Source organism: Lactuca virosa, chromosome 8, assembly GCF_052849685.1.
Source record: "Lactuca virosa cultivar CGN04683 chromosome 8, Lactuca_virosa_CGN04683_v6, whole genome shotgun sequence".
In the NCBI taxonomy this organism is placed as follows: domain Eukaryota; kingdom Viridiplantae; phylum Streptophyta; class Magnoliopsida; order Asterales; family Asteraceae; genus Lactuca; species Lactuca virosa.
In genome coordinates this window covers 224,318,331-224,462,509 of record NC_136433.1, presented here as the reverse complement: position 1 = coordinate 224,462,509, position 144,179 = coordinate 224,318,331, and the positions used below count along the sequence as shown (strand labels likewise).

At 39.2% G+C, this 144,179-nt stretch overlaps 1 non-coding gene across 1 annotated transcript; it reads right to left on the bottom strand.

Annotated features, from left to right (window-relative positions):
• Positions 1-42,886: 42,886 nt before the first annotated feature.
• On the bottom strand, positions 42,887-42,993 carry LOC145135028 (small nucleolar RNA R71). The gene has a single exon (XR_013719509.1). It is a non-coding gene; the product is annotated as a small nucleolar RNA R71 (small nucleolar RNA).
• Between the last annotated feature and the right edge of the window lie 101,186 nt (positions 42,994-144,179).

Sequence of the window (144,179 nt, the reverse complement as noted above, 5' to 3'; positions counted from 1 at the left end):
AAAGGAAATCATAAACTGAAAGTGATTTAGTTAAATAATAACGAAAAAATTCTTCTCCTCTCAAGTTTCTTGGATAAAAACACTGATATGTGAAGAGAGATGGGGAAAAAATTCGTAAGAGTCTTTTCCCTCCCTGATCTTGCTATGGTTAACCATCAAAATATAAGTAAGAACAGTCTAAGTGGGTGTTTTTTTAAAAAAAAAAAAAACTTGAGAGATGATCAAAAGAACAAAAAACGTTCAGATCTGGAGATCTAAGCTAAAAACGTTGATAGATCTAAAATGTCTTTGCAAGCTTCATAAATGTTCAGATGAGTTAAGAACTCAACAGATCTTGAGATCTGAGCTTCAAGACGAAAATAGATCTACAGATCTGAACTGAAAATGGAGTAGATCTTGAGATCTAAACGATGGTTAAGCAGATCTGAAAAGATCTTGGCAAGATCCAAACGGATCTGAACAGATCTTGGCCAAAGCCAAACGGATCTGAACCAAGTGGTGCTAGAAATGAAGAGATCTGAGAAGAACCTGAGCTGAAGCACAACAAATCTGAACAGATCTAGGCAAGAACGAGCTTGAAACCAACTCAGGCTTTTGCTACTTGCTCGAATCCGGGATGGCGCCAAATGATGCGACATCGACCTCCGGCGGATCTTCTGGTCTTCTGCTGCGGCGGAGATCTGGACATCACAGTGCAAACCCGTTAGAGCCGCCCCAGGGACTGTGCCACGGGAGCGGGCTCCGACGGTTAAGTTAGATCAGCTAGAAGATCTGAGATGATTCTCCATAGCTGGAGGGAACCATCTTGGTGCTGGTGGTGGCTGACGGCGGCGGGTGGCGGCTGAGCCACCCTGCCGGAGTATAGTGGCGGCTGAGCCATGGGGAAGTCTAGTGGTGGCTGAACCACTTGGTAGAGAGTCCTCCTCCATGGAGGAGGTACTGTTCATTATATAGGGGACAATTAGGTCAGGCCTTGGGTCAGCCCAATTCAGGCCCAGCTAGCAAGGAGCTGGGCAGGGCCGCCCGGAGGTGTCGGGCGGGGCTGGCGGGCGCGCACCAGGAGAGGATCGCAAGGGAGTGCCAGGCGAGGGAGCGCCTGGCCGAGCCGGCAGGAGAGTCCCCAGCTGGGCTGGCAAGGGAGTCCCCAGCAAGGCTGGCAAGGGAGCGCCAGGCAAGGCTGGCAAGGGAACGCCATGCAGGGCTGGCAAGGGAACGCCAGACAGGGCTGGCAGGAGCGCGTCAGGCCAGGCTGGCGCGCTAGAGCAGTCTAGGCCATGCCAATGGACCAGATATCATCAATATATATATATATATATATATATATATATATATATATATATATATATATATATATATATATATATATATATATATATATATATATATATATATATATATATATGGATTATTTTGAAAGCCTCGAATCTCTCATTGAGAAATCAAATATCTTCATACATTTTTTTTCTATTTATCCTCCTACTCATTGAATCAAGACAAGTGTATGTAGAAATCTGATTAAGATAGACAACTAGATTATGACCTGCGTAAAATGAGGAGAACATATAAAAAAAACATTATAGGTATAATGAACTGGCAAAATAATAAAAAAAAAGTAATAAAATAACAGAAACAGAATTCACATTATTGGTAATATTGAAATGTCTAAAAAACAATAAAATGCTTTAATATCTATAATCGTTAAAGGACATCTTTGTAGACAATATTTTTGTTTTATTAGTTGGACGACCTCCCTATCACATATCAGTACCTTTAAGCCTTTTTTATTTGTGACGCGTGAAACAACGATATATAATTGATCATGAGTGAAGATGGGTCTACGTAAGTATAATCCAACATTGGATTAATTTTTCTTGACTTTTGTTAATAATCATAGCAAAACAAACAACTACATGGAAATGCCTTTGTTGAAAACGAAATGGGATTCATTTATCAGGCACGGGTAACTTCTTGCCTCCAAACGTCTTATGCATGTCTGATGAACGGATAATGTCTCTAAGTGTCCTATATAAAATTCTTAAAAACATTATATTAATCACAGAATATGTAATAACAGGATTTTATAATAAACAAATAAAAATATAAACTTGTTCATCTTCTTTGACACCAATGTATGTGTCTAGCCCAAACATATAAAATGGCCTAGAACAATTTTATATATACGTACACTATGTTTGACAAAAGAAACAAAATCTATTTGGAAGAAAAAGGAGCATTGGTCATAACACATTCCACATAGAAAATATTTTTTGTCTTAGTCGGTATAAATAAGAGACAATGTATATCGCCATTTAGAAAATAGAAAAAGTAAGTAATAAATTTATTGTTGTTTAACTTAAAACGCATAATAATAACAATCTATTGGTTTTTTCTTCACATAGAACACACCTGCACCGAAGTAGCGTGCAACATTGTTTGTAATTTGTCAAGAAAATCATGAAGTTTCATAAATAACTACTTTTTATCATTTTTTTGTTTTAGGAAATTTACAATTGTCTGTAAGATAAATGTTTTATTTTTCAAAAGGTCAAATGAAATATAACTAAGTTGCTATTATCGAAATAAAATAAAATGCACTCTGTATATCAGTAGCAAGAAATAGAAGTAAGATGCTATTATTGCGTTTATAAAAAAACAATTTGCTTTTACTTGAACCAAGGTCACATGTCATGGTATTATAAACGCAACAAAAAGCAATGTACTTTTCTTATAAAAAGAAAACAAAAAATATATGTTTGATGTCATGGTCATTAAATGTTAAATTACAAAATTGAAGTTCATGTTGATGCCATTGTCATTATATGATAAATCACAAACATTTAAATTATTCATATTGTTGTTATATGAGTCTATATTATATTTTATTATGTTTTAAAACTCATTCTCCATACAAAATCACTAAAAAATTGTAAATTCATTTTAGACACTATTTTACATGTTCTAGTTTAACACTACTTTACATAGATTCTTTAATATTTTACAAAACTACCCCTTCCAAGTTATAAGGAGCACTTGATATGTGCATATTTAATCATATATTTTTTACATTATTTTAATACTTTTAGCTACAGTTATGATTAATTTTGGACAAAAGGTGCTTATTATGTTTGACATCTGTTTTGTAGTAGCAAATACATGCTCAAGATGAAAAGGAAGAAAATGAGGAGCTGGAAGCAGGAATGGATAAGCTAAAGTAAAAAAGCAGAAAAAGAAGACAAAGAAGACTTAAGGACAGAAGACCATGACATGGTGATCATGCACCATGACATGGCGAGAGGAAGATTCTCGACCAATGAGTTGACTTGGAGAATACAGGATATCCATGAAGACCATGACGTGGTGACGGTTAACCACATCGTGGTGAGCAGATATATGGAAACTATTTATATCCAATCATCAGGTCGAATGTGTAGATTTTTGACCGATATTCTGAGGAGAATTGTGAATAAAAACCTATGGAAACTCAGAAGAAGATCGAAAATCAATTGAAGCTCAAGAGTTGAAGAAGATTTAGAAGAATTCCAAATAGATCTAATCAGTTTGCTAATCATACTAATGTGTAGTCTTTATTGCATGGATTTTGTCTGTTTTTCCAGTATCATGATATGCTAGAAACCTTTTACTTATGTTTGGTGAAGATGCATCTGATCTTATTTTATTGACTTCAATTATTGGATGATATATGTTGATGTTATATGTGTTCGATAATTATAACCCTAGCATATTCTAGTTCTAGTTTACATTGCTTATTAATCAGATTATGTGTGATAGTTGATCATTCTAATTGCATGAATTTATCACCTAATTGTTTATGATCATTAAATAATTAGAGTTAGGATTAATCACATCTTAGAAAAAGTAATTAAAGCTAGTAACATTAACGGTGTTAAAAAGGCATAATTAATCCTAATTTGTGCTTGGTTGCTTAAATTTATCATAGGAAAGTAACTACTATCATTCATAATCCAATTTGTGCTCATTATCAATTTGGTGTTTAACTTATCCTTGATCATTGCATGGTAATTCATAAATTGGTAATCAATATATTCATTATTAGAAATCAACCATAGGAGAATGTGAAAATCGGAACTGAACAGAAGTACTCTTTAATTCTTGAAGTAAAATCGTGTTTATTTGCTTGCTTAGTAGTTTAATTTAAGTTCTTCTGATCTTGCAAAATCAGTAAAAGCCCCAATTTAAGTTTGTTTTTAGTTTAATTAGAAGTTGTTATTTTATTTAGTTAATGATGACGTGCCCTTAGAGTGCAGGAAGAAGTCGCGCCCGGACGCGCCAGAGAATGCGCCAAAGCATGTCGCGCCAGGCAGGCTTAGCCCGACGGAACCTAGCTCCCGTCAGCACCTCTAAGAGCAGGGCGCTCGGGGAGAAAGGCTTGGCCCCGCTAGGGGCGCCTTCCACCCTGGGACAAAATCAACGGTCTCAGGCGACAAGCCAGATGCTCAGAGCATTAGCGCCTGCACCAATCAGTGGCTCTAACAGATTAAGGAGCACGATCGCCCAATCAGTGTCCCTGATCCTGTCGGGTCTGAAGCCCTTGTTCCGTACGGGTTAGCAGAAGGATTCAGTATAAAAGGCTACCCCAGGTGCCTTGGGAAGTAAGTCGTTCTCTCTCAGTTTACTAACAATACAATATCAAGTCTATCCACTGACTTGACCTTCAGAGCTTTTTCTCGGGAGCCTCCTCCTAGAGAGCGGCTGACGATCCTTTCTCATCGTGACCTCACAGGTTCATCGAAATCATAGAAGGCGTAGAGCACCGACGTAGTGGAACCAGGTCGCATCATTTGGCGCCATCCATGGGGTGACGAAAACCAAACCAAAAGCACACTCTTCATCGGTGAAAGAATGGCGTCCGACGACACCGGGGGAACTAGTGGAACACAACCAACCTCATCAGACCTACGATGTCGTTGGAACAAAGCACCACACTGATTCTCACAGTAATCAACGGTGAAACGCCACACAAAGGCGGCTTGACAGTAACCACCGCTCCAACAACTTCACCACAACTACTGGACGTCCGAGGGCAAACTTCCTCCGCCGCCGTATGAACACAAAGCACTCCGATGCATACACCCAAATTAACGGTGATATCAAGTAGTACCACATTGCCAACGGTGGAAAACGTCAGAACCACACCGACTTTCTCACAACCACCAACGCTAAACCAGATAGCATGCAGATAACCAGTGGTATTCCAGACACCATCGCTTAACCAAATGGCATGCGAACAACCAGTGGTTTTCTAGACACCACCACTAAACCAGTTGGTGAGAAACCAAAACAATGGCTTTTCAAACACCTCCGTTCGCAACAAGCATACCTTTCTCCACCACAATACCATAGTACAAATAACATGTGCCTAATAATCCCCTTTCACAAAACTCACCCCTACTGTCCACCCAGAAGTTAACCTTCCCATTCCCACAACAAGCATTCTATGGGCAAAACCCTGGCCAATCTCCATTATATAACAACATGCTCATGCAACCCTACATCACTACCCAGCAGTATAACCCATAGGGTGCCTTTATTACCCCAAATCAAGACTGCCCTTCGTGTAGCGTAACATCTCCATTCGTCAAGGAGCTCTTGGATTACGAAATCCAAAATACAGCAAAGCTAGCACATCTCAAGACCTACCATGGAACCACAGATCTTGATAGCCACATCAACACATACAAGTGGATGATGACCTCGCTAAAGTTGGACGAGTGATTCTAGTGTACGTACTTCCCAACAACCGTAGATGGCAACACAGGAATGTAGTTCAAGATATTGGGACCAGGGAGCATCTATAACTTCGGGCAGTTAAAATACCTATTCCTGACGAATTTCATGCAGCTGCATAAATACAAGGGAGATTCGCATTCAATCATTGGCTGCAAACAAAAGGAAAGAGAGACAGTAAGATAATACTTCACCAGGTTTACCAATGCCACGCTAAACATCCCGGGAAATGACGAAGGATTGATAGCAGGCGCCTTCACATGGGGCCTCCTTCCAAGACCGCTATCTCAAAAGATCATAGGAAAAAAGCTACAGATACGTGCAGAGCTAAAAGAGAAATTAGAACGCTACCTGAGACAGGAGGAATTGGCGGCAACGAAACATGCATACCTGAACACCATGACTGCCTCGGCCACGAAACGCCATAGTTCGCCACCGTCTCACCCAGAGACCCAAGGTGGGGGCAGGCACTTTGGGCAAAGTAAGTGCTCGTAGGGACGCTTTAGTCCATTCCAAAGAGTTGAAAGGAGAAGCAGGCGGCCAGACGTCTATGTAGTATCTGATAAGGAACCGGTGAAGGGAGGAAAGGGACGATATTGTGAATACCACAAGAGTAAAACAAACGAAACCATCAAGTGCTCAGTGTTAAAAAGGGAAATGGAAGAAAAACAACTGAAAGGGAACCTCATCGAGGTAGCGCGAAGCCTTCGTGCCAAGTTTGATGCTGAAAACGCCAAAGACACCACCAGAGAGCGCGATCAACCTAACAAAATCCTGCTGATACGCTCCAAACGGGAAAGGCAGGAGGAACATGGCGATATGGATAATCTCACCAGATCCATGCAAGGACTGACGTTTTATGCAATGGATCCTCCACTAATGGGCCGGCGAGGAGATGACCCGCTTATAATCCAAGGCTCCATCAAAGATGTGACGATGCACCGGGCATACATCGATACAGGAAACTCAGCGGACATCATCTACGAACATTGTTTTTGTCTCCTACACGATCGATGGAAGGCGAGCCTCAAGCCTACAACGGGGAGACTAACAGGTTTTACAGGACACAACTTATGTCCCCAGGGCACGATTCATTTGAATTTCACGTTGATTAGCCAAGAGAAAGTAAAGAAGAATACAACCCTAATAGACTTTGTTGTGATAAGGCACCCCACAGAGCATAACATCATCCTTGGACGGATGACCCTAATCAAATTCGAAGTGATCCTGTCAACAATGCAAGTGATGACGAGCCCTTAGAGTGCACGAACAAGCCGCGCCTGGACGCGCCAGAGAATGCGCCAAAGCATGTCGCACCTGGCGGGCTAAGCCCGACGGAACCTAGCACCATTCAGCGCTTCTGATAGCAGGGTGCTAGCGGAGAAAGGCCCGGCCCCGCCAGGGGCGCCTTCCACTCCGGGACAAAAACAACGGTGTCAGGCAACAAGGTAGATGCTCAGAGCATTACCGCCTGAACCAATCGGTGGCTCTGACTGATTAAGGAGCATGGGCACCCAATCAACATCTCCGATCCTGTCGGGTGTGACACCCTTGTCCCGTACAGACTAGTAGAAGGATTCAATATAAAAGGCTACCCCAGGTTCCTTGGGAAGTAAGTCGTTCTCTCTCAGTTCACTCACAATACAATCTCAAGTCTATCCACTGACTTGAATGTCGGAGCATTTTCCCGGGAGCCTCCTCCCGGAGAACGACTGACGATCCTTTCTCGCTGTGACCTTGCAGGTTCATAAGAATCATAGAAGGCGTAGAGCACCGATGTAGTGGAACCAGGTCACATCATTTGGCGTCATCCGTAGTGTGACGAAAAACAAACCAAAAGCACACTCTTCATTGGTGAAAGAATGGCGTCCGACAACACCGGGGGAACTAGTGGAACACCAACCAGCCCCATCAAACCTATGATGTCGTTGGAAAAAACCACCACCCTGATTCTCACTGTAATCACCAGTGAAATGCCACACAAAGGCGGCTTGACGGTAACTACCGCTCCAACAAGTGAACCACAACAACCGGCCATCGGAGGGAAAACTTCCTCCGCCGCCGTATCAGCACAAAGAACTCCGATGCAGATGCCCCAATTAACAGTGATATCAAGTAGCACCACACCGCCAATGGTGGAAGACGTCAGCGCCACATCGACTTTCTCACAACCACCACCGCTAAACCAGATAGCAGGCGGACAACCGGTGGTTTTCCAGACACCAACGCTTAACCAGATGGCAGGCGAACAACTGGTGGTTTTCCAGACACCACCACTGAATCAGAAGGTGAGAAACCAAATAATGGATTTCCAAACACCTTCGTTCGCAACAAGCATACCTTTCTCCACCACAATCCCACAGTACCAGCAACTTGTGCCCAATAATCCCGTTGCACAAAACTCACCCCTACTGTCAACCCAGACATTAAACTTCCCATTCCCAGAACAAGCATTCTATGGGTCAAACCCCGGCCACTTCCAGCATATAACAACATGCTCATGCAACCCTACATCACAGCCCAACATTAAAACCCACAGGGTGCCTTTCCTATCCCAAACAAGACTGTCTGTCGTGTAGCGTAACATCTCCATTCGCCAAGGAGCTCTTGGATTATGAAATCTCAAACACAGCAAAGCTACCACATTTCAAGACCTACAATGGAACCACATATCCCAATAGCCACATAGACACATATGAGTGGATGATGACCTCGCTCAAGTTGGACGAGCGATTCTAGTGTATGTTCTTCCTAACAACCCTAGATGGCAGCACATGAACGTGGTTCAAGACGCTACGACTAGATAGCATCTATAACTTTGGGCAGTTAAAATACCTATTCCTGATGAATTTCATGCAGCTACGTAAATACAAGGGACATTCGCATTCCCTCATTCGCAACAAACAGAAGGAAGGAGATACAATAAGAGAATACTTCACCAGGTTTACCAACGCCACGCTGGACGTCTCGGGTCACGACAAAGCTTTAATAGCAGGCGTTTTCACATGGGGCCTCCTGCCAGGACCGTTGTCTCAAAATCTCATGGGAAAAAGGCCGCAGACACGGGCAAAGCTAAAAGAGAAATTAGAACGCTACTTGAGACAGGAGGAAGGGGAGGCAGCAAAACATGCATACCTGAACGCCATGACCGCCTCGGCCACGAAACGCCACAATTCGCCACCGTCTCACCCAGAGACCCAAAGTGGGGGCAGGTAGTTTGGGCAAGGCAAGCGCTCATAGGGACGCTTTAGTCCATTCCAAAGAGATGAAAGGCAAAGCAGGCGGCCAGACGTCTATGTAGTATCTGACAAGCAACCGGTGAAGGGAGGAAAGGGACGATACTGTGAATACCACAAGAGTAAAACACACGACACCATCAACTGCGCAGTAGTAAAAAGGGAAATGAAAGAAAAACAACTGAAGGGGAACCTCATCGAGGTAGCGTGAAGCCTTCGCGCCAAGTTTGATGCTGAAAACGCCAAAGACGCAACCAGAGAGCACGGTCAACCTCACGAAATCATGATGATACGCTCCAAACAGGGAAGGCCGGAGGAACATGGCGATATGGATAATCTCACCAGATCCATGCAAGGACTGACGTTTTCAGTAAAGGATCCTAGAACATTGGGTTGGCGAGGCAACGACCCGCATATAATCCAAGGGTCGATCAAAGATGTGACGATCCACCGGGTATACATCGATACACGCAGCTCAACGGACATCATCTACGAGCAATGTTTCCTTCTCCTATCCAATCGATGGAAGGCGAGCCTCAAGCCTTTAACAGGAAGACTAACAGGTTTCACAGGACACAACCTATGTCCACTGGGCACGATTCATTTGCCTTTCACGTTGACTACCCACGACAAAGTAAAGAAGAAGACAGCCCTAATAGACTTTGTTGTGATAAGGCACCCTGCATAGCATAATATCATCCTTGGACGGACGACCATACTCAAGTTCGGAGTGGTCCCGTCAACAGTGCATGTGATGATGTGTCCATAGAGTGCACGAAGAAGCCGCGCCCGGACGCGCCAGAGAATGTGCCAAAGTATGTCGCGCCCGACACGTTAAGCCCGACGGAACCTAGCGCCCGTCAATGCCTCTAAGAGCAGGGCGCTCGTAGAGAAAGTCTCGGCCCCGCCAGGGGTGCCATCCACTCCGGGACAAAAGCAACAGTCTCAGGCGACAATGCAGATGCTCACAGCATTACTGCCCGAACCAATCGGTAGCTCTGACAGATTAAGGAGCATGATCGCCCAATCAGCATCCCCGATCCTGTCAGGTCTGACGCCCTTGTCCCGTATGGACTAGCAGAGATATTTCTGTTGTAATTCCTTTTTCTGTGAAAGACTCACCAGGACCCAAGAGACTTTGGGTTCCTAAATCTGCTTGAATTTGCAGGTAATCAGTGACGAGCAGTTCGATGATGAATGGTATATAGACAGTGGCTGCTCGCGTCACATAACAGGAAGGAAGGAAGAGCTGAGGGAGTTTAGGTCCCTGAAAGATGGTGGGTGTGTAAAGTATGGAAATAACTCCTATGGAACAATCAAGGGATACAGAATGATAACAAATGGAGATTTCTCGATTCAAAAAGTGGCATATGTGGAAGGATTGCAGCATAACCTCATCAGCGTGTCACAATTAGTTGTGGGCACAGGTATGAAGGTCTCATTTGATGATGAGGGCTCTGAGATAATTGAGAAACAATCTAAGAAGGTTCTGTTGAAATCTAAACACAAGGGTGAGATGTATCCTTTAAATCTCAACCCAATACGAGGAAAACCAGCTATATGTCTACTGTCAAAGGCGAATACAGATGAAAGCTGGTTGTGGCATCGACGATTATCGCACCTGAACTTCAAAGACATTAATAAGTTGGTGCGTGGTGATCACATTCGAGGACTCCCTCTTCTCAAGTTCGACAAGGAACATCTGTGTGCAGCGTGTGAGATGGGCAAACAAAGCAGAAAGAGCCACCCCACACGAATCAACACAAAGATTATTGAAGCTCTTGAACTCTTGCACATCGACTTATGTGGACCTTCGGCTATAGAAAGCTTCGGTGGAAGTAAGTACATTCTTGTAATTGTAGATGACTTTTCACGCTTCACCTGGGTTTTCTTTCTTAAGCAGAAATCAGATGCAACTCCCAAGTTGAAGACATTCACCAAGCAAGTGGAAGTGCAGCTGAGGAAGACTGTGAGGAACATCTGAAGTGACAATGGTATGGAATTCAAGAATAACGATTTTGAGAGCTTTCTGGCTGACAAGGGGATAACTCACAATTTTTCGGCCCCTTATACACCACAACAGAATGGGATTGTTGAAAGACGAAACCGTTCTTTATGTGAAGCATCCAGAACCATGCTCAATTTCGCTTCACTACCATTATACTTCTGGGCTGATGCTGTTGCAACTGCATGCTACACTCAGAATCGGTCCTTGCTCAACAAGAGATTCTCAATTACTCCATATGAGATATTGAATAATCGGAAGCCCAATGTCAAATCTTTCCACATATTCGGTTCAAGGTGCTTCATTTTTAATTCTAAAGAGAACCGAAATAAGTTTGACGTCAAAGCCGATGAGGGAATCTTTCTGGGTTATTCGCTGACATCCAAAGCCTACAGAGTGTTGAATAAAAGCTCCAAACGAATTGAAGAAACCTATTATGTCACCTTTGACGATAATTACATGAAGAAAGTTCAAATAAGTGAAAGTGACTTAGGTGAAATATTTCCAGAATCCGGACAGGTCTCGGTTCCAATATCCAACTTGTTTGAAGAGTACATGCGGCTGTTTGATGAACCAGAGAAAGCGACAAACTCATAGGCAAAAGCAGCAGATAACATAATAGATAATCTCAAAAAGGTCATCGATGAAGCTGCCAAAGAGATGGAAAGTGAACCTCCTGAAGCTAAAGGTGCTCAATCATCAACTGACTCTCCAAGCAACGGCTCAAAGTTCCAGGGGGAGAGTTCAAATGCACCAAAGACAAACAAAGTATCTTTCGAGGAGGAGAATCCATATCCGTCCCCAACTCATAAAGGTCCAGGCGAAGGGGAAAATACTATTCCAAAACCACCACATAGTAGTCCAATCGAGGGTGAGAATCCAACTCCCACAGAGGATGCAAACTCTGCTGCTGCCTCAGGTTACACTTCGCCAGTCGAGGGGGAGAAAGAAGATACAACTAACGAAGGTGATGATGATCAATCAGAATTTGAAGTAGAAGTGAATGCTGAATTGGATCCAACATATGATCCAAACTATCCTCCGTTAGCAAAATGGACCAAAGACCATCCCAAAGCACAGATTATTGGTGAATCTTCTGAGAAAGTTCTTACTCGTTCTCAATTGAAAGCAAAACAAACTGCATTATTCTCTAAAGTTGAATTTTGTATGTTTAATTCGTTTATTTCCAAGGTTGAACCGAAAACTGTAAATGCTGCACTTGATCATTCTGATTGGGTCCAAGCAATGCAAGATGAGCTCCATGAGTTCGAACGCAACCGAGTTTGGAGGCTGATTCCCACACCAAAGGATGCTTCTGTGGTTGGCTTGAAATGGGTCTTCAGAAATAAGTTAGATAAAGAGGGGAATGTCATTCGCAACAAGGCTCGGTTGGCGGTGAAAGGATATTGCCAAGAGGAAGGGATAGATTATGAAGAAACCTTCGCTCCAGTAGCTAGGTTGGAATCAGTTAGAATCTTCTTGGCTTATGCTGCTCATAAAAACTTCGAAGTTTTTCAAATGGATGTCAAGTGTGCCTTCTTGAATGGAGAATTAGAAGAAACAGTTTATGTTGAACAACCGCCCGGGTTTGTGAACGAGAAATTCCTTGATCATTGCTATGTGCTGGATAAAGCTGTCTATGGATTAAAGCAAGCACCGAGGGCCTGGTATGAAACTTTAACTCGCTTTTTGAAAATGTCAAAATTTAAGCAAGGTTCGGTTGACCCAACCTTCTTCCGTAAGAAAGAATGCGAACATCTAATGATAGTTCAGATTTATGTTGATGATATCATCTTCGGCTCTACGAATCCTAGCTTAACAGCTGAATTCAGGAAGTTGATGGAGACTAAATTTGAAATGAGCGCAATGGGTCCAATTAATTTTTTCCTTGGTTTAAATATTAGACAGGGTCGAGAAGGCATATTTATCAACCAGGAGGCCTACACAAAGAACTTACTGACCAAATTCGGTATGACGGGTGACTCAAAAGTGAAGGTTCCTATGGCATTTGGCACTAAGTTAACACCATCTCTGGAAAAACCTGCTGTTGACATAACACTATATCGTCAAATGATAGGGTCCCTTATGTATCTAACAGCTAGTAGACCGGATATTATGTTTTCTGTTTGTTATTGTGCTAGGTTTCAAGCTAATCCAAGAGAACCTCACATGGTGGCAGTGAAGAATATATTCCGTTACCTGAAGCGAACCTCATCTCTCGGTCTCTGGTATCCTGCAAGATCTGGATTCTTCATTCAAGCCTTTTCTGATGCTGATCTTGGAGGATGTGGTCTGGACCAAAAGAGCACTACAGGTGGATGCCAATTTCTTGATGGGAAACTAGTTAGTTGGCAGTCCAAGAAGCAAACATGCGTATCACTTTCAACAGCAGAAGCTGAGTATATTGCTGCTGCATCTTGCACTTCTCAAGTAATTTGGATTCAAAGCCAACTGAGAGACTATGGGCTGAGTATGAAGAAGATCCCTCTCTATTGTGACTCAGAAAGTGCAATAAGGATTTGTCACAATCCGGTGCAACACTCAAAAACTAAGCACATTGCACTTAGATATCACTTCATCAAGGATCATGTAGAAGATGGAAACGTGGAAGTACATTTTGTTCGATCCTCTGATCAACTGGCTGACATATTCACTAAGGCCTTACCTGAAGCAAGTTTCAATAGAATTTTACAAGGCCTGGGAATGATGGAAGCAGAGTCGATACCGAATCCTCAAATCTTGCACTAAAAATTAGACAAGTGAAATGGAGCGACCGCTCGGCCTATTTCGGCTCCAAAATTTTCGGGAACCGAAATGAACCGAACGCTCGGTCTATTTCGGCTCTATAATTTTCGGGAACCGAAATGAACCGAACGCTCGGTTTATTTCGGCTCTGGAATTTTTTGGAACCGAAATGAACCGATCGCTCGGTCTATCTTGCTTCACTCATTTAAGATAAGGTTTCGGTTGTATACTTTATACATTCTTTTCTCTCATCTTTAATATGGTTTATGTTTATTTTTTTTATTTTATCCTTCTGTTTTTTTTTCTTTCAGAAAATTTCTAAAATCCAAAAATATTTTCTATTTCTTTTTTGTGTGGTGTGTTTGTTTGTTTTTTTTATTAGGTCACAAGAGTACCAGGACAACAGAATTTGGAGCTAAGAAAGGTCTATTTATTTACATAAGAACTAGTTAAGGGTCCCTAGAAGCATGCTGCTGCATGTTGACCAAAGCCTCTATGACTTCGAGCTAAGCCTTAATAATTCGATCTCTACCTATCGTTTCTTCCCAATCAGGCTGTTTCACTAACATCAAGTCTAGAGCTACCTTACTCTTCTCATATGAGTTAAGAGTCTTTCTGCTCGGTCACTTCTTTCTAGCAGAAGGTACTTTCGGTTCTTTAGCCACCTTACTTATATTCTCCATTTACTTTCGGTTCACCAGTGTAACCCTCGAGACTCTCGGTCTTTACCACTGAGGTTTATGGTTGCACAAAATCTGTGTTTATGATCTTAGATACGTATCCCACGTACTGTGTGAAACCCACAATCCAATACCAACAATGAATTGACGGTGAATTGTTATATTCAAGAATTTACTGGTTACCTTAAGAAATCTCGTTTTTATTTTTGCATGATCGTTTATGAATTTGTCTAACACCAAGGCTTTTCTTCCCATAAAGATCCAGTTTATTTTTTATTTTTGAGATTTCTATACCTTCTTCAGTCACTATACAATTTATCCTACCTACTTGTTCAACAGACCACATCGGTCTCACAAGTACTTCTTCCAATGTTCGGTCTTATGTTAAGACTCGATATTCGGTTGAAGATAAGCTACCCTACGCCTGTTACTTAAAAAGAAGCATTTCAATGTTTCTCAATAAACATTTGATCGTTATTCCACGGGATACCACACAAGCACTTCAAGTCTCTCTTGACTTTGAAGGAAGCGATTCTTTCCCAGAATCACCTGCTTTCTGTCTTATAATGAGACATCACTCACATCCCATACACATTTGCTTTATTTCTATATCTTTGTCACACTATTGCACGAAAATTTTTAATTTTCCAACTTTCTAGTTGCTGTTGGTTCGATATTGTTTATCTTTGACGAGACAGGGCTAATTCTACATCTTTTGGAGCGAATCTGAATTTCAAACGCCGATTAAGAATAAGATTTGGGCGCGTGGATTTGAACGGTTTCTATACCCATGCGTGCTGATGTATACCTAGGAGTAACCACACTGTCACATCGCGCTTTTTCAGGCGACGTTTCAGTGATCGCGTCATTATCATCATGATTTTTCTCTCTCCTAGCAATGGTATATAAATGGTTTCTTGTTTTATTTGTCTTTTACCAGCAACAAATTCTCTCAAAATTACAAGGCAAGTATCAACTGTTCATCTTCCTTCTTCGATCATCAACTTCTTCCTCAGTTCACGATCAGACTGCTTCGTCTACATTGCTTACGATCAAGCCCAATCAAAATATGATCATCGAACTTAACCCGTTTCTGTATGATTCATATATACTGCACGTCGTTGAATGTTTGAAGTACTCACCGCTGGTTTTAGCCCTAACGCAAGTTGAAGCCGTCCCGATGTCGCTCTTATCGCAGGTCTACTCTACGGCCACATATGACAAGAACAAAGAACGCATTTACTTTCAAATACATAATAAAAAGGCTTCTATTTCCAAGGGGAGATTTTGTTCGTTACTGCATCTTGCCATAGATTCCTCTATCATCTCGCCGGATTTTATCACGACAACTCAATTGTTCTCGATGCTGTACGAGATGGGGTATACGGATGTGCTCACCACCATTACAAAAGTTAATAAGTCTTGTTTACCATCTCAGTGGAATGGTTTGCTTACTCTACTCATTAAGGGTTTGGCAGAGAGAAGTGGTGGATCAGATGGCACCAGCAAGGGTTTTCTGACCCTTCTTGATGGTCTTTACAACGACATTAATCTTGATTATGGGACGATTATCTGGTCTCAGGTGGTGCAGAGCCTCAATACTTCAACGAGGCATTCTGAAGTATCATGTGGAAGATTTTGGACTCTCATTACGAGAAAGGCGATCAATTCATTGGAAATTCCGGTTATGAAAGATGCTCTGCTTGCTTCTATTGCTACCTTTCACACAAAGAAGATCATTATTTCTGATCCAATCAAGTTCCCTCACAATGGATCTATTACTGAGACTATGTATCGAGGTGTCACAGCTAAGAGTCATGTCATGGCTGATTATCACAAACTTCCTCCTACGGGACCGCAAGTCCTCTCTGCAGAACAGCAGGCTGCTTTAGATGCCCTAGATAAGCCTAGTAACCGAGGGAAACGTACCACTGTTCGAAAAGAGCCAACAGGGGAAGATAAGTCCAAGGCTATCAAGTCAAAGAAGCTAAAGTCTGATGCTGGGGATTCTTCCAAGCCCAAGAAGATCAAAAAGATGGCAAAAAGATCAAAGAGTCCTACTCCTCCAAGCTCAGACAATGACGAGGAAAATGAAGAAGAGGAAATTCGTCATGACTCACCAAGAGGAAACACTCCTCCCCGTTCTCCTACTCCAACCGAATCTCCTCATAACAAGCTTCCAACCCCACCTCAATCACCGAAACAGACCGTACCAGTTTCGGTTCCTATTATACTCCACCTATCACTTCTCAAGAAACAACTTCTTTATCACCACCACCACCAACTTCTTCCATTCCTATTTCTACAACTCCATTACCACCTCCCATAATTTCCCAATCAACCACCACTACTATTCCTGACCCAACAGTGGGAGTCAACGTATCTGATACGGGGGCAACTACTGCAACTGAATCTCCAGTCATCACTAAACCTCTTTCACCTACCAAATCAACCGATTCTGGTGCCACTCTCGGTGGTGAGAATGATGAGTATGACTCTACCTACTTTAGTCTATATCGGCTTCCAACTGATGAAGATAATGATGTCCCTATCAACAGCCAACACTTGCAGGGAATTCATGAAAAGCTGGATCGATTGCTTGAAGACAGCAAGGCTTATAGTGGTGTGGTCCTTAAAGCTTTCCTGGAGATTGCCATAGAGCAATACACGGCGTCAATTGAAAAATCTACCAAGGCTATTGATGAGTCTACTTCTTCCTGTAAAAAGGCAACCACTGATGTTACTGAGGTTGTTCATACAACTCAGATTTTTCTTGAATCATTGAAAGGTCATGCTGATACAAGTGCAGCGAAAGTGCAAGCTTCTGTGGATTCCTTCTCCAATACACTTAAGGAAGAGCATATGAAATTTGAGGCTGTGCGTTCATCTATCCAAATCGAGAACACTTCCTTTTTAAGTTCATTTAATTCTCATTTTGCCTCTCTTCACGCTGACCTGGCAACCGAAAGTGCTTTGAAGGCAGATCTTGCCAAACAAGCATCTACTATTGAAGTCCAGAAGGTGCAGCTAGCCCACGCTGAAAAAGAAATTTCTTTATTAAGGACAAAACGGGCTGTATTTCGCAGTTGTGCAGGAGATGTAAAGGACATGTTGACCAATCTCCTTGGTGCTCATGATCCCATCCTAACTCTCACCATCAGAAATCATCTCACAACCAAACTGCTTCCTGCCCTTGCAATGCTCCATGAAATGAAGGGTGTTTCGGAGAGGTTCATACCTCCGAAACAAGGGGGAGAAGGTGCTCGTATTGTTCAACCGAAAGTGACTGTAAAGACAGAAGGTGCTCAAACGAAAGTCACAACCGAACTGAAGGATAATGTAGCTTCAGGTTCTGGTTCTCAAACTAAGCGAAAGGAGATCAATGATGACGGTGAAAGTGATGTGGAAGAAACCATTGCTGAGGCTCTCCAAAGAAAGAAGAGAGACCGAGAGCTGGATGTGAATTTAAGAATTGCAAAAGAAGCAGAGGAGAGGGAAAGGAGAAACAAGGAAGAAGAAGAAGCCTTGAACTGCAAAAAGGCCTTCTTTCCCTTATGGACGAAAGAAACACTTATCAATCAGGCTATAGAGTTTCCATCAGTTTATTGGTTGGAACCTGTTGCTTCATTTGACTGTGATAACTCTAAGGACTCGCAGTTCTACATGCCAATTACAAGAAAGGCGTTCACGTTCCATTGCTTTGATTCGACTGCTGAGGTTCCTTTTCCTCATCCTAAGGTTGACCGAGAGCTGATTGACTTCTATTTGAAGTATGGGCAACCACAGTACTTGACTTAGAGTGCACAGAAGATCATTACAGTCAAGGTACTCAAACCTTCACCTGCTGGGAGATTTATCAATGTCAATTTCAAGATCACTCGTGGTACAGCAAACACAGTGTCGACTATCTCTCTAGCAGACCTTCCTAATCTCAATCCCCATGATTGGATTTTGCTATACAACATTCTGCTCACTAATCCGAAGGAATATGAGCCCATTCTAGAACACTTGAAGAGAATGTTGGCCTCCTACATCCATGAGGTTGCGGCTATGGATCAAGAGATAGCAAAAGTGATGAACAAGAAGCCAACTGTGAAGCCTACACCGAAACCAAGGGATGTAAACAAGATGAAGATGGGCCAAATCGATTCAACACATCTCACTGTGATGTTTACCAAAGGCGAAGCTCACAGATTTTTGTTTTCTCTGGTTGATAAGCACTTATTTTCTACTGACTGCTTGGAGCACATCATCAACATAATACATCGGTGCAAGCAGAATTCAGAGGTTGACAAGAAGAATTTTACAGACATGCTTCGGTGGTACATTACATTTCGCTATCATCTTTTGGCCATTATTCTGAAGGTGTTTAAAACCAAAAAGAAGACTTCTGTTGCTCAACAGAATTGAGGTTTCGGCTCCAAAGACGTAAAGGGGGAGATTGTTGAGTCCATTTGTGTTGCGTCATGGGCCTTACGTTTTGCATCCGGATTAGGCCTGTCCATCCTTGATTATCTAGATTATCTAGTAGGGTTATACTATATATATGCATGTATGTTTGCATAATGCGTTGTTGATTATTACGTTCATTATTTTGTAACCCTAAACACCTCTACAGTCGAAGTTCTTAATCGAGCTCTTCTGAGGTGTTGAAGTATTAATCATACGACATATTCAAAGCCATACTCGTGTTCTTATTTACATTCATACTTATTTGCTTGCATATAATCTAACGATCCTAAAATAACTTTGTTCTAACACAGACCCTGAAGGATATGATTTCCAAGCGTTGCAGATGAGGGATCGATTTGGGAGCACCCTGGAAAGAGAGGTGTGTGCCAGGTGCGTATAGTAGAAGTTCCCAGGAAGAGACCCACAACTTCTGATCATCGGGTGAAAGGCCAGTAGGGCCTGATTCGGTGCAACGCGTACGAGAAAGTACACGAGGGAGTTTGTCACTCCAACGGTTTAGACTGCTACAGGTGTGGCAGGGTTGATCATGTCAGCTGGAGGTGACTAGGATTCCTCCAGTTGTTGCGGGTATGTCATCTTTTACTGTTACTAAATGGACGCTGGGAATACATATCGCGTTGGAATTGTGAGCAAGTTTGTATAAGTCGGATCTCGGGTCAGTTTTCTGCTAGTGTTTGGGTTATCAAGGATCATATATGCCATCATGCATGCCGAAAGGTCCTTGATGAACCCACAGAGGGATGCATCTAGCGGAGTGGGTTCCGCGTGTACCGTTATCATTTCGGATCTTTGTCGGGATCTACGCAGGAGTATTATTTAGAGGATACTCGGTCAGGGTTGGAGTGATAGTTCTCCAGTGAAGTCAGCATTCAGAGGTTCTATCATCGTTCATGTATGGTCGGTAATTGTCTATGGATGAACTTTGGAGTTCAAGGCACTACTGTTGGTAGGACAGAGCTGGTGACATGAAAAGGGTAGTGTCAGTCGCGGGTGTTAGATGCATAAGTGGTTGGTCATCGCATGTTCAAGAGAATTGTATTTTCGCATGGGTTGTGTTCGGTTAGAGTTCAAAGGTACTGCAAGATTGGAAGTGGGAATGAGGATTCGTCAGCCAGAGTAAAGATTGAGACCTTTAATTGACAGCATGGGATATGGATTTAGGTGCCAGATTGGACAAGATTTCAAGAGTACTCTTCAAGATTTCAGAGGATGCACAATCTTAAGGTTTAATCGGTGATTAAACGCTAGCATTGGTAAGCACAGGTTGTCATCAGTGGGATACTAGAAAGCGAGAAGGATTGGGAATCCCTCAATTCTCGCAGACCGTGCAGACTTAGTTGAATCTAAGTGGGGGAGAGACTTTTTATAAGGTTCTCATAATGTGAGTTCTGGTTGCGCGGGGTGCAATCTCTTGGCCACCTTGTCAACCACAAGGGTATTCTAGTTGACCCGACCAAGATAGAGGTCGTGATGCAGTGGGAGATTCCGAGGTCTCCATCCGAGATTCGGAGTTCCTTGGGTCTAGCGGGTTATTACCGGAGATTTATGTGGGTCTTCTCCGAGATTGTGGTTCCTTTGGCCCGACTGACCAAGAAGTCGATGGCCTTTCGTTGGGGGCCCGAGCAGTAGGCAGCCTTCGAGACTCTCAGACAACGGTTGTGCGAGGCACTGATTCTCACCCTGCCAGAGGGAGTAGATGATTTTGTGGTTTACGGTGACACTTTGATCACGGGCATGGGTGCGATACTAGTACAGTGGGGTCATGTGATAGCAGGTTTCGGGAACCATGTTAGAGTTCCGGTTAGGACTCAAGTTCAGTTGAGGGTTAGGTCGAGTGCGTGTTCGACCCGGTTTGGAAAGCGTTGTAAGGCTACGGGAGTAGCGGTAGCATTCACTAGCAGTCAGATAGTATGGAAAGTGTTGTAAGACTATGGGAGGTAGCCGTAGCATTCACTAGCGGTCAGAGAGTATGGAAAGTGTTGTAAGACTACGGGGGTAGCCGTAGCATTCACTAGCGGTCAGTTAGCACGGACAGTGGTGTAAGTCTGCAGGTGTAGCCGTAGCATTCACTAGCAACAGATAGTGTGGGGGGTGTTGTAAGTCTGCGGGTGTAGCCGTAGCATTCACCAGGTTGGCAGATAGTGTTAGGGTGTTGTAAGTCTGCGGGTGTAGCCGTAGCATTCACCAGGTTGGCAGATAGTGTTAGAGTGTTGTAAGTCTGCGGGTGTAGCCGTAGTATTCACCAGGTTGCCAGATAGTGTTAGGGTGTTGTAAGTCTGTGGGTGTAGCCGTAGCATTCACCAGGTTGCCAGATAGTGTTATAGTGTTGTAAGTGTGCGGGTGTAGCCGTAACATTCACTAGCAGCTAGATAGTGATAGAGTGTTGTAAGTCTGCGGGTGTAGACGTAGCATTCACTAGGTTGGTAGATGGCATGAGCGTGTTGTTAGAACGCGGGAGGAACAGTAGTACCCACCAATTCGGGTGCAGCAGTGAGGATATGGAAATCTACAGATCGGTTTATGGATTTCGATAGAGGGATTAGGTCTAGTTAATCCAGTAATAAGACTGTAGGGATGCCACTACAGTTATGAGATCAGGGAAGCAATGGACTGCTTAAGGTCGTTTGTGATGTAAGACTACCATTGGTTAGGTAGCAATCACTTTTAGTCTTGGATTGGACGACGTCAGTATTCGATGCATGGGCCCAATCGGTTGTATTAGGAGGTTGTTAGAGCCACAATGGCATGATAACTAGTGGCAACTAGTTCAGAGAAGGATTTCGTACATGAGTCGTGTGAGGCGACTAAGTGGGAGTTGGCTCCTCAGCCGGGTCAGAACCCGATATGTCAGATGATTGGCGAACAAATTGAGACCGGGTAGGTCTCGGTAGATGTTGGGAAGCAACCATGTGGCAACATACTGCTTCACGCAGTTCAATGTTCGGACAGTTTCAGCGATTGTCACTATTAGTATTTGTGTATAGGTTGCATGTTCGGACGGAAAAGCTGGTTGACTGGGTAGTGACAAGTCACTCCCAACAAGATTAGCCGAGCCTCGACCAAGAATTAGTGATCTGCAGGGATAATTAGGTCTGTGAACCTGTTTTATAGTAGGAGCTTCGAGCTATTAAAAGTTGAGTAGTCGGTTGAGGGATAAACAGACTAGATTCGTCGATGAGGAATCAATATGAGTGGTCTGTCAGGGAATCAGACCATCTCGAGATAGTAGATTCAGACGAAGTAGATGTGATCCTGTTACAAGGAATTCGTTCATATGAGGATATTAGGGCTTTGCGAAGATTGGTCACATCTACCCTGGGAAGGCTAGGGTGTGCCCAAGACGGTGATCATGTTACTAAAAGTGGTTTGGCATATAAGATATAGTAAGGAGTGATTTCGAGGACGAAATCTAATTGAAGTGGGGGAGAGTTGTAACACCCGTTTATTTATTAGTTAAATAAATAAATTAATGGACGAATGGTAGCATAAAATAAATAATTATATATGTAGGGTGTTGGGTTCGAGGAGTTAATTGCCACATTTTAGAAGTCGGGGGTTAAAAGTGTAAGTTACGGACTCAGTTTATAAATATTAATGATGTCAGGTGCTCCGTGGTAATTATTTGGGTTTAATTTAAAAGGAAAATGAGATGGAAAGGTTGAATATGTCATAATTGAAGGTTGGGGGTTTAAAAGGTAAATTTTGGATTAGTTTTGTAAAGATTTTAGAAGTTGGGGGCTTTTTAGTAAAATTCAGACTTATTTTGCAAAGGATTTCAAGGGGCAGGGTTTAAATGGTAAATTGTAGCCTAATCTTGAAAAGAAAGAGGGAAGGAGGGACCAAATGAGTTATTTGGACGCAAAATTTGTATGGGATACGGGTATTAAACCCATCACCTTATTCCACCATGCGAACCCTAACCCTAAAGTAGAACATCAGCCACCACTCCACCCTTATGTCTCCCCATCGACGGCGCCAACATGCCACCTCCGATCAGCCACCAACGACTACCACCACCGAAGCCAATAGTCGTGCCCCATCCTCCTGACCGAGAGACCTGTTGGAGACCAAGCCAGAGTAAGGGTCCCTAGCCGCCGCAACCTTTGTAACGACTTCAATCGCTGCTGCTTCGCCGGGGATTGCCTCCGTCACATCCCCGCTACCGGAATCGACGTGTTCGCCGAGATAGCCGCCAAGACCGACGATCGAGTGGGGTTTTGCTACTGCGAGGGTCGTGAGTGGCCGGAAGTTCGTTGGTAAGCCCATCTGCCGCCATAGAGCCGTTGTTCGCCGCTGCTGCTGATCCTTTCCATTGTCGACCAGCTGCCTACCGCCACTAACTTCGATGTTGTTGCCACCATCTCGTATTGTTGTCGACGCCACCCACCGCAGGTGGGTGTTGGGTGTATTTGTCCAAGAAAAAAGATTTATGTGCGTGTTTTGGTGCGTGTATGTGTGTGTATTGCTGCTGTGAGAAGGTGTTGTATGGGTTGTTTGGCCGAAAATCGCAAGAGCCGCCACTGCCGCCACCATGAGGTGGTGGCTGCCACATTCTGGCACCACCGGCCACCATAGGGTGGCTGTGTGTGTTATTATGTTGTTTAGTGTATGTGTTTATTTTGAGTTTCAGCATTGTAAAGTGTAAATTACAAATTAAATAATGGAAAGAAACTAAAAACCACCACCTTAGGGTGGTGGCTGCCGCCTCCTGCCGCCACCAGCCGCCATTTCGGGTGGCGGTGTGCTTTGATGGTGTTTTGACTCGTTGGGATGTTTGGTCAATGGGCTAAGAAACCCTAATGGTCCCAATGAGGCTTAATGGGCTTAATGAACCCTAATGGGCCTAATGAAGCTTAATGGACCCAAAAGCCCAAACATGTGACTAATGGGTGTTATAAACCCTAATTGGCCTAAGGAAAACCCTAATGGGCTTAAGGACTTGGTTTTGGGCCTGTTGGGCTAAGATGGGATTGGAAACCCTAATTAGGGTTTAGAAAACCCTAATATTTGATTTATGGGCTTGGACTTATTGGGACCCACTTTTGGGCCATTGGAATGGAATTGTGTGATTAAGCTTAATCACACCATATGACTTATTTAGAAGAATGATGGACTTAAAGGATTAAGTCCTTAATGGGTTAAGTGAGAAATACTTAACCCTAATCGTCATTTTATATGAAACCCTAATTTCACGTGGGTTTATTATTGGGCCTTCTATTGGGCCTTGATGATTGCGTTATTAATGGGCCATCCAAAGTCAAGCAAATGGACAAGAATAATTAATGGGCTTTGAGGTAAGGCCCATATGAGGAGTTGAGCCCAACTTGGAAAATTGGGCCATAGATTGGCCATAGTTTGGGCCTTAATGATTATATGATGTTGGGCCTTAGTATGAGACCATGTATAGGCCTAGGCCCAATTTGGAAAATTGGACCATGTGTTGGGCTTTGATTCCTAATTGACTTTGGGCCTATGGATTGGGCTTTGGTCTTGAATAAGCCAAGCTAGGGGTAATGTAGTAATTACCCAAAGAATGTACTTATGGTTATGTAGTGGGACCCAATTATTAATTGGGTGATGTTTGATATTGGCAGTTCGAGAATCTATCATCCAGCAGCTGGGGTTGAGTCTGCGGGACTTCAGCAGTGTGGGATTGTGTCTACGGGACTTCATCAGTGTGAGGTGAGTTACCTTCCAGTAGCGGTGGGTCTACGGCCACAATGCCGGCCCACCAGTAGGGGTTGTATGTTAGATGATTGTCTTTGTGATATTCATCTAGGTTTGCTACTACCTGATATGTTATATGCTGGCATGATATGTTATATGTGATAGTGGTAGTAAGGGGAGAGTAGTCCCCAAGTTCGGTTGTTAGGACCGAAGGGGTCTGACAGTATGTTATGATATGTTATTATGCTGACATGATATGTGATAGTGGTAGTAGGAGGGAATAGTCCCCAAGTTCGGTTGTTAGGACCGAAGGGTAGGTCGGACACCCCAAATATCTCTGATAATATGTTTATGTTATGATATATGTGATAGTAGTTGTAGGGGTAGGAATAGCCCCCGAAGTTCGGTTGTTAGGACCGATGCGTAGGTCAGCACCCCAGAACAGCTTGACATGGGTAGGTCAGCACCCCAGAATGGCTCGACATGGGTTTGTCAGCACCCCAGAATTGCTTGACATTGGTAGGTCGGCACCCCAGGATGGCCGGACCGGGTAGGTCAGGCACCCCAAAATTGCCTGACAGTATGTATGCTATGTGATTGTATGGTATGTGGTGTGATGGGGGAACTCACTAAGCTTCGTGCTTACGGTTTACAGTTTTGGTTTCAGGTACTCGTTTCAAAGGAAAGGAGCCGCCTTGATCGTAGCGCATCACACTATGTTTTCCGCACATGAGATCCTTGGGATTACACTCTGATATGGTTTTATGATAAAATGTCTTGATTATTGACACATTGGTTTTGACATGACATGATATTATGGATGTTTTCTTTTACTGTTGGTTTTATAATAACTTAATTAAAACGAAATTTTTGGTCTTGAATTTTGGGATGTTACAAGTTGGTATCAGAGACTTGGTTTGAGGGATTCAGACATACTCTCGGGTGTGTCTAAACTCAAACTAAGGGCTTGGTATGAAAATTTTCAAAAGTAAAACCATTTTATAAAAAGGAGTTGAAAAGAATCTGAAAAGAGAAAAGAACTTTGAGAAGAACAAAGTGTGTGATGCGTGCAATCAGCCGAGCTCAAGTAAGTTTTCCCCAAGATACCCATACATGTTATGTTATGGTATGATATGATATGATTATGATAATTGCATGCTTGATTAGGGCTAAGGATCTAGGAGGATGCCTTATATGCCTATTGTATGTGCTTGTAGACTTGCATGCTAGTACTGACCAGTCAGTAATAGGATAGCCTGTTTAGGTTATGCCTGATTGTATGAGCCTTTGAAGTGCATGTATAGATTCCTGATTAGAGGATAGAATGATTTGATTGGAATATGATGGTTAGATTTTCTATTGTCTGAATGCTGCTTGCTTTGCGCTTTGTGAGACTCTCAGTAATGTGAGCTAGCTATATTCATGAGGTAGCTAGTTGACATTACTGGGAACCTTTCAGCAGCTGAGGACTCGGTGAGTTCGGGAAACTAGGAAAGCCTAGGATACGTTTCAGTGGGTTAGTAATGAGGTTCAGTGAGACTTGGGTGTACCATTTTGAGGAAGTGACTTGGAGGATTCGGGAGGATTGCTGAGGAAAGTATGGATATGTGTGGAAGGTAGTATTGGGCCCGTACTACTGAAAGCACAGGATCCATACTCGAATCAGTGAGAGTCTTGGAGAATCTAAGAAGCTTCAGGGAAGAGTTTGTGACCCAGTTTAGGGACATAGGATGTTCCAGTTGTTGCAGCTTAGTCATCGGAAAGCGAGCTAGTGAGCGTGACAGGGTGTCAGACCCTGACGGATATGATTTCCAAGAGTTGCAGATGCGGGATCGATTTGGGAGCACCCTGGAAAGAGAGGTGTGTGCCAGGTGCGTATAGTAGAGGGTCCTAGGAAGAGACCCATGACTTCTGATCATCGGGTGGAAGGCAAGCAGGGCCTGATTCGGTGCAGCGCGTACGAGAAAGTACACGAGGGAGTTTGTCACTCCAACGGTTTAGGCTGCTACAGGTGTGGCAGGGTTGATCATGTCAGCTGGAGGTGTCTAGGATTCTTCCAGTTGTTGCGGGTATGTCATCTTTTACTGTTACTAGATGGACGTTGGGAATACGTATCGCGTTGGAATTGTGAGCAAGTTTGTATAAGTCGGATCTCGGGTCAGTTTTCTGCTAGTGTTTGGGTTATCAAGGATCATATATGCCATCATGCATGCCGATAGGTCCTTGATGAACCCATAGAGGGATGCATCTAGCGGAGTGGGTTCCGCGTGTACCGTTATCATTTCGGATCTTTGTCGGGATCTACGCAGGAGTATTATTTAGAGGATACTCGGTCAGGGTTGGAGTGATAGTTCTCCAGTGAAGTCAGCATTCAGAGGATCTATCATTGTTCAGGTATGGTCGGTAATTGTCTATGGATGAACTTTGGAGTTCAAGGCACTACTGTTGGTAGGACAGAGCTGGTGACATGAAAAGGGTAGTGTCAGTCGCGGTTGTTAGATGCATAAGTGGTTGGTCATCGCATGTTCAAGAGAATTGTATTTCCGCATGGGCTGTGTTCGGTTAGAGTTTAGTGGTACTGCAAGATTGGAAGTGGGAACGAGGATTCATCAGCCAGAGTAAAGATTGAGACCTTCAATTGACAGCATGGGATATGGATTTAGGTGTCAGATTGGACAAGATTTCAAGAGTACTCTTCAAGATTTCAGAGGATGGACGATCTTAAGGTTTAATAGGTGATTAAACGCTAGCATTGGTAAGCACAGGTTGACATCAGTGGGATACTAGAAAGCGAGAAGGATTGGGAATCCCTCAATTCTCGCAGGCCGTGAAGACTTAGTTGAATCTAAGTGGGGGAGAGACTTTTTATAAGGTTCTCCAAATGTGAGTTCTGGTTGCGCGGGGTGCAATCTCTTGGCCACCTTGTCAACCAGAAGGGTATTCTAGTTGACCCGGCCAAGATAGAGGCCGTGATGCAGTGGGAGATTCTGAGGTCTCCATCCGAGATTCGGAGTTCCCTGGGTCTAGCGGGTTATTACCGGAGATTTATACGGGTCTTCTCCGAGATTGTGGTTCCTTTGGCCCGACTGACCAAGAAGTCGATGGCCTTTCGTTGGGGGACCCGAGCAGCAGGCAGCCTTCGAGACTCTCAGACAACGGTTGTGCGAGGCACCGATTCTCACCTTGCCAGAGGGAGTAGATGATTTTGTGGTTTAAGGTGACACTTTGATTACGGGCATGGGTGCGGTACTAGTATAGTGGGGTCACATGATAGCAGGTTTCGGGAACCAGGTTAGAGTTACGGTTAGGACTCAAGTTCAGTTGAGGGTTAGGTGGAGTGCGTGTTCGAACCGGTTTGGAAAGTGTTGTAAGACTACGGGAGTATCTGTAGAATTCACTAGCAGTCAGATAGTATGGAAAGTGTTGTAAGACTACGGGAGGTAGCCGTAGCATTCACTAGCGGTCAGATAGTATGGAAAGTGTTGTAAGACTACGGGGGTAGCCGTAGCATTCACTAGCGGTCAGTTAGCACGGAAAGTGTTGTAAGTCTGCGGGTGTAGCCGTAGCATTCACCAGGTTGGCAGATAGTGTTAGGGTGTTTAAAGTCTGCGGGTGTAGCCGTAGCATTCACCAGGTTGCCAGATAGTGTTAGAGTGTTTTAAGTCTGCGGGTGTAGCCGTAGCATTCACATCTCTTTTAAATGTATCAGTGTAAAGTAGCTTCATATCGACACCTGTGATTGAAATAAGTTGGAGTGGGTCAGGTTGGGAAACCTGGTGAGTACATAGGGTTTTGAACCCACAATAATATAATTATTATGTTTAAACATCAAACAATCAACCCAATTACCATCCCCATTATCTTATTTATTCTTAAGGATCTACCCTAAGAATCAGCTATTTCTCGTTCATTCATTCCTAAGGATCATCCTAAGGAATCGGCACGAAGTCCATCATCACCGGGGTTTAGGCACTATGTCTGCATAGTCGCCAGGATTTATACAACATGCACTAAGTCCGCATAGTCGCCAGGGTTTTAGGCACTAAGTCTGCATAGTCGCCAGGGTTTATACAACAGGCACTAAGTCCACATAGTCGCCAGGGTTTTGGCACCAAGTCTGCATGATCGCCAAGGTTTAGGCACCAAGTCTGCATGATCGCCAGGGTTTAGAGTACACCGGGTGAACACATCGTTCACAACACCTACAGATTGCGAGCCTGCTAGTTTTCCACTGGACTATCTAGAATAGTCTGTGGTTGTCATCCGTACTCTGCTAGATGACGGGGCCAACATTTGGGAACAAGGCTTCTCACATCGTCCGCCTCTCACCCTTTCCTCATGGTCTATATCACCTCTCAACTCATCATCCAACTCATATTTCATCTACCCATATTTTACCCAACATATTATGTAGATATAAATACATATACAGTTTAAATTATATAAAACTTGTATAAAATCATTCATCCAGCATAGATAGCAAGTATACAGATAATATGCACACATATCACGTAGTTTATATAAAATACTTCATATCTATGTGTAAGATGAAAGTAACTATGCACTCACCTGATAAGGTGGTGACTTGGTACTCGGACATCGCTTCGTTTACTTTAAAATAATTTCCTTCGACGAAACCTAGTATTATTACCACTAGATTTTAGTCTAATATTTACCGTGATTAATTATTAGTCTTATTATTACTATTATTATTATTATTATATAAGCGTTTAAACAATACTTTCCAACCACTATGTACAGACAGGAGCAGACATAAAACACCGAAGGGCATGACCATTTTGGCATGTAGCACTTCTGAAATCCAACAACCCTATGCGGCCCTTTAAACCAGATTCCCCGTACCGTGAGTAGTTAAAAAGATATTATAACGGCACTTATATAAGTCATAATAATAGCTCAAATATTTATTATAAGTTCATAATAACAATACTAATTTTAAATATAAGCTATATTAAAATAGGGTAATCATAACTTACTTACAAGGGGGATTTGGCTAGGAGTCGGGCTCTGCAGGGGCAGAACTTCGTCGCTGAATCTTTCTAAGAAAGATTCGTGCAGCACTTCAGCGCTCACCTTACTATACTAAAACTACAGAAAGAGAAGTCGAATCACGAGGGACCGAAATGCTCGGGGGATAAGAAGAGAAAGACTCTTGAATCAAGAGATTGGTGCAAGAAATATGAGTGTCCAAGCCTCTTATTTATAGTAATTGAATTTACAAAAACTACCCACCATAATTACTTAATGACCTTATAATTATATAAACGACTAAACACCCCTTCATAATACTATTTTAAATAGATTTAACGATATTTGTACTAAACTAATGTCGAAAGTACTCAACACTAGTCTTATAATAACCGCATCATCGATACCTTTCTAATGATATATACATTTGTATATATATGTGTACGTATATATGATTTATACTTTATTTTAATACGTAAATATGCTATTATAATTTGTAACTCGTTCATACGAACTCCAATTTTGATATTATTTATATCCGCGCATTGGTATTTACGAGTACTATAACTTTCATTTAGACGTCGTCAGCTAATTCTCATTCTATCTCAGATTTACAAAACTGTATCGAATATATCGCGCTCGAAGAGTAGGGACCAAGTTCCGTCCATATGGTTAATATACGAGCTCAAATCTCGACATTCTTTATATCCACGCGTAGGTAAAAATAAGATCTAAAACTTTCATTTAGACTCTGTCGGCTAATTCTCGACCGATCTTAAATTTAACAGTAGGAGGAGATTATACTGTTAAATGTCCGCGTAAAATTCATAACTTCTACATACAGCCTCCATTTTCGTCTGTCTTTTTACCGTTGAGTTCCTATCAATGATATCTTCAACTCTCATTTAGGCCGCGTAGGCCGAAAACCGCTCGAACTAAAATTCGAGTTTCGGGCCGTGCACTGCTATGCCAAATCTTAGAAAATGCATAACTTCCTCATACGAAGTCAGATTTGGGCGTTCTTTTTTTTGTATGTTGTCGGTTTAACGTATACTACAAATTTTGATTAAACCACTAAGGCTAAAAAGTCTTCTACCGTAAATTCACTATTTACGTCTCCTGGTGTCGTGCCGGTTTTGCCGTAAAACTTCGACGGGCCATAACTTCTTTGTTATAACTCGGATTTCAGCGTTCTTTATATGTACGGAACCCTTGTAACATATACTACAACTTGGTTAAGATTAATCCTTCTAAATAATTTTCCATTAAAAACTCATTTTTGGACGCTCATTGTCTCTAAATTGACAAGCCCGAATCTGCGGGCGTTACAATTATCTCCCCCTTAGGATGATTACGTCCCGAAATCATCAACGAAACAGGGCTTGTATAATGACTCCCTAAATTAACTCTTCATCCTAGGTAATAACCGTAACTTCTATGTTGCTTCGAACGAGTATTTAACTCTTGGACTCCTTGACTGCAGGCGGTGCTCGATCTTGCACCTGCTCCCTATCTCACGTTAGAATCCAAATTATGACCTTCATGTCACAATATCGATCCTTACTGGAGACTGATTCTTCTTCTTAACAAACTTAAGATAAGTTCTTTTATTACTACAATGGACTAATGTGTCATATTCTAATGACCTATCATCGCATGTTGCAACGCTTAGACTCAAGTCTCTTAGAGTCAAATTCCAGAACAGACTATACCTTCCTTCATGTTCTAATCACATCTTAAAAGGTAGCATTTCAAGCTACAAGCAACTATCGCGATACCTCTACTGATCGTTTTGATTATCTTTTATTTCAATCTTCTGGCTTAAGTCAGATGCTACATCGAACTTGGTTCTCTGAACCACGTAACATACTCATCGTAGTCGGACTCACTTTGATATCACCACTAGGGTCAGAATAACAATCATCTTCTTAGTCATTACCGAAACGATGGTAATGACTTACTTGAACAAAATGGAATCAATTACTAGCTTCTTGGTAACCTTGTGACTTTCCCTGATCCAAGTGTGAGTCATGTGCTTCCGGTAGTATAGGCCTCTACTACCATTCACACCTACTCATACTCGTCCCAAGTATTGTCTCGCAGTTCTCCAAGTCATTATCACAAAAACAATTTTAACACATACAAATGTGTCCAAACAATCATATAATTTTCCCTAGAGTCTACTAGGACTTCTTCCATGCGTATCTTCAATCAAAAATTCTACTTCAACTCGGTTGGTGATGGAAATGTTAGACCATGGGATAACTTCATGGATTATACCAAAAATCTTTCTTTATGCTAATCGAATGTGTACTTCTCCTGTACTAGACGTATTATTTCTTAGACGTGTTCTAAAGGCAAGATATCACTCTTACGATTTCTTCCGATAGGTACCACTCAATATCGTAAACCTTCTCATTTCCTCCATTTATTCAATTTGCTACGAGTCTTCACTAAGACGTTATGTTCACGGAAGCATGCATTCAGTGTATCGAGACGAGAATATAGATAGAGAAGATTTAGATGCATATTCCAACTTATTACTCCGAAAAGTTACATGTCAGTTCTAATATCGTAATTAAACGTTTACAAGTCTGAACACATAAAATTTCCAGATCCGGTCGGCAACAGACCATAGATCCGATGAAATGATAGCATCATAAAGCATCACAAATCATTTAGCATATAAAAGCAATTTAGACATCGTCCCTAAATGAGCTAGTGACCGTGTATATTCAGGTGTACTTCCTAAAATATATTAGACACACTCCTCACGATCATCGCTTAGCATTCTAAGTTTAAGTCTAGAAATAAATCCTTATTCCTAATTCGCTTAAACTAATGCTCTGATACCAACTGCGACATCTCCATTTTCACGGCCAGAAAAGACCGATTTTGTTTATGCTTTATAAAAATCAGAGTACCTCTTTTAATAAAAAATGTTGCGGAATTTGTTCTCAGAAAAACATGATAAATACGTTATCAAATCATTTCCGAAGAAATGTATTTTTATTCAATTTCAAAACATTTGGGATGTAATCGTCAATACATAAACATAAGCATAAATATAACTTACATTCATTTACACTAGTGATCTACATCTCTTTTAAATCTCTCAGTGTAAAGTAGCTTCATATCGACACCTGTGATAGAAATAAGCTGGAGTGGGTCAGGTTGGGAAACCTGGGGAGTACATAGGGTTTTCAACCCACAATAATATAATTATTATGTTTAAACATCAAACAATCAACCCAATTACCCATCCCCATTATCTTATTTATTCTTAAGGATCTACCCTAAGAATCAGCTATTTCTCGTTCATTCATTCCTAAGGATCATCCTAAGGAATCGGCACGAAGTCCATCATCACCAGGGTTTAGGCACTAAGTCTGCATAGTCGCCAGGATTTATACAACAGGCACTAAGTCCGCATAGTCGCCAGGGTTTTAGGCACTAAGTCTGCAGAGTCGCCAGGGTTTATACAACACGCACTAAGTCCACATAGTCGCCAGGGTTTTGGCACCAAGTCTGCATGATCGCCAAGGTTTAGGCACCAAGTCTGCATGGTCGCTAGGGTTTAGAGTACACCGGGTGAACACATCGTTCACAACACCTACAGGTTGCGAGCCTGCTAGTTTTCCATTGGACTGTCTAGAATAGTCTGTGGTTGTCATCCATACTCTGCTAGATGACGGGGCCAACATTTGGGAACAAGGCTTCTCACATCGTCCACCTCTCACCCTTACCTCATGGTCTATATCACCTCTCAACTCATCATCCAACCCATATTTCATCTACCCATATTTTACCCAACATATTATGTAGATATAAATACATATACAGTTTAAATTATATAAAACTTGTATAAAATCGTTCATCCAACATAGATAGCAAGTATACAGATAATATGCACACATAGCACGTAGTTTATATAAAATACTTCATATCTATGTGTAAGATGAAAGTAACCATGCACTCACCTGATAAGGTGGTGACTCGGTACTCGGACATCGCTTCGTTTACTTTAAAATAATTTCCTTCGACGAAACATAGTATTATTACCACTAGATTTTAGTCTAATATTACCGTGACTAATTATTAGTCTTATTATTAATATTATTATTATTATATAAGCGTTTAAACAATACTTTCCAACCACTATGTACAGACAGGGCCAGACATAAAACACCGGAGGGCAGGACCATTTTGGCATGTAGCACTTCTGAAATCCAACAACCCTATGCGGCCCTTTAAACCAGATTCCCCGTACCGCGAGTAGTTAAAAAGATATTATAACGACACTTATATAAGTCATAATAATAGCTCAAATATTTATTATAAGTTCATAATAACAATACTAATTTTAAATATAAGCTATATTAAAATAGGGTAAGCATAACTTACTTACAAGGGGGTTTTAGCTAGGAGTCGGGCTCTGCAGGGGCAGAACTTCGTCGCTGAATCTTTCTAAGAAAGATTTGTGCAGCACTTCAGCGCTCACCTTACTATACTAAAACTACAGAAAGAGAAGTCGAATCACGAGGGACCGAAATGCTCGGGGGATAAGAAGAGAAAGACTCTTGAATCAAGAGAATGGTGCAAGAAATATGAGTGCCCAAGCCTCTTATTTATAGTAATTGAATTTATAAAAACTACCCTCCATAATTACTTAATGACCTTATAGTTATATAAACGACTAAACACCCCTTCATAATACTATTTTAAATAGATTTAACGATATTTGTACTAAACTAATGTCGAAAGTACTGAACACTAGTCTTATAATAACCGCATCGTCGATACCTTTCTAATGATATATACATTTGTATATATATGTGTACATATATATGATTTATACTTTATTTTAATACGTAAATATGCTATTATAATTTGTAACTCGTGCATACGAACTCCATTTTTGATGTTCTTTATATTCACGCGTTGGTATTTACGAGTACTATAGCTTTCATTTAGACGTCGTCAGCTAATTCTCATTCTATCTCAGATTTACAAAACTGTATCGAATTTATCGCGTTCGAAGAGTAGGGACCAAGTTTCGTCCATATCGTTAACATACGAGCTCTAAACTCGACATTCTTTATATCCACGCGTAGGTAAAAACAAGATCTAAAACTTTCATTTAGACTCCGTCGGCTAATTCTCGACCGATCTTAAATTTAACAGTAGGATGAGATTATACTGTTAAATGTTCGCATCAAATTCATAACTTCTACATACAGACTCCGTTTTCATTTGTCTTTTTACCGTTGAGTTCCTATCAATGATATCTTCAACTCTCATTTAGGCCACATAGGCCAAAAACCGCTCGAACTAAAATTCGAGTTTCGGGCCGTGCACTGCTATGCCAAATCTTAGAAAATGCATAACTTCCTCATACGAAGTCAGATTTGGGAGTTCTTTTTTTATATGTTCTCAGTTTAACGTATACTAAAAATTTTATTTAGATCACTAAGGCTAAAAAGTCTTCTACCATATATTCACTATTTACGTCTCCTAGTGTCGTGCCGGTTTTGCCGTAAAACTTCGACGGGCCATAACTTCTTCGTTATAACTCGGATTTCGGCGTTCTTTATATGTACGGAACCCTTGTAACATATACTAAAACTTGGTTAAGATTAATCCTTTTAAATAATCTTCCATTAAGAACTCATTTTTGGACGCTCATTATCTCTAAATTCACAAGCCCGAATCTGCGGGCGTTACACCATCAGATATTGATGAGCAAAGAGGACGAGTAGAAAACTGTTTTTTACATAGACCATGGGGCTTTCTGCTACACCAAAATGTCGTTCGGCCTGAAGAACGCAGGGGCGACCTACCAACGACTCCTCCACTCTATTTTTGCCAAACAAAACGGACGAAATGTCGAAGTATATGTTGACGACATGGTAATAAAAATCCCCGATGATAAGAAGCTACTGGAAGACATAGAAGAAACATTCAAAACGTTGGAAAAAGTCAAGATGAAGCTGAATCCAGGAAAGTGTACCTTTGGTGTTGAAGAAGGCCATTTCCTAGAGTACTACATTACCACGAAGGGAATTCAGCCTAAGCCAACTAAAGTGGACGAGTTGATGGAGGTTCCATCCCCACAAACCTTGAGAGATGCCCATGGGCTAAATGGTAAGCTGACTGCTCTAAGTCGTTTCATTTCTAAATCAGCAGAAAAGGCCATGTCGCTCTTCCACACCCTTAAAGGATGCATTGAAAAGAACAACTTCCAATGGACAGTGGCAACGGAAACGGCGCTCCAGCAGATCAAGGATGCCCTACCCAAGCTACCCACGTTGGCCAGCCCCGTCCAAGGCGAAACGCTGCAAGTATACCTCTCAGCCTCGGACGAAGCCATCTCTTCGGTACTGGTCGTAGAAAGGCAAGAAAGGCAAGCACCATTTTACTTCGTTAGCCGAGAACTGCGGGGTCCCGAAATCAATTATCCCATTCTCGAAAAGCTAGTGTTAGCACTCATCTATGCAGCTCGATACTTGAGACGCTACTTCCAAGCACATCAGATAGAAGTGCTAACAAACTGTCCGATCAAACAAATACTACTCAAGCCCGAAATATCCAGGCGACTAGCGAAATGGGCAATCGAGCTAGGGGAGCATGATATCAGCTACCACCCACGTACCGATATCAAAGGTCAAGCATTAGCATACTTTCTCCTCAAAATCCTAGGTGAGGCAAAGACAACAATCCAGACAAAAGAATCAGTGGGGACAGGCCAGTCCAGGGACGACCAGAAGTGGACCCTCTACACTGACGGAGCATCCAGTAAAGAAGGGTCAGGAGTGGGCCTGATCTTGACAAGCCCAGAGGGGGAAGAGATCACTTATGCTCTTTGCTTCGATTTCCACACTTCTAACAACAAAGCCGAGTACGAGGCCTATCTAACCGGCCTACGATTAGCAAAGTAGATGGGCGCAGAAGCAATAGTAGCCTTAACAGATTAAAGATTAGTAGCTAATCAAATCAATGGAGAATTCGAAGCAAAAGACAAACGAATGGAGAAAGACGTGAAAGTCGTACAGTGGATTGTCGAGGCCCCCAAATATTTCACCATTAGGCAGATCCCGAGAGGAGAAAACAGAAGAGCAGACGCCCTCAGCCAGTTAGTGTCAACATGTTTCGATCTCTTGTCCAAAAAGGTCCTTGTAGAAGTGCTCAAAGAGAGAAGTATAGACGAACGGCGGGTACGCACTCTAGCGCCAGCCCGACACACATGGATGACACTGATAGTCGAATACCTGCATCACAGTATTTTTCCAGACGGCCATGAAGAAGCTAGGAGTGTACAGATCAAAGCACTGATGTACGCAATCATGGGCGGAGTACTCAATCGGAAGGGATTCATGTCGCCATGGTTAAAATGTGTGGAGGAAGCCAAAGGCAAGGAGGCGCTTCAAGAAACACATGCCGGTTCAGCTGGCGCACACGAAAGGGCAAGGTCCCTCACAAGGAAAATACTTCGAATGGGCATCTACTGGCCGACCATACACCGGGATGCGTTGGAAGTAACACGAAAATGTGTAACCTACTATCTGATCCAAGGGAATCCCCCAGCTCCTTTGACGAGTATTTCTAGCCCGCGGCCTTTCTATCAACGGAGAATAGACATTGTGGGACCGTTCCCAGACGCCCCAAGCAAAGTAAAGTACCTGGTAGTCGTGGTATTTTACTTTGCAAAATGGATAGAAGCTGAGCCATTAGCATGCATATCGGGGAGACATATGATAAATTTTATGTGGAAAAATATTGTAACAAGGTTTGGAATACCGAAGATACTCATCAGTGATAACGACTTATAGTATGCCGAGAATTCGTTCCGAGGTTGGTGCGCTGACAAGGGAATCGAACAACGATTCACGTCAGTAGCACATCCCCAAGAGAATGGCCAAACAGAAGTGTCCAACAGGACCTTGGTAAATGGAATTAAGAAGCGCTTGGGAAAAGCTAAGGGCAATTGGGTCGAAGAGCTACCAGGCGTGCTCTGGTCATCCAGGACGACGCCAAGAGTCAGCACAAAAGAAACTCCTTTTAGCTTTACCTACGGCACGGAGGCAATGCTGCCAGTAGAATTGGCGGTTGGGTCACTCCGAACGATCCATTTCGAAGAGGCAATAAATAACAAAGATCTAAGAGCAAACTTAGATCTCATTGAAGGGAGGCGTGAACGATCGAACATTGGTCAGGCAGCTTACAAAAATGTTGTGGAAAGGTATTATAACCAAAGGGTTAAAGAGAAAGTTTTCAAACTAGGGGATTACGCTTTGAGGCAAAATTAGGCAATCCATGCCCAACCGCAAGGAAAGCTAGGCCCCACATGAGAAGGGCCATATAAGGTCATCGATCCCACCGCAGTGGTGCATACGTGCTCGAAAAGATGGAAGGAAGGTAAATCCCAAGAACGTGGAAAGTCAGAAACTTAAGGAAGTTCCATTTCTAACACGCCACTCGGAGTGATCACCTGGGGGGATGTTCGACGCCGAAGGCTCAGTGCACTTAGGCATGCATCTTTTTTTATGAAGTAGTCAATTTAACCTTAAGGCTAAGCACAACCATTTTCTTAAAATACTCACTGTATTTAAATGGCCATCCTATTAAAATACTCAGCGTATTCAAACTTAAATACTTAGTGTATTTACAAGGCTCATAATAACCATCAAACTTAAATACTTAGCGTATTTACAAGGCTCAGAATAGCCATCAAACTTAAAATACTCAATGTATTTATACGGCTCAGAACAACCATCAAATCGAAATACTTAGCATATTTACACACCGAATACCTGACGCTCCAACATGCATAATAGCCGGCGAATCCCCTGCACCTAACGATCGGAAGCAATCACCCATCGCCACATTACAAAGAAACAATAACAAGGGTCGAAAACAAAATCATGAGCATAAGATACAATAGATCACGAGAAAAAAAACAAAAAGTACCATTCATATTGAAAAAAGCCAAAGAGTTATTAAAAACAAGGTCGGGAAGGCCACCACTATCAAACACTATCAAAACACAAGACAACAAGTTACAAAAGCTTGAAATTTTTCTTTCACACCCCTGAGGGGCAGCACACGGTACGTAAAGTACCTTAAGAGTAAACGAGGCCAACACCACCATCATCATCATCGCCGCCACCACCAGCATCGCTTCCCAATCACCACACCAGCATCACTACCATTGCCGTTACCACCATCGCCTCCGCCGCCGCCACCAATTCCATCAATTAGCATATCATCAGGAATTTCACCAACCTCCTCCAGAACGCAAAGTTACCGCATACCGTCCATGTCCAAATGCCCCAAACCCTGGAGGGAAGCATGATCCATAGTGGAAAACGCAAGCAAGGCATCATTAAGGATCATAGTATGGCTGGACCGGGAGTTGCTGGCGTTGGGGTTATAGGAGCCGGAATCCACATCAACTTTCAACCCGCTGTGTCCGGACTCTTCTCCGGTAACAAATACCACATGCCTGATCCGACTCACAACACCAGTAAACTCCGTATGCTCAATCAGCTTGTCCATAATGCGCATTACTCCCACCCACAAGAGCCAATCCCGATTACATCGAGCAGCCTCCGCCTCAGCTTGAGCCTCCTCGAGGAGCTTGTCATGATCACAAACATCATACTCTAGGCTCTCGTTCTGAATCATGAGCCCTTCTTTGGCCTGGGTCAAGGAATCTACTTTGGCTTCCAGGGCAGGTCGTATTTCTTCTATATCCATTTTCTCAGAAGCAAGTAAAGCACACCTCTACTCAAAGTCGTGAACATCCTTTTTGAGCTCAACAATCTAACACTTCAGGATGGCCTCCTGGACACTACAACCTATGTGGGCAGCTTCCATCTCGTTAAGCAGTTGGATTCGGCGGGCACCAACGACAAGATAGAACATGGCCTGGGAAGCAACATAAGACATATTATGAGATAAGGCTCGACTACCCATGGCCTCCATATCGGCGATAACAGTAGGTGGAAATTCATGGCGAGAAAATTCCACAGCGTTGGTGCGGAAAGACAAGCAAGATTCATTTTGAAAACTCCGAGCAGGAACAAAAACATTAGATCCAGAACCACCCCCAGGGACCCCCTCGCGAGGTGGGGTTTAATGAAGCTCAACACCCCCGGGACCCCCAGGGGGAGAAAGATCAGAAGAAGACTGCGAGATAGATTGAACATGAACTATGGGATGCTTGATCGCCCCTTGATCCCCCTCAGACTGTTTCATGTCGTCATCAGGGATTACAACAACTTCCTCTAGCGTAGAGGAGATTGAGTTCAATAAATGAGTAAAGTAGCGTCTCGATTGAACCCGCCTCCCGATGTTAAAACCATCGGTGGAGGTCCCCCCATGGCCAAGACGACTTTCCTCTTAGCAATGACCCATCAGAAGTCAGAAATGATGCCATCTTTGCTATGCTCGACTACCTATGTATGGCCAGAACCGACAGCAGAAGACGGAGCCACCGTCGTGATAGGCTGGGCGGCCAAAAGGCGGTTCCCCAATGGACGTCGAAGATCTTTCCACAGCTCACGACACAGGAGCAGTAGTCACAGCGAGCCAATCAGCCTGGCAAGGCGGAGGGATTTCTCAACTAGATCAGTTTCCCGGTGCTCCGGCTTCCCCCGATACCGCTTCTGCAGGACCTCGTCCATCGAGAGAGGAGATTCAGCGCCTGTCAAAGCGAAAACAAGTCAGGAATAAAACTAAACAAACATAGAACCTCCCCCACTTTTTCTCAGAAAACAAACAAAGGGGTGGGGGTGGGGGAAGGGAGAAGGAAGAATAGTAGAACTACTCACCATCAGTTACAGTGTAAAAGATGGGCATCTTCCCCCGACGCCTCCAGGAAGGGCTCATACCAACGCCAACGAGAAAAACCTCCGAGTACTCCTCAGGCACAACTTGAATAGTCCTCATGAGATCAACAATCGCCTGGTTATGAGGATATAGCTTAGGAGTGACATCAGCAAAGTTGTTCGCCCGATACCGCCCATTGCCAACCCGGTCTCGATTGACCCACAACCACTTATATTGCCAATTCGTGGGGTTCTTACCGTTAGGAACCAAGGTATGCCCCCCACGCCGAACAGAGAATGTATATTTGTCACCGATAACACAGAACCGGAAGAAGTACTTAAAGAAAAAGTAATCGGGAAGCAGCCCATTGACTCGACAGATCATCTCAAACGCCACTACTTTGTTGAAAGCATTCAGAGTGAGAATTTGGATGCTACACCCATTCTTCTGCAAAATCTCCTCTTGAAAGTCAGTAAGAGGAAGGCGCAGACCAGCCTCGAGGGTTTTCAGATAAACACCCACCTTGCCTGGGGGAGGAGATAAAATCGTCGAATCAGGTGATGGAAACTCAACTCCGTCAGTCGGAGAAAGGCCATAAGCATCACTAAGAACCACGAAATCGGCCTCATACGGAATAGTACCAGATTGAGCAGCCATGGGACCAAGAGAAAAAAACCCTAGAAGAAGAAGCAAAAGAAAGGAGAAAGAAGTGGCGTGAATAAGGAACACCTTTGACCTTATAAAGAATAAGGAAAGGCGGGATATTCAAAATCCATGACGTGATGATGTAACTGACTGCCATAATTGGCAGTCACGTCGTCGTAAAAATCGAAGCGACGATTGAATTAGAGTTGGACGCGTGTACCGAGTAGTTAAGTCCAGAACGTCATACCTAGCCTAGAAACACTATGACTACTGGACTAGGGGACTTGATGATGTGCCCTTAGAGTATATGAAGAATCCACGCGCGGACGCGCCAGAGAATACGCCAAAGCATGTCACGCCCGGTAGGCTAAGCCCGATGGAACCTAGCGCCCGACAGCACCTCTAAGAGCAGGGTGCTCGTGGAGAAAGGCTCGGCCCCACCAGGGGCGCCTTCCACTCTAGGGAAAAAGCAACCGTCTCATGCGACAAGGCAGATGCCGCATTACCGCCTGAACCAATCCGTGGCTCTGACAGATTAAGGAGCACGATCGCCCAATCAGCGTCCCTGATCCTTTCGGTTCTGATGCCCTTGTCCCGTACGGACTAGCAGAAGGATTCAGTATAAAAGACTACCCCAAGTGCTTTGGGAAGTAAGTCGTTCTCTCTCAGTTTCCTCATAATACAATCTCAAGTCTATCTACTGACTTGACCGTCAGAGCGTTTTCCCGGGAGCCTCCTCCCAGAGAACGGCTGATGATCCCTTCTCGTTGTGACCTCGCAGGTTCATCGGAATCATAGAAGGCGTAGAGCACCGACGTAGTGGAACCAAGTCACATCAATTAAATTTCATTCCGTGTGTTCACCACCCGACTTACCCAAGCTATTTTATAATTCGACTAGGTACACTACCTATAGATGTATAAATTAGTTAAGTTAGTTAGGTTATAAATTTAAAGCTAGTAGGTAGTTTTGTACACATCATGTTTTTGGCGCCGTTGTCGGGGAACTGGTTATTTTATGTATAATTTAATTGCCTTTCGTTAATTGATCCTTTTTTTGGGGTAAAAACCATAAAAAATCATTTTTCTACATTCAATTTATTTTATTCTTTTCTATGAACGTCAACCACGTCATGGTTGTTCTGTCCACGTCACGGTTACGTCTCAGTATTTTTTTAGTTTAGTAATTTTTATTCATTTTATGTGTTACTCTGTTGTTTTTGTTTTGTTTTGTTTCAGTGATTTATGACCCGAGGATCCAACACTCTAATAATTCCACCATTACAAAATCCAGAATCAGCTTTCCATAAGAAGAAAGACAAGAAGGTCGGCGAGTCTAGCAACACTTTTAAATCTGAAAAATTTAAACTTTTTGAAAAGGCTCCGAGCAAGAAGGAAGAAGGATACAATCCAGACACATCTACCGACGGAAGTTCAGAAGACGAAGTAAAGAGCATGGTTGAAGAGATGGTTGACATCACAAGAATGAATATGGTAGATTATAAGAAGCGGACATGTGAGGATAATGGACCAGGGCTTGTATTGCCCGAGATTTCAGCTGAAAGAAGTTCTGAGCTCAAAGGATACATTCTATCAATGCTCAAAGACATACCTTTTTCGGGAAAGAATACGAAGACACATTCAGACAAATCGATGAAGTAAAGGACATTGAAAACCACTTCAATGTTCCAAAACGTGCCACGAGACTCAGTGCTACTTAGGATGCTTCCGGTGATATTTAGCGGCGAAGCTAACGTTTGGTTGAAATAACTTGTGCCCAGATCCGTTACTACTTGGTCCAATCTTCGTGATGATTTAATTGAGCAATTCAGCCCGCCTTCAAAGATCTCAAAGCTAAAGAACAAGGTTGTTAACTTTCAACAAGAAGTTGGTGAGTCCTTATATGAAGCATGAGAAACATATAAAGGGTTGCTTAGGAGTTATCCTCAACATGATCTAAATATCCAACATGGAGTGTTATTTTAGTTTTAGTTTAGTTTAACCGATTGATTGTGACATCCCCTAATTTCTCGGCCAGAAAAGACCGATTTAATTTATGCTTTTTAAAATAAAATCAGAGAAATCTTTTTAAAAGATGTTGCGGAATTGGTCCCCAAAACAAAACATGATAAAAGTTTATCAAAACCTTTCTTTAAGAAATGTATAGTTTCATTTCATATCAAAACCTCGGGATGTCATGTTCTGATACAGATCAAAAGCATAAACAAGACATTATAAGCCTTACAACAGTTATTTACAACTACTGGTCTATAATCAAAAATCTCTCATCGTCCTCCGACTATGCTCGGGGTCCACTACATGTAACATAAAAAGCTGAGTGGGTCAGGCTTGGGAGCCTGGTGAGCATATAGGGTTTTCAACCCACAATAATAATAAACTTATTAAGTTCACCAATCAACAATAACCCTGATTACCCATTCCCGTTGTCCTCACTTTACGTCCCTAAACACCTATCACAAGGGACCTAGCCTAAGGAATATCATCGGGATGGACACTACTGCTAAGGGGACTCCACAGCCATACATGTCCTAAAGGCAACCATGAGGGGGATGGAGTACACCAATGAACATTTAGTTCATCAACACCTACAAGTTGCGAACCTGCTAGTGTGCCACTGGACTGTCAAGAAAGGTCTGTGGTCGTCATCTATACTCTATTAGACGACTTCACCAACAACAACAACAACAACACCGAGGCCTCTCATAATTTTAACACCCGTCGACTATTTCGTCTACCCATGTTCTACCCAACATATTTGTAGATAAAATACATATACAGTTTAAAACTTGTATAAAACATCTATTCAGCAGTCACCTCAAATAAACAATTAATATATTTACACATAGCACGTATTTTAAGGTAAATACTTTATATCTATGTGTAAAGTGAAAGTAACTACACTCTCACTTGATTTGATGAAAATCGGGCAGCAATTCGTTTCCTAAAACACTCGTTTCTAATAAAACCGGGAGTTTTATTAAGAAACCGGGCTCTGCGAAGGTCGGGATTCGAAACCGAAAAGATAAATTTTCCGGGCTTCTCGGGCACTTCGTGGCATATTCTGGGGGTTATAATCGATACCGGGGCTTTGGGGAATATTAAAATGACGGAAATATGAAGAAAGGGGCTAAAAGTGGCAATTTCTTAAAATTATCCGAGAAGGCTCGCAACCTTCTATTTATAGGGGGAAGCTTCTGATCGGACGGCTAAGAAGCTCCCAGGTGGCAGCAGATCCGAAGGCTCGCAGGTGGCTCGCACGTGGGCTGCGCATGCGAGGGGCGCGCTGGCAGCTTCTGATTGGACCGAAGTCCGAATCCGAGGAGGGGGGCTCGTGGCTTCTGCGAGGCTCGGACGCACGAGGGAAGGGGGCACGCGTCGCCTTCTCACTGGACCACTTCGGATGACTCAGCAGCTCGGATGACTCAACAATATTTCGGACACGCGTCGGATGCGAGGCGAGGACACGTGGCCGAAGTCCACGTATGCGAGATTTCTCGGTTTAGACAATATTTCTCGATTTTCGCGCCAAAACTTCTAAAATCCATAACTTTCGCATACGAGCTCTGTTTTTGACGTTCTTTATATGAACGCGTAGGTAAAATTACGCTCTACAACTTTTGTTTAGACTTCGTCGGCTAATTTTGAATTTAATTTTTATATTATTATTTTTAACAGACCGGGACAGGAAATCCGTTAAAAATTCATAACTTCTTCATCCGACGTCCGTTTTCGTCTGTCTTTTTACCGTTGTGCTACTATTGACGAGACCTTCGATTCACGTTTAGGTCATGTCAGCTAAAAATCACTCGATTTAAAATTCGAGTTTTTAGCTATCTACTGCTAAGCTGAAACTTCGAAAAATCATAACTTCCTCATACGAAGTCAGATTTGGGCGTTCTTTTTATACATACTCTCGGTTTAACGAGCACTACGACTTTCGTTTAGATCACTAAGGCTAAAAAGTAGTTTGTCAAAAACTCACTTTTTACGGCATTCGGCACCATGTCGGTTTTGTCGTGAAACTTCGACAGGTCATAACTTCTTCGTTATAACTCGGATTTTGGTATTCTTTATATATCCGTAATCTTTGTCACGACCACTACAACTTTCTTAATAGATATCGGCTTTATGTAATATTTATTTTCGACGCTCATTTTTATTCTTAATTAATTAACTCTTAGTAATTAAGCATAAAACACATAATATTCACATAATTCCTTTTCATTTCTTCAAAATGAGTTACAAAGGTTAACCTAGACTATCACATCAATATTAATGCCTAGCTAGAAACACGGGCATTACAATTCTCTCCCCCTTAGGATGATTCCGTCCCCGGAATCACATATTACCAAACAACTGCGGGTAGCGACTCATCATGTCACTCTCCGTTTCCCAGGTGAGATTTGGCCCATTCGTATGTTTCGAACGCACAAGCACTAAATCGACCATCTTGTGTCGCAACTTCTTAGTCTTACGGTCAACGATTGCCTCAGGTTCTTCAATCAACCTCTTGTTTTCATCCAACCTTGATTCAAAAATGGGAATTATGTCGGGCACATCTCCCGTGAACTTTCTCAAATAACACACATGAAAGGTGTTATGAATACCCTCCAGTTCTTCCGATAATTCTACCTTGTAAGCTTGATTCCCGATCATCTGAAGAGCTTTAAATGGTCCAATAAACCTTGGACTCAATTTTCCCCTTTTACCAAATCTTATAAGTCCCTTCCACGGCGAGACTTTAAGTAAAACCGAATCTCCAACTTTGAAGGATATCGGTTGTCTTTTCTTGTCAGCATAACTCTTTTGTCGATCTTGAGCAGCTAACATCCTTTCTCTAATTACTTTCAACTTTTCAGCAATCTGATGGACTATTTCAGGTCCCATAAACTGCTTTTCCCCAGCTTCCAGCCATAATGACGGAGTTCAACACTTTTCTCCATACAAAGCGTGATAAGGTGCCATCTTGATGCTTGAGTGGAAACTATTATTATAGGAAAATTCTACTAGAGGTAAGTGTTCATCCCAGTTACCTTGGAACTCTAGGGTACATGCTCTCAGCATATCCTCCAATGTTTGAATCGTTCGTTCGCTTTGACTATCAGTTTGCGGATGGTAGGCTGTACTCAAACACAACTTGATACCCAATTCCTCTTGTAGACTCCTCCAAAACCTTGAGGTAAAACGGCTATCACGATCGGATACAATCGTTAACGGAACACCGTGAAGCCTTACAATTTCCTTCACGTAAGAATTCGCAAGTTTATCCATAGACCATTTCTCTTTGGCTGCTATGAAATGCACACTCTTAGTGAAGCGATCACCGACCACCCAAATCATGTCGTGACCGTTCTTTGTTCTGGGTAGTTTAGTCACAAAATCCATGGTAATATCTTCCCATTTACCCATGGGTACATGCAAAGGTTCTAAACTCCCATACGGTTTCTGATGTTGTGCCTTAACCCTAGCACAAGTTACACACTCGGCCACATACTTAGCAACATCGAGCTTCATCGTCGGCCACCAGTAATAGGGTTTTAGATCCCTATACATTTTCGTACTGCCGGGATGAATCGAGTACAAGGTTTTGTGAGCTTCTTCCATCAGAAGATCTCTTACTCCTCTTGTCTTAGGTACCCAAATTCTATCTTGGAATACCTTCAATCCTTGACCGTTTGTATCAAACACCAACGTTTTACCCAAACGTTCCTCCCTCCCGTCAATTTTCTTTAAAGCTTCCTCTTGAGCTTTCTTTATACTTTCCACAATTGTAGAGACAACTTCAATTCTCAACGCTCTTGGCCTTTTCTTTTCAAGATTTACCTTCCGACTGAGAACATCAGCAACAACATTTGCTTTACCAGGGTGGTAAAGTATCTCACAGTTGTAGTCCATGAGTAACTCTAGCCAGCGCCGTTGCCTCATGTTCAATTCCTTCTGATTAAAGAGATATTGGAGACTCTTATGATCAGTGAAAAGTTTACATTTAGTACCATAAAGATAGTGCCTCCATATCTTTAAGGCGAATAATACCGCTGCCAACTCCAGATCATGAGTGGGGTAGTTCTTTTCATGCTCTTTCAATTGCCTTGATGCATACGCTATCACTTTATCCCTTTGGGTCAGAACACATCCTAACCCAACTCCAGAGGCATCACTATAGACTGCGAAGTCATCAACTCCTTCAGGTAACGAAAGAATCGGTGCTTCACACAATCTCTTCTTTAACTTCTCAAAGGCTTCCTTATGCTTCTCATTCCAAGCATAAGTAGCTCCTTTGTGGGTCAAAGCTTTTAATGGAGTAGCGATCGAAGAAAATCCTTGAATAAATCGGCGATAATATCCGGCTAATCCTAAAAAGCTTCGAATCTCCGTAGGACTTTTTGGTTGTTCCCACTTCATTACAACTTCAATATTTGTTGGGTCAACCATTATTCCTTCTTGGTTAACCACATGACCTAAAAATTGGACTTCTTGAATCCAAAATTCACAATTGGAGAACTTTGCATACAACTTCTCCTTTTTCAGAACTTCTAGTACCTCACGCAGATGCTTTTCATGCTCCTTCTTGCTTTTTGAAAAAATCAAGATATCGTCTATGAATACTATCACGGATTTATCAAGGTATGGTTTACAAACCCTGTTCATCAAATCCATGAAAGCTGCTGGGGCATTGGTTAGTCCGAACGACATAACCAAAAATTCATAGTGTCCATATCTTGTTCTGAACGCAGTCTTTTCGATATCCTGCTCTCTCACCTTTAGTTGATGGTATCCCGACCTAAGATCGATCTTCGAGAAATAGCTCGAACCTTGCAACTGGTCGAACATGTCATCGATCCTCGGCAACGGGTACTTGTTCTTTATTGTTGCTTTATTCAGATCTCTGTAATCGATGCACATTCTCATGCTCCCGTCTTTCTTCTTTACAAATAACACAGGGGCTCCCCAGGGTGATGAACTAGGTCGAATGAAACCTTTGTCCAATAACTCCTGAAGCTGTGTCATAAGTTCTTTCATCTCTGTTGGTGCTAATCGATACGGTGCTTTTGCTATCGGCGTCGTTCCTGGTAACAAGTCGATACGAAATTCTACTTGTCGATCAGGGGGCAATCCGGGAAGATCTTCGGGAAAGACTTTCGGATAATCACACACCACCGGAATATTCTGCACCTCCTTCTTTTCCTCCTTAGCATCGATCACGAACGCTAGATATGATGTACATCCCTTGGCCAAACACTTTCTGGCTTTCACTAGGGAAATGATTCCAGAGTTTACTCTGTGTTTGTCTCTATACACCATAAACGACTCTTTCCCTGGCGAGTTTACTTTTACTATCTTCTTCCTACACAATATTTCGGCATCATTGACGCTAAGCCAATCCATTACTAAAACTATGTCGAATCCATTTAACTCGATAGGCAATAATTCCTCGTGCAACTTATTCCCATCCAAGTCAATGAGGATGTTTTTCATACAAACTTGCCACTAGCAATCTCGACTATTATAGTATTAACTAGTCTATCTACAGGCAAAGCTAGTTTTCTACCAAATTCATGCGAAATAAAGGAGTAATCGGCTCCAGAATCGAACAAAATTTGGGCAGGCAATTCGTTTACGAGAAAGGTACCTGAAGCGACATCGGCTTCTTCTTTCGCAGCTTCGAGTGTCATCTGAAAGGCTCTCGCCTTCGGCTTTGGTGGAAGATTGGGTTTTGCTGCGTCCTTCTTCTTCGGGCAATCCCTCAAAATATGCCCTTCTTCATGGCACCCATGACAGACGTTATCAGTGAAGGTGCATTCATTGGCATAATGCCCTGGCTTTCCACATCTGTAACAAGTGAGTTCCATGCTGCACTTCCCAGCATGTTTCTTCTTATACTTGTCACACCACTTGGCTTCGGCTCCTCCTCCGACTTTCCTCGAACCAGTCTTCGAGAACTTGTTCTTTTTATTAGAACCTGAAGTTCCTTCAAACTTTCTCTTTTCGCCAACTTCAACCTTGCTGGAGGCTCTCCCCTTAATCATATCTTCAACAGACTTGGCAGCCCAGATAGTTGCCTCCAAAGTAAGTACCTGACGTACTGGCCCCACATACTCCCATGGAAGTCCCTTTGCGTACCTGTCAATTTTTGCCAGCTCATCTGGGACAATACGCAAAGCAAACTCCATTTTGTCTGTGAAGTTATTCGTATATTCGTCAACGGTCTTACTCTCCTTCTTCAACGTTAGAAATTGGTTTTATAACTCAAGTATGTTTTGGGCCGAGCAGTACTTGCGCTTGAAGTGCACCAAGAACTCTGCCCAAGTCAGTTGCAGTGGCTCATTAGGACTTAGGGTTTTCCCCAAAGTGTTCCACCAACGAGCAGTACTACCCCTGAACTGACGTACTGGAAATGTGGTTTGTAACTTGCCTTGGCAACCACAAGTCATGAAAGCCAATTCCATTTCCGAGATCCAATCCATTACTCCGACATGATCTTCTTTTCCAGTGAAACTTGATGGCTTGCAGGTCATAAAGTCTTTATACTTGCACCCATTTCTCTCCACTATATCTTCGTGGTTATTTCTTCCAACCAAAAGCGGTTCACTATGACCAACCGATCTACTGTTGCTTCCTTCTTCAGATCGATCGTCTTTCAATTCACGTTGTTCAACAGGAACTGAAGGTTCATCCCTGTTGTTCAGCAACATTTTCCTCAATTCCTCCCTCTGTTCAGCCATCATGGTCTGAATCACAGCTTGTACTCCAACCATGGTGATGGGTTCGGGTGCAGCTCCTACTATAGGCACCTGTTCCACCACTTGAGGTTGAGGTTGTTGGTTTCTGTTTGCATTTCCCGCTCCACTTCTAGTTCTTGCCATTATAATCTATATACCGAATAAGGCGAATTTAGGTCTTTATCGTTGTTAGATATTTCAATTCCCTTATCACTCCGAAACGTTCACATGTTAGTTCTAATCTCGTAATCATACACTTAGAATCCTACACACATAAGGTTTCGAGATCCGGTCGGCAACAGACCATAGATCCGAACAAATAACGGCATATATGGCAAACATATAGCATTTAGCACATAAGAGCATTTTAGGCACCTTTCCTAAAATAAACTAGTGCTTGTGTCTAAAATATGGTAGACACTCATCTCACAATCATCACTTAGCATTCTAAGTTCAAGTCTAGAAATTGTAGGATATTTCTTAGTTCGCTTAACCTAATGCTCTGATACCAACTGTGACATCCCCTAATTTCTCGGCCAGAAAAGACCGATTTAATTTATGCTTTCTAAAATAAAATCAGAGAAATCTTTTTAAAAGATGTTGCGGAATTGGTCCCCAAAACAAAACATGATGAAAGTTTATCAAAACCTTTCATTAAGAAATGTATAGTTTCATTTCATATCAAAACCTTGGGATGTCATGTTCCGATACAGATCAAAAGCATAAACAAGACATTATAAGCCTTACAACAGTTATTCACAACTACTCGCCTATAATCAAAAATCTCTCATCGTCCTCCGACTATGCTCGGGGTCCACTACCTGTAACACAAAAAGCTGAGTGGGTCAGCTTGGGAGCCTGGTGAGCATATAAGGTTTTCAACCCACAATAATAATAAACTTATTAAGTTCACCAATGAACAATAACCCTGATTACCCATTTCCGTTGTCCTCACTTTACGTCCCTAAACACTTATCACAAGGGACCTAGCCTAAGGAATATCATCGGGATGGACACTACTGCTAAGGGGCCTCCTCAGCCATACATGTCCTAAAGGCAACCATGAGGGGGATGGAGTACACCAATGAACATTTAGTTCATCAACACCTACAAGTTGTGAACCTGCTAGTGTGCCACTGGACTGTCTAGAAAGGTCTGTGGTCGTCATCTATACTCTGTTAGACGACTTCACCAACAACAACAACAACAACACCGAGGCCTCTCATCATTTTAACACCCATCGACTATTTCGTCTACCCATGTTCTACCCAACATATTTGTAGATAAAATACATATACAGTTTAAAACTTGTATAAAACATCTATTCAACAGTCACCTCAAATAAACAATTAATATATTTACACATAGCATGTATTTTAAGGTAAATACTTCATATCTATGTGTAAAGTGAAAGTAACTACACACTCACTTGATTTGATGAAAATCGGGCAGCAATTCATTTCCTAAAATGTTTGTTTCTAATAAAACCGAGAGTTTTATTGAGAAACCAGGCTCTGCGAAGGTCGGGCTTAGAAACCGAAAAGATAAATTTTCCGGGCTTCTCGGGCACTTCGTGGCGTATTCCGGGGGTTATAATCGATACCGGGGCTTTGGGGAATATTAAAATGAAGGAAATATGAAGAAAGGGGCTAAAAGTGACAATTTCTTAAAATTATCCGAGAAGGCTCGCAACCTTCTATTTATAGGGGGAAGCTTCTGATCGGACGACTGAGAAGCTCCCAGGTGGCAGCAGATCCGAAGGCTCGCAGGTGGCTCGCATGTGGGCTGCGCATGCGAGGGGCTCGCTGGCAGCTCCAGATTGGAGCGAAGTCCGGATCCGAGGAGGGGGCTCGTGGGTTCTGCGCGGCTCGGATGCACGAGGGAAAAGGGCACGCGTCGCCTTCTCACTGGACCACTTCGGATGACTCAGCAGCTCGGATGACTCAGCAATATTTTGGACACGCGTCGGATGCGAGGCGAGGACACGTGGCCGAAGTCCACGTATGCGAGATTTCTCGGTTTAGACAATATTTCTCGATTTTCGCGCCAAAACTTCTAAAATCCATAACTTTCGCATACGAGCTCCGTTTTTTACGTTCTTTATATGCACGCGTAGGTAAAATTACGCTCTAAAACTTTCGTTTAGACTTCGTCGGCTAATTTTGAATTTAATTTTTATATTATTATTTTTAACAGACCGAGACAGGAAATTCGTTAAAAATTCATAACTTCTTCATCCGACGTCCGTTTTCATCTGTCTTTTTACCGTTGTGCTACTATTGACGAGAACTTCGATTCTCATTTAGGTCGTGTCGGCTAAAAATCAATCGATCTGAAATTCAAGTTTTTAGCTATCTACTACTAAGCTGAAACTTCGAAAAATCACAACTTCCTCATACGAAGTCAGATTTGGGCGTTCTTTTTATACATACTCTCGGTTTAACGAGCACTACGACTTTTGTTTATATCACTAAGGCTAAAAAGTAGTTTAGCAAAAACTCACTTTTTACGGCATTTGGCACCGTGCCGGTTTTGTCGTGAAACTTCGACAGGTCATAACTTCTTCGTTATAACTCGGATTTTGGTATTCTTTATATATCCGTAATCCTTGTCACGTCCACTACAACTTTCTTAATAGATATCGGCTTTATCTAATATTTAGTTTCGATGCTCATTTTTATTCTTAATTAATTAACTCCTAATAATTAAGCATAAAACACATAAAACACATAATATTCACATAATTCTTTTTCATTTCTTCAAAATGAGTTACAAAGGTTAACCTAGACTATTACATCAATATCAATGCCTAGCCTAGAAACACGGGCATTACATTGATCATGTGTTTCTTTAGTCTTTTGATCTTATTGTGTAGTGTTGAACGAAAGTGAAGTAGTGAAGGAGCTTAATTGATGAAAAAGGCGTGCGATTTTTTTTAAGATTATAATTGAAGACCGTATTTTTGAATAAGTGTGGGGTTCCCACTAGATGAAGATAATAGATTTGAAGGAATTTTACAGAAAGAAAAACGTCAGGAATGGTCCTATGCCATAAAGAAGAAAAGATGCATTATTTTGACTCTTGATGACACTCTGAGAAGTCACCATGATGTGGCATTTGTTATTTTCCCGACCGAATTTCATAAGACCGAAAACCACGACGCAGCATCACTAGACCATGTCGTGGTGTTCTTATTTTATGTGATCATGACGACTTCAAAACTCGATACCACGACGTGGCGTTGCTTTCACGCGTCGTGTCTGAGGTTCAACACACTTTTTGAAGATGTGTCTTCGGTTTATTTAGATCTGGCACATTTACATTCACTAGATAAGAGTCCAAAACTTCTGTTTCCAACCATTATACGAGATGTCCAAGCTTTTCCACACACTTTCAAGATTTTAATCTCGCCACTACTACCCAGGGGAGTCCGTTCTAATTCATCCTCTTTAATTTATGTTCTTTTATTGTTTTAGTATGCAATGGGGACATTGCATCAATTAAGTGTAGGGTAGGGGTTGAATATAGGAATACAAGCATACTGAGAAAAAAATTGAAAAAAATGACTAGGATTTAAAAAAAAAATATATTATAAAGATTTGAAATAATAATCTAACATTGAATCTAGTTAAAAATTGTTGTATTGTTATGGTGAGATCTAGGTTGATAGCATTGTGTGGGACGATCCGATGCGAGTTTCAATGTTTATTTAATCCAATATATGTTCTAGTGTATTTGTGGCTTCCCTATCCTAGTGAAATCATGGAACAAAAACACAATCATGCTTAGTTTGTGGGGAATAATATGTGTAGCAACGTGTACCAGAAATTATCCAGGAGAGCTTATGTAGTCATTGTACCTTAGACTAATACCTCTAACCAATAAGGGTTGAAGTTAAGTTTCCTTGCTTAAGCATATGTTTTTATAGGATTTTTAGTTTTGAGTGAAAAAAAGTGAGAAAAAGAAAAAAAAAATAGAAAAGAAAAAAAGTTGCAAAACTTTGAGAGAATAAGAGTCTACAAAGCTATGAAGATCAAGGAATATCATGAAGAAAAGTTCAAAAATCAAAGACTCGAGAATAAGGCAATTTGCCAAGTTATTATGTGTTGTAAATTTTTATTTCTAGGTTATTTTTCCATATGTATGCTTGGTGGCTTAACCAAAAATTACCTTCATATTAAGAAAGATTTCTAAGGATATATTCGGAGGGATGTATAAAATGAATGTTTTTCAAAAGAAGTGGGAAAGTGTTTAAGAAGATTGTGAGTATTTACGATTATGGAAGTTCTTAGGAAAATTAGACACAAATACGTGCATTGCGGTCTTGATGTAATGGATAGGCTCAAAATGGATTGTCTTGTGTCATGTTGTTAGCTAGGGTTTGATGTGATTAAATTCGCTTTTGCTTGAGGGCAAGCAAAAGCCAAGTGTAAGGTATTTTGATATGTGCATATTTAAACATATATTTCATACACTATCTTAATAATTTTAGCTATAATTATTCTTAATTTGGAACAAAAGGTGCTTATTATGTTTGAAATATGTTTTGTAGTAGAAAAGACATGCTCCGGATGAAAAGGAAGCAAACAAGGAGCTAGAAGAAGGAATGGATAAGCTAAAGCAAAAAAGAAGATATAGAAGGCTAAAAGGCAGAAGACCACGACATGGTGATCATGCACCACGATGTGGCGAGAGGAAGATTCTCGACCAATGAGCTGACTTGGAGAATACGAGATGTCCATGAAGACGACCACGTGGTGATGGTTAACCAAGTTGTGGTGAGCAAATATATGGCAATTATTTATATCTGATCATTAGGTCGAATGTGTGGACTTTTGACCGATGTTTTGAGGACAATTGCGACTAAAAACCTCTGGAAACTTAGAATAAGATCGAGAATCAATTGTAGCTCAAGAGTTGAAGAAGATTTAGAAGAATTCCACATGGATTTAATCGGTTTGCTAAGCATACTAACGTCTAGTCTTTATTGCATGGATTGTGTGTGTTTTTCTGCTATCATGAGAGGCTAGAAACCTTTTACTTCTATTTGGTGAAGATGAGTCTAATCTTATTGTGTTAGTTTCGTTTATTGGATGATATATGTTGATGTTACTTGTGATTAATAATTAAAACCCTAGCATGTTCTAGTTCTAGTTTACATTGCTTATTAATCAAATTTTGTGTGATAGTTGATCAATCTAATTGCATGAATTTTTCACCAAATTGTTTATGGTCATTAAATAATTAGAGATAGGATTAATTACATCTTAGAAAAAGTAATTAAAGCTATTAACTTTAACTGTGTTAGAGAGGATAATTAATCTTAATTTGTGCTTGGTTGCTTAACTTGATAATACGAAAGTAACTACTATCATTCATAGTCTAATTTGTGCTCATTATTAAATGGTGTTTAAGTTGTGCTTGATCATTGCATGGTAATTCATAAATTGGTATGTCTAGATATTTGATCATAATAGCTAGTTAACGAATAGGTAATCAATATATTCATTCATTATAAATCAACCATAGGAGATGGTGAAATCGGAACTGAACAGAAGTACTCTTTAATTATTGAAGTAAAACTGTGTTTATTTGCTTGCTTAGTAGTTTAAATTAAGTTCATTTTATATTGCAAAATAAATAAATAAAACCCCAATTTAAGTTTGTTTTTAGTTTAATTAGAAGTAGTCATTTTATTTAATTAAATTCTATTCATTGTGTTCGACACCCGACTTACCTAAGCTATTCTTCAATCCAACTAGGTATACTACATATAGGGTCATAAATTAGTTAAGTTAGTTAGGTTATAAATTTAAAGCTAGTAGGTACTTTTGTGAACATCAAAGCTCATTACATGCATTCACACTACAAAGCTTATGACCATTCACACATGACATGTCTAAAAAAATCATCATAGTCATTAAAGTTTGCCATCTATCACAATTACTTATGCTTTCGAATATCAAAGATTCAAAACCACAACATGATCTAAGTTTTCTAAAATAATCAAAGAATCCAACCATTATAATCCGTTGTTTGTCCATTTCAAGTAAAACATAGATTTTATTACTAATGTTTAAACAAACTCTTTGAAATATTCCCTTGATTTACAAAAATATCCTTTAAAGAAAGACTATGATTACCTTCAACACATCATTACCATAGCCTGAAGAGCACCTGAACCATCTTTATTGTAGGAGTGACGCATAACCAACAAAGATCCATGAAACTTATTGGGTTTTATATGTTTTATTTGTGTAATACAAACAAATAAACACTTTAATCCCAAGCTTTTTTTACTCATGAGTAAAGTGTAAATATTTAAGATTTACTATAATGCCCTTGATCCCTGACATGCAACAGGTGACCACCACTTTATATCTTTAAGTTTTCCACTGATTTTCCACTACATTATCATACTTACAAAACTTAAAAAAAAATAACAATACACTTGCAAAAACTAACTAATTGTTTAATAAATCATAATAAATTAACACAAAATAACTCACATGTGGTCTAAAGTTATTTCAAAACATGTAATGTTTTTTCAAAACATTTAATTTGGTTTACGAATGAACACAAAATAGTTATAATTAAAAAAACACTCAATAATCGGCGATTGACGACGGCTTTACTTTGGGCTCCAAAATATGGTATTAAGCAAAATGGTTTTTATAGTAGCAAGGCAGAATCACCGTCATGTGTTGATTGCTCCAAGATCATTTATCACTGAGCTCCTAAATGCATGAAATAATTTGAATATCAGGATCCATAATTATACACTTCAGTTTTTAAAAAAATAGGGATTAAGGGTATGAAAGTAATAACATGCATTAATGTGTAGCTAGAAAAATATATATGATTCTTAAAATAGGAACTTTCCAATTCTATTTATAAATCTACTTACCACATACCGACTTAAATTAGTTGTTATTTCATTAGGGTATTAGTTGTTATTTCGTCACATTATATTAATAAAGTTGATATAATTACCTTGTTGCTTCATAAAGGTTTTGACACAAAATCCTTTAGTTCCTGCAAAATGAAATAACAACTAATAAACTTAGGCCCCGTTTGATAGTTGATGACTGAGAAAGTGTTGATTGAGAAAGTTATGTCTGAGTAAGAAATTCTTACTCAGTAAGAAATCATGTTGTTTGATTGTATATTTGACTGAACATGTTGACTGATGCAAAATGACCATTTTACCCTGATGCGCTATTCGTTTTTATGCAACAATAATAATAATAATAATAATAACTAGAAAGGTTACACCCGCTACGCGGGGGCCAGAAGTTTTCAATGTTGTTTCCGAATTGATAAATATGACAGACATAGAAAGTGCAAGGATGAAAAGTCCGGGCTTTGCCCCGGACAAAAAATGTAAAAGTTTTGACTGCAAGGACCAAAAGTGTGAAAATGGCTAAAGAATTAAAGGGGTAGGAATTAGCAACTTTTTAGAAAAGGGATCAAAGTTGTCAAACCGTTAAAGTTTTGTGGCCAAACTTTAAATATTAAAAGGTTCCAAAAAAGTGTAAAAATATTGATTGCAAGGACCAAAAGTGTCAAAATGGGTAAAGAATAATGAGCAAAGTTGCCAAAAAACATCCAAATTTAGTATTCCTAACTTCCAACAATAATATAGGGACCAATTCTGCCAAAAAAATGGAAAGTTGAATGGAACACAAACAAAAGGACATGAATAAATTAATTAAAGAAGTACAGGGATCGGATATGTAAATCAAGGGACCAAACCTGACAAAAAATGTAAAAGTTTTGACTGCAAGGACCAGAAGTGTGAAAGTGGCTAAAGAATTAAAGGGGTAGGAATTAGCAACTTTTTAGAAAAGGGATCAAAGTTGTCAAACCGTTAAAGTTTTATGGCCAAACTTTAAATATTAAAAGGTTCCAAAAAAGTGTAAAAATATTGATTGCAAGGACCAAAAGTGTCAAAATGGGTAAAGAATAATGAGCAAAGTTGCCAAAAAACATCCAAATTTAGTATTCCTAACTTCCAACAATAATACAGGGACCAATTCGGCCAAAAAAATGGGAAGTTGAATGGAACACAAACAAAAGGACATGAATAAATTAATTAAAGAAGTACATGGACCGGATATGTAAATCAAGAGACCAAACCTGGACAAAGTATGCCAACTTCACTATTCCTTTCTTCCACAGCTTTAATATATAATAATAATAATAATAATAATAATAATAATAATAATAGAAATAATAATAATAATGATAATAATAGTATAATAATAATAATAATAATAATAATAATAATAATAATAACCAACATTATACATTATATAAAATATTTGAGAAAATATAACAAAAAAACCCTTTTAGCATAGTGGAAAAGATGTTTCTGAGGTCATGGGTTGGATTCCCATTAGCCTCTTTTCCTTGGTGTGCACCGAATTTTTTATGGGTATGATTGGAAAGTTTTTATTCCTTTCTCAGTCAGCCATCCGCCCATCTCTTTCTCAGTCAGATCTTGCTGACCGAGTCATACACCCAAATTTTGTTTATCAAACACTTTCAGTAGGCCGAGTCAGCCAAAAGTGTCTGACTTGACTTGGTCAGACGCATATCAAACAGGGCCTTAAAAATAAGAATAAATGAAAGTAAAAAGAAGGGACCAAACTTTTAACAAAAAAAAGACAATTTTAACTATGAAATCTTCAATCATTAAACCATAATTGTAATGATTTTCCATCATGCTTGAATTTATAGCATTCATATTTCACCTCATAAGATCGCACAACTAAATATTAAAAATAAAAAGAAATACGTTAGTAAAAAAAACTACATACTCTACAACGATATTTCTATAGTGGTATAAGATGTCTGTATCATGCAATGATAGTTGTAAAAACGGTACTGGACTAAAATTGAGACTGATGTGAATGTAAAAAAATTATTCTTTTTTCCTTCTCCAAAAGGTGGAACAACTTGCTCTCAATCTCTTATATGTGGAAAAAAATGTAATTTCTCTCCTCATCCCATCATCCATAAAATAGAAAAGTGGCGAAACTGGAAAAAGCTGAAAAATGGTAACTACATGTCGAATGAAAGTAATGAAAATGATGTAATGAAAATAAATGAAAGTAAGATGTCACTGTACAATGGAATGCCATGCATTTAGCATCAATCTTTTAAACCATCTTGTTTTTGTCATCCATAAATTAAAAATCCATAAAGAAATCAAAAAATTAAAAATAAAAGCATTGTACTATTTAAGTACAATGGTGTATAATAAAAAATATAAAAATAATAAATAAATAAATACAGTATGTTGCTAGTTCAAGTATCTAGCCCCCTTGATTAGACTAAATGCAACAAAAATAACAATATACTTTTCGACTTCCAACTGTTTTGACCGGTTGAAATGACCAAAATGATAATTTTGATCAAAATAATAAAATTAACATTAAATGGTTAATTTGACAAAGGACCAACAATATTCTTTTGTACCTACAATTCCAAAAATAAAATGACAAAAAATACTAATTTTTATGTTTTACCTGATTGAAATAAGAAAAATGACCAAAATGGTTTTTTTTATACAAAATGACAAAAATAGTATTGAGTGTTAAAAATGATAAAACTGTACAAATACATTATTATGTATGGTGAAGGTGAGTGTTGGGTTATTAATTAGATTGTGTCAAATTTATTATGTATGTATTTAGCCTTTTTATAGATTGGGCCTATCCATCTGTCTTTATGATGCTAGGGTTAGGCTTTAAATACTGCATGCATGTATTGTATTAGGGTTAATCGTTTTGGTGATTCCCTACCACGCCTTTACAGTAGAAGTTCTTCATAGAGCTCTTCTAAGGCATTTATTATTAATCATTCGACACAAGTTTGATCATTGCATTCATTGTTTGATTTACTTTTCTGTTAAGAATCTTTCGATCAACTCTTAGTTATTATAACAATTGGTATCAGAGCAGGAGATTGTGTAATCCATATGCAATTCTTCTGTCGAGTGTTCTAGGGTTTTCCGCTTTTATTGGATCTGTTCTAATCCGTCTTCATCGTTTTTTAATCGATTGTAGACGTTGGATCTTGATCCTTATTTTGCCCTAAACTCGATCAAAGTGTTACACATCTGTTTCTTACAGGTTTTAGTGAACCAACAACATGCATTCAGAAGATCCTCATACTCTTTCCTTGAACCTCTCCAACAGTATTGGTTCCACAACCAGAATCCTTATTTTATTTCGACAAGATTATGAAGTATGGGCGCTGCACTTTCAAGACTACGTGCTTGGTCTTGAAGATCATGGTATGCTGATATGGGAAGTTATGACCCAACAGACGTTCTATCATACTGCTACCAGGAAGGTTGATAAAACTCAAGCCGACTATAATGCTCTTATTCTTGAGGTTACAAATGTTCCTTAAGATGAAAAGGATAAACTTTTAAGCAATATCAAGTCTATGAGAATTATCAGATTCGCTCTACCACCAGACTCATTTCGATTGGTTAGTTCGTGTAAGACTGCAAAGGAAATATGGGACAGGTTGAAATAACTTTATTCCAGTGATGCAGATCTTGAACATTCAGTTCAAACGTTACTTATTTCTGAGTTTGGTGCTTTTACCCAGAAGTCTAACGAAAAGCTTGATCGGACTTTCAATCGCTTTAATCATCTTTTAAGCAGGATGCTTAAGCACAACCTGAGGCGGGAAAAGATTGAGCAAAAGGTTACCTTTATGAATGGTTTAAGATCTGAGTGGAAGGAGGTTGTTTCCACAGTTAAATCTCATGAACAATTCAAGAATTATTCTTTGGCGCAGCTAGTGAGAATACTTACGTCCCACGAAGATGAAGTAACAAAGGAAGGGAAAGTTATTTCTAGTATGGGTTCATTGGCCCTAGTTGCAAAGGGAAAAAAGATTGAAAAAGATGATTCGGAGTCCGATCTCTCAGATTGCAAACTCTCAATGAAGGAATATGCTTTAATGGTGTCTAATCCCAAAAGGTTTGCCAAAAAGAACTTTGGACGTCTCAAAAACAGAAATTGGCAGGGGAATTACAGTTCCGAAAAGTAAAAGGATGAAAGCATCAACAATTCTCAATAGGATGAAGTGAAGAAGGAGAAAAAGCTGATAGGAGACTCCGACTATGACTGCAACTATTGTCACGGAAAAAATCATTTGTCCAAGGAGTGCATGTTGAGAAGAATGAATGAGAAGAAAGACGAAGAAGATAATGAAGTTTACTATCTCAGAAAGTTAGAGGAACTTAAAAAGAAGAAGAATGTGGATAATGCTAAGTCTACTTTGATTGTGCAGGAAGATGATGACGAGTTCGGAAGAGTTGAAGTCTGGTCGACTGATTCGGAAGATGAAGAGGTCCGCAGACCCACGCATGGTGAGTTCTTCGTTGCAAAGGCTGAGATCCCTGAGTACGAGGGAAAGTGCATGATGGTTTGCAATGATGCTTCGGAGCAACGAGGATACGCTACTAATGGCGGAAATGCTTCAGACAACTGCTTCGCTGCGAAACCTGTCTCTGAGCAGATCAGTGAATGTGAGAAAGTTATCAGTAAGGTACATTCTATTCTCGAGTCTCTAAATACTCCTGTCTCTTGGTACGAAACTGAATTAGATGATTTAAAATTTTCAGTCTCTAGTTTCAGTGATAGTTTAAAAAGAACCCGTTTAAGTAATACTAACTTAACTGATCAAATCAGCAGGGTAACATCAAAGAGTGAAGAGAGGAGGATGTGGATTGACAAGTTAGAGTTGGATTTGTCTAGGTCTAGTGATGATTTGATTTATTTGTAACGAGACAATTTAGGGCTTTTGAATCAACGAAACATTTTTTGTTTGATTGCTAAACGTCTTTATTTTAATATTACACAGCTGCATATTGACTGTTAAATAGGTAAGAATATTCACAAAATGATTTTGCCCTTTCTCGAACTGAAAGAGGATGAAATCGATGCCGACTGCTTCAAATGCAAATCCATTGTCTCTTCTAACGATGTCTATGATTCTTACAAAATTGGTCTGGACAAAATTGAAGCTTACATACAGTCCAAGGAACATAAAGACATGTTGAAACAAATTTTGAGCAAAAAGGATAAAGAGAAAATTAAATCTGACACTGTACAGAAATTTGACTCATTGTGCACCAAATTGAATTCAGAAAATACTCTTGATGTTGAAAATATATTTGAATTTGATAATGAAAGCGAAATGAGTGATATTTCTGTGGAGGATGAGGTTGATTGCTCTGAATTTGTTAAAAGTGAACCTGAACCTAAGAAGAATTTAATTTCTGAAAATTCAGTGGAGTATGTTCGTATTTCTGAAAATGGAGGTTCTAAGAATTTAAAAGAAAAGGCAACAGTTTTTCCGAAAGTTCAAACTGTTCCAAATCATGTTTTTGCAACTTCTGGACTGAACAAGAAACAAACCTTAGAATTATGGTTCCTCGTGGAAGAAGACAATGCTGATGGGTGTGACGAGTACTTTTGGTCCTCTCCCATAGACAATGCAGATGAAACCAAAGGTCTTTCCGAAATGACCTCTTGGAAAACAAAGGGAAGATATGTGGTAGAACCACTGAACAAGGTTAACTCCAGTTATGAAAAAGGCAGTCCGAGTGGAACCAAAAATGTTCCAAATGATAGTTTATCCGAACAGATTGATAGTTCAGTTAGAAAAATGAAACCTAGGGCTACTTGTCATAAATTAGCTAAGGAATTTGTTGCTCAAAAACGTCAAAGAAATACTAGATACCATAAAACCTTACAGGAAAAAAAGCATTTCTGGAAATCCAAAAAATTCTGATTTTGTCAATCAAGAAAGATCTGTAAATTCGAATGCGAAAGTCTCTCCAAATCCGAATCCTAAAAGATTTTCAAAACCCCAGTCTTCATCTTCACAGGCTTGAAAACCAAAAGTTTTTCAAAAACCATCATTTTTTTGAAAAGGCTAAGTCTTATTTTTCCCCAAATCCTAACGTTTCAAAATCTGCCAACGCATCGAAAGATGTTAAGGGCAAAGGAAAAGTTGTTTTAGAATCTAAAACTCCCATCAAGAAATCCGAAACACACTTGAAAAATGAGGAGAAGAAGTTTGAGAAAAAGATTGCCAAACAATAAATTGAAGCTAAACAAAGAAAATTATCTTTTAAAGAAAAGAATACTATAGATAATACGATTATTGTTTTCAAAACCACGAAAGAAGAGAATTCCACTTTGGTAAAACGATCTTACTTGGGTGATGAAGCAATAACTTTTCCTGCTTCTAAGAAAGCCTCATGTGGACCCAAACCACGTTGGGTTCCTAAATCTCTCTGAATTTTGTAGGTGATTTGTGATGAGCAGTTTGACTCCGAATGGTATATTGATAGTGGCTGCTCGCATCACATGACGGGAAGAAGAGAGAGGAATTAAGGGAATTCAGATCGTTAAAGGATGGAGGACGAGTCAAGTATGGAAATAATTCGCTCGGGGAAAATAAAGGATACGACATGATTACGAATTGTGAATTCTCTATTCGGAAGGTTGCCTATGTGGAAGGTCTGCAGCATAACCTCGTTCCAACCTTTATGAGGAATTCATGAACATGTTTGATGAGCGTGAAAAGGCGATCTCTTCGGAATCCAAAGCGACTGATAGAAAGGAAGATGAACTAAAGAAGATTATTGATGATGCTGCGAAGGATCTTGAAAACGAGCCCCCGATTCTGAAAGCTTCTGACATGCCATCTTAACCACAAGCTGTGAATGCTCCAATTCAGGGGGAGGGTTATACATTAACCTCCTCTCCTAGGACACCTATTCAAGGGGACGATTCAACTCCTCATATAAACCACGAAAGTCCAATCCAGGGGGAGAATCCTGTTCCGCACGAAGAGCCAAATCCATCATTCAAGGGGGAGCATGCGAATGCAAACGATGATTCAGATGCCCAATCAGAATTTGAAGACGTGAATGTTGAATTGGATCCATCCTATGATCTGAACTACCCTCCATTGGCCAAATAGACTGGAGATCATCCTAAAACACAAGTAATCAGAGAAGCATCTTCAGGAGTTCTTACAATAGCTCAAAAAAAGGCGAATCAGACTGCATTATTCTCGGAAATGGAATTTTGCATGCTCAATTCGTTTATCTCCAAAATTGAGCCCAAAAATTGTTAAGATTTCTCTTGATAATTTTGATTGGGTGCAAGCAATGCAGGAGGAGCTCAATGAGTTTGAACGTAACAAGTTTTGGAGACTCATTCTAACCCTGGAGGATGTATCTGTTGTTGGTCTCAAATGGGTGTTCTATAATAAGCTTGACAAAGAGGGGAATGGGATACGAAACACGGCTCGGTTAGTCGTAAAAGGATATTGCCAAGAGGAAGGCATAGACTACGAGGAGACTTTCGCACCAGTAGCAAGGCTTGAGTCTGTTCGTATCTTCCTGGCATATGCAGCTCACATGAACTTTGAAGTCTATCAAATAGACATCAAGTGTGCCTTTCTGCACGGGGAACTAGAAGAAACAGTGTATGTGGAGCAACCACCTGGGTTCGTAAACGAGAAATATCCGAACCATTGCTATATTCTGGATAAATCCGTGTATGGTCTGAAACAAGCTCCACAAGCATGGTATGAGACTCTCACTTGATTTTTAAATCAGGCTAAGTTTAAACAAGGCCTCAGTCGACCCAACCTTCTTTCGCAAGAAAGATGGTGACCATTTGATGATCGTCCAAATCTATGTTGATGATATCATTTTCGGATCTACTAATCCTAGATTAACTGCAGAGTTCTGAACGTTGATGGAGACTAAGTTTGAGATGAGCTCAATCGGTCCGATTAACTTTTTCCTTGGTTTGAATATTAGACAGAGTCAAGAGGGTATATTTATAAATCAGGAGGCTTATACGAAGACCTTACATGCAAAGTTAGGAATAGTGGGAGATTCGAAGGTGAAGGTTCCAATGACATTCGGAACGAAGCTTACACCATCATTGGACAAACCAGCAGCTGATATGACTCTTTATCGTCAAATGATAGGATCATTGATGTATCTAACAGCTAGTCATCCAGACATTATGTTTTCTATTTGTTATTGTGCCAGGTTTCAGGCAAATCCTCGCGAACCCCATATGAATGCAGTAAAGAAAATATTCCGATACTTAAAAATAACATCTTCTCTCGGAATTTGGTACCTTTCCAACTCAGGCTTCTTCGTGCAAGAATTCTCTAACGCTGATCTTGGAGGTTGTGGACTTGATCGAAAAAGCACAACTAGAGGATGTCAATTTCTTGATGGCAAACTCGTAAGTTGGCAGTCAAAGAAACAAACATGTGTATCCCTATCGACTGCTGAAGTTGAGTATATCATACCTGCTTCTTGTACCTCACAAGTGATTTGGATTCAAATTCAGCTTAGGGACTATGGGATTAATATGAGGAGAATACCTTTATACTGCACTTCCGAAAGTGCAATTCGCATTTGCCACAACCCAGTGCAACATTCCAAGACTAAGCACATAGCACTGAGGTATCACTTCATAAAAGATTATGTGGAGGATGGCAACATTGAAATTCATTTTGTAAGATCTGCTAATCAACTATCTGATATATTCACGAAACCCTTACCTGAACAATCCTTCAATCGAATTCTACAAGGCTTAGGAATGATAGAAGCAGACTCTGTTCCGAAACCAGCTTCGCATTTGGAAAGCACTGGTTAAACTGTGAATGGGTCCAAACCCTCGGAATCACTAGGAGTATATTGTTCACGCTGCGAACATATCTGAACGCTCGGAGGTACTCGCAACTCATTGTTCACTCTCCGAACGGGTCTGAACGCTTGCAGCTACTCGCAGTCAACTGTTCATTTCAGATTTGGAACATCATCTATCCTTTGTATATTATGTATTTTATTTTCTGTTATTTCTTTTTCAGAAACCTTCTACAAATCCAAAGTATTTTCTGTTTTTATTTCTTTTCAGAAAAATTTCAAAATCTAAAATATTTTTTCTTTTCTGTTTTTATTTCCTTTTCAAAAAAATCCAAAATACAAAAATATTTTCTTTCTTGTTTTTGTTTTATGTTTTCAGAAAATTATGTGTTACTTTTTAAATTTGTATTATATTAGGTACTATTTGGTCATCTCGATTCTGAACGATGGGGCAGGTATACAATTCCGAACCTTTGTTCTAGTCTAAGTGTCCCTAGAAGCATGTTGATGTATGTTGTCCGAAGCCTCTGAGACTCTATGTTTGAAGCCTTACTGAATCAATACTACCAATCATTTCTTCCCAATCAGTCTGAAAATTCACATAAGTCATTGAGCTACCTTACTCTTCTCAAATTGAGTTAAGAGAGGACTGCTTGGTCATTCTTTCATAGCAGAGGTACACTTCTCTTTGGAACCACCACCAATACTTTCTCCATCGCATTCGCTTTCACACTCGTAACCCTTGAGGCTCTCAAATATTACCACTGAGTTTTATGGTTACACAACTTCTGTGTTTATGATCTTAAATTCGTTATCACCATGAATTGAGTGAAATCCAAAATCCAAAACCAATTTCTGAATTGACGGTGAACAATTGATATGTTCTAGCTTTTTCACCATGGAATTGATGTGAATCCACCTTCGTGGCTTGTACCTTGAAAATCTCATTATTTTATTTTTGCGAGATCTTAATGAATTGTTCTAGACCTAAGACATTTCTTCACATTAATTTCAGTTTTTATTTTTCTTGAGATTTCTATTTTAACCTGTCACTTAAATATATTTGATGCATACTTGTTATTATGACTACACTAGTCAGACAAGTACTTCTTCCGAACGTTCGGACTTATGTTAAGTTTCAGATTTTGGTTGAAGATGAAGCCACCATCCAAGCCTTATGAAAAGAAGCCTTTCACTATTTCTCAACAAACAAATGATCGTAATTCAACGGGATACCACACGGACACTTCCGAGTCTCTCTTGACTCCTAAGGAAGAGATCATTTCCAAGGATCCAATTGTTTTCATGTCGATTTATTGACACCACAGAATCCAAGATATTATTTCTTTTATTTCTTTATCTATTGGCACACTCTTGCACAAAAATCCTTATGATTTTCTAAATGTATGGTTCTTTGTCCTAATGGTTACTTTCAGATTCGGAGAACAGAAAATGGCGAGTTATTACGAACATGCAGAACTGAAGCAACAACATCTAGGCGCGTGAAATTTTCAAAATTCCTGACATCACGCTTTATCATTTACGTCGCCTGATTTCATGCCAGTCAATCACACTTTTTCAGGAGACTTTTCAGGGAATTGAACCATCTTACAGCTAGCTTTCTCTCTCTAGCCACACCGTATATAAGGAAAAATTGTCGACTTCTTTACACACCACTCTCAAAATCTCTAAATCAAAATACTGCATTGTTCATCTTCTTCTCAACTGCATCCATGGCTGCCTCTACAGAAACACCATCTGTTGTTGAACATACTGCCTCGTCGACGCTATTGGCCATAAAAGCTAACCAAAATATCTGTCTTGATCTCGATTCATCCAAGTATGAAGAATCCCTCAAACCTTTAATTGAATTTCTTCGCCACTCTCCACTGTCTCACGTTCTCACAGTGTCAGAAGGAGTTCCTTTGGTTCATCTATCCAGGGCATACTCAACTGCAAGTTATCAGGAAAGTGAGTCAGTGATTACCTTTGAGATTGTTTCCCCTAAAACATCAATCTCCAAGTCTCGATTCAGCCGAATGTTAGGGTTTACTCAAACTAGGGATATGGTTGATCCAGAGTTAATCTCTTCTTCTGCGATTCTAGAGATGTTCTTCCAGATGGGTTACGTGGGAAATCTGACAGTTTTATCCAAGTTCAAGAAGCCCAACCTACCTCCAATGTGGAATGGGCTCTTTACCCTTATCTTCTAAAAAATTTTAGAGAGGGTAACGGGCTCGGACAGTGAAAGTAAGCTTTTATGCATTATTTTGTACGGACTTTATCAGGGGATCTACCTGGATTATGGTTCCATTCTTTGGGAACAACTGGTTCAGAGTACTCTTTCTACAACTCAACATTCATAGACTTCGTGTGCTCGGTTCTGGTCCATCATCGTCCACAGAGAAATTTCTAAACTCAACATTCTGATGACTGCGGGGTGTATCGTTGTAGGCATTCCACTATTTCACACTTTAAACATCATCGTATCAGATCCTACGAAGTTTTCCTTTATTGGATCACTTACAGACGCCATGCTTCGTAATGTTCCTGCAGACAATGTGATTATTAGAGCATACAGAAATAAACCTTCGTCCACTCCTCACCCTTTAACGCTAGAGATGCAAAAGGCTTTGGAGGATGTGAATAAGCCTAAAAGAGGAGGTAAGCGAAAGGCGAAAGCTAGACCTTTCGAACCACCTCTAGTTCTGAAGAAGAAAATGAAGAAATCTACTCGCAAGCCAAGGTCTCCTACTCCTGTTGCTGAGGAAGATTCGGAGTCTCACACCATTTCCAACGTTCGGAGCACTGAGCATGTCCAGCGCGAAACTGAAGATACTGCTGCGACTTCGCAGCCTATGTTCTCGCAACCATCTTCTACTCAGACCAATTCAGAGGTAACTTTTTCGATGCCCACCTATGTTCCTTTAACATAAGACTTATTTCAGGGATTTACTCCTCCATCTTCTCCGAATCACACTTCTAGTAAAACCACCAATCTAATTATGTCACACCCCCGAACCAGACGGCGGAAACGTCCGAGGGCTCGTGTGACTTAAATTGAAATATCGTCACAATGATTATACATGAAACATAACATAAACATCACCATGCATCAATATATTACAGCTGGCATTGTTCACATCAAGTACATTGTTTTACATTACATAATCCAAAACATAAATTGTTTGATGATTGACATTACACAAAAGAAGTTTCGAAAACACACACTTGATGATTCTTCATTCTAACGGTTACCTGAGAATACAAGTTATTTTGAAAACGGTCAACATTTATAATGTTGGTGAGTTCATAAGCATGATTGATATAAAAGGTTTGTATTATTTGTAAAACCCAGAAAATCCGATATTTCCTGTAATAAAACTAATTACGACATGATGTGGTGATCCAATATGTGTATATGTATGTGATTTCAAAACGTATAGAAGTGGATGACTTTCATAATTGTTCCTTATATTAAAGTTGATGTATGTAGAAATGAATGACGTCGTTTCCAGGAAAATCCGATGTTTTCCGATTTTGATAGTATGATAGTTTTGTATTATTGTGTGAATCACTTTGTATGGCCACAGTGTATGAATATGATTTCCCATGAATACTTAGATGGTAATCGATCTCTATGTGAGTCGTTATAACCATGCATAATAGTGACTAATTCGCCTGTCTTGGCATTTTCGGCCCAAATAAAATCTTAAATTATAATTTCAGCCCAAAATGCATCTTTTGACATTTTCAGCCCTTATTTATTAAAAATTTAAATTTTTGGCCCATTTGCCGTAAGTTTTACACTTTTGGCCCAATTTAGCAAAAAGGGTCATTTTCAGCCCCTGAAATAGTTTAATTATGTTTTAGACTCATACTTTTATGAATTTACAATTTCAGTCCCTAAACATCCGTGAGGCCCAAATATAAGCCCATTAAGAAAGTTTTTATATTTTTGGCCCTTTGAAAAGTATTATTTTCATAAAAATCAGCTTTTATATAAATAAATACTTTATAACCCTCATAAAACCGAAAATTATCAACTTTCAACCAAATCTTTGTTATTTTTGCAAAAATGACACTTGTAAAGATCTTTGGCTTTGTTTTTCACTTCTTAAACTTAAGGACTCTTAGATCTATGATGTATGTTGTTTATTATGTTTTTTTTATGAATCTTTCACATTTTAGCTATAGATCTCGAAATATAATAAGTATTAACACATTATCACAACATAAACCAAATAAATCATATATAACATGAAAACACACATAGATCAACACATAACACTTATATTCTCCACCAAAGACAAGAAAAAACCGAAAAACACGGGGGGTATGAACTCAGCTTGGGTTTGTGGTTTCGGTTTTGAAGAAGAAATGGAAGAAGATGGTGTGGTTTTCGGCCTTAGCAAGCTTCTTGAAGGGACCTTCAAACTTCGATGAGTTCTATGGAGTATGATCAAGAGATTAAGGTTTTAAGAGGGGTGAATGAGTGTATAAAGAAAGTATGTTTGTAAGATCTTACCACTAGTATATAACTTGAAGTGATTTTTGGATGAAATCCTCCTTGAAGCTCTTATGATTCTCGAAATTTTTTAGAGGAAATAAGAGGTTATTGTTGTGAGTTCTTGAGAGAAACTTCAAGTGAGTTGTGTGTGTGTGTGTGTGATTCTCGGCCGAAACAAGAAGAAGAGGGAAAAAGAGAGAAGCTTGAAGTAATAGTTTCTTGGAGATATGGGAATCTTGCATGGAAATCCAAGAGATAAAAATTAGGTGTCTACTTCTCCTTAATCCATATCTTTCTCTTTTCTTTATATATATATATATATATATATATATATATATATATATATATATATATATATATATATATATATATATATATATATGGTCGAGAATAGGCTAAAGGAAGAAGAAATGGATTAACTTGGCCCACTTCAAATCTTGGTTCGAGATTTTTAAGGCCCATAGAGAAAGTTTTCGGCACATTGGGCCTTTAGAGTAGTTTACGGCCCAAATTGTATAATGGAATGGATTTATGGCCCATTAAGGCTAATTAGGTTAGTTATGGCCCAATAAGGCTTATTAAGATAAACCATTTCATTTTCGATCCATTATGGCCCAAAATGTTAGTTTCATGAAAGTCGGTCCAATTAGAGCCCATTTAAGGGTTCTAAGCCCCAAAATAATCAAATTGGAAACTTATTGGTCCATTAGGCCCAATAAGGAAACCCTAGTCCACATTGGACTTAAACCGGAAATTTTAGGGTTTCCAATCTTTCGTTGACCAATTGAAGTGTTTATATAGGGTTTTTGATAAATTTGTTGTCATTGAATAAACACCTAGCATGCTTTCAAAATTTTGGTTACAATTGCTATCATTGTTATAGTTACAAGGATATAGAATTTCCTAGTTGTGACATCATCCCCCTGTTAGAGGGAATTTCGTCCCGAAATTCTTTTGAAGCTAGGTCTGAGAATGCGAGAATAAGTGAGGGTACTTCTGCTTCATTTGGTCTTCGCGTTCCCATGTAAATTTCGGTCCACGCCTAGCTTTCCATCGAACCTTTACAATCGGGATGCGAATTTGTTTAGTACGCTTCACTTCCCTGTCCATGATTTCAACTGGTTCCTCGATGAACAGGAGATTCTCGTTAATTTCGATTTCTTCCAATGGAATGACAAGAGTTTCATCGGATAAGCACTTTTTCAAATTGGAAACATGGAACACGGGGTGTACGCTGCTAAGCTCGGCAGGTAGCTGCAGTCTATAGGCCACTGGACCGATTCGGGCAAGAATCTCGAATGGCCCAATGTATCGCGGGTTTAGTTTCCCCCGTTTCCCAAAACGAATCACCCCTTTCCATGGAGAGACTTTTAATAACACCCGATCCCCGACTTGGAATTCCAAGGGCTTTCGCTGTTTATCAACATAGCTCTTCTGTCAGACCCGTGATGCTTGAAGTCTAGCTTTTATTTGAATTATCTTCTCTGTCGTCTCACGTATGATTTCCGACCCTGTTAAAGCACTGTTTGGTGACTGCCCTCTTGCTAGTTGAGTGTCACCCACCTCAGCCTAGCATAATGGTGATCTACATTTACGACCATATAGTGCTTCAAAAGGAGCAACTTTGATGTTCGTGTGATAACTGTAGTTGTAAGAAAATTCAATTAAAGGCAGATGGGTTTCCCATGATTTGCCGAAGTCAATCACACAAGCTCGGAGCATATCTTCGAGCGTTTGAATTGTTCGTTCACTTTGGCCGTCTGTCTGGGGATGGTAAGCAGTGCTCATGTCGAGTTGTGTCCCCATAGCCCTTTGAAGCGATTTCCAAAAGCGTGAAGTGAATCTACTATCTCGATCTGAGATGATAGATATTGGCACTCCATGGAGTCTTACAATCTCCTTGATGTAGATTCTAGTCAATCGTTCCATCTTGTATGATCCCTTTATCGGCAGGAAATGGGCGGATTTTGTCAACCTATCGACTATTACCCATATGGCATCCAACCCATCAGTTGTCTTGGGTAATTTGGTCACATAGTCCATGGTAATCCTTTCCCATTTCCACTCGGGTATTACGGGCTGTTGTAATAGTCCCGAGGGCTTTTGATATTCCACTTTCACTTTAGCGGAAGTGATGCACCTACCCACGTAAGTGGCAATTTCTGCTTTCATATTTGGCCACCAATAATGTTGTTTGATATCTAGGTACATCTTATCTGATCCCGGATGGATGGAGTATCGTGTCATGTGAGCTTCATTCATGACTACCTTTCGGAATCCCCCAAGTTTAGGGACCCAAATTCGGTTCATGAAATAATATGTTCCATTCTCCTTGACTTCGAAGTTCTTTTCCATTCCACGTAACGCTTCGCCTGCTATGTTTTCTGTATTCATGGCATCAAACTGGGCTCCTTTGATCTGCGAGATTAGGTGGGATCGAATGGTTATCGAGAGAGTTTTCACACGACGACTTGAATATTCTTTTTGGCTCAGGGCATCAGCCACCACGTTAACCTTAGTTGGATGATACTTGATTTCGCACTCATAATCGTTTAGCAGCTCGACCCATCTCCGCTGCCTCATATTTAATTCTTTCTGATTCAGGATGTGCTGGAGGCTTTTGTGGTCGGTGAAGATGGTGCACTTCGTACCATAAAGGTAGTGCCTCCAAATCTTTAATGCGAAGAGCACTGCCCCCAATTCGAGATCATGAGTGGTGTAATTCACTCCGTGCGTTTTCAGTTGTCTGGATGCATAGGCTATCACCTTTCCTCGCTGCATAAGTACACATCCCAAACCTTGATTTGAAGTGTCGCAGTAGACTATAAAGTCTTCGGTTCCTTCTGGTAAGGATAGCACAGGTGCACTGCAGAGGGCTTTCTTCAAGGTTTGGAAGGCAACTTCCTGCTTCTCTGTCCATTTGAATGGTACGCCTTTTTGTGTAAGCATGGTAAGAGGCTTGGCTGTCCTGGAGAAGTTCTGGATGAATCTTCTATAATAGCCTGCGAGATCCAGAAATTGACGAATTTATGTGGGTGTCGTTGGGACTGCCCATCCTTCAATGGCTTTAACCTTGGAAGAGTCCACATGTATCCCTTCTTGGCTGACAACATGACCTAAAAAGTTTACGCTACGGAGCCAAAACTCACACTTAGAGAGTTTCGAGTACAACTTTTCGGCTCGCAGGGTTTCCAAAATTTGTCGGAGATGTCGACTATGTTCTTCTTCGCTTCAAGAATAGACCAGGATATCGTTGATGAAAACGATTACAAAGTTGTCAAGGAATGGACGGCAAACTCGATTCATCAGGTCCATAAATGCCGCAGGGGCATTCGTTAGACTGAAGGGCATTGCAACAAATTCATAATGTCTATAGCGAGTTCGGAAAGCGGTCTTGGAAATATCCTCCTCTCGGACCTTAAGTTGTTGATAGTCGGATCGCAGATGTATCTTAGAGACGTAATTTTCTCCTTGAAGTTGGTCGAATAGATCGTCGATTCGTGGAAGTGGGTAGCGATTTTTGATAAGGAGCTTATTTAGATCTCTATAGTCGATGCACATCGTAAAGGATCCGTCCTTCTTCTTAACAAAAAGGACCGGAGCTCCCTAAGGCGAGAAGATGGGTCTGATGAATCCTTTGTTCAAGAGTTCGCTGAGTTGGCTTGACAAATCCTGCATTTCCGCAGGAGCCAACCTATAGAGCGATTTGGCGATGGGAGTAGCTCCTGGCACAAGGTCGATTCGGAACTCGACCTGTCTTTCTAGGGGTATCCCCGTAAGATCTTCAGGAAAGATGTCAAGGAAATCGCAAGCCACTGGGATGTCTTGAATATTAGCCTCGTCCTTGTATTTATCCACAATGTGAGCCAGAAACGCAGAGTCCTTCTTTTGTAGACACTTTTGTGCCTTAATACATGATATAAGACAAAGGTTCGTACCGGGTTTGTCTCCATATATGATTAAGGTTTCGTGGTTAGGGAGATGAAGGCGAACGGCCTTCTCGTGACACATAATTTCAGCATGATGGGGGCTCAACCAATCCATGCCAACAATCACATCAAAACTCCTAATAGTTACAGGCATCAAGTTTATTTGGAATGCGTGGTGATTTAAGGTTAGGGTACATCCTACGTAGATTTCCCCAGCTGATTCTGTTTTCCCATTAGCCATTTCCACCATAAAGGTTTCATTAATCTTTTCGGGTTGTTGTTTTAGCAAATGTTTGAATTTATTACTCACAAAACTCCGCTCTGCCCCAGTATCAAACAGGATGCATGCATATGTGTTGTTAAGGAGAAATGTACCAGTGACAACAGCGGGATCCTAAACCGCTTCCCCTTGGCCCATGGTCAGGACTCTCCCTTATCATCTATTCCCTTGATTGTTGACATTGGGGCAGTTTCGATGGGAATTCCCAGTCCTTCCACACCCATAGCAAGTGTGGCTAGCTCCATCGTTGTTGTTGGTGTTGTTGTTGATGTTGTTGTTGCGGCTGTTGTTGTTGTTATTGCGGTTGCTGTTGTTGTTGTTGTTGTTGTTTCCCTGTGGTTAGTTCTGGGGAGGATAGGTCCTACAGTATCTTGCCGTATGACCCTTTCGGTTGCAACTGGTACAATGCATCTCCCTGCATTCACCATTGTGATGGAGATTGCATTTGTTGCACTTTGGGAGATTTCCGGAATACTGCTTAGGGGCACTTGGGGTGGATGAGGCTAGAGCATGTGGTGTGGAGGGGACTTGGGTGGTTGCAGCATGAACTGTCACTGTTTTTTGTTTCTTTAACGAATCTGAGCCTTGTCGTCCCTTCCGCTTGTTATTATTTCCCTTCTTGTTATCGCTCTCCTTCTTGCTTTCAGTTTCCCCTGCTTTTTCGCCCTTCTTGTTGTTGTGGTCGTACAACTTCTTGGCCAACCTCTTGGCGCTGTCAAAGGTTTCAGGATTTGACGCTATCACGTTTCCTTGAATTGGGGAGGTTAGTCCTCAGATGAATCGTTCGATCTTCTTTCCTTCCAAGGTAATCATGCCAGGGCACAACATAGACAGTTCACTAAACCTTGATATGTAGGCATCAATGTCAGAGTTTCGGACTGTGAGGTTCCATAACTCTTGATCCATTTTCCGAACCTCGCCACGCGGGCAGTATTCAGCCATTAGCATTTCTTTCAATTCCGCCCATGGCATGGAATTAGCCACCGAAAGAGTCATAGCCTCCACATTTCCATTCCACCAGGTGAGGGCTTGATCAACAAATGTACATGTTGCAAACTTCACCTTGAATTCTTCAGGGCATCCGCATATCTCGAACACCGATTCCACCTTTTCAATCCATCTTTTCAAGGTTATTACTCCCCCTGTACCATTAAAGGTTCGCGTTTTGGCGTTGGTGAAATCTTTGTAGGAGCATGTCTTTGTAGGCCCCTGGTTCATTCCGTTGTTTGAACTTCCGGCTCCTTGTCTGTTTCCTCCTCTATTGTTTCCATTGTGAAACTGCGCCAGTGCTGCTGTGACTGCATCAGATACAGCCGCTTGAAATGTAACTGAGTTGACTTCTGGTGGCGTCGGGGGCTGATTGTCTCCACGGGTTGGTCTTTGAGGCATCTTTCTGTCATGGAACGGAAAGATGTTGAGTGCATATTGTTTTGCGAGTTTAGAATTTCATAGACTCGGCGTATCGAGCGTGTATTTAAATAATTCCATGTATTATCATAAAACAAGGAAATAAAACACATAGTAGATAACACATCATGATAAAAACATAAAGCATTTTCATTAATACTAATTGTTTTAATACATGAAAATTTTACCCGAAAAGGGCATACCTAAGAGTACAAAGTTTGGCAGCATGACGACTCTATGAGTAGTGTGATCACTTAAACATAGAGTCGGTAGTACATAACATAGAGCACATAAAAGAAATATAATACTACTAGGGAAGTCTACTGATTCTAAAAACACGAAGAGGTGTCTGACGGTGGTAGCGAAATCATATCCCAAAATGATGTGCCAACAACTGAGCCATCTCGATCATTTCCCCGATGACCTCATCCATTTCCTGCTCAGCCTGCACGACTCGTGCCTCCATGGCAAATAGCTGTTGCCGAAGTGTGGCAACCTCTGCCTTCAGAGAGCGATCCTCACCAACGGGATTCCCTGGTGGAGCAGGGTGGTCCTGGCGTGTCTCGTAGGTAGGTGGTTCGACGGGGGCTTCGTCTGTGTCTCTATCCTCCTCCATGTCCTCGTCAATCCCATCGAACTCGTAGTCCGTATCAGTGTACTCATCGGGCTCAATTCCAGGTGTTGCCCCTTGTCCTTCCTCGGGGTCGTCTTCAATCATTCCATGGGCCACCAGGCCCTGGTGAAACTGAATGTCGTGATGCGCCTCCTCCATAGTGACTGTGTAGGAAATTTGTGGTGAAAAATGTGTAAGGAGGGTAAATTTGTAGAAATTAAGTTTTTGTTTCATCGATCATCACAATCACACCCGGTCACATGGCAGTCATACTTTAGGTGAATGTAATTGATCAGGCTACATTTACCCTTAATATGACTACATGATTGTCTGAGCGTAAATGGAAATGTTCGAATTTCTCCGAAGACTTCGTTAAGTGTTGTTGTATTATTATTTTAATATAAGCACATAAATATGAAATTTTACTTTTGTTCAGAGTTATTTATTCCCATTATGTTTATAATAGCATATCATGTATGGATAGATATGCTAGGTCACTATATACAAAGCTCTGATACCAACCTGTCACACCCCCGAACCAGATGGCAGAAACGTCCGAGGGCTCATGTGACTTAAACTGAAATATCATCACAATGATTATACATGAAACAAAACATAAACATCACCATGCATCAATATATTACAACTGACATTGGTCACATCAAGTACATTGTTTTACATTACATAATCCAAAACATAAATTGTTTGATGATTGACATTACACAAAAGAAATTTCGAAAACACACACTTGATGATTCTTCATTCTAACGGTTACCTGAGAATACAAGTTATTTTGAAAACGGTCAACATTTATAATGTTGGTGAGTTCATAAGCATGATTGATATAAAAGGTTTGTATTATTTGTAGAACCCAGAAAATCCGATATTTCCTGTAATAAAACTAATTACGACATGATGTGGTGATCCAATATGTGTATATGTATGTGATTTCAAAACGTATAGAAGTGGATGACTTTCATAATTGTTCCTTATATTAAAGTTGATGTATGTAGAAATGAATGACGTCGTTTCCCGGAAAACCCGATGTTTTCCGATTTAGATAGTATGATAGTTTTGTATTATCATGTGAAACACTTTGTATGGCCACAGTGTATGAATATGATTTCCCATGAATACTTAGATGGTAATGGATCTCTATGTGGGTCGTTATAACCATGCATAATAGTTACTAATTCGCCTGTCTTGGCATTTTTCCAAACGCCGGTTTTGATCAAGATTTTGTCACCCTAGACTGGCCTAGTCTAACTGTAGCGAACAGCTCAGGTGTGGGGGAGTCACCCTCGTATAGATCTATACACAAACTCTCGCTCCCCCTCAAGGAGATTCTGATTATAACTAAATGCTACGGCCGACACTTATTGGTGCCACCCGATATTTCTCACTAAATCCCATTGAAATTGAATAACATTGTTTTGCAACCCGATTGATGTTTACGTGAATATGAAGTAAGCCTAACAGACACGAAAGAGGACAACGGTGGCCCAATAGCATGTTAAAGAGGATAAAGGCCCATTAGGCATGTAATTGGGTCACCAAGACCCAATAAACATGTTTGAATATATTGGACCTAATAATCATGGAATTGGGCCATAAAGGCCCAATAGCACGAATAGAAGATTTTGGGCCCAATCATTGTATCATTTATCTGATTATCGAATTTTAAGTTCATAGTGTGGGATTTGGTTCACACTTAGTGTTTACTTTTGATGTTAAAATACTCAATGTTGGTTTATAACGATATTCTTAGCTTATATAGAAAAATACCATTTTTAAACCTTTATGTTGTAAAAATTTATATATTTGGTCAAATTGTTTAGAAATTTACATATTTGGCCCAAAATGTTTATTTGACCATTTCAGTCCCTTTTCATACAAAATTTACATTTTCAGCCCTTAATGGTGCTAAATGACACTTTTAGTCCCTTTTGATGAAAAATGACATTTTAGTCCATTAGATTATCTAACTTGACATTTTCGGCCCAAATAAAATCTTAAATTATAATTTCAGCCCAAAATGCATCTTTTGACATTTTCAGCCCTTATTTATGTAACACCGTAAATTTTCAAACCAAATTTTTCGTTTTTAATTTCATAAAACACATGTCATTTTAAATAAACACCATTTAATACTCAACAAAGTTTTCAAAGCATTATCACAATCCAGGATCCTCATTCATAACTCTTTTCTCTTGCGTGTACAATCGAGCCGCCGCCTTCCCGCGATCCTGAGAAGAACCTGAAACACGTAACACATAACACGGTAAGCACGAAGCTTAGTGAGTTCCCCAAAATACCACATACAACACATAAGCCACTCGAGGCTATAACTCGGTATGACCCTCCGGTCAATGTGTCTCAGCGGGACCCTCCAGTCTCGTAGCTCGTTGGACCCTCCGGTCCGGTCTAGCTCGTTGGACCCTCCGGTCCGGTCTAGCTCGTTAGACCCTCCGGTCCGGTCCAAATCGTTAGACCCTCTGGCCCGGTCTGATCGAGGACCCTCTGGCCTCATGAGTCGTTGGACCCTCTGGTCCGGTCTATATAACACATAGCATACATATAACACAATGCACATAAATATCAAACATACACATACACATAAGACCCTCCGATCTGCACATAGATACCACTATAGGTATTGTATAGTGAGAAGACTCACTTTGGATGATGAACAAGCCCTATAAATGTTGTTGCTCCGCACCGCCCACTAACTCTGTGCCCAACCCACAATTATCTTAATTAGAAACTAAGTCCAAACTCTCATTCATTGGGTCTAGAGGTTGATCAATAACCAGCCCATTAATGCCCTAAACCCATTAGTCCCACCAAGGCCCAATAATAAATGGGCCCTCTCAAGGCCCAAATCTCCATCTAAAAGACGAGCCCAAACACAAGGCCCAAGGCATAATTATAACATTTCTCTGCTCATAGCCTCAGATACAAAAGTCTAAAGGTTCAGGCCCAACCCCTAAAGACCCATCACGAAGTCTAGCCCAAAATCTCACAGAGGGGTTACGCGGGGCGTACCTCCTTTGGTACGCTTAGCGTACTCAAGCATGCATGAATATGATCGGGGACCTCAACCCAGTACGCGGGGCATACTGAAGTTACGTCGGGCATACGCTCAGTTTTGCTTGATCTGCTTTCCTGGTCTTAACACGTTAAGACCTTAACTCATCTCTTGGATCTAGACTCCCTAACAGTCCTTACTCCATAAAGTCAGGGACTTTAAGCCTCTGCATGGCTGATGTGATCACAAACACACAAAATACTCATTCTCTTTACTCATTAAGCTCTCCACTCATGCATGACTTGATTTTAACCTCCAAGATCTCATTTTTATGAAACTACTCCATCACAAACACTCAAAAGGACGGATAATGGGCTCTGGAGTTTAATAACTCACAAAGCTTCAAGCTTTGGGACCAAAAACCCTAAAATGGACCATACTAAGCATAAATCAAAAAGGAGTATGAAAGCTCTGAACTTTATACCTTCAATCGATGCTCCATCCCCATAAAAGCTCAGATCCAAAGTTTGAACTCCAACTCCTTTCCCTTCAATGCTCCTTCTTCACTCTAAGGACTCACAAAGTCACCCTCAAGGGCTCTCATGCACTCACAATCTCTTATGGACGAAGATTTAGGGTTTTGGAAGGTTTCTTCTCTGAGAGGGGTGGCCAGGAATGAGGCCATCTCATTCTTTATATAGGGTCACTCAAAATATTAAGGTTTCCACTATGTGCCTAGTACGCCCAGCGTACTAGGTGGCTCTTGCTTAAGGATCACATGCACACGTACGCTAAGCGTACATATACGTACGCCCAACGTACTCTGCTGCTACATTTCTCAACTTAGGGGCTCATATTGCCAAATCCCCAAACTTCCATATCTCCTTTGATGTAACTCTGATTCCAAAGATCCGCATACCTATGGAAAGGTAACGAGATGTTTTACGCTTCTAGCAACTTGCCACAACCCAAGACCTCCTCATGCCCGGCTCGTGGCCCACGAACCCTAACCACAGACAATCGAAGACAAGATGTTACAATTCTCCCCCACTTAATTAGATTTCGCCCTCGAAATCGCCCCTTATCACTGTATAGCTCGATCCCGTACCCGAGAGACCCCATGTACCACGATAATCTCATCCAAAAACGTCTGAACCTGACAGGGACCCCCGACCCTAGAGAAGGACAGACTCAACTGCTGCCACGATACTCGGTCTGACCCTTCAGAACTTGAAAACTCTAGCGGTCTATCTCCTTGCCAGACCATCCTAAAGAAACATCATCGTGCTAATCGCCCGACGACTAACAGACTCTAAGAACACTCTTCCAACTCTGATATCGAACACAAGAAAAGATCATGCTCGACTGGAAATATCCTCTGACCTCTATAGACATAGGCCCTAGCTTCCTCTTCGAATTTTTCCTTCAACACAGAGCACCAGACCAGCTCCCAACCCAAAAGGTGAACCCCCAAGGGTTACTAATTGCATACCAAAACGTCCCACCAACTTCTTTCTGACAATAGCTATCTCAACTCATCGTGTCACACAAGTCACGAATTTCGCTTTATCCCCACGCGAATGCTACAATCTAACTGATGTTACCGTACCTACGACCTCCGTCGTCTATCACTTGTCCGTAACATGTGCCTCGTGGTCCCCCACAACCGACGAACCGACCCTCCCAGGTCTAAAAACATCTGATGGAAATCATTACCCCTCAAATGGAATCCATCCTAAATGTCGGAATCTCATCTTGCCTACTCAATACACCACTAGAGCCAAGCTCAACTCAAGCGTTTGGTCCGACATCGAGTTGGAACCACTCGTCCCAAAGAAGTACTCAACTCATGACTCATGACCCGCAACCCGTGCGTATACCTCTTCTCCAATTCCCCTGGGTTGCGACAACCACAACTCAAATAAGAGTATAACGATTCCCGACAAATATAGAGACCTCCGTCTCTTTCCTGATCTGGCTACCAGGCTCCCGAATACTCAATCCAATAAGGATACTCAAGCATAAGAACTCTCCTGCGTCATGCTCTGATTAACGAATAACGCGGCTCCCCGCAGCACCATGACACTCTCTCGCTGGCTAGTGAGTACTACGCCCCCCCGCAGTATCACAACACCCTCTCGCTGACTAGTGAGTACTACGGTTCCCCGCAGTATCACAACACCCTCTCGCTGACTAGTGAGTACTACGGCTCCCCGCAGTATCACAACACCCTCTCGCTGACTAGTGAGTACTACGGCTCCCCGCAGTATCACAACACCCTCTCGCTGACTAGTGAGTACTACGGCTCCCCGCAGTATCACAACACCCTCTCGTTGACTAGTGAGTACTACGGCTCCCCGCAGTATCACAACACCCTCTCGCTGACTAGTGAGTACTACGGCTCCTCGCAGTATCACAACACCCTCTCACTGAATAGTAAGTACTACGGCTCCCCGCAGTATCACAACACCCTCTCGCTGACTAGTGAGTACTACGGCTCCCTGCAGTATCACAACACCCTCTTGCTGACTAGTGAGTACTACGGCTCCCTTCAGTATCACAACACCCTCTCGCTGAATAGTGAGTACTACGGCTCCCCGCAGTATCACAACACCCTCTTGCTGACTAGTGAGTACTACGGCTCCCCGCAGTATCACAACACCCTCTCGCTGACTAGTGAGTACTACGGCTCCCCGCAGTATCACAGCACTCTCTCGCTGACTAGTGAGTACTACGGCTCCCTGCAGTATCATAACACCCTCTCGCTGACTAGTGAGTACTACGGCTCCCCGCAGTATCACAACACCCTCTCGCTGACTAGTGAGTACTACGGCTCCCCGCAGTATCACAACACCCTCTCGCTGACTGATAACTCAAGTCTCAAAGTAATCCGAAATTTAGAACATCATACTCGGATACCTCGGTACACCATCACAGAACCTCACGATGTCTTGTCTCAACCACTGATCTCTTACTTACGGCATCATACACAGATACAACAATGCATTCCTTCAGAATCCCACAACTAATATTCATTCCTCATAACACGTAACTTCAGAATATTCCAACTCTCAGTTGAACCACAGAAGAATCATCAATGACTCAGAACACATTGACGAACATCCAAAACTCCCTCCTCTATTGCTCAAAATCCCATGCAAGAATACCCATACCGAACCGGAAACTGGTTGCCCAATCAACTTCTACCTTTCCCAAGTGCATATACAACCCATACATTGAACCAGAAATTCTCAACCGTCGAAACTGTCCTTACGATCCACCACACGGTCTTCGACCGACGGCCACCTGTCGTGGAGATACTCATCCTTTCCATAACACGTACAACCTGCATTATCTCGCTCGGCACTTCGCCTTGACCACCAATAACCCTGGTCTCATGAACCCGTACTGCAGGTCTCTATATCCAGTTCTCTTACCGCTATTGAACAAATCTCAGATCCCCTCAAAAAAACACCTGGTTCTCCCCCACTTAGGGTTCGAACCATCGCCAATTGGCGCACTAACAATCCATCCCACAGACTGTTTCCACCAGTAAAATCGCACCTACCCTTGGTATGTCCTATGCAACGCTCGATGATCTCCTCGGTAGAGATCAAGCAACTCCAAATATCCCGAATCACAGCTGAAATCCTCAGAAACTTCTCATCATGACTGCCTCTAGTCATTCGGAATCTCATACTGTCCCATCACTGGACACCCCAACTGTCCAGTATTAACCTCGACTCTTAGTCTGGAAATAATGAATTATCCTACTCCTCCTCCTCGACTCCTCAACCAACGCCCCATCATGTGGATTATCATAAAAGTAGAGACCTCATTTCCCCACTCGATACCCATCATAGACACTAAAGGACACCGCCACGACATACTCCTCTTGAGCGTCCGTCGCTGCAGCTAACACATGCCCTACTATACTCAAATAGGGTGTGTCCTGGTCCGTGACCATCTCAGTCCCCACTGACAGCCTGTTAAAGCCATATCTTTACCTCGTGGCAGACCCACTGCCATATACTCTGATTGAAGATCACCATCAGTGCAATCCCACAGGGCTCATCCCCAAACTCAGAAACCGAAATCTCAACACCTCTTACGTCTCCCACAGGAAACAGAATTTGCACTACTCAGGTCACAGAAAGTGACATCTCCACTATCGGCCGGTCGCCCAGCCCAGACTGTATTCTTCCATAACGTACCATCCCTACTCATTCCTGAATCTTGCGACTACAACTGGCATATCACCAACAATCCCTTGGAGCTAACTCGATTTCCCTCTCCGGGGATGCTCCACTAAAACTCATTTATCATGGCCTTCTGGCCCATACTCTTTCATATCTGATCTCAGTCTAGACAATCGCCTCGAAATAACCTGGTAAAATCAGAAGCACTAACTGCCGCATGCCATGGTACTCAAACCTTGTGGCCACCTCTCGATCTGCTATAAATCATGGTACCCGTACCATGACATCACCTCTCGATCTGCTACTTATCATGGTACTCGAACCATGACATCACCTCTCGATCTGCTACTTATCATGGTACTCTAACCATGACATCACCTCTCGATCTGCTACTTATCATGGTACTCGAACCATTACATCACCTCTCGATCTGCTACTTATCATGGTACTCGAACCATGACATCACCTCTCGATCTGCTACTTAGATCCTCCGGAATACTCCCTGCATCGGGTATGGGTCCTCTGCTTTCAGTAGTACGGGCCCATACAACCTGCCACATCTATCCATACTCTTTACACGGACCATCCCAGATTCCCTAAGTAGCTACTCAACCTTCTCAATCGCCAATCCCAACATGCGTGCTCGCTCCCCAGCGAAATGCTCTATTCTGTCAGCGTACTCATCTGACTAAGGTCACATCCTAGGCTCTTCCTAGGTTCTCACACTTCTCCGCCATCAGCTGCTGAGAAACTCCTTATGATGCCAGTCATCTACCTCCTGAATATCGTCACATTCACTTGGTAGATGACTCCCATCCTCGGGAATTCCACAAAGCACGAAGCAAGCAGCATTCGGGCATCGAATAAACACGTCAAACCCACTCTAGGTGATAACTCCACTTGCTCTACTCATACTCAAAAGATATCACTGAACTCTGCAACTCTACCCCTCGCGGGTATATAGCTACTCTCTCGATAGGCTCCACAATGCTCATCTAGGTATCTCTCCTAGATTACTCCTTTACTCAAATCCCTCTCTACAAGGATTCCTATTGGATACTCTCACTCATCACATACTCAAAAGTGCATCACAGATATCAGCAACTCCTAGGCTAAGGCATCACAAATCAGGCCACTCTAGTCCTAAATATGAATACTTAGTCTACTCTAGCATGTATAATATCTCATAATATCTCATAACACATAACGTAAGGGTATTTTGGGAAATCACCGTTCGGGCGCTGGCCGATTGTACACACTGCTCTTTTCCACTTCCTCTTGAAATCTTTTACTCGTTTTGGAAAAATCGTTTCTTTTAAAAACTTTTCTCAAATCCTCAGTTTGAATCCAGATATGCCCGAAAGTGTATCCGAATCCCTCAAACCAAGGCTCTGATACCAACTTGTAACACCGTAAATTTTCAAACCAAATTTTTCGTTTTTAATTTCATAAAACACATGTCATTTTAAATAAACACCATTTAATACTCAACAAAGTTTTCAAAGCATTATCACAATATAGGATCCTCATTCATAACTCTTTTCTATTGCGTGTACAATCGAGCCGCCGCCTTCCCGCGATCCTGAGAAGAACCTGAAACACGTAACACATAACACAGTAAGCACGAAGCTTAGTGAGTTCCTTAAAATACCACATACAACACATAAGCCACTCGAGGCTATAACTCGGTATGACCCTCCAGTCAATGTGTCTCAGCGGGATCCTCCAGTCCCGCAGCTCGTTGGAACCTCCGGTCCGGTCTAAATTGTTGGACCCTCTGGCCCGGTCTGATCGAGGACCCTCTGGCCTCATGAGTCGTTGGACCCTCTGGTCCGGTCTATATAACGCATAGAATACATATAACACAATGCACATAAATCTCAAACATACACATACACATAAGACCCTCCGGTCTGCACATAGATACCACTCTAGGTATTGTATAGTGAGAAGACTCACTTCGGATGATGAACAACCCCAATAAACGCTGTTGCTCCGCACCGACCACTAACTCTGTGCCAAACCCATAATTATCTTAATTAGAAACTAAGTCCAAACTCTCATTCATTGGGTCTAGAGGTTGATCAATAACCAGCCCATCAATGCCCTAAACCCATTGGGCCCACTAAGGCCCAATAATAAATGGGCCCTCTCAAGGCCCAAATCTCCATCTAAAAGACGAGACCAACACAAGGCCCAAGGCATAACTATAACATTTCTCTGCTCATAGCCTCAGATACACAAGTCCAAAGGTTCAGGCCCAACCCCTAAAGGCTCATCACGAAGTCTAGCCCAAAATCTCACAGAGGGGTTACGCGGGGCGTACCTCCTTTGGTACGCTTAGCGTACTCAAGCATGCATGAATCTGATCGGGGACCTCAACCCAGTACGTGGGGCGTACTGAAGTTATGTCGGGCGTATGCTCAGTTTTGCTTGATCTGCTTTCCTGGTCTTAACCCGTTAAGACCTTAATTCATCTCTTGCATCTAGACTCCCTAACAGTCCTTACTCCATAAAGTCAGGGACTTTAAGCCTTTACATGGCTGATGTGATCACAAACACACCAAATACTCATTCTATTTACTCATTAAGCTCTCCACTCATGCATGACTTGATTTTAACCTCCAAGATCTCATTTTTATGAAACTACTCCATCACAAACACTCAAAAGGACGGTTAATGGGCTCTGGAGTTGAACAACTCATAAAGCTTCAAGCTTTGGGACCAAAAACCCTAAAATGGACCATACTAAGCATAAATCAAAAAGGAGTATGAAAGCTCTGAACTTTATACCTTCAATCAATGCTCCATCCCCATAAAAGCTCAGATCCAAAGTTTGAACTCCAACTCCTTTCCCTTCAATGCTCCTTCTTCACTCCAAGGGCTCACAAAGTCACCCTCAAGGGCTCTCATGCACTCACAATCTCTTATGGACGAAGATTTAGGGTTTTGGAAGGTTTGTTCTCTGAGAGGGGTGGCCAGGAATGAGGCCATCTCATTCTTTATATAGGGTCACTCAAAATATTAGGGTTTCCACTCTGTGCCTAGTACGCCAGCGTACCCTCTGGTACGCCCAGCGTACTAGGTGGCTCTTGCTTAAGGATCACGCGCACACGTACGCTAAGCGTACACATACGTACGCCCAGCGTACTCCGCTGCTACATTTCTCAACTTAGGGGCTCATATTGCCAAATCCCCAAACTTCCACAGCTCCTTTGATGTAACTCTGATTCCAAAGATCTGCATACCTATGGAAAGGTAACGAGATGTCCTACGCTTCTAGCAACTTGCCGCAACCCGAGACCTCCTCATGCCCGGCTCGTGGCCCATGAACCCTAACCACGGACAATCCGAGACAGGATGTTACAATTTATTAGAAATTTACATTTTTGGCCCATTTGCCGTAAGTTTTACACTTTTGGCCCAAAATCTAAAAACTTTGCATTTTTAGTCCAATTTAGCAAAAAGGGTCATTTTTAGCCCCTGAAATAGTTTAATTGTGTTTTAGACTCATACTTTTATGAATTTACAATTTCAGTCCCTAAAATTCTTCATTTTCGTAATTTTGGGCCCAACCATCCGTGAGGCCCAAATATAAGCCCATTAAGAAATTTTTTTATATTTTTGGCCCTTTGAAAAGTATTATTTTCATGAAAATCAGCTTTTATATAAATAAATACTTTATAACCCTCATAAAACCAAAAACTATCAACTTTCAACCAAATCTTTGTTATTTTTGCAAAAATGACACTTGTAAAGATCTTTGGCTTTGTTTTTCACTTCTTAAACTTAAGGACTCTTAGATCTATGATGTATGTTGTTTATTATGTTTTGTTGATGAATCTTTCACATTTTAGCTATAGATCTCGAAATATAATAAGTATTAACACATTATCACAACATAAACCAAAGAAATCACATATAACATGCAAACACATATAACTCAACACATAACACTTGTATTCTCCCTCAAAAACAAGTAAAAACCGAAAACAAGGGGGTATCAACACACCTTGGGTTTGTGGTTTCGGTTTTGAAGAAGAAATGGAAGAAGATGGTGTGGTTTTCCGCCTTAGCAAGCTTCTTGAAAGGACCTTCAAACTTTGATGAGTTCTATGGAGTATGATCAAGAGATTAAGGTTGTAAGAGGGGTGAATGAGTGTATAAAGAAACTATGTTTGTAAGTTCTTACCACTAGTATATAACTTGAAGTGATTTTTGGATGAAATCCTCCTTGAAGGTCTTATGATTCTAGAAATTTTTGAGAGGAAATAAGAAGTTGTTGTTGTGAGTTCTTGAGAGAAACTTCAAGTGAGTTGTGTGTGTGTGTGATTCTCAGCCGAAACAAGAAGAAGAGGGAAGAAGAGAGAAGCTTGAAGTGATAGTTTCTTGGAGATATGGGAACTTGCATGGAAATCCAAGAGATAAAAATTAGGTGTCTGCTTCTCCTTAATCCATATCTTTCTCTTTTCTTTATATATATATATATATATATATATATATATATATATATATATATATATATATATATATATATATATATATATATATATATATATATATATATATATATATATATATATATATATATATATGGCCGAGAATAGGCTAAAGGAAGAAGAAATGGATTAACTTGGCCCACTTCAAATCTTGGTTCGAGATTTTTAAGGCCCATAGAGAAAGTTTTCAGCCTATTGGGCCTTTAGAGTAGTTCACGGCCCAAATTGTATAAAGGAATGGATTTATGGCCCATTAAGGCTAATTAGGTTAGTTATGGCCCAATAAGGCTTATTAAGATAAACCAATTCATTTTGGATCCATTATGTCCCAAAATGTTAGTTTCATGAAAGTGGGTCCAATTAGAGCCCATTTAAGGGTTCTAAGCCCGAAAATAGTCAAATTGGAAACTTATTGGTGCATTAGGCCCAATAAGGAAATCCTAGTCCATATTGGACTTAAACCGGAAATTTTAGGGTTTCCAATCTTTCGTTGACCAATTGAAGTGTTTATATAGGGTTTTTGATGAAATTTGTTGTCATTGAATAAACACCAAGCATGCTTTCAAAATTTTGGTTACAATTGCTATCATTGTTATAGTTACAAGGATATAGAATTTCCTAGTTATGAGAAATTACTATTGCTCCATGTCCAAACGTATCTATTGGAGTTTCACAACCACAAGTTTCAGTTCCACATTCTACTCCATTTTTCATAGATTCTACAACAACAACCACTAGTACACCACCAGTAACTGTCAACGTATCTGATACGGGGGCAGGTGCTTATGGTGTTACTGTTGGTCCCGATTTCTCTCCCATCTCACCACTACAAAATGATGATCCTGATATGGTATTTTGTAACATCCTATTTTAAAGAGATTAATTAAATAATAAATTAGGAACCCCAGGAAGTAATTATTATTATTTTATATCGTTAGAGCTCAGAAATTAAATAATAATTAGTGGGGTGTTGGTTTCGGGAAGTCAAATGACAATATTTGAACTCCAGGGGTTAAAGTGTAGTTGTGGGACTTGATTTGTAAAGATTTTTATAAGTCAAGGGGGTGTATGGTATTATTCGGACTTAATATGTAAGAATTTATGGAAGTGGGGGTTAAAAGGTAAATTATGGACCTAAGATGAAAGGATTTTGGAAAGGCGGGGTCTAATTGGTAAATTTAGGATTTGTTTTGAAAAGAATATTTCAAGGAAGGGCCAAATGTGTTATTATGGAAACTTGTTCAAGGGATCGGGTATTTAACCTCTTCAACCGTCACCTTCTAAACCCTAACCCTAATCTCTATAGCAGCCGCCACCCTTATACCTCCCTCTCATCTTCAATCGACCACCACCATCCTTCCCCCCCCCCCCCTCGACTAGCTTTCCCGGAGACACCGAAGGTCGATGACCGGAGAAACCGAAGGTCGATGGGCGAACCGGGGAACGAAGCTGCTGTGGTCATTTCCGGTGGAGGTGCGACCACCACAGTCGCAGACCGAGACCTCCGATTTCGATGTTGCTCTGTTGATCGGAGAAACCATGGACGGCGAAGCCAACGTTCCCATTTATTTTCCGACTCCTAGCCGATGGCACCATCTCTCTCCTCTCTTCTTTCGTTTGGCCGCTGCTGTTGCTATCGTTCGAGGTAGCCATCGTCGTGAGGAGAGTTTCGCCGCACCACCTTCTACAATCGTGGTGGCCTACTACAGTGAAGCTGAGCAACCACCACCCTACTCTTGTTGTTTCCTTATCCGATGGGAAGGACCGATGTGGCTGTCATCGGAATCTATCCCCATCTGCCGCCGTTGCGGCTGCTGCCGTCGCCAAATGCCACCAGGTGGGTGGCTGTGCTACTTCTCCGGGCATAGGTTGTTGTGTGTGTTATTTCTAGGATGTAAGGTTGGTTTTTTGGCCGGAAAAGCCACCACCACCATCGTGAGGTGGTGGCTGCCACCGCTTACCACCACCGGCCACTACAAGGGTGGTTCTGTGTGTGCGTGTGTGTTATTATTAGTGTGTGTATGTGTGTATTATCGAGTTTTACATTGTAATGGTGCCAAAATAATAATAGAAATCTCGAACCACCATCGTATGGTGGTGGCTGCCGCCTCCTGCCGCCACCGGCCGCCGTGTCGGGTGGCGGTGTGCTTGCCTCGTTGAGTTTGATTCGTTTGGGGTGCTTGAAACCCTAATGGGCCTTGTAATCCCTAATGGACCCAATAGTGCTAGAGTGATGTAAGTCGGTGGGTGTGGCCGCAACATTCACTAGGTTGGTAGATAACATGAGCGCGTTGTTAGGACGCGGAAGGGGCAGTAGTAACCACCAGTTCGGGTGTAGGAGTGAGGATATGGAAATCGACGGATGGGTTTATAGGTTTCCCCAGAGGGATTAGATCTGGTTAAGCCAGCGATAATACTGTAGGAACGCCACTACAGTTGAGAGATCAAGGAAGCAAGGAATTGCTTAAGGTCATTTGTGATATAAGTCTACCGTTGGTTAGGTAGCAATCACTTTTAGCCTTGGATTTGATGACGTCTGGATTTGACGCATGGATCTGATCGGTTGGATCAGGAGGTTGTTAGAGTCGCAGTGGCATGATAACTAGTGGCAACTAGTTCCAAGGAAGGATTTCGTTCGGAAGTCGTGTAAGGCAACAATGTGGGAGACCTTTAGCTCCGCGACTGGGCCGGAACCCGGTATTCCAGATGAGTGTTACTCGGTTGTGGCGAATCAGAGGATTTTTGGATGAGATGCATTGATAGGTCCTTAGATTTCAAGTTATGGGTTAGACCTGAGTTATGTATATAGTGGTATTCCAATCTAGAGTATTCCATCATGAGGATGACGGGACCCTACGATTGAGTGGACCTTACGTGTTTGGTATTCCAACCCGAGGGTTGATTGGACTAAACATGTGTGTGATACGAGGGTGTTCCGTCCTAGGGATGACTAGACCCGCCGTAGGCATGCCTGGTATTCCAGCCCGAGGCTGATTGGACCAAGTATTAGTGTGTGTGCTGATGAGCCGGTTATTATAGGTATGTGGTTTGGGAACTAAAGGAAGCATTGCCTTGTTGATCCAAAAAGGGGTTCATCTCCCAATTTACATCCCGTTGTTCATTATATCACTAGGAATTGGTTATCGAAACGAGTTTCTCTTGAAGGAGTACCTAATCTCTTGTCAAGAAAAGAATTAGAGATTGCAGTGTGGAATTTGTGATTTTGTTTGCGGGTGAGGACCCTAGGTTATTAGCAGTTGAGTAGCCATTTGGGAGATAAGTGCAATAAATTCAACAACAATGATCCAGTGTGGGCAGTCTGTCAGGAAGCCAGACCATCTTGAGACTTCAGAATTTGGTTTGAGTAAATGTGATCTTATTGCAAGGGATTCGTTTATTTTCAGGTTTTAGAACCCTGCGAGGGTTGGTTGCGGTTGCCTTGGAAAGGCTAGGGTTATGCTCGGGATTATAGCCAAGTAGTTCAAGTTGTTGGCGTGTAAAGGATGGTAAGAAACGATTTCGAGGACGAAATAAAATTAAAGTGGGGGAGAGTTGTAACATCCCATTTTAAAGAGATTATTTAAATAATAAATCAGGAACCTCGGGAAGTAATTATTATTATTTTATATTGTTAGAGCTCATAAATTAAATAATAATTAGTGGGGTGTTGGTTTCGGGAAGTCAAATGACAAGATTTGAACTCCAGGGGTTAAAGTGTAGTTGTGGGACTTAATTTGTAAAGATTTTTATAAGTCAAGGGGGTGTATGGTATTATTCGGACTTAATATGTAAGAATTTATGGAAGTGGGGGTTAAAAAGTAAATTATGGACCTAAGATGAAAGGATTTTGGAAATGCGGGGTCTAATTGGTAAATTTGGGATTTGTTTTGAAAAGAATATTTCAAGGAAGGGCCAAATGTGTTATTATGGAAACTTGTTCAAGGGATCGGGTATTTAACCCCTTCATCCGTCACCTTCTAAACCCTAACCCTAATCCCTCCCATCTTCAACCGGCCGCCACCCTCCTTCCCCCCCCCCCCCCCCCGACTAGCTTGCTCCTCCGACCAACTAAGACCCCAACGACGTTTGCCATGACCGGAGACACCGAAGGCCGATGGGCGAACCGGGGAACGAAGCTGTTGTGGTCGTTTCCGGTGGAGGTGCGACCACCACAGTCGAAGACCGAGACCGCCGATTTCGCTGCTGCTCTGTTGATCGGAGAAACCATGGACGGCGAAGCCAACGTTCCCATTTCTTTTCCAACTCGTAGCCGATGCCACCATCTCTCTCCTCTCTTCTTTCGTTTAGCCGTTGCTGCTGCTATCGTTCGAGGTAGCCATCGTCGTGGGGAGAGTTTCGCCGCACCACCGTCTACAATCGTAATGGCCTGCTGCAGCAAAGCCGAGCAACCACCACCCTACTCTTGTCGTTGTTGCCTTATCCGATGGGAAGGACCGATGTGGCTGTCATCGGAATCTATCGCCATCTGCCGCCGTTGCGCCGCCGGTATGGCTGCTGCCGTCGCCAAATGCTACCAGGTGGGTGGTTGTGCTACTTCTCCGGGCATAGGGTGTTGTGTGTGTTATTTCTATGAAGTAAGGTTGGTTTTTTTGGCCCGAAAAGCCACCACCACCATCGTGAGGTGGTGGCTGCCACCACTTACCACCACCAACCACCACAAGGGTGGTTGTGTGTGTGTGTGTGTGTGTTATTATTAGTGTGTGTATGTGTGTATTATCGAGTTGTACATTGTAATGGTGCCAAAATAATAATAGAAACCTCGAACCACCACCGTATGGTGGTGGCTGCCGCCTTCTGCCGCCACCGGCCGCCGTGTCGGGTGGCGGTGTGCTTGCCTCGTTGAGTTTGATTCGTTTGGGGTGCTTCCTAATGGACCCAATGAAGCCTAATGGACCTAAAAGCCCAAGCATGCGACTATTGGGCTTAATGATATTCTAGTGGGCCTAATAGGCCCAATAAAGCCCTAATTGACCTAAAAGCCCAACAAATTGATAAATGGGCTAGTATTTGGGTTGGAAACCCTAATGCCAATAAAACCCTAATTTTGGGAATCAATTGAGACACACACACGTGAATTATTTAATAAGCTTAAAATATTAAATAATAATCATTGGCAAATTAACTTAGCAATAATGGACTTAATGGATTAAGTCCTTAATGGATTAAGTCCTTAAGGGGTTAAGTAAGAAACACTTAACCCTAATCATCATTTCATGTGAAAGCCCTAATCTCACTCGGGCCTTGAATTGGGCATTCCTATTGGGCTTTGGCGATTGGACTATTGATGGGCCATCCAAGAACAAGTTAATGGACCAAAGTAATTAGATGGGCTTTAGGATAAGGCCCATGTGAGGACTTGGGCCCAATTTGGAAGATTGGGCCATAGATGGGCCATAATTGGGCCTTTATGATTATGTGATAAAGGGCCATGGGAATTGGATTGGAATAATTAGATGGGCCTTAAGGAAAGACCATGTAGAGGTCTGGGCCTAATTTGGAAAATTAGGCCATATGTTGGGCTTTGGCCCATGATTTGAATTTTGGGTTTTTGTAGTGTGAGTTGGACCTTGGGCTTGGAACCCAATTATTAATTGGGTATTGTTTAATGTTGAGAGTTCGGGAATCTGTCAACCAGCAGCGGGAGCTTTACCTGCGGGACTTCAGCAGTGCCAGGTGAGTTATCCTCACTATACTAAGGGGTCTAAGGCACCAAGGCCGAAATATTGGATATGATATTCTAGTAGTTGGTATTATGTTGAATATGAGTTAGTTATGCATGCTAGTTTGATATGCTGGAGGGTAGGTCTGTAGGACCACATGTGATATTGTCTGTTTATCTGTATGTGTACTTATCTGTTATATGTCGACATATTATGTGGGGTGGGTTGAGGTGATACTGCTCCGTGCGGTAACCAACAAACCCGGGAGCATTCCACATACGAGCTGAGGGCCAGGTGGGGCATGCCAGACTCGTACTGTGGGCTCGGGAGAATTCCATATACGAGCTGAGGGAGACTCGTATTGTGGGCTCGGTGGCCATCTAGATGTGAGCTGTGGGCCCGGTAGGCAATCCAGACTCACACTGTGGGCCCAGGGGTAATCCAGTCTATAAATCTGTAGACCCATTACATGTTGTTCAGTTTGTTATGTTATGATGTTGTTGACATGGTTATGTGGACTGTATGTGTATCGGTATTTTGGGGGTAACTCACTAAGCTTTCGGGCTTACAGTTTCAGTTTATTGTTTCAGGTACATCAGGGTATCGTGGCAAGGCAAAGGCGTGATCATATAGCTCCTCACTTTTTATGACTATGTTTCTGGGATACACTGATATTAAACTGTTTTGAAAACATTTTGTAATAATTAATAGTTTATGGATCTTTGAAAAAGTTATAATTGGCTTGATTTTTATGGGTGTTACATGTTTGGTGATGATCGGGATTATTTCCAAGACTTCCACTATAGCCCTTTCAACGTCCAACAAGCTAGTGATGACGAAGATGCACCGATGACGAAGGGGAAATTTAAAGCTCTAAATGATAAGTTGGATATTCTCCTTGAGTCTTCCAAAACTTCGTTCAGTACTAAATACACCTACGCATCTGTCAAAGCTCTAATTAAAACATGCACAAAGGAGCATGCCACACGTCTTGATGCATCTACAAAATCCGTGGCAAATTCTGAGAAGACAGATCGTAATATGACCGAAAAAGTCGATACACTATTTTTTGATGTTAAACAATTTATGGAAGACTTCCGAACTTTTTCTGAACGAAACACAGCCTCTGCGAACAAGGTAATTACAAACCTTGGTGCAACACTCACAACCAAGAAAGAAGCTCTTTCCAAGGTTTGCTCTTGCATCCAGGATGATAATATAGAGCTGCAAACGTCGATCACTTCCAAGATTGAAAAGCTTCAAGCAGATCTTGCTATTAAGAATGATCTAATGGATAAGCTCGCCATCAAAACTGAAAAAGCAAAAGTTGCTTCGGCCCACCTCTCTTATGCCAACAAGGATATTCAAGAGCTTAAGTCCGACAAAGCTGTGATCAAGAGTTTTGTCACTGATGTTAATTATTTTTTGCATACTCTCATTGAGACTTGTGATTCTATGATCACAGTCTCTGTTCGACAACATTTGGCTGACAAAATTCGACCAGTATTCTTTATGCTTAATCAGATAGAAGGTGCTTCGGCATCGGGGTCTCTTCCGAAAAAGGGGGAGAAGCGAAGAAGGCATCTGGTGAAGAAATCAAGAAACCAGTTGGTGGCTCAGGCGAACATGAACTGAAACTGAATCTTAATGATCCAAAGGGTAATGAAGCTTCTGGATCTAAAGGAAAAGGGAAGCTTGATGAAGATGATGATGAGGAAGAAGGGGAAAAGCTTAAGCACAAGACTCGTGATGCAGAGACTGATGAGAATCGGCGAATTGCCAAGGAAGCCGAAGCTCGAGAAAGGGAAGCTCGTTAAGCCCAAGTCACTCTGAAAACTCAAAAGCTTCTATTCCCTGCTTGGTCTATGAAGAGGATTTAAAATGAAGCAATAGACAATCTGAATGTATACTGCTTGGAGCCAGTTACCTCTTTTGAACTGGAAAATACTTTGGATTCTCAGCTTGATTTTCCTATGACTCTGAAGGTTTTTCAGTTTCGTAGCTTTGATAAGATTGTGAATGCTTCTCTTTCGGACTATGATGCTGATCATATGCTTTTCTTTTTCTATCTCAAGCACATGAATCCTCAGTGCGAAACTTGGAGTTCAAAGAAGATTACTGCTGTCAAAGTGTTTGGCCCAATTGAAACTAAGAGCTTTATCAATGATCGTTTCAAGGTTGCCCGTGGAGCTGCGAGTTCTGTTTTTGAGTTCACACTCGCTGACTTTCCATGCCTTAACCCATACGACTGGATTTCTATGTTGCATCTGTTACTAAAGGATGAACATAAATTCGAACCTATTGTGGAACATCTCAAAAGGATGTTGGTTTCCTACATTCAGGAAGTTGGCAAGATGGATGTGGATATCGCGACTGTTCTGCAAAAGAAACCTTCAGTGCTGCCCAAAGAGCCTCCGAAAGATCTCGACAATATGAAACTGGGACAAATTCGGAAGGAAAACTGGAGCATGGCGTTCCAGATACGAGAAAGGGCTGGTGCGAACTTCTATAGGTGTTTTTTTTCTCCCTGACAAGCATCACTACTCCACTTCCTGTATGGAATATGTTTTGGAGTTAGCAAGTGGTTACAAAGGGAACGATGTTGTTGACAAGAAGTGTTTTGCTGATATGATGAAGTGGTATATCACTGTTCGCAAAACCTTGCTTGGTCTGATGTCGTTGCTCTTCAAAGATCAAAAGCGCCAATAGCACTGAAGAATCTGCCTTCCTTATTTCACACAAAGGGGAAGATTGTTGGGTTATTAATTAGATTGTGTCAAATTTATTATGTATGTAGTTAGCCTTTTTACGGATTGGGCCTTTCCATCCCTCTTTATGATGCTAGGGTTAGGCTTTAAATACTGCATGCATGTATTGTATTAGGGTTAATCGTTTTGGTTATTCCCTACCGTGCCTTTACAGTAGAAGTTCTTCATAGAGCTCTTCTAAGGCATTTATTATTAATCATTCGACACAACTTTGATCATTGCATTTACTGTTTGATTTACTTTTCTGTTAAGAATCTTTCGATCAAATCTTATTTATTATAACAATGAGTTTAAAATGATAGAAACTGCATATGCTTTACCTGATTGAAATAAGCAAAATGACCAAAATAGCCATTTTAACAAAAATAGACTTAGTTAGACAAAATAATCAAAACGGTCCAAAATGTGTTCTTTTGTACATGTAATCGAAGTTTAAAATGTGAAAAACACAAGTTTTCTACTGTTTAACCTTATTGAAATGACGAAAATGGCTAAATTGGTAAGTTTGACAAAAATGACAAAAATAGACATAAGCAGTCAAAATGAGCATTATAGTCTAAATGTAATGTGTTGTTCGTATAATGTAAAGTTTAAAATGACCAAAATACTAATTTTAAACTTTTTGAGTGATTGAGATGAGCAAAATGATAGTTTTAAAGAAAATGACAAAAATGACAAAAATAGCCTTAAATGGTCAACTTGACTAAGGACTAATTGTGTTCTTTTATGCATGCAATTCCAAATTTAAAATTAACAAAATACTAACTTCTTTATGTTTTACCTGATTGAAATGAAAAAAATGACCAAAATGACAAAAATATACTTAAATGGTCAAAAATGATCAAAACGATTAGCAGGTTGTTAATTTAACAGATTTTCTAACTTCAAAAATATATCAAAATAACACACTACTTTGAAAACTATCAAAATAACATTTTTTTTTCATTTTGGTCATTTACTTTTAAAAAAAATTAGAAAAGTGGCAATTTGGTCAATTTTTTCCAGATTACAAAAAGTTGGCAATTAGGTTTTTTTGGATAACATAAATGTAGCATTTTGGTTATTTTTTCTAGAAAATGGATAAGTGGTAATTTGGTCATTTTTTAAAGAACATAAAAGTGGCAATTTGGAAATTTTGTGGTCGTTTTATTTTCAGTATGGATATTTTTTGCACAAATGATTTTCTAGATTTTGACAACCATTTTTGTCATTTTACCATAAACAGGAAATGAAAAACATAAAATTGATCATTTGAAACAACATTCCAGATCAAATATTGAAATTACGTGAATGATAGTGGCATTTTGACAAGAATCTTGTTCATTACAACTCGAGGTTGATTTAACTAGTGAATAAACTTATATATTTGTCTTCCATTTCCAAGCTCAGTTTTGAAGAGCCCCCTTCATGGAACCTACTCCTCTTATTCATTCAAGAAAATAGAGTCAAAACAACTAATTTTAAAACTCAAATCACGTGAACTATATAATGCTTAGAAAAATTTGAGGTACCATTTTTACTTTATAACATACACTACATATAGAATGAGATTGATGTTAGAATTCCCACATATTCATATCAAATAGTGCTGAAGAAGCAAAGAATCGGGTAATGAATTAATCAGAGTATGAATTCTAAGTATTAATGTGGGATTTGGACACAGTATGTAAATATGATATGTTATGCTCAATTACGCTTCCAAGTTTTATAGAGTACAAGATGTAAATCTGTAAAGACTTCGTTACTATGACCCTAGTAAACACTCCTATTTATAGGAGAGGAAAGCGTACAAAAAATATACTAAGGACTAAGCGTTAAGCTTCGAATACAATGCCCTAGTAAAATAAATTACAGAATGTTCGAAGACACCAAAACATACTTCGACTAATTACAACACTTCGACTCTAACAAGTGCATCAGAAAAAGTTACATTTTTTACCTTCAAAGTCAACGGGCCTTTCCTCCGATTTTTTAACCAAAATCTTAACATTAAATAGCAATGCGCTTTTGACATGAAAAGCCAAAGAGAAATAAGAATCATACCATAAATGGAGAAGTAGGAACTTTTTCATCATCATGATAATCAAAAAATAGGAACAGATTTCCATCTTTTATCATCATAAATTTATCATATAATGAAAAACATTAGAGACATGAGAAAAGTGGCAGTGATATAATCCAAAAAAATGATAGGCAATGCATTCACCTATTTAGAAGGAGTTTGTGATGTAGGACTAAATTTGTTTTACATGATCCGTCGAATAAGAATTTCTCAATATTTTAGACATCCTTATATGGATTTCCATGAAATTTTTTAGTTCCAAGTTTCATCATTAGATCAAAGAAAGTGAAATAATTAAGAAGGACATAAGTTCTTACAGTAACAAATGCCTTTGGAACCTAATGCTTTGAGCCACACAAATCGTCCCTAGTTTGAACAAAGACAGATATTAAATCAGTGTAATCTTTATTCAAGGAACTACAATGGTAACATATTCAAAGATACAGCAATAACTAACTCTAATACAAGGGTAACAGAATGAGATGAAAGTAGAAAGCTATAAATATAATATACAAATAAATAAAATTATGTCGCTATTTATTGCATTTAGCACATATATACCTGTAATTCTTGTTTCATTGCCATTTCATTACAAACTTTCTCCAGTTCTTGGACTCTTCTTCTTCTGGCTTCTAACTCTCTATAAGAAGTAGTTGTCCTCCTGCAAATGTATTTGGAAAATTACTTAAAAAATAGGATAATTTAAATAATAATATGAAATTAAAGCAGTTAGTTATCTTTAACATAAGTAACACGGAATATACTCTAGTTTACCTTTTAAAATTATCAGCTAAGTCCTCAAAAGCATTAAATCCAGCTGCACTCTTTGTTTATGATAGTGTTCTCTTAGCATCTTCCTTGAAAAAATATAAAATATTTAAACATAAAACATGTTTATTGATAGCATAAAGTGTAATTAGTTTTTATAAATAAAAAAAAAACTTAAAGAGGTTCAGACCTATCTTCAACATCTTTGAGTATATAATACTCTCAAATATACAAAAAAGAAAAATGCAAAAAAAACAAATTACTGCCATATTCCAGCAACCTTTTTCTCAGATTGCACTTTCTACAAGACATAACCTATATCTTGTGACTTCATCAACATGAGTTCTTCTTGAGTGTATTTGTTTATGTCACCCCTACATAATATAAATAAAACAATTTGTTGGTTTTTGTTTTCTTATTATTTGAAAATGGGGGTAGGGGTATAGAAAATTATGCTTGTTTATGTACTCAATCAATAGTCTTGGAGTTGATCATCTTGAAATAGAATTCATCTAGATTTTTGAATGTTGCTTTTTCCTTGAGTTTCTATTATGAATTTTAGTAATCATGTCATAAGTTTAGTTGTTTTGAATAATAAATATAAGATTACCCTATATCCAAAGAAAACGTTGTTTTAATTTTACTTACATGCAATTAGTCATCTATTGTGACAACCGTCAATTTTTTGCCAAGTCAAAGTCAACTAAAGTCAACGAGTCAAACCTGTCAACTCATCTAACCCTTGTACATTAGCGTTTCCATTATGTTTCTTATTGAACAACTCGCAATCTTAATACAAAGTATCACTTAGAGTTTTCACGTGTTCGGAAATTCTAAACCCTAATCAGGGCAAGTGATGAAACTACTCGATAAAACATTATGCCTTAACCCTCAGGGGCATATACCAATCATAACGACACTTAACGGGATATACAAACCTTGCGTTGCGAAGCCAAACACTCAAAAAGGTCACAAAAGAAGTCTCTCCCAATCTCTTTCACTCTAACTCTCCCAAAACTCTCTAAGTAGGAGAAATCGCTCCAAGAATGTGAAATCTCTCCCAAATCCCTCCAAGTATGTGAAATCTCTCCCAAATCTCTCTCTGTATGAGAAATCTCTCCAAGAATGTGAAATATCTCGCAAATCTCTCCAAGTATGTGAAATCTCTCCCAAATCTCTCTCTGTATGAGATATCTCTCCAAGAATGTGAAATCTCTCCCAAATCTCTCCAAGTATGTGAAATCTCTCCCAAATCTCTCCCTGTATGAGAAATCTCTCCAAGAATATGAAATCTCTCCCAAATCTCTCCAAGTATGTGAAATCTCTCCCAAATCTCTCTCTGTATGAGAAATCTCTCCAAGAATGTGAAATCTCTCCCAAATCTCTCCAAGTATGTGAAATCTCTCCCAAATCTCTCTCTATATGAGAAATCTCTCCAAGAATGTGAAATCTCTCCCAAATCTCTCCAAGTATGTGAAATCTCTCCCAAATCTCTCTCTGTATGAGAAATCTCTCCAAGAATGTGAAATCTCTCCCAAATCTCTCTCTATATGTCAAATCTCTCCAAGTATGTCAAATCTCTCCCAAATCTCTCTCAAAATCTCTCTCAACTTCTTATAATCACTCGGGGCATCCCGACCCTTAATTTAGTCGAAAACCGCTCGAAAACGGAAGTGTACGTGAAAAACAGCCTTATGGAGCCGAACCCCCTCTTAGGAACCGAAACTCCTCTTAGGAACCGAAACTCCTCTTAGAGCCGAACCTCCTGAGAACCGAAATCCTCTCAACCGAAATGGACCGAGCGCTCTGTTTATTTCGGGTCCCTGATCATTTCGAACCGAGCCTGACCTTCTGCTCTTCTGTTCTCACTTTCGGTCCGAGAGGACTACACCTTCGGTCCGAGGACCTGACCTTCGGTCCGAGGACTTGACCTTCGGTTCCGAGATGCGAGCCTGGACCGAACCTCGCCTAGACCGAACTTCGCCTTCGCTTCCTTCCCTTCTCGCCTGCGAGATTTCTCGGACTGAAGCTACTCTCGGCTCTCACCCACAACCGAAGCCACCTCTCGTTTCTAAGCATGATAGGACCGAACTTCGGTCCTGAGCTCAGAAATTTCGCAGATTCGCTCCTATTGTCCGGTTTTCGACCCCGACTTCATTTTAAGCTCGTTTTTCGTGATTTTAACGCGAGATTTTCACCAAAACTCGTATTTTAACATAATAAACCCTAAATATTCATATTTTGAATATATTTTTGGGAAAATCATCGACTAAGAATAAAATCTATTTAGTGAGATATTTAGGTGGAGTGTTGACTTATCCTTTGGACAAGGACACAAGCAACCTCCCCATACCTTCATAGTACAACCCATTGTCCTTCCACCATACCTAATCATTCCATAGTACTTTTCCCACCATTTTTCAGCCACACACTTGGTCAAGAGCTGGAAAACCTTCCTCTCTCGTCACATTACTCTTATTTTCCTCCAAGTGACAAACTTCATTCTCTCTCACTTCCTCTCTCTAGATTTCGATATTCAAGGCTATTCTCCAAGCTTTTCTTCTACATTTGGTAAGTATCTTCCTCCTACACTTAGATATTCTACTATCCTTCATCCAAATCATAGATTGCTTACACAAATATCGTCATATTTGTTGTTAGATCTTCAAATCTTCAAGCATCTCCCAAGTGTTCTTGAGTTGAACACTTCTTTTCTCCATCATCCATCTACTGAAATCACTCAAGGTGAGTTCATACCCCTACATTTTAATGTTTTCTTCAGTTTTAAGGGGGGGAATACAAGCTAAAACACCAAGAACACAACTAAACTCAAACAACAGCTTTCATCAGAAAAGTTGAGTCTTATTCACGGACTGTTTTGACTATCTTAAACTTAATATCTTTCAAAACTGTTTAATATGCAAATAGTTCAGGTTCATACCTTTAAAATTACTACTCGCACATCTCCATACGATTTTTCTAAGATTTATGGTGATTTTTACAAAACTGCTTATCATTTCAGAAACGAATTCGGAACAGTCTGTGAATATGGACATTTTAACACAAGTTAAAGACTTCTAAAAATCATAATAAAAATTATGAATAAACTAGACACATTTTGCGAACTCTCAGAATTTACGGATTTAGTTTTCGACTTCGTATGATTTTTCTATAATTTTTCTAAAACAGTGTAGAAAGATTAAAAACTAGTTAACAGCTTACAACTTTCATAACACTTTGTAGTATGTTGAGCAAAGTGTATAACCATAAGTTCTAAATATTGAATGTATTTTCTTGTTAGTTTATCATCATAAACTGAAATTTAGTCATTTATGATAAGGTTTACTCATTCATTTCGAACACATATAATAGACTTTAATGAACATAGTTTATGGATTTTTACTTCATGAAAAAGGTTTTACTCTCAAAACAAATGGGTTTTTCATATCCTACGTGATAAACTATAATAGTATTAGTTTAAGGATTTCATATCACTAATTGATTCAGAAAAGGTGATTTTACTTCCTTCACGGAAGAGGTTTTAATATCAAACTATGTGTAAACTAGTTAACTTAGGTTGTGAGGCAATTCTCTCCCCGTACGTTCGAGTACGGGATCCCAATTCCTGTAAGTTATAACCAGAGTCTCTTGTAGGGAGAGCGTGATAATTGTGTATAGATCTATATTGGGATTGACACCCCACACCTCGTTGCTAGCTACAGCCGGACCGGCAGGTCTGCGGGTGACAAGAGTCATAGTATCTTAACGTCTGAAAAACGTTGTGCAGGTTATTTCTCGTCATAGTATGGTTATAGCGACTCACATAGGTAGTTAATGATCTTTCAAGTTTACATGGAAAATTCTACTTTGAAAAAGGGTTTTACTTCTAAACTAAACGAGTTTATGTCGATTTAAACATGCATGAATTACTTTAAATATGGAAAAATACTTGTTTACTCTCGGTCCTGGGATTTAGGACTACATAACTTTTATACGGAAAATTTTGGATTTTCTTTGGAAACACATTACTAGTATGAACATTATAAGTACAAAACACACACACACACACATTCTCGGTCCTGGGATTTAGGACTACATAACTTTTATAAGGAAAATATTGGATTTTCTTTGGAAACACATTACTAGTATGAACATTATAAGTACAAAACACACACACACATTCTCGGTCCTGGGATTTAGGACCACATAACTTTTATAAGGAAAATATAGGATTTTCTTTGGCTCATATTTCTATCAAAACTATTTCATCTACAATTGTTAGACTTCAGCTATAATTGCTAAGTGTATATGATAGAGTTATATAAGAATTTAGTCACAATCGACTTAGAATTGGTGGGCCCGCCTCATCTCCTGTTCCTTGTTTGGTTGTGGACCTAGGGCAGACCCATTATATTCAACGGTTTATTTAACTTAACTTTTATATAACTTATATACGCTGGGCGATTATAGAAGGAATCTATGGGTCCTTCTAGGGTTCATTATCGCATAACATAGGAGCATTCATTCCACACTTAACTAAGAGAATATTGGATTTTCTGGAAATCATACTCTATCGCTTTTACAAGGAAAACGGTTTCTTCCTCAAACAAAACTCTTATGAACTCACCAATTAATTGTTGACACTTTTTCAAAACTACTTGTATTCTCAGGAAATCAGTGAAACAGGAAAACCAACAACATTTTGAGGACGGGACGATAAACCGTTAAACAGTTCATTTTGTCATCATAATGTAATTGATTTGAATCATGTAAACATATACTTTGGTGTAACTTTTTCAATTATATTTATGATGGTTGTATTTACTTTGAGCACTATTATACTCGTTGTTGTGATACTATACATGAAGTCCTCCACCCCCAGACGTTTCCGCCATCCTTGGTTTGGGGGTGTGACAGATTGGTATCAGAGCATTGTTTATAGTGAACTAAGTATATCGAACCACATAAGATATACAAACTATAAATGCATTGGGACTAAGGTCTCTGATTTAACATTTTTCAAATAACTATACTTTTAGAAATAAATGGTTTCTTGTTAAAAGTATACATGCATGCATACATACTAAGGTCAACATCATTCTAGAACAAAACAAAAGTAATGATTGTTGAATGGCACAAGTAGGCTTGGGGATGTATAGTCGGGTCTGGGAATGACATAGCCTGATCAACTATGTCTAACCCAGAGGTGATTAGCATATGCCCGGGAATGGTTGTGGCGTTGCAACAAGTCTAAAAACTTACCAATTCTATCTACAAACAAACATTAAAAAGCATAAGTCAAACATTAAAAATACTATAGGAGTATTTTGTGATACCATAACCAACTTATGTGAAAACTAAAGACCCCTATTAGTAGGTCTTTAACGACTGAGTGCATACGCTAAGGTTATACATAATTAAAGATATTATAGACTCAGAATCTATGACTATTGCTCGACTTCATGTTCCTTGTTTGGTTGTGGACTTAGAGTAGAGTCATTTATTCGAAGGTCTATTCTATCTCAGACTATGTATAACTGGTATGCACTATGTGATTATAGACGTGACTGATAAGGATCACCTCCTATAAGTAATTATAGGATTAGACGCCTATTAATTATCTCTTCCACTCCTATTCTCGCACGTATAACATAGCAAGATCCTACTTACCAGGCGACCCGTACTTTCCCAACCAGGGAAATGGTGGATGGTTATGAGAAGAATCAGAAGCGGAACCGGAGGTAAACAACCCTCCATGCATAGCCAGGGTTCCCGTGAACCGTTTCGACTACATCGGACCTGTGTCCTGTTGGGCAACCGTGATCGAGGGTTGGAGTCGACAGCAATGACAGCAATCGCCATGTGGAGACCAACGAGGGTGCTATGACCTCAACCACGAGGGACCGACTGGCAGAGCCCTCCCGGCGAAGACTCGGCAGATCGCGAACATCGGGGATTAAAACAGGGATACTACAAACCAAGTTTGGAAACTGCGCGCTACTTAAGACCCTACCATCTCACGTACCCGAGACTTGGAAAGAGACTGCTATTTCAGAGACCAACTTTCTTTTTAGGACCTTATCGGTGCTCGGGCAGAGGCAAGAGAGTAACAGGGTAGACACACGACATTCAAAGAAAGAATGGTTGCAGCCAAGCGTCGATTGGCAGAGCTGCAACGTGCATCGACTTTGCCTCAGGCATCGCAAGGGACGGATCGTCATGAGTAGAGTTCATACCGCTCACAAGACCTTGTAAATTAGGTTCATGAGTATGCGTTGGTGCTACTCTATTCTAGGTGTAAGCAGCAACAATGCAATTTAAGCGGTTATACCAATTGAGAGATCTATTTGCTATCAAAACTTTTCCTTGCATGGACGTGAGGTAGACCTGCATCGAGGTCAAATTTTTCTCCGAAACCATAATTACTAGAATCATATTAACAAGATGGCTTAGGACATACCTAACAGACTCGAAGGTCTATTTAGTCTTAATTATATAACTAAGCATACATCAATTGGTCGTAAGAAGGACCTAGCTTGGATCAAATTACAAGGTTTCACTTGGATACAAAACTACTAAAATACATGAGTTTATCATATATAGACTCTCGTTAGGAACTGTTTTCAGAAAACCATAAACAACCGAAATACGTTACAAATTGAACTAAGATAAACTTAGTTAGAAAACTCGCGACGTATAGCCATTCTAAAAACTCATTATCGTCTCACCTTTAAACATTTTGGTGGAAAGGTGCCTTCTTCGTAGACCTATAGGGTGCGATCATACGAGCGCTAATACATCGGATCCCATCAAAACTCCTCAGCTAAGTGTGTTTGGACAAACATGATCCTAAGATGAGTAAAGCTTAACGCCTGTACGAAACCTACTTCTGCCCACTACCATAACTCAATCTCAGGAACGTTAGCAGAAACACTAAGAATAGTACAACAATGTGCAAAATTTATATATGTGAATATAAATCGTAAGAATGCACTTGAGATAATTATCCCCACTCACGAAGTCGTTTTTCATCGTGAAACAAAGCTATGTCTTCACCAAGAGGCAACCAACCAACTAGCAAGGCGCCAACCCTGCAGATAGACTCTGCTACTTTTCAAGCTGTAGTCACGGCAGCCGTGACAGCCGTAATGGCGCAACTCAATGCTAACAATGCCAGCAGAGATGAAAGCAGTACCGACAATACAAATCGTTGTAACAATCAAGAACACCGGCGGGTGTCTGCCAATGAAGGCGCCTCAGGCCACAAACCTACGAACAAGAAGCGAAAGTTTTGGAACAAAAAGGAGCGCAACCAATCTCAAAGATTCGCTAAAAGACAACAACCCATGGCCACCCCTACAATTACGACAGAAGTCACAACACATGCCTCGACATCAGCCACAACATCTATCGCTCAAGCACCAGACAGGCAATATATGGGAACACTTCCAAAGTGTAACAAGTGTAACTACCATCACACAGGAGCTTGCCGGATTCCATGCTGTATCAACTGCAACAAGAAAGGGCATACCGTCCGCTTCTGCAGGACCCCGAACCAGCGCATCTCATCAACCACCAATACTGGTGTAAGTCCAGTATGCTCCCTATGTGGTGAAACAGGACACTTCAAGAGAGACTGTCCAACCGAGAAGAATGACGGAGGAGCAGGAGGAGTGTGACAACTGAACCAGCGGAAGCCTATTAGGACTTTTGTAATGTTTCCAACGACAAAAACGTTCAAGTACCATATGTTTGTAATGAATTTAGTATGATTGCTAAAATTACCGTCTTTCTAAAAGTAGTTAAAATACTCTCTCGTTCGAATCAAATCAAAGACATTCATATATGACCTTAGGATCATTACCTGTAAGCTGTGATGACTTTGTGCATACATCGGGGTTAATTATAATCAAAATACTAAAGACTTAAAGAAAATAATTCCATCATGACTCCTGTTCCATGTCTAGTAGTGGGATTTGAGTGGAGCCACCCACTCGACGATTTCACCAATGTCAAATTACATGCGACTTACATATACCGCTCGACCATAGAGTGACCTGTCAGGGATCATGATATCGAGTATCATTGCTAGCTATCAGAACACACTCACTACCAGCGCTAGACGTTGTGGTAGGAATCATCTGCAGTAATAATAACATCGAACGAAACGGAACACACTGAAAAGAAATACAAGATACTCTATCACCCTAATGAGCACTTCTTACGAATACAACTTAACACATGTTTTACCTAAAAAGATACTGTTGTCGTCATTCGATTTTAATTGATATAGTCCTCACTTTCCTGACTAAACGGCTACGAAAAGACCTTTCACCTAATCTCGAAAAACCTTCGTCTCTCATAAACACAAATCCAACACGGACCTCCGGGCCATCTCTCGCTGCGAAATCCCAAAAACACTCACCAGAGGAGTATTATACCTTCTGAAACCTTACCACAAGTATTTACGGAAGACCCTTCGGGAATGTCACGCATTCAGTAGATAAGGTTCAAGCACAGAAGCTTGGGATGAGTACGGTTAGGCTATCACTACTACGTGTATGCGCGAGGATAATGTATAATTAAGATTCTACGGACATTGGATGTGTGCTTCCGCCCTATTTCCTGTTCCTTGTCTGGTTGTGGGCTTAAGGCAGGGTCACCCATCCGAATGCCCTTGCAATCTTAATGATATACGACTAGTTTACACCAAGCGATTATAAAAGAACTGGTAGGACTTATAATGCAAATTTCATCACAATTTGTTGAAACATTCGTAATGTTGGAACTCGCTAACTACATTATAAAATATTCATAGCAGTAATACCAAGTATAAAGCGGAGAGCATAAAGGCACACGTAGAATACACTATTATTCCAAAACAATAACTCCTTTTAAATCGACTCAGCACAAGTTACAACAAAAAATTCCAAGGACGCCAGTTAACATCAGGCGGGTTGTTTCTCCACCATATCAATTTCTTATACTACGAAAAGTTCCCTCATCTTTCCCCCAAATTCTTGAAGTCCCAGTCGAAACACTAATTTCGGGACGAAATTCTCTCTAACGGGGGGATGATGTGACAACCGACAATTTTTGGCCAAGTCAAAGTCAACTAAAGTCAACGAGTCAAACCGGTCAACTCATCTAACCCTTGTACATTAGGGTTTCCATTATGTTTCTTATTGAACAACTCGCAATCTTAATACAAAGTATCACTTAGAGTTTTCACGTGTTCGGAAATTCTAAACCCTAATCAGGGCAAGTGATGAAACTACTCGATAAAACATTATTCCTTAACCCTCAGGGGCATATAACAATCATAACGATATTTAACGGGATATACAAACCTTGCGTTGCGAAGCCAAACACTCAAAAAGGTCACAAAAGAAGTGTCTCCCAATCTCTTTCACTCTAACTCTCCCAAAACTCTCTAAGTAGGAGAAATCGCTCCAAGAATGTGAAATCTCTCCCCAATCCCTCCAAGTATGTGAAATCTCTCCCAAATCTCTCTCTGTATGAGAACTCTCTCCAAGAATGTGAAATCTCTCCCAAATCTCTCCAAGTATGTGAAATCTCTCCCAATTCTCTCTCTGTATGAGAAATCTCTCCAAGAATGTGAAATCTCTCCTAAATCTCTCCAAGTATGTCAAATCTCTCCCAAATCTCTCTCTGTATGAGAAATCTCTCCAAGAATGTGAAATCTCTCCCAAATCTCTCCAAATACGTGAAATCTCTCCCAAATCTCTCTCTGTATGAAAAATCTCTCCAAGAATGTGAAATCTCTCCGAAATCTCTCCAAGTATGTGAAATCTCTCCCAAATCTATCTCTGTATGAGAAATCTCTCCAAGAATGTGAAATCTCTCCCAAATCTCTCCAAGTATGTGAAATCCCTCCCAAATCTCTCCTTTGTATGAGAAATCTCTCCAAGTATGTGAAATCTCTCCCAAATCTCTCTCTGTATGAGAAATCTCTCCAAGAATGTGAAATCTCTCCCAAATCTCTCTCTGTATGTCAAATCTCTCCAAGTATGTCAAATCTCTCCCAAATCTCTCTCAAAATCTCTCTCAACTTCTTATAATCACTCGGGGCATCCCGACCCTTAATTTAGTCGAAAACCACTCGAAAACGGAAGTCTACGTGAGAAACAGCCTTATGGAGCCGAACCCCCTCTTAGGAACCGAAACTCCTCTTAGGAACCGAAACTCCTCTTAGAGCCGAACCTCCTGAGAACCGAAATCCTCTCAACCGAAATGGACCGAGCGCTCTGTTTATTTTGGGTCCCTGATCATTTCGAACCGAGCCTGACCTTCTGCTCTTCTCTTCTCACTTTCGGTCCGAGAGGACTACACCTTCGGTCCGAGGACCTGACCTTCGGTCCGAGGACTTGACCTTCGGTTCCGAGATGCGAGCCTGGACCGAACCTCGCCTAGACCGAACTTCGCCTTCGCTCCCTTCCCTTCTCGCCTGCGAGATTTCTCGGACTGAAGCTACTCTCGGCTCTCACCCACAACCGAAGCCACCTCTCGGTTCTAAGCATGATAGGACCGAACTTCGGTCCTGAGCTCAGAAATTTCGCAGATTCGCTCCTATTGTCCGGTTTTCGACTCCGACTTCATTTTAAGCTCGTTTTTCGTGATTTTAACGCGAGATTTTCACCAAAACTCGTATTTTAACATAATAAACCCTAAATATTCATATTTTGAATATATTTTGGGGAAAATCATCGACTAAGAATAAAATCTATTTAGTGAGATATTTAGGTGGAGTGTTGACTTATCCTTTGGACAAGGACACAAGCAACCTCCCCATACCTTCATAGTACAACCCATTGTCCTTCCACCATACCTAATCATTCCATAGTACTTTTCCCACCATTTTTCAGCCACACACTTGGTCAAGAGCTGGAAAACCTTCATCTCTCGTCACATTACTCTTATTTTCCTCCAAGTGACAAACTTCATTCTCTCTCACTTCCTCTCTCTAGATTTCGATATTAACGGCTATTCTCCAAGCTTTTCTTCTACATTTGGTATGTATCTTCCTCCTACACTTAGATATTCTACTATCCTTCATCCAAATCATAGATTGCTTACACAAATATCGTCATATTTGTTGTTAGATCTTCAAATCTTCAAGCATCTCCCAAGTGTTCTTAAGTTGAACACTTCTTTTCTCCATCATCCATCTACTGAAATCACTCAAGGTGAGTTCATACCCCTACATTTTCATGTTTTCTTCAGTTTTCAGGGGGGGGGGGGAATACAAGCTAAAACACCAAGAACACAACTAAACTCAAACAACAGCTTTCATCAGAAACGTTGAGTCTTATTCACGGACTGTTTTGACTATCTTAAACTTAATATCTTTCAAAAATGTTTAACATGCAAATAGTTCAGGTTCATACCTTTAAAATGACTACTCGCACATCTCCATACGATTTTTCTACGATTTATGGTGATTTTTACAAAACTGCTTATCATTTCATAAATGAATTCGGAACAGTCTGTGAATATGGACATTTTAACACAAGTTAAAGACTTCTAAAAATCATAATAAAAATTATGAATAAACTAGACATATTTTGTGAACTCTCAGAATTTACGGATTTAGTTTTCGACTTCGTATGATTTTTATATAATTTTTCTAAAACAGTGTAGAAAGATTAAAAACTAGTTAACAGCTTACAACTTTCATAACACTTTGTAGTATGTTGAGCAAAGTGTATAACCATAAGTTCTAAATATCGAATGTATTTTCTTTTTAGTTTATCATCATAAACTGAAATTTAGTCATTTATTATAAGGTTTACTCATTCATTTCGAACACATATAATAAACTTCAATGAACATAGTTTATGGATTTTTACTTCATGAAAAGGTTTTACTCTAAAAACAAATGGGTTTTTCATATCCTACGTGATAAACTATAATAGTATTAGTTTAAGGATTTCATATCACTAATTGATTCAGAAAAGGTGATTTTACTTCCTTCACGGAAGAGGTTTTAATATCAAACTATGTGTAAACAAGGTAACTTAGGTTGTGAGGCAATTCTCTCCCCGTACGTTCGAGTACGGGATCCCAATTCCTGTAAGTTATAACCAGACTCTCTTGTTGGGAGAGCATGATAATTGTGTATAGATCTATATTGGGATTGACACCCCACACCTCGCTGCTAGCTACAGCCGGACCGGCAGGTCTGTGGGTGACAATAGTCATAGTATCTTAACGTCTGAAAAACGTTGTGTAGGTTATTTCTCGTCATAGTATGGTTATAGCGACTCACATAGGTAGTTAACGATCTTTCAAGTTTACATGGAAAATTCTACTTTGAAAAAGGGTTTTACTTCTAAACTAAACGAGTTTATGTCGATTTAAACATGCATGAATTACTTTAAATATGGAAAAATACTTGTTTACTCTCGGTCCTGGGATTTAGGACTACATAACTTTTATACGGAAAATTTTGGATTTTCTTTGGAAACACATTACTAGTATGAACATTATAAGTACAAAACACACACACACACACATTCTCGGTCCTGGGATTTAGGACTACATAACTTTTATAAGGAAAATATTGGATTTTCTTTGGAAACACATTACTAGTATGAACATTATAAGTACAAAACACACACACACATTCTCGGTCCTGGGATTTAGGACCACATAACTTTTATAAGGAAAATATAGGATTTTCTTTGGCTCATATTTCTATCAAAACTATTTCATCTAGAATTGTTAGACTTCAGCTATAATTGCTAAGTGTATATGATAGAGTTATATAAGAATTTAGTCACAATCGACTTAGAATTGGTGGGCTCGCCTCATCTCCTGTTCCTTGTTTGGTTGTGGACCTAGGGCAGACCCATTATATTCAACGGTTTATTTAACTTAACTTTTATATAACTTATATACGCTGGGCGATTATAGAAGGAATCTATGGGTCCTTCTAGGGTTCATTATCACATAACATAGGAGCATTCATTCCACACTTAACTAAGAAAATATTGGATTTTCTGGAAATCATACTCTATCGCTTTTACAAGGAAAACGGTTTCTTCCTCAAAGAAAACTCTTATGAACTCACCAACTTAATTGTTGACACTTTTTCAAAACTACTTGTATTCTCAGGAAATCAGTGAAACAGGAAAACCAACAGCATTTTGAGGACGGGACGATAAACCGTCAAACAGTTCATTTTGTCATCATAATGTAATTGATTTGAATCATGTAAACATATACTTTGGTGTAACTTTTTCAATTATATTTATGATGGTTTTATTTACTTTGAGCACTATTATACTCGTTGTTGTGATACTATACATGAAGTCCTCCACCCCCGGACGTTTCCGCCATCCTTGGTTTGGGGGTGTGACATCTATATAGTAAGAATAAGATGCTTGACTTAAAACAATCTAAATTGGTTAGTGAAATTCGTTTGAATTTAGAGGTTAAATGAAACAAACCTAAATAAGAAAAAATTTCTGATGTTGGGTGGTTTGAATCCAAGAGTTATTGGAAATAGAAAAAATGGTTTAGGGTAAAGGATCAGTTTAGGGGCTGTTTGGTAATTCTCACTGTGTGCATGTGTGTTTGCAATGTCAGGGTAAGCTAACAATATGCCACTGCAAAATTAATTCTCAAAACTAACAATATGCACTCAAAATCAAATCCACTAGAACAAAATCTTTATAGTGAACAAAAAAAGAACATTTGCCTATTTTGAAATCAACATCGAGAGAAATGATAAGGTCTTCAAATCTTGGCATGTTCTGAAATCATTGCACATTATACAAAGCAAAACAAAATTCAATTCACTGGTAAAAATGATCATGAACAAACTCTTAAAAAGGTCCAAAAAAATGATATAATATTTGTTTACCTTCAAATTGGAATCATAAGTAAAAATTAGGGCTTGAACTCAACGTAGGTTCTAAAATCATGGCAAGTTATACAAAGAAAAACATTTAAATAAATACTCCTACAAGAAATAGAAGTCATTTTTGTCCTCATTCTAAAATCTAAAAATTATCCAAATCAAAACACAAGATAAAAGGCATATTTTAACAATGGATGCGTATATGTAATCGCGTAAAAGCTGAGATTGTGAAAGCGATCCAGAATGGATTTTAATAAAATATAACCAACTTTGTATATCAATTAACTTGATCGTTAACAAATTTAATAAATAACTTGTAATCACTTTATAGATTTCAAAGTTCCCAATTACTAAAATCTAGTCAATAAATATAAAAATAGGTCATAACAAAAACAACTGGAACCAAATTGGTTCCAGTAAAAAGAATAAAATCTAAGGTTAATTTTGGGATCCAAATTGTTTAAGTTTATGATTACAATCTTATTAGCTACGGTAAATGGAGGGGCACCCCCCATTTTCTCCTTCATGGCCACACACTATGTTACACAAACTAGATTACAACAATCAAAAACATTAAAACTATCAACAATCTAATTGTCAAATCATGAATCAGCTAAAGCAATTCAAGATTTATGTTTCAAAAATAGCAATTTATTGTTGAATTTAAATTGAAAAAAAAAACTTACATTGAAAATGAAACTCCTAAGCATTTTGGGCTGTACATGACATATGGAAAAGTGATGATTGATCATCGACATCACCGTTTAACTTTCTTAGATCAGATGAAGAGAGTTATAGGCGGTGATGATGGGTGACTTTAGAGACGCAAAGAGGAAGGACATAGGTCGTTATGATGTTCATGATCGACTATATTTTTCTTCAATGGAAGTCCAACTACGTTAAAACAGAGAGATGACAATGACAGATGATTCATCTACTAAAAGGGGAAAACATTTAGATATTAATGTTCTTGAATTATTGAATTAAGGAAGAGTTGGTGGGTTCTGCTTTCTTATTACCTCTCTTTAGTGTTGAAGCTCTATATGAATTTCGGAACTTTTATAGCCATGGATACCTGGAAAAAGGGAATTATCCATGGTAAAGCAACTTCAAATTTAAAAGCATTATCCATTGCGAATCAAGAATCAAGATAATGATTCTTCAATAGAACAATAATAGAGTTTGTCTGCAGACAAAGAATGATCGGTGTCATGTGGCAATGGTGGAGGTGACTTAGGTTTAAGGTTTGTCTGTGTTTGGATTAAGAATAGAAGATTAGACAGTGTAGATGTCTGATTTTGGAAACTATGGAGAAGTTACGGGAGTGCGTAACCATTGACGAAAAAATGGGGTATGATGGTCAAAGATGATGTCAGCAAAATATCTAAGGATGGAAAACCTATTAATGAAATACAATTAATGACCCTGATTTCTTTAGTTTAAAATTAAGGGTTCTCTTTTAATAATATTTAGAGGAGTAAATTACACGAATGGTCCCTATGGTTTCGGGTAATTTGACGTTTGGTCCCTAACTTATTTTTTTAACTCGGAAGGTCCCTATTGTTTGTTTTTGTTGTGCGCTTGGTCCATGTCTTACCTAAAAACACTATTTTGCCCTTGATTTTTTAATTTATTTAAATAAACACACCCCCAACCCCACTTCCATCTCACCTCACCTTACCTTACCTACCCCACCTTATTTAAATAAATTAAAAAATAAAGGGAAAAATAGTATTTTTAGGTAATACAGGGACCATGTAATACCTTGTTTCGATTGTTTCACAATTCGGGGTCGTGATCGAAGATCAAGTATCATAAGGCTTTGGGCTTTGGGGAAAAAAGAGGTTTAGGCCCATTTGGATGTGGGTAATGTAGATATGTGATCCAATAGTTCGGTTTGCACTTTGGAGTCAAAGGGTAAAATGCGAAAGTAATGTTTCAGACTTCTTTTATAAATTATGGATTTTAGTTCGATGTGTTTTAAGTCAAAAGTAATTAGATAGGGTTGTAGAGCACCTCAATGCCTTTCCATGGATACAAATAACGTCAAAATCGGATTTAGAACGAAGAAGTTATAACCGTTTGAAGTTTGGTCGGTTTTGGGTTAAGCTGAGTACGCTGGGCATACAGAGGGGAGTACGTTGGGCGTACTGAGGCATCCTGAGTACGTTGGGCGTACCAAGAGTACGCTGGGCGTACGCAATCAGTGCCCAAACCCTATTTTCATGGTTTGAGCTCTATTTAAGCTCCTTAACTCCCCAAACCCACTCCATTCTCAGCCTCCACCCATCCAACTGATGGGTTTTGAGCACTATAACACTCCTATGGTGCACATACAACCCTAAATGCTTTGGATCTATGTTTTCTCTAATTATACATGCATTTTCAATTTTTCCAAAACATTCTCCTAACTAGCATACAAATTATCAAATGAACAATACAACTAGTTAGATGACTTACCTCTTAGAAGGACTTGTAGTTTTTGACCTTTGAAAGCTTGAGCACCCCGAGTGTAATGCCTCTAATGGTTCACAACACCAATATGCAAGAGGAGGCTTGAGAGAATAGGTTACTTGCACTAAATCAATATCGCTCTCCAAGAAACTTGTGGCAAGATGGTGTGTCCGATTTTGGCTATAGGGGGTTCTATTTATAGTGTGGCAAATGCTAGGGTTACACTTTGTAAACCCTAATGACCTTTCATCTTACTTAGGATCCATGGGTTAACCTCCATGGACTATCCATGGATTATCTCATTGGTTTAGCCCATCCTAAATAACCATGGATCATTAGCATACTATTAGAATCATTGATTTACACAATCAATCCCCATATATTTAATTTGTCTCTATTGATCACAAAATTAATAAATTAGTTATTGATCAATACTAATTAAATAATATGATTTCATATTAATATATTATACTTGTAATATATTAATAAATCATAAATAACCTTATTCTCAAAAGTCCATCCTATCAGATTGCACTGGTGAAGGCAACCCAAAAGGACCATGCTACAATCGGGTCAAGTGCATCCCAGTTATAGTTATGGGCTTAGACACTAAATCCAACAGTCTCCCACTTGGATAAGTCTAATAACTATAGATGGCAATGCGAATTCAGGATCCGACTTAGCAATTGTAAACTTTCAAAAGTCGTTGTCGAACTCTGACCTAGTCAGTGATGCGTCCTTCAGATAAGGGATCATATATTCCTCTATTCTCAATATATCTATGCGGAAAAATACATGGAACATAGTCATACTTATTGTCCTGCAATTTGTTTCCCGATTTCTGATGCGTCTGACATAGAACATAACTGAACACATCAATTTAGTTCTGACCGGGCCCGACACATAGTCAAAACAGAATCATCGAGGGGCCCAAGATATAACTTTTAATCCTCTTAGGATAAAAGGAACAGATAAACTTCGACATTATATGCGTGTACTAACTACTCATCAAATCATGCACAACGACACGTTTTATAACATCAAGTTACTGATGTGTTTTCATGCCATCAATGCACAACCAACTCGTAGTCAACAACCCATATATCTTGGTTTGAATATTATATTATATTGTCATATCACAATTACTCGTGATAAATTCCATGAAGTAATTCAGGTGAGCGCGGGTTGAATCCAATACTCAAATCTTATTTCAGGAGCACTCATGAATGGTGTAGCACACTTTTGCTATGTCTAACGCCTTATACAATCTACAAGCCAACTCATGACAGTCTTCTTTCATACTTACTTCCAACGTATGATCGACTGTGGATAGTTTGAATAACCTAGTTATTCGGGAAGTCAAAACATGCAAAGTGAAACACAAGAATAATACTAATCCTATATAGCCCCAAAACTTTTGAGTGTAAATAAAACACCTTTTATTTAATCACCATATTGATTACACATTATTCATTGTATATTGTTTCGATTTATCAACTAATACTTGAATTAAAACAATAGCTATCCCATGCTCCAAGCATGCTCACTATGTTTACCTACGGTTCTTATAATTGTGAAATAGATCAATTGTAAACATTTCCAATGATACTCATTTCACAATTCTAAATCCTTATCGTAAGTGTAAGAATATCAAGTTCTTGCCACTTACTGTAATTTGTCAGATTCTAAACTTATATGCAGTGATCCTTTTCTAATGACTATGCACAAAAGTCATAGAAACTTGGCAACAGACATTACAAAGTATTCCCTTTGGACATTGGTTACTGGACCAATTCCATGGAAGCGAAGTCTCATATTCAAAGTACATTTCTTTGAACATCCTTCTTGCATAAAAGTTTCTAACTTACTCATAGATTTGTTGGATTATGTGTCTAAGCTCATAACTATAATTGTTATGTACTTGAATTGATAGTAGCAATGTCCTTTTGGGTTGCCTTCAAACCTGACAATTAAATAGGATAATTGTTAGAGAGAGAAGAATGATCTATTAATTTATTGCTTGGTTAATAAATTAATAATCAAGATAAATGATTTATTAATGTATTATGGATATAATATATTAATTAGAAATCATATTGTTTAAATAATATTTAATCAGAAATTAATTTGGAATTAATTTTGGGATTAAAGGAATTAATTGAAACTACAGGGACTAAAGGTGACAATGTTCAAAAGTTGTGCATTGAGCATTCTAGAACCTCCCTTAGAGGTGGGGAACGAAATCTAGAGTGTCCTAGGGTTTCCTTGGGCTCTAAGGGTGCCTTGGAAGCCTTAGGGAGGAAGTTAAGGGATTAGGGTTATCTAAGATACACCTGCCTTATCCTAAACCTTCCTTATCACCTATATAAACCCCTATAGGGTTGGATTTCGTCCAAGGCACTCCAAGAAAGGCTAAGCGCCGAAATTCTACTCTACTTCTCTCTCTCTCTCCCTAGTAATCCTTGGTTGCTAGGTTTGTTTGTGAGCCATTAGAGGCGTGACACTTGTGGCGCTTGCTACCAAAGTTCAAGATCTTCAAGGATTTGATTGTTATTACAATATAACAATCAAGGTATGTATCCTAACCCTAATTATATGTTAATTTCGAAAATTACATGTGCCTCCTAGGGTTTCTAGTTTTTGTGTTCAATGCTTGTATGTCTAATAGTGAAAACATAGATCCTCAAATTAGGGTTGCATGCACACATAGGATTGTTTGCTATGTACAAAACTCATCAGTGGTATCAGAGCGTATGGTTTTTGTTTCAATTAGATTTGGTACAATTGATTGAACTAGACAAAATTAGGGTTTATGCCTATTAAACCCTAAGGCCTTTAAATTTTCGCAAATTAGGGTTTAAGAACCCTATTTTTCGAAAATCCCTAAGGGTTTTCAAACCCTTTCCTTTGGCCACCTTGGAGTCGAAATCTAGGGTTTCCTAACCCTAGGGTTTTTGATTTTTAGGCAAGTTTGAAAGCCTTGCCTTCCACTCCAAGCAGAAGATTTCGAAATCTAAGGAATCTGTTAGTAGGTTGTTATTTTTGGTAATTATCTTGTTAATTGTTTAATTGGATAATTAAAGATATCCCTGCCTAAATTTTGAAATCCATGGATATAGGATTAAATTAAGTTAATATATTTAATTTAAATTGGTAATCCTTATTTGATTTAATAATTTAATTAATTGTTTAATTTTTGAATAATTATTAAATCAAAATAGTTCAAATTACATCCTTATGGTTTTATTAAGTTAATTAAAAGTTTAATTAAAAGAGAAAATTAATAAAAGCACCTAGTATTTTAAAAGTGTAAAATACACCCTTATACTATATATATATATATATATATATATATATATATATATAAAATTAAAAGTCTAATATTATATATGTATAACTTAAACTGCTAGTCTTACCGTTAGTAACCCTCATTCACGAAGCCGATCTATAAGGGGGGTATAAGGTTATGGCCTATAAAATGGCCGTTTAATGGGTGTCCACTCTCACCCACCGCTTCCTTGATTGGTGGAGGGTCGTTATCCGAACGGGTAGGATAGGGCAAACCCTCTCCTCATTAAAAGTATAATGAATAAAGTAACTAAATGTTTTTACCAAATTCTCAATCTTAGTTACTTTAGGAAAAAGTGAAATCGATGCAATTCCATGGAATTACAATTTGTACCCTTGTTGAGACGTTAGTGGAGCGTGTGTGGTTAACCGGCACACTAAATGGGTTCTAAGCAATGGTAGCGAAGGGTGACTCGGTGTTTGTCATAGTTCGATGGAGCGTGTGTGGTTAACCGGCACATCGAATAGGTGACTGTAACATTGGGGGCACCATGTAAGTTTGCATGGTTATTCACACCCTGTTTTGTGATCCTCGGCATCCCAGTCACAAATCGAGGGGCATATCGAGATTTAAACATGCCATTGAAAAGTTCAATGAATCTCAAAAGATCTAGGAGTTTTCAATACATTTAAAACTTAATCTCCTTTTCGTTTTTCATGGTGGAAAATTAGTGAATCGTCATTCACTTACCTTCAAATGTTCTGCAAGTTGGATTATGGCATCCCTCTTCCAAATTGTAGAATATTGTGTTGGATCCTAGCCTTAATATCTCATTTGGGTGTTTTATTAAGGACTCAATCAGATGTCAAAGTCTGACAACTATGGTCTTCCTAAATCCATTGGAAAAAGTTTTCCACGTGAAGATGATCTTCCACGATTGTATTGTGGAAATAGAAATCATGCTTCATTTCCTCTACATCCTCCAATAATTCTCCCTGACCCACATGTTCGAAGACTTGAACAGTTCAAGGTCACTCAAGCCCTATTGGCAAAAGACACGAAAATGGAAAGTCTATATGTGCTCATATCTTGGATAAAAGGTTACATATTGATAAATTGGGATTGTTGGGTGTCGATGTTTAAAGAAAGTTGGCTGTTGACTTGGTTCTTCAGTCACTTCCCGAATCATATGGTAAGTTCGTTAGAGAGTACTATATGATGGACCACGACATGACCCTTATTGATTTGACTTATTTGCTTATTGCTGCTGAATCAGAAATGATTTGGCGCACTGGTCAGCATATTTGTCTGGTAAATCGATATCCCAACCCTCTATGGGCAATGGTAACATTGGAAGTCCAGAAAAGTTTTCTCTACGCAAGAGAAAGGCTGAGTCTGAGATAGTCCCGTGTGCCATTCCAGAGAGTCCATAAGTTTCTACTGCCAAAAAGAAGGGCCATTGGTTACGAAGTTGCCCTGACTACCTGAGAGATCTAAGAGATGGGAGAGTCAAGATGTATGACTCCGCTTCAGGTAAAAATCCACTATCTAACTCTATTAAGTTCCTATTTGGAGATTCTTAATACATGATGTGATAAGATTACATTTTGATGTTTTGAAGGGTCGAAAAAAGGAAAGGAAGCTTAAAGGAAGGAGCAAGCTGAGTCTGATCGCGAAGAAATGGATTTCTATCGCATGATTCAAGGATCAGATATTTAAGCTACTACTTTAGAGTTAGGATAGATTGCTAAGTAATATTTACATAGTTTTCATTAGTAATCGCATTGTAAGGACAATATTTTTCCGCAATAAAATAAATTTTGATTTATCTTATTTATGTTTCATTGCGATGGATTTTATGAAAATTGGTGTTTGAATGGTTCTATTGTTAGCACTATTGTGAATGGATTCGATTCTTCGTTATGTTATTTGTGGAAATGTCAGAAATTTACCAAATGAGGAAAGATTCTCATCGCCCAAGTTTCAATTGGACAGAAACTTGGAATCATGCAACTGGTATTGTGTGACGAATGAGAACCTTCGTATATGGAAAATTGAGACTAATTCCTTGTTCACATAAGTATGTGAGTCAAGTGAAGGATAATGAGATCTGGTACACAATGTTGTGCGCTAGTCAATTCCACCACAAAGATCGATAAAATGTTCGTCATGATTTGCTAAAAGATTAGTAAATATGATTATACTTAAAAGATTAAGTATGATTCTGAATCATTGAAAGGTTTCAATGAATGGCAGAACGAATAAGAAGAATCAATTAGGAAAGAAAAATAAAAGTTTCTCCAATCTAAGAAGAAGGGAGAGTACTTTTGTATCATGTTTATGATCGTCTTAAGAACCATATTACAATTCATCCTCTAAGGACACCTTAGTGCACTAGTATGGCTAAGAAGAGGAGTCGAGAATTGTCAAAATGGTTAAGACAATAAGATGAATCGTACTTCGTTCCAAAATCAAGTCTTAGAATCAAACTCCAAGATTGTGACTTGAGTGACATAATCTTAAGTAGGAATGTTCTTACATTTGCACATTTTGGTAAGTTGTGATGTCTTGAATAAGACATAGACCAACAAGTACCAAATTGCGCGTAGTTTTGTCTTGATATAGACAAACACTAACTCTTGGATATTTGTTTTGTCAAGAAATGTTTCTTGATAAGAGAATCTAATATGTCAAGAGGTTAGTGGGAGTCTAAAGATCCTGAAAAGTTTCAAGAACAAATCAAGAAGTAAACCTATTAAACACTAGCACACGACTTGAGGATTATAACCTATCGTGTTGACAAAATTGTATTTCTGTGCCAATCCAGTTGAGTGATTATGCATATGAGTTCTACGAGTTCTCAATTGAATGCAAAAGGGCAAACACCTTGATCAATGAAAGTAAATTGACTGGCATAGGTGAGCTGCTAAATAATTGGGAAGCAATGGTGGGACCCTTGATGGCAAGAAATTAAGAATGAACGAGTTCTATCCATAAGAGTTTGGATTTGTCACAAACATTATCTTATGATTGTGGTTATGACAAAATCACATGGATAGAACACATGCACCATAAAATCTAATTGTCATAAGGTTTCTCTCCTTCATGAAAATGCTTGTGAGGAGACGCTTTCACTAAGAAAGATTTTAAGGAGATGGCGATTATGTAAATTGCATTCTCAAATTCGATTATGATTACGGCGTCCCTCTTCATAGTTCGAATTGTGAGATTTGGCAATTAGTCTGAACATTTGGGACTTAGTAAAATAAGTTCTGAATTAGTTTAGACACACATGTGAGCTGTCTAAGGAAAGGTGTGTGATTTTGAGAAGCTTAGATAAAGGCTTATCGAAGCATATCGTATTAGAAACAATGAACTTTGGAAGTCAATAAGTATTGTTTTCTAGAAGTTTAGCTGGTTTCTAAATACGTGTCAAAGCTAGTGGGAGTATAATTATTATGCTGGAATGGATATAATCATCATGTTAGTGGGAGCATGATTATTATTTAAGTATTTCAAGTTGGCAATATTAATTATAGAAAAACAAAAGTTTCACTTTGCAAAGTTGCAGGGGTAGAAAAGTTGTTTTTGCTATAATTAAGGGAGAGAATATTATACTTCATTTCAAATCTAAAAGCTTAGATTGTAAGTTTTTAGTCAAATTTAGTCAAATATATATGAATGTTATGTTGGAATGGTTCAACATAAGGAAATTCTATATATGGAAAGGATAATTGCATTCTCAAAATTTGGTTATGATTACGGCATCCATTTTCATAATCAAAATTTTGAGAACATGGCAATTAGAAATATTATAGCAGAGGACTAGTCTAGTATCACGTCTTTATGTGAGACATTATGAATTGTGTCCCATACGCTTCGTGTATAGGATCGATTGCATATGCTATAATATTTGACCGTTCTAAAATTTTCCAAATGCCTAGAGCATTAAGAGGGAAAAGGGACTAGAACCGGATTTGACTAAAATGATTAAACAACTGTCAAAGGACGATCTAAGATTTCCTAAGGATTTTTCGCTTGTGAGTAGTTGGAAGTATAGTATTGGATGGACCATATCGACATTATTATGAATAAATAATATTCTATTTAGAATGAGTTGTCATATGGCAAATATGGAATGTTTCCATAAATGGGAGTTGGATATTAAGAATCTATGTCGAGATTAGGAACTTTTATGCAAGAAGGATGTTCAAAGAAATGTACTTTGAATGTGAGACTTCATGTCTATGGAATTGTCTTGAAACAATCTCCGATAGAGAACTTTGTAATTTCATTGGCTGAGTCTTGGTGACTTTTGTGCAGTGACATTACAAAAGGATCGTTGCATAAAATGTTGGAATCTAACATATTCTAATAGTGGCAAGAATTTTATATTCTTACACTAACAATGGTTTTTGGGGATTGTTAAATGAGTTTCATTGGAAATGTTTTCCAATTGATCTATTTCAAAAAGAAAGGACCATAAGTAAACATAGTGTGCATGCTTGGTGCATGGGACAACTGTTGTTATAATTCAAGTGTCAAGTTGATTATCTGAAACAGTATACAATGAATAATGAGTAATCAATATGGTGATTAAATAAAAGATGTTTTATTTATACTCAAAAGTTTTGGGGTCATATAGGATTAAGTATTATTATTGTGTTTCACTTTGCATGTTTTGACTTCCAGAATAACTAGGTTATTCAAACATCCATAGTCGCTCATACATTGGGAGTAGGTATGAAGCAAGACTGTCGTGAGTCCGTCTGTAGATTGTCTAAAGGGTTTAGACATAGCAAAAGTTTGTTGCAGAGTTCATGAGTGCTTTAATAAGATTAGAGTATTGGATTAAACCCACGCTTACTTGAATCACTTCATGGATTTTATCACGAGTGATTGTGAGATGATAATATCTTATATTCTTGAAACAAAGAGATATGAGTTACAGTTTGCAAATCGGTTGCACATTGATAATAGGTAAAAGCACCAGTAACTTGGTGTTATAAAACGGATTGTTGTGTATGATTTGATGAGTAAATAGAGCAAGCATATGAGTCGATGTTTATCCGTTCCTTTTACCCTAAGGGGATAAAAGCGATATTTGTGGGCCCCTCGATGATTTAGTGATGACACCCAAAGCGCTTGGCCAAGCCTGGACTGATTTGATCTGTTCAATTAGTCAGTCGTCATAAATCGGAAATCGGGAAACAACACATGAACAGATAGAATGATTGAAATCCATGTCTCAGTTCATACGATACCTTGACAATGGAGGAATATATGATCCCTTATCTAAGGACACGTCATTGACTAGGCCAGAGTTCGACAACGGCTTTTGGTAGCTAAAATTTGCTTGTCAAATTTTGAAGTTATACTTGCAATTATAGTTATTAGACTTATCCAAGTAGGAGACTGTTGGATTAGGTGTCTAAGCTCATAACTATAATTCTTATGTACTTGAATTGATAGTAGCAATGTCCTTTTGGGTTGCCTTCAAACCTGGCAATTGAATATGATAATTGTTAGAGAGAGAAGAATGATCTATTAATTTATTGCTTGGTTAATAAATTAATAATCAAGATAAATGATTTATTAATGTATTATGGATATAATATATTAATTAGAAATCATATTGTTTAATTAATATTTAATCAGAAATTAATTTGGAATTAATTTTGGGATTAAAGGAATTATTTGAAACTACAGGGACTAAAGGTGACAATGTTCAAAAGTTGTGCATTGAGCATTCTAGAACCTCCCTTAGAGGTGGGGAACGAAATCTAGAGTGTCCTAGGGTTTCCTTGGGCTCTAAGGGTGCCTTGGAAGCCTTAGGGAGGAAGTTAAGGGATTAGGGTTATCTAAGATACACCTGCCTTATCCTAAACCTTCCTTATCACCTATATAAACCCCTATAGGGTTGGATTTCGTCCAAGGCACTCCAAGAAAGGCTAAGGGCCGAAATTCTACTCTACTTCTCTCTCTCCATAGTAATCCTTGGTTGCTAGGTTTGTTTGTGAGCCATTAGAGGCGTGACACTTGTGGCGCTTGCTACCAAAGTTCACGATCTTCAAGGATTTGATTGTTATTACCATATAACAATCAAGGTATGTATCCTAACCCTAATTATATGTTAATTTCGAAAATTACATGTGCCTCCTAGGGTTTCTAGTTTTTGTGTTCAATGCTTGTATGTCTAATAGTGAAAACATAGATCCTCAAATTAGGGTTGCATGCACACATAGGACTGTTTGTTATGTACAAAACCCATCAAGATTCTCGATATCCAACTTCCCCTTATGGAAACATTTCCATATTTGCCATATGACAACTCATTATTAATAGAGTCATGTCTATTCATAATGATGTCAATATGGTCCATCCATTACTATACTTCCAACTATCCATAAGCAACCAATCTTTGGTGAACCTTGGATTGTTCTACCAGTTGTTTAATAACTTTAGTCATATCTAGTTGTAGTCCTTTTTCCCTCTTAATTCCCTAGGCATTTAGAAAATTAGAACACATGAATATTATAGCATATGCAATCGATCCTATACCCAAAGCATATGGAATACGATTCATAATGTTTTACATAAAGACATGATACTTGACCAGTCTTTTGTTATAATATCTCCATATATAGAATTTCCAATGTTGAAGCATTTCAACATGGTATTCATATAAATCCTTGACTAAATTTGAATAAAATCTTAATCTAAACTTTTATAATTGAAATGAAGTATAAGTTCCTCTCCCTCAATTATAGCAAAACAACTTTTCAACCCTGCAACTTTGTGAATTGAAAACTTTATTTTCTATAATTAACATTCATAACTTGCAACACTTACCATAATCATTATGCTCCCACTAGCATAACAATTATTTTGTTACTTGCATAACATTTATGCTCCCACTAATTGTGACATAAATCCAGAAATCAGCTGGACTTCTAGAAATCAATACTTTGTTGACTTTCTTACCAAAGTTCAGATTTCTGACACGAGATGCTTCGATAAGCCTTTATCTAAGCTCACAAACCTTTTATTAGAAAGCTCATATATGTGTCTAAACAATTTTAGAAATTACAGCAATAAGTCTCAAATGTTTAGACTTTTTTGCCATTTCTCACAATTCGAACTATGAAGAGGGATGTCATAGTCATAATCGAATTTGAGAATGCATATATCACAATTGCTAATTCTTTAAAATCTAATTAGCTAAAGCGTTTCCTCACAATCATTTTCATGAATTGGAGAGAAACCTTTGTCACTTAAATTTTATGGTGTATGTGTCCCTATCCATGTGAATTTGTCATAACCATAATCACAAGACAGGGTTAGTGACAAATCCAAACTCATATGGACTGAACTTGTTCAATCTTAATTTCTTGCCACCTGGCAGCACAAGGGCCTGCCATTGCTTCCAGGTTGTTATGCAAACAATTGAGAACTCATAAAACTCACATGCATAGTCAACTTTAACTAGAATGGCCACATAAACAAGAATATGTCAACACGATAGGTTACAAACCTCAAGTCGTGTGCTAGTGATTAACAATAAGTTTACTCTTGATTAGTCCTTGAAACTTTTCAAGACCATTATGACTCCCACTAACCTCTTGAAATACAAGATTCTCTTTGTCAAGGAACATTACTTGACAAACTAATATTCAAGAGTTAGTGCGGTTTCTTATCAAGACAAACACTTCTCACAATTGATCTTAGTTGATCTTTGTTTTATCCAAAACATCACAACTTACCAATTTCAAATGTACAAGAGTAGAAAACATTTTACTCTACATTTGATAAGTGTTATAAACATTTCTTAAGATTATGTCACTCAATATACAATATTGGAGTATGACCCTAAGATTTGATTTTCAATACACAATAATATGATTCGATTCCAAGATTACTAACAACAACATCGGTCAAACTTGCATCCTTCGATTATCAAACTCAGTTCATAGTTAAAGTTTAATCCTTCAACCAATAATCGAATTATTATTCTAATTTTACTGATTTTCGATTCTATGTGTTTTAGATTTTCAAGTTGTATAGCTTTCGACATCAACAGTTGACAGTGACTCTATTGAGAATAAGAACTCAAGATTGATGAACAGACAATGAAATCGAGTCTGATTTAGGTATAGAATAAGAACAATAGTCAAATAATTATTGGGCTTGAATTCAATGAACACTATTCGAATCAATGAAATGGGCTGATCAATGTTACAATGAACAGTAACAGAAAAGATTTAGATTGGGCTTGACTAACTGAATATTGAATTTCGAAATTTTAAAAAATTTAGTTTGATTTTGGTTTTGATCTAAACAAAAAAATTTGAATCAATCAATGGGGTAAACGGATTTGATCCAATGAGGCAAATCGATCAAAAATGAAAAACGTAAACTACGAATCGAAATCATGGACGTTTTGGAATCAATTTGAGAATTCGAGATACCTTTTTGACGAATCGAGATCCATTTGCAATGAACGAATAAAATTTAGAAGATCTTGGTTCTTTTGTTGGAACGAGAAAATCTCCAATTTGAACATTGTACCACCCACTATGCGTGATGTACAACTCGTTCTTCGTGTTCTTCAACGATCCAAGAACATCTTCAAAAGAACCACCAATACTTTTGGGTTTTGACTTCAAATTCAATGCAACCTTTGGAGATTGTTGCTCTGGAACCCAAATTTGTTTTACGGATTTCGGCTTCACAACATTTAACGATTTTTGTGAATAAACCCGCTTGTTCTTCCGTTTAATCTTCTTCTTCTTTTTCTTTCTCATCTTTTTTGCATCTTGAAGACTTGATTTCATGAACAAACCCACTTTCCACAACTTCAACTTTGTGAGTTTGAATCAAATCTTTTAGAGTTTGATACTTGTGAATTTCTTGGATCACCGGCTTCTGATAAGGAATCATTCCTTCAAATGAATCACAAGAACACAAAATATCATCGGTTTGAACTCCAATCTAGCAAAAAGCTTTTTCATCTTCATGAGAATCAACTTGAATCTTCTTATCATGAACTTCAAGAACATCAATAACATCACATTGAACTCGATTGTCTTGAACTTCAACAAACTTAAGAGCACGAAGATCATTTGGGTTTTCAATTAGAGAAATGTATTTCTTATTAAACAAATCTCTTTCTTCTCCTTCCTTTTGATTTCTACTACGGACTAATATGGACAAAGCAATTTTATTCAACCATACAATCTTACAAAGTGGTTGAAAAATCAAGCTTCCATTATCATTCTTCAAATCTCCATAAGAAACCATATTACCCCATGAAATCAATTTGCTTAACACCAACCCATACAATTGATCTTCATTGACTTTGTATTTGATATCTTCAACGATCACAATCCAAGAATCATATGGCAAATCCACCATGATTACAAGATCTTGAAAATTTCTAGAGAGAGAAAGTGATTGTAAATGGGTTTTCTAGAGAGAGAAAGTAAAAAATCAAGGAGATCTCTAGAGTGAGAAAGTGAATATGAACCAAATTCTAGTGAGAGAAAGTGGTACAAACAAGTATTCTAGAGAGAGAAAATCAAATTATGGATCAAATCAAGGAAAAATTCGATTTCTAGAACACAAAACACTCTCAAAACTCGAAGATCAATAAGAACATGAAGAATCACCAAATCTAGAAAGCCATCAAGGATCAATTCTTGATCCAATCAAGAACACCCGCTCTGATACCAATTGTATTGGTGTTGATTATGATGCCATGTGCGGAATAAGAAAAGATCTAGTGAATCATCATGTAAACTCAAGAACACAAGGAGTAAATAAATCTGTGTAAGCTCATATTAGATCTAGAAAGGATATACAAATGGGTTTGTACAAATTTCTCTCTCTAGTCTAACACTCCAAAATGATCATTATAAATATGAGTGTCACTCACTTCCTATTTATAGGAAAGACAACTCATTTACACATCAATAAGGGTAAGCCACATCCAAGCGTGACTTTGCACCCTAACAGGAACGAAGTATGATTCATCTTAATTGATTTAACCATTTTAATGATTCCTGATTCCTCTTCTTAGCTAAACAAATGCACTAAGGCGTCCTTAGAGGATCAAATTGTGATATGGTTCCATTAATCATTAAGATGATCATAAAACACGATACTCAAGTACTCTCCCATCTTTTCAGATTGGAGAAACTTTTATATTTCTGCCGACTTTGATTCTTCTTATTCGTTCTGCTATACATTGAGATTTTCAATGACTCAGAATTATACTTAATCTTGTAAGAATAACCATATCTACTAACTTTAGTAAACCATAACAAATAGTCTTATCGTTCTTTGTGGTGGACCTGACCAGCGCACAACCAAGTGTACCCGATCCCTAGTCCTTCACTTGACTCACATATACATGTGAACAAGGAATTAATCTTAATTTCCCAAAGATGAAGGTTCTCATTCATCACACAATACAAGTTGCATGATCCCAAGTTTCTGTCCAATTGAAACTTGGGTGATGAGAATCTTTCCTTATTTGGTAAATTTAGACACTACCACAAACGAAAGAATCAAATCCATATTGCTAAAATAGAAACATACAAACATCAATTTTCACAAATGCCATTGCAAGGAAATATAAATAAGATAAAATCAAAAATTTTATTTATTTATAAAATGCGGAAAAACTTTTCCTTACAATGCAATTACATATGAAAACTACATATTTCTAAGCAATTTATCATAACTCCTAGCATCAACTCAAAAATCTGGTCATGCGATTGAAATCCATCTCTTCGCGATCAGACTCAGCATGCTTTTTCTTTAAGCTTCCTTTCTTTTCTTCGATCCTACAAAACATCAAAATGTAATCTTATCACATCATGTATTAAGAATCTACAAATAGGAACTTAATAGAGTTATATAGTGGATTTACCTAAAGTAGAGTCAAACCTTTTTGACTTTACCTTCTCTTAGATCTTTCAGGTATTCAGGGCAGCTTCGCTTCCAATGTCCCTTCAAATGGCAGTAGAAACATGTGGACTCTTTGGCATTTGCACATGGAACTATCTCAGAACTGGCTTTTCTCTTATGGTCAAATCTTATGACCATAGCCAATTCTCTTTCCATAGGAAAAAGGGATCTTTTCTGGACTATCTATGTCATTGCCTATGTCCATGGCAGCTTGGGAAGTAGATCTTACGATCAAATTTGCTTGACCATTGCGCCAAATCATTGCGGACTCAGCAGTAATAAGCAAATAGGTAAGATCAATAAGGGTCACGTCGCAGTCTGTCATATATTAGTCTTTAACAAACTGAGTATACGACTCGGGAAGTGACTGAAGAACCAAGTTAACAGCTAACTTTCTCAGGAAAACGACACCCAACATTCCTAGCATGTCAATGTGTGACTTCATATCCAATACATATGCACACACAGACCTTCCATCTTGGTGTTTACTAGCCAATAGGCCTTGAGTGACCTTGAACGTTTCAAGTCTTCGAACTTGTGGGCCAGGGAGAATAATTGGAGGAGGTGGAGAAAGTGAAGTATGATATTGTGGAATATCATCTTCATGTGGAAAGCTTTTTCCAAAAGATTCGGGAAGACCATAGTTGTCTAAACTAGACATCTACAAGGGAGAAATTCAAGTTAGTTGATTTAAGTCCTTAATATAACACCCAAAAAGAAATATTAAGGCTATGATCCAACATATGTGTTTTACAATTGAGAAGTGGGATGTCGCAATCCAATTGTAAAATATTTGAAGGTAGGTAAATGACGATTTACCAATTTCCACCATGAAAAACGAAATAAATTATTAAGTTTTAATTGGATTGAAATTCCTAGATCCTTTGAGATTCATTGAAATTTTCAATGGCATGTTTAAATCTCGATTGTGTCCTTCAAGTTTGTGACTGGGATGCCGAGGATCACAAACAAAGTGTGAATAACCATGCAAATTAGCTTGGTACAATCAATGTTACAAATCACCTAATCAATGTGCCGGTTAACCATACACGCTTCATTGATCTATGATTAACATCAAGCTACCCTTTGCCACACATTTTCAGTCCCAGATTAGTGTGTCGGTTAACCACACATGCTCCACTAACGACTTAACAAGGTGCAAAGTGTAATTTCATGGATTAGCACCATTTTCACATTTTCCTAAAATAACTAAGATTGGAAATTTAATAAAAGTTTAGTTACTTTATATTTATCATTATACTTTTAATGAGGGAGAATTAATGTCTTATCCTAACCGTTCGACTAACGACCCTCCACCAGTCAAGGAAGTGGTGGGTGAGAGTGGACACCCATTAAACTGCCATTTTATAGGCAGTAACCTTATACCCCCTTATAGACGGGCTTCGTGAATGAGGCCTACTAATGGTAAGACCGACTTGTCTTATACACACACATACACACACACACACACACACATATATATATATATATATATATATATATATATATTATTAAACTTATAATATTATAAAGTATAAGGGTTGAATTTTAACTTTTAAAACTCTAGGGTTTGGAATTAAAGTTTCATTAGTGAGACTTTACAAATTCCAAAACTTGAGGGCAAGTTTTGAAACTTGTCAAAACTCTTCATATTCATAACTTATGAATTAATGTTGGTTTTATGAAAAGACTCTTGATTTTCCATAATTTGAGGACAAGTTATGGAGTTCATGATAAGACTTTTCATGTTCCATAACTTGAGGACAAGTTATAGAACCCATTAAAGAACAATTAGATTAATTCTTATAAGGAAAATTATCATATAATATTCTATTGATCTAATCTAACTCATATAGCAAGGCAATTCATATCAAATAATACAAATAGTTAACCTATTATCTTAATATTTGACAATTGTCCTTTCATTTCCATAACTTATGAGTTTAATGTCATTTAAATGTATGAGACTTTTCATTTTCCATAACTTGAGGACAAGTTATGGAGGTCATTAAAATTCATTTAGATCAATTTTCAACAACTAAAATTATCATATGATTCTAGATTGATCTAGCTAAACTTATATACAAGATAATATCAAGTCAACATTTTGCAAGCAACTTTGTTTATCATATAAATCAACAATTATCTTAAAACTTTGACAATTATTGTAACGCCCGCAGATCCGGGCTAGTCAATTTAGAGACGATGAGCATCAAAAATGAGTTTTTGATGGAAGATTATTTAGAATGATTAATCTTAACTAAGTTGTATTATATGTTACAAGGGTTCTGTACATATAAAGAACGCCGAAATCCGAGTTATAACGAAGAAGTTATGACCCGTCGAAGTTATACGGCAAAACTGGCACGTCACCAGGAGACGTAAATAGTGAATTTACGGTAGAAGACTTTTTAGCCTTAGTGATCTAAACAAAATTTGTAGTATACGTTAAACCGAGAACATACAAAAAAAGAACGCCCAAATATGACTTCATATGAGGAAGTTATGAATTTTATAAGATTTGACAGAGGAGTGCACAACCCGAAACTCGAATTTTAGTTTGAGCGGTTTTTGGCCTACACGACCTAAATGAGAGTTGAAGATTTCATTAATAGGAACTCAACGGTAAAAAGACAGACGAAAACGGAGTCCGTATGTAGAAGTTATGAATTTACGCGGACATTTAACAGTATAATCTCCTCCTACTGTTAAATTTAAGATCGGTCGAGAATTAGCCGACGGAGTCTAAATGAAAGTTTTAGATCTTGTTTTTACCTACGCGTGGATATAAAGAATGTCGAGAGTAGAGCTCGTATGTTACAGATATGGACGAAACTTGGTCCCTACTCTTCGAGCGCGATAAATTCGATATAGTTTTGTAAATCTGAGATAGAATGAGAATTAGCTGACGGCGTCTAAATGAAAGTTGTAGTACTCGTAAATACCAACGCGTGGATATAAAGAACGTCAAAAATGGAGTTCGTATGAACGAGTTACAAATTATAATAGCATATTTACGTTTTAAAATAAAGTATAAATCATATATACATACACATATATATACAAATGTATATATCATTATAAAGGTATCGACGATGCGGTTATTATAAGACTAGTGTTGAGTACTTTCGGCATTAGTTTAGTACAAATATCGTTAAATCTATTGAAAATAGTATTATGAATGGGTGTTTAGTCGTTTATATAACTATAAGGTCATTAAGTAATTATGGAGGGTAGTTTTTGTAAATTGAATTACTATAAATAAGAGGTTTGGGCTCTCATATTTCTTGCACCATTCTCTTTATTCAAGAGTCTTTCTCTTCTTATCCTCCGAGCATTTCGGTCCCTCGTGATTCGACTTCTCTTTCTGTAGTTTTAGTATAGTAAGGTGAGCGCTGAAGCGCTGCACGGATCTTTCTTAAAAAGATTCAGCGACAAAGTTATGCCCCTGCAGAGCCCGACTCCTAGCTAAAACCCCCTTGTAAGTAAGTTATGCTTACCTATTTTAATATAGCTTATATTTAAAATTAGTATTGTTATTATGAACTTATAATAAATATTTGAGCTATTATTATGACTTATATAAATGTCGTTATAATATCTTTTTAACTACTCGCGGTACGGGGAATCTTGTTTAAAGGGCTGCATAGGGTTGTTGGATTTCAGAAGTGCTATATGCCAAAATGGTCCTGCCCTCCGGTGTTTTATGTATGACCCCTGTCTGTACATAGTGGTTGGAAAGTATTGTTTAAACGCTTATATAATAATAATAATAATAATAATAATAATAATAATAATAATAATAATAATAATAATAATAAGACTAATAGTTAGTCACAGTAAATATTAGACTAAAATCTAGTGGTAATAATACTAGGTTTCGTCGAAGGAAATTATTTTTAAGAAGCGAAGCGTTGTCTGAGTTCGGAATCACCACCTTAACAAGTGAGTGCATAGTTACTTTCATCTTACACATAGATATAAAGTATTTTATATAAATTACGTGCTATGTGTGCATATTATTTGAATACTTGATTCCTATGCCGGATGAACGATTTTATACATGTTTTAAATCATTTAAAATGTATATGTATTTTATGTGTACGAATATGTTGGGGTAAACATGGGTAGATGAACGATGAGAGATGAAAGATGATATGAGTGAACGTTGGCAGCTACAGACTTAGTGCCTAACAAATAACATCGGCAGCTATGGACTTAGTGCATATCGAATAAACGTTGGTAGCTATGGACTTAGTACCTGTTAGACAAACGTTGGTAGCTATGGACTTAGTACCTATTAGATAAACACTGGTAGCTATGGATTTAGTACCCGATTAATGAATTTTTGCAGTTATGGAATTAGTGCTTTACGAACGAGCATTGGCAGCTATGGACTTAGTGCCTATCATATAAACCCTGAAAGAAAAGGACTTCGGAATGAATGAATGCAGGATAGATGACTCTTAGGGTAGACCTTAAGAGTAAGGAAGATAATGGGGATGGGTAATTGGGTTGATTGTTTGATGCTTAAACATAATAATTAAATTATTGTGGGTTGAAAACCCTATGTACTCACCAGGTTTCCCAACCTGACCCACTCAAGCTTATTTGTATCACATGTGTCGATATGAAGTTACATCACGCTAAGAGATTAAAGAGATGTAGATCACTAGTGTAAATGAATGTAAGTTATGTTTATGCTTATGTTTATGTATTGACAATGACATTCCAAATGTTTTAAAATGAATAAAAATACATTTATTTGGAAATGCTTTGATAACGTATTTATCATGTTTTACTGGGAACAAATTCCGCAACATTTTTATCAAAAGAGGTACTCTGATTTTTATAAAGCATAAACAAAATCGGTCTTTTCTGGCCGTGAAAATGGGGATGTCACAATTATCTTGCAATTGGATGAGAATGATCACTACCATATCAGAAAAAACAGATTTTATGATTCAAAACAGTTTGTGGTAGTGTTCCCAATCCAATCCAGGCCAACAAACCCAAATTTCTGAAAACAAAGCCTGTAACTCGCCGAGTTGCTCTTTTACTGAGTGGACTCGTGGAGTCGGTTCATGGACTCGGCGAGTTCACCAGTCAGATGCAGAAAATCGACATTTTTCCAACTTATGCATCAAGTATAATAGAAAACAATCCTAGGCTCTGATACCACTGATGGGTTTTGAGCACTATAACACTCCTATGGTGCACATGCAACCCTAAATGCTTTGGATCTATGTCTTCTCTAATTATACATGCATTTTCATTTTTTCCAAAAAATTCTCCTAACTAGCATACAAATTGTCAAATGAACAATACAACTAGTTGGATGACTTGCCTCTTAGAAGGACTTGTAGTTCTTGACCTTTGAAAGCTTTAGCACCCCAAGTGTGATGCCTCTAATGGTTCACAAACACCAATATGCAAAAGGAGGCTTGCGAGAATAGGTTACTTGCACAAAATCAGTATCACTCTCCAAGAAACTTGTGGCAAGATGGTGTGTCCGATTTTGGCTATAGGGGGTTCTATTTAAAGTGTGGCAAATGCTAGGGTTACACTTTGTAAACCCTAATGACCTTTCATCTTACTTAGGATCCATGGGTTACCCTACATGGACTATCCATGGATTATCTCATTGGTTTAGCCCATCCTAAATAGCCATGGATCATTAGCCCACTAATAGAATCATTGATTTACACAATCAATCCCCATATATTTAATTAGTCTCTTTTGATCACAAAATTAATAAATTAATTCTTGATCAATACTAATTAAATAATATGATTTCATATTAATATATTATACTTGTAATATATTAATAAATCATAAATAACCTTATTCTCAAAAGTTCATCCTATCAAATTGTATTGGTGAAGGCAACCCAAAAGGACCATGCTACAATCGGGTCAAGTACATCCCAGTTATAGTTATGGGGTTAGACACCAAATGCAACACCAACAACCCTTCTATGAAACCCTAACCCTAGTTGAGCCTTGTGAGCTAGAAGAAGGTGTTTTGAGTTCTTTGGAGTATGCATGTGCACATTGGAGAAGAAGGAACTGCTTGGAGAAGTGTTGGATGTATTGGAGCTTGTAGATCTGGACTTTATTAACCTTGATCTATCTTCTAGAGGTATAAAGTTTGAATCTTGATGATGTATTTGTTAGATCTAGCTAGTTTGGGATGTTATGAGCTTTTGGTCATTTTAGTGCATAAAGTTTAGATCTTGAAAGTTTGTGACCTTGTTATGGATAAAGTTGGAAACTTTATCCATATAAACATCATTGTGATTCATATTTGAAGGTTGGAGACTTGGACTTAATGGATTAAGTTGAAAAAGATGCACTTTTGGTCCTTTTGATGCTTAAAGGCTAGATCTTGGTGGTTTGAACCATTATAATTGATAAATTTGGAAAATTTATTCATTATGGAGCTTTTAGAATCCATAAAAATGTTATCTTGATCCTTCTATACCTTCCATGAAAGTGTCATGATGTCTTAATGGATTAATAAGTTAAGGTTTTGGCTTTTGGACCTTTTCTAGACATGGAAAGTCATAAAGGTGGAAAGTTTATGACTTGGAATGATGTTGTGGGACTAGATCTAAGTGTTGGACGAAAGGACTTAAGAGATTAAGCAATTAATGGAATAAGTGCCTTTTGGTCGAGTACGTTGGTCGTACCTTCGGGTACGCTGCACGTACTCGTTTGGGGTCCTAATTCTGGATGGTGAGTATGCCATGCATACGAGCTAAGTATGCTGGGCTTATTCAGCCTGAAGTGGACTTGTTAACTTTGACTTATGTTGACTGTTGACTTTTTGAACAAGTTGACCTTGGGTCAAACTTGAGGGTCTTGGGTTATTAATTAAGATTTTATTTGGTTCTAGTATTAGTGGATTTGCAGGTGCGAGCAGTGCAGAAAAAGGATCGTGTCATAGTGTATCAGGGTTCTTCGATTCATGTGACTCTTCTCCCGGTGCTCGTGAGTCGAATGCACCAATGTCGGCTCACTAAATTATGTATGTAGGATGCTAGATGTCTTTGTGACTCTCGCATGTTTGTATAAGCCTGTGTGGTAGAATAGTTGTATTTGTGATGACCAGCTGGGTCTAGTTGTTATTATTGTGTTATGTTGTTTATATGTGACTGAGACTGTTGATAGTCTCCAGGGTTACTGATAACCCACCGGGCGTGCTGTTAGCCTACTGGGACGAATGATAGTCCACAGGGTTTCTGATAACTCATAATTGTTTATTTGTGTTGTGTTGTGTGTGGTATTTTGAGGAAGTCACTAAGCTTTGTGCTTACGATTTGTGTTTTACATGTTTCGGGTTTTCTTATATTCAAGGAGGTGCACGGCTCGATTACATCGTATCGATGGGGGACTTGTGTACTTGATAACTTTTAATGATACTCTGATAAATGTTTTAATATCTTGTAGTTGTGAATTAAATAAATACTTAAAGTTTTAATCGAAAAATTTGGGTTGAAATTTGGGGCATTACAGATCAAACGTGCAACAAAAACAAACTGTGGGGACTTTTCGAGTTAAAAAAACAAGTTAGGGACCAAATGTGTAAATTACCCTAAACCATAGGGACCATTCGTGTAATTTACTCTATTTAGATATTAGTGGTATCCACATGTTAAAATTTTATTTTATTATTATTTTTTTTTTGAAACGGCAAATCTAACCTACTCCTAAACTACACCTTAAATTCACCTATGTCCACGACGGGACTTGAACCCTCAACCTTAAGCAGGGAGGGCAACACCAGATACCGCTGGGCTAAAAGACCTTTGGTGTTAAAATTTTATACGAGTAGGAAGATAAGTAGGAAGAAACTATAACATGATATTTAATTTTTTTCTAAAAAGATAAGGTGCAATTCTTTAAAGAAATACATGCAAAATTCTAATTATTTTCTAGAAATGGATTAAGCATAGGGATAACATTTGTTCTTTGAATTGGAATGTTTGTTGTACTTTAATTGCTACTTAATATGTAACGTTTTCTAACACCTTCCTAGTCCTTTAATATTATTCTACGTCCAAGAAAAACTTAATGACCATTACAAAGATAGCAGATTATTTAAAACGAGGTTTTTAAACCGCGCTTTGCGGCGGAGGTTTAAGCAATAATTTCTTCTGAAAGTACATTGCCATAAACGGAAAAATCACCATTAATGGTCATTTTAATCAAGTACATTGCCATTAACGGAAAAATCACCATTAATGGTCATTTTAATCAAGTACATTACCATTCTTCGTTATTTGACTTTGTTCCTACATCTCTTTTCTATCTTGACATGCAATTAGATTCATCGAACAACGATTTATAAAACAATATTTTATTTTGAATAAGAAAAACTTCTAATGTGTCGATGTAAAATAATATTGTTTTTTCTTGCATTTAGCCTCTGATTAGGCTAATGGAAAAATATCAATGTACTTTCTAATTTTCCCTACTATTTATCCCTTTCTCACATTCCTTACTAATAAACACCATTTGAACTATAATTATATTCAAATAGATTCCAACCACTACCCGATTCACCTCATGTTGTCAATTTCGTATCTTGATATGTAACTGAATTCGAGAAAAAAAAAACAATTATCAGTTTAATATGAAAAAATATCGCATAAAATTTATCATGGAAAATGTATTAAAAAAACTATACACGTGTGTTACAGTGTGTGTGTGTTTGGTTGTGTGGTTGTGAAAAAATGGAAATAACAATGTACTTTCTTTTTTTGTCACACACATGCAGTACAATGTTATTTCGATAATATCATTCTACTTTCAATTATATTGCAACATTACGTTTTTTTTTACAAAATACAATGTTGTAATATACGAAATGGAAGTAGAACGCTACAACAAATCTACCAATGAAAGTACAATGTTATATCTTATACACCCACATTATCACATTATATATTTATGTCCCTATTTTAAATAAAAACATCTAAACATTGAAAACCAAATTATAAAAAAAGTTTTTTTCCCTGTCTCATAATTATGGCCATTGTTTCAAATAAATGTTTCCATTTCGAAGTTTTCAAGCAATCTTAGCACCTGTTTCAAATAAAAACAACTAAACCTTTAAAAACCAAATTATAAAACATTTATTTTATTATTTTATTATGTTATTATAGCTTTATACCTTAAAAGTACAATGCTATAATGGGTGATTATTCAAAGTACAATTACATTTTTTTACTATTAAAAAAAACAACTTCCTTGTTAAACCATCGAATACAAGTGTACATTAATAAATCCACCCAATTAAGACGTTATACTTGAAATAAAAACAACTAAACTTTAAAAACAAAATTATAAAAAAATCTTAAATCATAATATTGTAGCTATATACTACAATAATTTCCATCATATGTGTAAAAACAACCTTTATTTTTTTTTTCTTTAAAGTCAAATTTATTGCAACTTTTGGTTCTAAACTGGGTATAATTTATTTTTAACTAAAATCATCCTATTTTGCCCATCTACAAGCCTGCAGCTAAAGTCTATAACTGATGTAAGGTGCAAAGAGAAAAGGGTTACCATCGTAATGCATACACATACAAAGTTAAAATTTAATTATTTTGAATCAACTCATAAAGTCAAAAAAAAAACATGGTAGAAACGTAAACTTTATTTTACATTTTATATACCTTGCTCTAATAGAAAACCTCACATTTGTTAAATTTAAAGGTAAGAACCCCAACAGGTCAAACAGAATTGATCTCCACTAAAATTTTGTTATGATTTTGAAAATCTCCCAAAAGATCCACATTTTACCTTGATAAAGACAGGTGAGATGGTGTCTCACCTATTCAAATAATAACCACACCCTCTAAAATTATAACAATAAATATGGAAATTGTGCAAGATTTATGAAACACAACAAACCTTTTTAAATAATAAGCGACATTTCTCAGGTAGTCAACTTCATAAGACTGTACGATCTAGAAGGTAAGAGTACTCAAGATCCTGAAAACATTTTTGTAGATATAAAATTGGCTATTGGAATAAACAAACAGACATGTGGGAGATCCTTATGTTTTTAGCTTGGTGGGAAAGAAGAGTAGAAACAATGAGAGAGTACCAATATTCTTTCCTGGGGAAAAAATTTTATGTGATGGTCAGTCCAACGACCGGAGGCAGTGACGAAATGGTGGATTAGGGTTTGATCGCAACCATTCATAGTTCCCTACACAAAAAACAAAGAGGGGGAGATGGGTGCCCGATTTTTAGATATATGGTTTTCACCATGGATGGTTTCAAGGTGGTGCAGGTGTGATGGTGAGGGAATAACAACGGATTTGGGTGAGGTCGTCGGAGAGGAAAGAGCATAGACGATGAGGCTAGGCTTTTAAAAGGGAGATATGAACATCCCCCTCTGGCACATATCACAATATTGTTCGTTTTTGGCTTCCGGCACGAAAAATTCACAGGGGTTTACCCATCCCTGAAATGCTCTCGACCGGGCATGCTTAACTGTTGAGTTCTTACGGGATCTATTGCCCTCACGGGTGCGATCATACCGACACTAATGCACCGGATCTCATCAGAAAACTCAGGTGGCTGGATAGTTGCATCTGATCCCACATCGGTTGGGAAGGAGAACTAAGCACTCCTTCTAAAGGGTGTGTATACCTTCCCTATCATAACGTGTTTTAAAGTCATGGGGGCAACATATCTTATAAGAACTAAGTGTGCTCGAGCGAGAGAAATTAGGCATGGGAGAGAATCTAAGTGTGTCGGGCGAGAGAAATTAGGGATGGGAAAGAATCTAAGTGTGCCTTACCTTTTAATCCCAACGTTAAAGAGAAGGAGAAAAAGAAGGGGTTGTTCAAGCAAGATATAACATACTATCCATTGATATGCTCTTATCTACGGAGCACATCATTTGAAAAATGTTAATGTTTATAATATGGAATATATAATCTTGAGATGAAAATGATGTATCATATGATCACAACCTATAGGTCAAAGTATATTATGATAGAAAATCTAAACTAATAACATTCTAAATAATAATTAATATGTACGCTTAAGAATCTTAGAGATTTAAAAAATATGCTATATATGTATGGGAATAAGTTTTGTTTTTTAGGTGTTTTTCCTTTTATTTATTTATTTGGTAATTTTTCATTTTTGTTGTTTTTTTTTATTATTTTTTTGTTTTTTATCGTTGTCGTTTTGTTGTTTCTTGTCTTAATGATTCTTCGAACTATCTATGTTTTATTTTTTTCTTTTGGAGTATTGTTGTGTTATATTTTTCGTTATAACCATCGTTGTGTTATTCTTTTCGTTTAGACTATTCCTCTATTATTATTTTTTCGTTTGAATTATCCTTATGTTATTTTTTTGTTCGAACTATCATTGTTATTTCTTTTTGTTTGGACTATTCATATGCTATTTTTTCGTTCGGATTATTCTTGTGTAGTTTTTTTTGTAACATATGTTTTTCAGGAATTGCTCTTGGAATTCAACATTTCTAATTTTGGACGTTTTAGAGAATCTTGACTGACCACAACATGGTGATGGAGCTCATCACGGAATGGTCCCGTCGTTTAATTGTAATGCACGGTTTCAATGTCCACGACATGGCCATGTATCGGCCACAACGTGGTTGCGACTAGGTTTAAAACTGTAGATCTCGGGCCTTAGGCCTTTTTAAAGGATGTGATGACTAGGGTTTTGTCCATCATAAGCCTGCATCACCTCCATGTGTTGAGATTCAAACCCTAGCTTCCTTATCAACATTTTAAGCTTCTTGTTGGTGTTTTTGGGAATTTGAAGGTTGAAGGAAGGCATTGTTGTGTTGGATTAAGGTGTCTAAGCTCATAACTAAATTGGTATATACTTGTAATTGGAAGCAAAATCCTTTTTGGGTTGCCCTCATAACTAGTAACTGAATAGAATGACATCTGGAGAGAGATGATAATTTGTTTGTTTATTACATGAATAATAAATTAACTAATTGGAAATAATTTATTAATATATTATATGATTAATATAATAATTGGAATTAGAAATAATTAACTAATAATTAATCAGATTTAATTTGGGTTAATCAGAATTAATTAAAGATGAACGGACCTAAGCCGTTATTGTTCGAAGTTGAACAAAAGAAGGATTCTAGAACCCTCCATAGGGATTTTTGCATGCCCTATTAGAGTTTTTGGAATGTTCCTTTTGATAATTAGTGGACTAGGATAATTACCTAATTTGAGATTATATTATGATATTCAAATTAGGGTTTCTAGGGTTACTTAAGCAGCTATAAATAGGACCTTAAAGGCTCCCATTTTCGTCCATCACCTCTACCAAAAGGATAGTTGAATTTCTCCCTCTCATCCTCTCTCAACTTGTCTCCTAGTTTCAAGGGGTTAGGTACAAACCATTAGAGACACTAAGATTTTGGTGCTAGCTTCTCAAGATCTACAAAGGAAGGTTTGAGGAGATCTGTTTGCTATAACAAATCCAAGGTATGTAACCTTAATTCTTGTTTTCGAATTTGCTACGGTTTATGTTAGTTTGTGTTTTTCAAAGTATGTTCCCTTCAAGTGTTGAGACATAGATCCATCTAGGTTGCATGTGCCCTTCTAAATTGTTAAGTGATTTTCCACATTGTACATATTGTTGTAACTTAAAAATTCCATCATGTTGAGAAAAGGACCAGCTAGCAAACTCATATCCATCTTCTTGTGTATATTTTGGAATTTTGTAAGTCTCTAATTTCACACCTTTTTGGTTCATCTATTGTAGATCTAGGATACGAGCTTATTTCTTCTTAATTTATTCATATGAATGATTAGTTTTGATAAAGTTGGCAACTATATCATTCCTTGAGATCCCAAGGACATTATATATCTCAGATAAGATCTTCTAAGTTATATTGATGTCATGCATGGGGTTTTGACCCTATTTTTCAACATTTTGACCTAGGTTGGGATGAGACATGCATTGGACATGCATTTATTTAAAGCAAGGATTTTTGTGAAGATTTTGGGTCCAAGGAAACTTTCTAGAAAGTATGAGTATTAAACTGAATGGATTAAGAGCTTAATCCATTAAGCTATTTTCGGTCAGTTCTCACGGCAATGACATGATGCTCCCCACGGAGTGGTGGCGAGTTTCATGACTGTTTTGTCGTGTAGCTGCCAAAGCGCGGTCAGTGTTTGGCCACAACATGGTGGTTGACCATTGACTTTTGACTAAGTTTGAATTTAGGTAAAACTTTAAGGGTTGGTTCAAGTTTTAGGTTGATAATTGACCCTTATAAAATGTCTAGGTGGGTGTTGTACTGGTTGTCATATGTGCTGAGTTGTAAGGATTTCTTCTTTCGACTGTGATATGAGTTTTCTCACTATACTTTGTAATGTAGTATGGATCCTTTGTATGTTAGGATGTTGATATGCGGTAGTGATATGTTAGGCAAATAAATTTTGTATGATTGCATGTGTTTTCTTGTTATTATTTATGTGTATATGTCGACATATTGTGGTTGGGCCGAGGCGATCCAGCTGTGCGCTAAAGGCAAGGAGGCTCGGGCGGTCTAATTCATACTACAGACCCAAGGGGTGAGGCTCGAATTGGGTGTTGTAGGATCGAGGGAGTGGCCCGACGTGGATGCTTTAGGCTCCGGTGGCGGTCCAACCCTTTGTTGGAGGTTGGTAAGCATTCAGTGTATGTATATTGTTGTGTGAGGTATTTTGGGGAACTCACTAAGCTTTGGCTTAGAGTTATTGATTAAATGATTTTAGGTACTTTATAGGTTTGTGGTGATACAAAGGTGTGACTGTACACACACATCAGCAGTTTATGATTTGAGATTCCACATTGTTTTTCCCTATAAATCTGATTTGAAATATTGTCTATGAATAAATGGTTTTGACATGGATGTATCTTTATGAAAATGGGTGTTTATTCTACTTTAAAAATGAAAAAAAATATTTTGTAATTTGGGACGTTACAAGTTGGTATCAAAGCCCTGGTTTGAGGGATTTGGATGAACACTCATGTGATTCCAAACTCAAACTAAGGATATGAGATTTTTTATAAACCTTTTTGAAAGAAAAAGAACTTAAAAGAAGAAAGGAAGATATGTTGTGTACATTCATCTGGAGCTCAAAGGAAAGTGATATCCCAAAATAACCATACTTTTTATATGATGATATGTAAGCTGTTAGAAATGCATGATAGTATGTTGGCTAAGGATCTTCAGGAATTGTGTGTTAGAATTGTCTGATCGTTATGATGCCTTGTTGCCTGTTGGATTTTTTGCCTGAATGTTGCTTGTTTTATGCTATGTGAAAACTT